At 40.4% G+C, this 124215-nt stretch overlaps 1 protein-coding gene across 1 annotated transcript; it reads left to right on the forward strand.

Moving 5' to 3' along the window:
* Positions 1 to 7501: 7501 nt before the first annotated feature.
* Positions 7502 to 104877, forward strand: znf385d (zinc finger protein 385D). The gene is made up of 8 exons (XM_026186023.1): positions 7502 to 7775; positions 22441 to 22583; positions 55199 to 55306; positions 70185 to 70353; positions 90734 to 91081; positions 92582 to 92763; positions 95927 to 96028; positions 103953 to 104877. Exons 1-8 carry the CDS (start codon positions 7754 to 7756, stop codon positions 104202 to 104204), a joined length of 1326 nt encoding a protein of 441 aa, XP_026041808.1. The 5' UTR covers positions 7502 to 7753; the 3' UTR covers positions 104205 to 104877.
* Positions 104878 to 124215: the final 19338 nt, after the last annotated feature.

The raw sequence follows: 124215 nt of genomic DNA on the forward strand, positions 1-124215 counted from the left end.
AGGACCCGAGCTTGAAGGATAAACCGCCCGCAGGAGCGTGCTGGGTGGTTTTTTTTTTATATATATATATCTCATCTGGCCTTGGAAGGACCCCTCAGGACCAACTGTAGATTTTTGGTTCCCTGCAACTACAGCCATTTCTCTAAAATGAATTTCAGTTCTAAGGTGCTCTGCAGAGGTACCGCTGCAATGCAAAGTCCGGTGAGAGATCTAAAAATACCAGCAGTGCTGGAAGTGGTCCAACAATACACAAGGAGACGACCTTGAAGGGAACAAACTTAAATCCGGCAGGTTTTCTATTGTATAGGTGGAGACCTGGAACTTTCTGATTGCACCTTCTATATGTCACAGTGAGTCTTTTTTTATATTTGACTGTGGGTAGAGTAATCTATAGATTTTTTTGTTCCTGTGTTTCATTTCTAGAGACCCTGTGTGGGGGTTTTTTTTTTGTGTGTGGAGAGTAAAGAGGAAAGCAGCAGAGCAGCAGCCTCATATTATCTCCTGTTGAGTCTGATTACAACCAGCCAGAGAGAGAGAGAGAAGGGGAGAAGAAGAAGAAGACAAATCATGAAAAAAGTAATCGAGAGAGTGACTAAGTGAAAGGAAAACAAGAGAGAAGTGAGAGAAATGCAACAGAATGACTTTCTAGGAATGAGTGTGTAGGTATTTGAGAGAAAACAAAAGAGGAAAAAGAGGAGAGCGAGAAAGACAAACAATAATCAGTCTGGCTACTCAATGCACATAAGTAACTGTGATACTGTTGCCTCACGGCAGTGATTTCTTTAACATAACAAAAATAAACAGCCTGCAATTAAAGCAGGTGATTAGAGAAACCTGAATAACAGGAAATACAGTGGTGGGAAAAAGTCTTTGTCTCTTCCTGCTTTCCTGTGTTCTTATATGTTTGAGGAGCAGCACAGTGGTTATCACTGTTGCCTTACAGCAACATTGTCCTGAGTTCAATCCCACCATCAGGCTAGGGTCTTTCTGTGTGAGTTTGCATGTTCCCCCAGTGTTTATGTGGGTTCTCTCTGGGTACTTTGGCTTTCTCCCACTTGGAAATTAAATATCTGTGAATGAGAATGAGAATGGTCTACGACAGCTGGGATGGGCTCCAGTGCCTCCTCACAACCCTGAAAAGAATACATGGAACAGAATGGATGGATAGATTCATATGTTTGGCACGCTTAAATGTTTCAAATCATCAAACAAATTTAAACATTAAACAAAGATAACACAAGTAAACACCAAATGCAGTTTCTAAATGATTAGGAAAATCCAAACCTTCATGTCTCTGTTTGAAAAAGTGATTGTCTCCTAAACCCACGTTTGGTTGGGTAACCCTTGATTGCAGCAATGACTGCAATCAAGCATTTGCGATAACTGGCAATGCGTCTTTAACACCACTGTGGAGGAATTCTGGCCCTCATTATCTTGGCAGAATAGTTGTAATTTAGGGTTTTTGAGTGTGATCCACCTGTTTAAGGTCATGCCACAGCATCTCAATTGGATTCTGGTTAGGACTTTGACTAGGTCACTCCAAAGTCTTCATTTTGTTTTTCCTAAGTCATTCAAAGGTGGACTTGCTGGTGTGTTTTGGATCATTGTCCTGCTGCAGAACCCAAGTGTGCTTCAGCTTGAGGTCACAAATGGATGGCCAGACAATCTCTTTCAAGATGTTTTGGTAGACAGCAGAATTTGTGGTTCCATTGACCACGGCAAGTCTTTCAAGTGATGAGGCAGCAAAACAGCCCCAGACCATCACACCATCATATTATACTGGTAGTATGATGTTCCAAAATGTTGTGTTACTTTTACGCCAGATATAACAGTTATCAAACCTTCTGGAAAGTTAAACTTTTGTCTTGTCAACAGGATATTTTCCACATGTTTTTTTGGCAAATGTGAGACGACCCTTTAGGTTGCTTTTGGTCAGTAGTGGTTTTCTCCTTAAACTCTCCCATTGATGTCATTTTGATGCAATTTTGGCCCAGTCTCTTTCTTTTTGTTGAATCATGAACTCTGACCTTACGTGAACCATGTGAAGTCTGCGGTTCTTTAATGTTGCTCTAGGTTCTTTTGTGACCTCCTGGTAAGCCACTGATGTGCTCTTTGGGTACTTTTGGTAGGTCGGTCACTCCTGGGAAGCTTCAATACTGTTAGATGTTACAGGGAGTGGAGAATTATTAGGCAAGTTGTATTTTTGAGGAATAATTTTATTATTGAACAACAACCATGTTCTCAATGAACCCAAAAAACTCATTAATATCAAAGATGAATGTTTTTGGAAGTAGTTTTTAGTTTGTTTTTAGTTTTAGCTATTTTAGGGGGATATCTGTGTGTGCAGGTGACTATTACTGTGCATAATTATTAGGCAACTTAACAAAAAACAAATATATACCCATTTCAATTATTTATTTTTACCAGTGAAACCAATATAACATCTCCACATTCACAAATATACATTTCTGACATTCAAAAACAAAACAAAAACAAATCAGCGACCAATATAGCCACCTTTCTTTGCAAGGACACTCAAAAGCCTGCCATCCATGGATTCTGTCAGTGTTTTGATCTGTTCACCATCAACATTGCGTGCAGCAGCAACCACAGCCTCCCAGACACTGTTCAGAGAGGTGTACTGTTTTCCCTCCTTGTAAATCTCACATTTGATGATGGACCACAGGCTCTCAATGGGGTTCAGATCAGGTGAACAAGGTGGCCATGTCATTAGTTTTTCTTCTTTTATACCCTTTCTTGCCAGCCACGCTGTGGAGTACTTGGACGCGTGTGATGGAGCATTGTCCTGCATGAAAATCATGTTTTTCTTGAAGGATGCAGACTTCTTCCTGTACCACTGCTTGAAGAAGGTGTCTTCCAGAAACTGGCAGTAGGACTGGGAGTTGAGCTTGACTCCATCCTCAACCCGAAAAGGCCCCACAAGCTCATCTTTGATGATACCAGCCCAAACCAGTACTCCACCTCCACCTTGCTGGCGTCTGAGTCGGACTGGAGCTCTCTGCCCTTTACCAATCCAGCCACGAGCCCATCCATCTGGCCCATCAAGACTCACTCTCATTTCATCAGTCCATAAAACCTTAGAAAAACCAGTCTTGAGATATTTCTTGGCCCAGTCTTGACGTTTCAGCTTGTGTGTCTTGTTCAGTGGTGGTCGTCTTTCAGCCTTTCTTACCTTGGCCATGTCTCTGAGTATTGCACACCTTGTGCTTTTGGGCACTCCAGTGATGTTGCAGCTCTGAAATATGGCCAAACTGGTGGCAAGTGGCATCTTGGCAGCTGCACGCTTGACTTTTCTCAGTTCATGGGCAGTTATTTTGCGCCTTGGTTTTTCCACACGCTTCTTGCGACCCTGTTGACTATTTTGAATGAAACGCTTGATTGTTCGATGATCACGCTTCAGAAGCTTTGCAATTTTGCATTCCTGCAAGATATCTCACTATTTTAGACTTTTCTGAGCCTGTCAAGTCCTTCTTTTGACCCATTTTGCCAAAGGAAAGGAAGTTGCCTAATAATTATGCACACCTGATATAGGGTGTTGATGTCATTAGACCACACCCCTTCTCATTACAGAGATGCACATCACCTAATATGCTTAATTGGTAGTAGACTTTCGAGCCTATACAGCTTGGAGTAAGACAACATGCATGAAGAGGATGATGTGGACAAAATACTAATTTGCCTAATAATTCTGCACTCCCTGTAGTTAATGTCATAGATGTTTGTTTCTCCAGTGTTTCTTTGGCTCATGGCATGATGTTGGTTGTAGTTAAGTGATTTCTTGATTCAACAGGTCTGCCAGTAATCACAAAAAAATGTGGTAAATAACAGTTAATTCATGATTTAGCAAGAGGGGCGATTACCAGGTATGTTTGGATAACCTTTATCCCTTAAACACCGAAATCATCATTTAAAAATTCCATTGTACATTTACTCAGATTATCTTTGTCTAATATTTGTTTGACGATCATAAACACCTAAGTGTGACATATATGCAGAATACTAGGAAGTCAGGAAATCAGACTTTTGGGACTTCAGAGTGGAGACATCATTAGAAGCAAGGCAAAATGTTTCAAAATCATATATGCTCCATGTGAATAATAATGCTGAAATAGATACAAAGTGAAGTCTTTGAATCTTAGCTGTTTGTAAAATTGAAAACTGAAAGCACTACTTTTGAGCTTTCTGTACCATTAGTCCAAATCATCCAAAAAAAGAAAACAATAGATCTAAGGATATGGAAAAAATCTAATTACTGACCTGCTGCATGCATGTGTGTTTTTAACTAATGGCCTGTCTACCTACGTTACTGCAACGCCTCATATCCTTTTTAAATGAAAATTCAAACTTAAAATAAACACAGCACATGGGAGGTGCTGAGAATCCTAACAGTTACAAAAATACAAACTCTCCAGGTGGTAGCTAATCTTCCTTGGAACTTGGAGAGAAAAAACAAGAAGTGAAAAAAAGCGCAGTGCACTCAGCTTGTGATTAAAATAAATTAGCCACCCATGGCAGCAATGAGCACTGCTGAGCCAGTCAGTGTGAGAGAAAGAAATCCCTTCCCACTGTCTTTGATTTGATAAGGTCTGACGTTAATGGAAGTCAGAATAAATAATGTTTTTTGCTGCTTTACATCAGCCAAACATTTTTATCCTGGTAATCCTGCATTAATTCATTCTTTCACTCGCGGGTCAAAACAAACAAGCTGTAAACATAGCATCAACATGTTATCACCTCATTAAGTTGCCATGGTAAACATGTTAGCACACAATGGCCTATTTAACATTAGACAGATATGAAGCAACTAAAACCCAGAGAAAAATCTCTGGATATTTAAAATGGTAAATGGCCTGTATTTGTATAGTGCTTTTCTAGTCCCTAAGGACCCCAAAGCGCTTTACACAACCTGTCATCCACCCATTCACACACTGGTGATGGCAAGCTACATTGTAGCCACAGCCACCCTGGGGCGCACTGACAGAGGCGAGGCTGCCGGACACTGGCGCCACCGGGCCCTCTGACCACCACCAGTAGGCAACGGGTGAAGCGTCTTGCCCAAGGACACAACGACCGAGACCGTCCAAGCCGGGGCTCAAACCGGCAACCTTCCGATTACAAGGCGAACTCCCAACTCTTGAGCCACAATTGCCCCCACCAGCAAATTTTGTTGTTGTTGTTGTTATTTTACAAAATTTCCAAAAAGTCTGGTACATTTTAACTCTTGAGTGCTGATATGTGTGTGCTTTTAGATCATGTGTCAACCTCAATGACTGGGCAATAAAGTTTAAAACAACTCTTGCCATTGAGTTTGGCTCCAAAAATGAATCCTTCTTGATAGATGTCAATATTATAATTATCGACTTTACAGCAGAAAAACAAAATGTTGTTACTGGTACAAAAGCTGTTTTATTTCAATAGCAAGATTTTATCTTGCTATTGAACTGTTCTGGGTATGTTTATTTTATACCTCACCTCTTTAAACTGCATAAAGAATTAAAGTTTGCATTGTTAGGTGTTTGGCTGCTTTGAGTGGAAGCTAACCCTAATACTGGCTGTAGCAGTTAGCTGCCTGCTAAACTTAACCCTGGAGAACCCATGGGGTCAAATTTGACCCCATGGTTTCCCTAGAAAACCAATGGGGTCGGCTCTGACCCCATTGGTTCTCCGGGGTTAAGCACAGCTAACCTGGATCTGCGAACTGGACTCTCGATCCAGGAGTTTTTTTTGTTTGTTGTGTGTGTTGGTGCCTTTTGAAGCAATTTTAATAATTAATATTATGTCCTGCTGTGCTCTTAACAGCTTGCCCAAGATGGCTGTGCATCAGTCTTGGTGAGTCACATAAAAGCATTTCATTTGCATGTTGCTTATTACTAATTAGCAGATGTCTGTCTTTGTGGCATGCACCCACACAGTTTATGGATGCAGCTTGCTAATGAAGGCTATTAATGTTATCTGATAACTTAGCACTCCATCTTCCCATTAAATGTAATGACTTATGACTCCAAAAACAATGAAATAGTGTTAAAATCAAATCAGCACTTCAATAGGTCACCATGGTTTCATGATTAATAGATTAAAAAACAAAGTAGGAAACTACCACATCTTTATAGAGTTGCAGAAATGAGTCCTAAAACTTGGATATTAATTAGTATTTTTTTTCAGTTGTCTGATGAACAAAAGCTTTATATGTCTTCATGTTATGTTCGATATCATAATGCACAAGTAACTACTTCTTGCATCGCTCTATATAAAGTATTGACATTGTTGTAGTGACTGGTGTGAGTCCATGCACATGCCATCGTGCAGCAGGTGCAGTGTGTATGACGTTTCATGCACACCTGCACTCTCATTTAGAGAAAGTGTTTTTTTAACTTACATGATTGTACTTACACATCAAGAATTATAAAATTACTTTATCTTTATTCTAGAAAAAAAATGTAAGTGGGCGCTCCGTCCAGGACACTATGGAAAATCCCACTGGCTGTGATATTGGTATCTTAAAATGGTTTATATACTGAATGTTTTGTGGTTGTTTTTACACAATTTGTATTCATGTATATGTTGGTATCTTTCAAAATACAGAAAAGAGTTTGCACTTGGCTCGTCTTGCTCTGCTGTGGAGTTAATTTGTTCACCAGCAGGGCAAAGAAACCAAAGATAATAAGAAAAAGATGGGAAAAAAGCCAAAACATGAGCTAAACGATACTAAAATGTTCTGCAGAGCTTTAATTCTGCCTTGACTGAAATATTTCCCATGCATTTTACTGTTGTTTACATGACAAAAAAATACTGTTGGTCTAATGAAATTTGACTGCCACAATTTAGTTCATATTGCAAAGTTTGTTCTTAATGCTTGAGTGCCTGAAACGCTTCCATGAAATGCTTATCGAGAAGTTTGATGCCTGACATTTTTGTCTGCTTCCGTGTTGCTAAATCTCCTTCATAACCTGATTTCTCCCAAGTTTTTCGTATGCATGCAAATGTGCGGTGTAAGAAAAAGATGTTGATAAAAGACAAAATGTGAAGAAAAGCAACAAGAAAGGGAAAGAAAACAAAAAACAAGGGGCAAAGACATTAAAAGAGGTGGAAACACTGAGAGAGATATGAAGAGAAAGACAAAAGAGAAAGATGGGAAAAGTCAGAGTAAAGTAAAAGTAAATGGAGCGAGCTGGAGATGGAAGCATGGAAAGGAGAATACGATCAAATAAAGCAGTGACAGCGGGGGAAACCAGAAGTGAGAAAGCGCAGGAGAGGGAGAGGCTTGGTTGACACATAAGACAAAGATGAGACAACTACAGAGAGCGAAAGAGGCATTTGTGGAGAAGAAGCTGTTGCTGGAAAATGCAGATACACACCTCGGAGAGAGAAAAGAAAGAAGAGCAGGGATTTAGCTCGTGGAGGGGCCAGAGAGGAGAAGGAGGAGGAAGATAAGAGGAGGCGGAGGAGGGAAGGGAAGCGCTAAAGAGGAGGGGAGGGGACGAAAGAGGCAAGGGAGGACCAGTACGAGGAGAGAGGGAGAGAGAGGCAGATACGGAGGTCCACAGACAGCAGCGGCGTGCAGAGTGCAGCATGCAGACTGGCCACTGACGCTGCTGTTGGATTGAACACACATGCGGACACACACACACCCCTGAGGAGTGTATGAGACATGCCCAGGCTGCTGTCCATGGACACACACACACTGGCAGGGCACCAGAGAGGAAATACAGCAAACCCCCGAGCCTGAGGAGCTATGGAGAGCAGCATGTTCTTTGGTGAGTGTCTATATTTATGTGTGGTTGTGGAGTGTTTACACAGAGCACCTCCTCATCGTGTGTGAGAATCAGTGCAAAGTCCTTCCTTTAAAAGCATGGGAGTAAAAGCACAGGTTTCCTTTGCAGGAAAAGAGCGTGAAGTTACAAACCTAAGAGACCTCTTTTTGTCTGCGTGTGTGTTTTCGCTGCTTTATCACAGTCAAATGCAGAGTGAAAGTGCACATTTTCTCCTCTCCAAAATGTAAATATGTTACAACCTGCCTGTTACTTGTTCTGGAAACTAAAAAAAGGCGGCTAGGGGAGCTGCTCGCTGGAAGCGTGAAGTTGCTCACGGAGAGCTCCTAAAAATGTTGAATGAACCTGCTCATCAGGTAAACGCCTTCCTAAAGCTCATGTATGAGTTTATTGGACTCAATCCTGGGTGGCTGAGAATCCAAGCTTTGGATTTCATTGTGGATGTTTAACCAGCTGACACTCTGGAGGAATCTAAATAAGACTGGAGTCTCCTGGCTTGGGCGCAACTTGATATTCAGTGTAGGTTAGTTAAAGAAATTGACGAAAGGCCCCTTCCATTAGTTTTTATGGAGAAGACTGAAGGAGGCTTCAGAAGACTTAATGCGCGAGCGACTTCAAGTCAAGTGCTCTTCTCACGGCTGGCTTACAGTCACATCGGAGGAATAATTACACAGGGATCCGGAGTTCTAAGGGGGCGATTTGTTAAATGAAATACTTTTCTCTATTCAAGGGATTAAAGCGATCTGAAGTTACAGACTGTGGCTTGTAAGCATCAGAAGGATTTTCTCTTGTTATGCCATACACAGAGGAGGAGGAGGAGGGAGGGAGGGAGGAAAGGAGAGCTGGAAGCTTATAAATGAATAAGCTGTCAGGTGTAGAGACAGCTTGAGCTCTTTGAGATCCACAGTCGATGTCGGTCAGGTGTGAAACTGCTGGATAGCGAAGAAAAAATAAAGGTAGTGCTGGTCGGGCTGGATGAGTGGGTTTCAAGTTTGGGCCCGTTTAACCCAAAATCATAAGAAGTGAAAGTGAAAACACCAAGAAGAACTCAGAGGTTTCGTCAGAAGGTCACGCTTGTTTTCTTTTCATTCTCATCAGGTGGAATACTAAGAGGCACCTCATCGCCACTGCTCAGTGTAAAACAAATGAAAGGGTAAAGGTCACTGCATACTGGGTGATGGTATCTCTTAAAAGATTAATAATGCTGTTTGTACTCTCGCTCTGCATTGCTGCAGTTTTAACTGGAGCTTGTTTTCCATTGAGGTGATTAATATCAAGTGACTTATGCTGACCTCTTCGAAACAAGATTCCAGTAGTGTAGGAATAAAAATAAACAGAGCAGAAACAAATGCTAATCTCTCATACATCACAATCAGTAAATGAACTCTGAGTGGGGTAATAGGTGCTGAGTGTGGGCTGCAATCATACAAGCTATTAGCGCTGTTGAGTCAGAGGCCCAGAAGATATCTAGCCGGTGTGTTTGCCACTGTGGTCGGCGTTTAGCCTCACATAAACATCTTTTTGGTTAACCTCAGATTACAGAGTGCATGGGAAGTGATTGTTGGAGCCAATTCATAGACAGCTGTGTTTATCAGTGGGCTAAACTCATGACAACTACAGTATGCTAATCTGAAGGGACTAGAGGTAGCATGTGTTATGTAGCTGGAAGCCAGATTTATGCCACACGCCGCTGAGATTTATGAAATTTCAAGAGTAGAGAGTTTATCCTGTAAAGGTTAATTGGAAAATGGGTGAATGTGTAGCTTTCAAAAAGTAAGAATGTTCTAAATCTACCCTTTGTACTCACTTTGTTCATTTTAATGGGGGTGAAATGAGTTTATGCTGCGTGCTTGAAGGGTATTGCTGATCTCACAGCATGTTAAGGGTCGCAGAATACAATCAGGAAACTCCGCAAAAACACAAAAGTGTTAATCACATCTGGAACGTCATCAGCATATGAATGAGTTTTTAGGGGAATTCAGATTTATCTAATAATTGGATTTATATTTGCTGAGAGAACTAGATGGCCGCGCGAGAGCAAGCTTGTTATTTTGAGACTCTCTGGCAGCGCTGGCTCTTGGTCTCTCTGGGCAGATCTTATCGGAGGAACTGCCAGGTTCAGGACAGTAAGAGGAGGCAGAAGGTGGAGGAGAGCGAGCACGAGATGATTCATTATTAATGCCAGTCGGCGTCCTCCAGACATCATTTTTACTCTCTCCCTCTCTCGACATAGTGCCGCAGGAGTAAAAAAAGCTTGAGCCCCAGATACGCAAATCCTTCAGGAAGGGCAATGCAGAGGACAGTCAGAGTCTGAAGCACAGTACGATACAGTAACCACACAAACACACACATCTCGTTCAATGAGCTGCTCTTAACATCTCATACTGTGTGTGCAGCAACACGGTCTCAAAAGGAATGGATAAGCAAAGGCCGGTGGGTGAAAACTTGAATCTATTCCGATCTTGTTTCCAGAAGTCAGATCTCATCTCAGCTCTACATCCTTACGCTTGTGGGCCAAGCGGGCAAAAAAGCTTCTTCAAAAGCCCGAGGTTGAATGCGTATCAGCTCGATTGTGCCTAATTTGATTCATTGGAATTATGTTTTAATAAAATAAGCCCTAAAGCATGCCTTCAGCTGACATTAAAATGTTATCAAGTTGCATTATGCTGATGTGTTTGCATGTCCTGCAGACACAGAGCATCATTAGCATTGGATTGCTCTCATGATGTGGGGAAAAAATGACAGCTGTGCTAATATTTTTCTTTTAGCTCAGCTTTGGGCACCGCCTACTCTTCAGCGAAATCTTTGGGTTTTTTAATTGTTATGTTCCCGTACAAATTGCTGACTTTGTCTGCTTGGATTTTGGCACTGGGCAGCATCGAGTGTGTTTATCACGGCCTTCTGTGGTGAACAGAACTGTCTGTTGTGGCTGGAAATGATTTGATGAGACCCAGTGAATCCAAACAGTAAAGCATTGGGCAAAAACAATGAACACTTTGTTGAGCTCGAGGAAGCAGGGTCAAGTGCCAAATCTCTATGAGATTATCACTCTACAGTAAGTGATACTTATCCATTTACATACAGTTAATTTAAAATACAAATTAGAAAAGAGCGTAGTTCTTGGATTCAGTTTTTCTGGAAAAAAATCCAAGTCCAATGGCTGTACTGTGATTTCAGCTGCATTCACATGTAAAATGATCTCTCATGCATAAGATAAGATAGCCGTTATTTGTCCCATAGACCAGAATAAATAAATAATAAAGCATAGGAATAAAAAAAATCTCAGTAATAAGCAGGAGCTGCTGTAACAGGCTGCCACTCCCCCGGCGCCAGATGTTGAAGCAACACTGAGAGAGCAAGAAGTGGCAAAGGATGAACAGCGGCTAAATCTAGTGATAGGGATACTAAATTAACAACAATCAAGTGAACTGAAGCGTGACGGTCACTGCTGAGAGCGAGAGCGATGTCAGGTGGACAAGCTGAGAAAGCTAAACGTTTCCATTTTAATATCGCAAAATCAAAAATCCAGCGCACCAATAGTTGGGTACAAATAAAGAAAGTAGTATTGGTCTAATTAAAGCAAAATTGCACAGAAACACTGTAAATGAAGCCTATTATCAGATCTTTGCTGAGACTTCATTTAAGCAACGATTGCATCTTATTTCATATTTTATTTGATTGATTTCATTGGTTTCACATTTTGCAGAGGGAGACAGTAAGCTCTCTTTGCAGTTTTCTGTGTGGCATCAAGTACAAATTTGCGGTTACATTTCATAAACAAACATTTTGCAACCTCAACAACTCATAAATCTTACATTTAGCTCTCGCATACTTGGTGCCATTGCCTGCACGAGAAGCTCACAGAGAGGTCTTCATTCAGCTCCAGCACTTTCCGCACTATGTAAACAGATCAGTACCAGAGAGATTGTTTGGAGGCCACTGTCCTGACACATAACCAGGCTTCTTGTTCCAGTGATCTTTACTGTTCTATTTGTTTGGCTTTTGCTTGTTTACTTTAGTTGTGATGATTTCAGCAGATACTCCTGAAAGGAAAATAGACGACTAGGCCCGGCAAAGTTCGTCATTTCTGACTTGCAGGTTTTTCAGTATTCAATATAATGTGACCCGATGACCTTTCAGAGTGGCTCCGGAGAGAGACTTGATGCAAAGTAGATGACACCGTCACCTGGATTTACTCAGTCACTAAGTCAGGCACACAGAAGTTCTCTGACATGTATGAAACATGTATCCCATTTGTGCTTTTACAGCCTCCTGTACCTGACCTTTTCTGTCACTGTGTTAAAGTATCATGAAAGGAGTATGGTGCTCAGTAGCTGGGGTCAAAGTTTACTTTCCTTGTTGCCTTTTATGGTGACCTTTTGCTGGTGGTTGTTGCATTACCTTTTACCTTTTTACACCTCAGGCTTAGGAAATTATGGAAGACCTTAATTCTTTACTCTCAGAGCTCTTTAGATTATTAGCCATACAATATGTGTGGAATTAAGGCTGGAAACCAATCCAATGCTGTGGACCAGATAAAAAGTTTATTTAATTTATTGGCATGAATTTTTGCACAAAAAAACCCAGGGAATTTGTCCAGTGACCTTGGTGATCCTGTTACTGTTCATATTGCACCAGAGTGAGAAATATCTCAGAATAATTGCATCAGTTCCTGTAAAATTGACAGATATTCGACAGCGGGACAAGTACTCATGTCTGATTCTCTAAAATCACCATACACACACGCTAAAGACGTTTTACATTTACATGTAAAGTGAGCTCTCTGAGAGCAGCAGGAGGTCTCTACTTTTTATGTCTCCCTCTGTGCACCGCTGCTCTCTGTCACTCGCTCCACCCCATGAGCACATCAGACGGGGAGAGAGCGAGAGCGCATCGTTACTGTGCCCGTAGAGCATGATGATGTGCAGCTTTAAAGCTGTTGCTAGGCCTTGTTTGAAAAGACGTGATCTGCCAAAGGTGTATGAAAAAGTGACGAAATCTTGTGACAAAGTTGCTAAAACAACAACAAACAGGTGAAGTGAAGTGTGATTATTACTGATGTGAACCAGATGGATGTCAGGTGAAGAAGCTGAGAGAGTTTATATTTCCAAAATATCTGAATCCCAGATTTGGAAACGGAATCCTACACAATAAGTGAAAGTCCAGAAAAATGAATACTTGCCTATATGTTAGCATGCTAAAGGGAAATTGTGAATCTTACACAAATTAAATTAAATGGTTTGGACCCTGATGTCAGTATTTAGCTGAAAGCACTGCAATGTTAAGTTATAGACTAGCCATGGATGGACCCGTATTGTTCCTCATTTCCAGCAGGCAGTGACCCCAGCAGTTATGAAGAGGGTCTATGATGTAAGAATCAGTATATTCTTTTAGGTGACTGAATATCAAATGCCCTTGATTTTATAGTCAAACCCCTCACTCGTGTTTTCAAATAACAACAAGCTGACACCCAAAAAGTGCCTTTAAATGCCTTTAGATGTCTTTACTACTTCTACTAACAATAATAATTCAGTTTTATTAATATAGTTCCAAAACTAGTGCTGTCAGCGTTAACCTCGTTAAAATGACATTAACGCCATAACTGCATTAACGCGGCAAATCTCAGTTAGCGAGTTACCGCGGCTCGCTCCGTGCGTGAGGCTGCACAGCGTCAACATGTTAGCGCGGTTAGCTTGGCCCAGAATACCCATTACCTCAAGACTTTTTATCTGTAAGGTAAACACCCCACAGTAATACAGAGAAAATTCCAGCTACCCCCTATATCCGAGCACTTGGCGACAGTGGGAAGGAAAAACTCCCTTTTAACAGGAAGAAAAGGGGCAGCCATTTGTCACGACCCATTGGGGATGATGAGATGGCCGCCCCTCCGTGAGCCTGGTTCTACTGGAGGTTTCTTCCTGTTAAAAGGGAGTTTTTCCTTCCCATTGTCGCCAAGTGCTTGTCAGAGGTGGGACCAAGTCATTGTTTTGCAAGTCTCAAGTAAGTCTCAAGTCTTTATCTTCAAGTCTCAAGTCAAGTCTCAAGTAATGTCAGGCAAGTCAGAGTCGAGTCTCAAGTCACTGGTGTAAAAGTCCAAGTAAAGTCACAAGTCTGAAATTTTGAATTTCAAGTCCTTTCGAGTCTTTAAAAAAAAAACGAAAAAAAGCATGTTGCAGTTATATGCTAAATGTAAATATTAGACCATGTAATTTTAAATCTGTGTTTTTCTCAACACATGACAAAATAGTGAACTTAGAAAATATACACAAATTGTGAAATTGCACCTCTTTAAAATGCAGCTCAATTAAACCTAGCTCCAAGAATAATTTTCACCGACAGTTCTGAGATAAGCTGCATGTTATTCTTGGATGCGGTTGTAGGACCGGCTTTAAAATCGCATGACAAAAATATCATACATAAATAAATGATATTTTTTTAAAAATATCATTTAAAAAAAAAAACTGCATCACCAACGTAGCCTGGAAAACATTTGCTAGTTAGATGAAGTCAGCTATCTCATCGTAGCATATTTATATGCATATTTATAATTATACGCTTCTTGGAGTGAGTGCATACACTCATGAAGTTTAGTAACTTCCGGTCACTGCAACAAGCCCAGGTACAGTTTACCGACGGATGGGTGCAGGACCTTGAAATGCACCGTGTAGAAAGTAAAGACCATCGTACGTATCATAAGTTTACCAGTCTCACAAATCGTCTTCATAAATACACATTCCTTAACCGTTTATTAATAGGACCTTTGAGCTCAATGGTAATTAATTAGCAGTGGAAATAATTTCTGGTAGCATCACAGAAATGTAGCAGTGACAATAATACTGTATGCTGTAATCGCACTGGGCAATTAGTGATACAAAACAACTGTTTTATCCTGTGAATAAAAGTATATGTTTTTGTCAATGTACCATAATAACAGAAGCGAAACGCAATATTGTGTCAGGACAATTCACTATTTATGCACAATAAACAAAGGAGCATAGCGCGACCATTTCTGTTCAGCGCCAGACTTGCTTGTAACCTATATCACTAATTATGTTGTGAAAATGACGTATTAACTACTACAAAACACTGACCTTTGTGTAAATGCTTGGAGCAGACTAACCTGTGAGCTGGAGGGTTCTGGGACGTTATCCGGTTGTTCAGTCTGACGTCACTAGCCGTGTCTGGGTCTAAACTCCGCTGCAGGTCCATATATCAAACGATCACTATGGCATTACTGAGAGTTGAAAAACTGTCTAAAGTCTTTCATCTTTAATAAAATGATCAGCGTTCTGCTCTACCAGGTGTAACAATTGAGTTTAACATCCAGGCATCCATGAAAACGGAATTTATGACATTTAACGGAGTTAGAAGTTAGCAGGGAGTTAGCTCGCTAGCTTCTATCTAAATACAATATAGCATGTCCTGACTGCGGGGTTTTGGAAACAAATTAAAACGTACAGCTCTGCTATCACTTCCAGCATAAATGAAGACAGAAAACTAAACAGCAGCGACGTTTGTAGGGTTACTGAAGTTGGGCTAGCTGGTATATGATGATGTGCTACGTGACCGCTAGCGACACAGCTATGTTAGCATAATATAAACAAGCTAACTTTTTTCCCACTCGATAAAAGTTAACGTGAGTGTTCTCAGTGGTCAGAAACAAATGTAATCGCATGGCAGGATGCTGTAAAAGGACCAAACTTCAGCCAGGAGAACAACTGAGATAATCCATCCACAATACGAGATTAGTCATTCATATACTGCTGCATGGGCTGGGCTGTAGTTACATCCTAAGGTTTTAAAAACTGAGCTTAAATAAATGATTAGCGGTAATAAAAGCCGAGGGAGGTCAACAGGGATCACTGACTGTTTTAGGAGCTTTTTGAGATCAAATAGAAGAAAATACATAAAATTAAACATGTTAACAACACAAAAGCCATATTAAACGCAGACTACTTTAGACCCGGAAGTAGGATTCGTCGCGTCATCACTGAACAACCGGATATTTGGTCTTTGAATGACTGCAATCCAGGCCATCCGTTGCCTCTTTGTTACTTCGGAAACATGGCTTGAACAATTTCTCTTCAACGACGTAATCCGATAACAACCGATCTCTTTACCCGTCGGCTTCCCGTGGCTGTCATGCGACCGGCTATTGCAGTTAATAATACAACAGCTTCTTGACATTTTTGTGTTTCTTTTTATCGCTGTGTAACTGATTTTAATTGAAAGCCTGCATGCGCTAGTACCGCTTGCCACGAGTTCCCAGAATCCTTTGCGGTTCTACCCGTGAATGACGTCACATTTTCAATCTCTATATAATATGCATGTTAAATTTTATATTTGGGGTAAAATATCAAGTCTTTTCAAGTAAACCGGTTCAAGTCCAATTCAAGTCCCAAGTCATTGGTGTAAAAGTCCAAGTCAAGTCACAAGTCTTACAACATTTTTTCAAGTCAAGTCTAAAGTCATAAAATTAATGACTCGAGTCTGACTCGAGTCCAAGTCATGTGACTCGAGTCCACACCTCTGGTGCTTGTTCACAGAGAGTTGTTTAATTGTCGGGGTTTCTCTCTTTTACTTTTTTTTTTACTCTTTACAATTTAAAAAGTATTGAGGAGACTGTTGTGATTTATAAAAATAAAACTGAATTGAATTGAACTGAATCTGGTCAACCAGTTGAGGCTGAGGAGAGGGGTAATAATGATAATAAAAACCAGTAGAATACTAGAGGTTGTTGGCAAAAAATAAAACAGAATTTAAGAAAACTAAAGAGACTGAAAAATACTGCATGAAAAATAAATATTGTTTTTATTGTGAGGCATGTGAATAGTGTGGATTAAAGATGCTTTATTTATAAGCAACAGATTCTATCTCGAATGGTGGAAAGAAAGCTAAGTACAGTTACTCACCTTTGAAAGTATTTCGCTTTTATCCATTTCAGTCATTTTTTTCCCCTTCAACATTTAAGGTCGAGTAATAGAAGGCAGTGCCACTGATTTAATTTCACAATAGTGCATAAAGCTACAGTTCAAAATATTAAAGCTGTTACTCTTAATTAAGTACTAATAATTCAAAAATCTTGAGCTATAAAACACTCTAAAAGTGACCACTTACGAAAGGCTTGTAATGGAGATGTTTTATGTGTCTCGAAATAAAATTGCTATTTTTTTCCCACTAGTAACTGTGTCAATAAAATAACACAACTTTATTGCGATTTCCTGTTCAGTGATGGAACAAATCAGTTACTTGTATATAAAAAATCTCAGACTTCAACAATGGTGGGAAGTCAGATTTCATATCCTATCACTCAGCAAACCAAATGTGACCCTATCAAAAAAATGCAGTTTGTCACTCCTCATCTCACTGCAGACTAATCTGACACATCATTCCCGGTGTCTTTGAGCGGGCTGTTTTGACTGTGCGCGTCGAGCTGATGAATGGCGGATTTTGGCTGAGAGAGAGGTGAAGCGAGCCTGCAGGCTAACGTCAGGCCGGCATGTTGAGAGATGGCACGGTTGAATGATCCCTACAGAAGGACATGCTTTGTTAAAGTTGGGACTAGGACGTGCCTCCACATGAGAGACAGCATGTGCTCTTTTTTCCAACAGATGGCAGCGCTCCGGCAACTGGAGGGAAAAGACAGAAGACAGAATGGGAGAAGGGGGGACAAATTGTGGGTTTTTTTCCCCCTCTTCTCCTCTCATCTTTATGACTTTTGCTTTTTATTTACCCCTAACCACTGCCTGGGGACTGAAACGTGGCAAAACTTGTTTTTATTTGTCTCAAGACAGTGGTTTGATATCGTATCTGCCAGCGCTTTAGAGCCACGCTGGCCCGGAGTTCCACTGTTGTTAAATGTGCAGTGATTTAAAAAAAATCATCCCTCTGGTTTTCATTATAGCTTTACGGAATAGCTTCTTTAATTCCTAATGTTTTGGAAGCTTGTGACCGTTTTTTCTGCTCTTTTTCGTTCGGTCCTGGCTGTACTGAAATCAGTCCTGTGCTGTTTCTAATTGGTGGTTTTAAAAGCACTCTGCTGGCGTGGCGCGCTCACATGACAATAAAAATGAAATATTTACTTTTGTTTTTCCTAGAGATGTGTGGGCCAGACCTCACTTGCCATTGACTGATTGAAACATTGCGCTCGCTGCAGTCATTCCACGTCAGCTATTTGTGGTGACGATTTCAGAACGAGAACATCTGTTTTGAAGAGATAAACATCATTGCAGAATCACACGGCGGTTATCTGCATATAAAGCTTGCTCTCGGTAGACAGTTTTGGTCTTATTGTGATTACAAGAAGGAAATGAATTCAGGGAATTCACAAGACTGCAACCTGAATGAGTAAAGTGAAACACTGAAACAACTCACAGAGTGTTCTCTTAACCGTGTAGTAACGCACATTAATGACTGCACTTGCAAGATTAGAGTAAGTAAAACAGTTAGAATGAACCCTTCCATAATGATATAACTTGTAATGGTTATTGGCGAATTGTCGATATGATATTGATCATGGAGGTGAGTTCTTGACTCTGAAATCAACAGCCATATACCTAATGGTGAGTTTCCACAGGATCCATCATTTCCACGTTGAGTTTATTATCTGTGCAACTAGCTGAGCAATTGTGGTGCAGCTGCATTTTATTTCTGAACAATAGAGCAACGAGTTGCATAATGTTGAGGTTTAAACTTCTTGACTTGCCTCTGAGAACTACATAACTTCATGATCAGCATGGATTATTTCTCATGTTGAAGGTTTTCAAGAACACTTTCTTTGCAGTGACAAAGAAAATCTGTGAAACAGCCATGGTGTTTGTTTAAGTTTGAATTTCAGGAGCAGAAAGTCTATCAGATGTATTCATCCAGTCAGGTGCAATTGTAGAAGAGGCTGTAGGGCATGGCGAGTACTTGTCAGTTATATGACGTTAAACTATTTAGTGGCTCATTGAGCAAGCATCCAGGGAGCATGACCCCTCTTGTGCAAAAACGGCTGGGACATGTAGTAACAGTTTCATTAGCTTTGGCTGAAGAAAAAGAAAAATGCTGACTTAAGATTTAAAACAAAGTGATACAGAGAAGGATGATGTATATATTTAAAACTGAATGTGTGGCAAGAATGACAGACCTCACATAGTTCGTTCTTTTTTTATTCTGGTTGCTGTTCCTCTAACACATGGCCACAGCTTTTCAGCTGCGTCCACACACAACAACAACAACAACAACCCCAACCTCAGGTCCCTGCACGTTTTATACAAGGGAGGCGTGGTGAGCTGATGGAGCTCCGGTGTGTCAGCCTCCCCGGCAGCCGTGCAACAAACCACGCCCTGCCAAAGAATGAAATTGTAAATCTTATTCGTTTGTTTTTCTTTAAAAAATTGTTCAGTCTTCACTATTGACAATATATGAAATCCAACAGCGATGTTGGATTTCTTTACCTAGACGATACCATATTTAGATGAGAAGGTGGAGTTCTACTGTAAGTCATCATCATTCCCAGGCGTTGGTTACAGATCTCTGTGTTGAGCAACCAACCAACAGGAACAGCCACAGCCCTAACTTTAAAGTTTATCAGCATTTAGATGGATAAGTTCTAAAAACAAACTTTCCTACGAACTCCTGGTACACTTTCTCGTTTCGGTCGTTCTGTCTAGCTCTCTCTGGATTCTGTCGTTAGCCACCAAACACAAAAGTTTCTACACCTCATCGCTGGACCACAGTTTTTATTTGTGTGTAGCCTTTTCAGTTAGTGACAGTTTTCAAAAATGATTCTTGTGAAGGAGTTCCTCTCATGACCCCATCCAGTGTTGTCACTCCCTGGAGAATTAGTGGCAGTCTGTTGATTTTTGGCTCAAATCAGCTCACTTGGAAACGCTGCCAAAAGGGTACTAAAAAGTACCTGGTACCAGGTAGTACAACCTAATGGAAAACCCTATAAACCAAGGGTAAGTTGAGTCAAGTCGAGTCCATTACATGCTAGTGGAAAATAGGCTATAGAGTATCAGGCTCAAAACATCTTTTGCCTCAATAGCCATCAGAAGAACCGCACTGTTTAGAACTTTTGGACTGTCTTCATTTTTCCCCCGGAGGTTAAAGCCCAGAACAGCAGCACAGAACAGCAGAAGACTTTCATAGTCTTCTTCAGTTGAGATGTGATTAAAAGTTCCAAAAGAAGGTTGCAATTGGACCTGAAGTTGAAACAATGTAATCACAGTTCAGTGTTAAAATGTAAAAATCCTCAAAACTGGAGAGAGGAAATTAGATTACGATGAGTTTGCACTAAAATAATAAAACCATTGCTAGATAATGATGAAAAAAATTACTTTGAAATAATGGAAATCCCCCAAAGGGCATCAAGGTTTTTCCAGCTTTAAAATATTAAAACCAACCCAAGTGGAGATTTGGGGGGATTTCCATGCCATCAGATGAATTACCTGCCCCTCCCTTCCTTCCCTCCCCATCTCCAGCTGCCTCTCTCTTCCCGCTCCACCACAACCACCCACACATGCAGGGCCTTGGAGTAGGGGTATGTCACCAGGGTGCAGAGGAGGCTCCCCCCCCCCCCCCCTCTGTCCCCTTCTGGCTGCCTCTGCCTCAATTTTATCCCACAACTTAGACATTCACATTATTCACACTCTCATTACACATACATATAGGATCTTGGGGGTGGGCACAATCACGGAGTCCAAATTACCATCAGGGTGTACACCTCACCCCTGGCGTCGTTGCCCACCTCTCAATTTTAAATGCACTTAGACATTGAGGGCTATCAGGAGGGACCATGCGCTTACCTGCTGCTCCTTGGCAGGTAGCTCCATGCCCTCCTGGGTTTTAATTGCACCTTAGAACACACATGCATCAACACTACAATGAGCGGGTGGAGGGAGGTTTGGAGTCTTCTCCCACCCCCATTCTCTGCGGCCTGCTGGAGCGGGAGGGCTAGGTGGAGTTGGCCGTCCGACTGCGGTCTGGAGTGTGGGGCCTCCCTGCTGCTACGGAGTCGGGGTGGTCTGCCTCTCCCCACCGCAGGGAAAAGGGTAACACCACCTGGGTCTGGGTGCAGTTCCCCCCTCCAGGAGCAAGGGTACCTAGACCCGGTTTGTAGAGTACGCTTGGGGAGTGTGATCGTGTGTACAGCGTCTCTTTATGTCTGTCTCCACGTTGGTTGAGTGTGGAGTAAGTGCATATGAGAGCATGGGGGGGGGAATGGATGTTTGTGTCTGTGTGTGCCTGTATGTCTGTGTCTATATGTCAGGTTGGGTATCAGACGCCACCTCTCTGGGGACACCTCAGGCCCTCCAAGGTTTGGAGGCCTATCTCCACCTACCACCACTTCCCCTGCCGGTGGCGGACTCCCTCAGGTGTCGGTGCGTTGGTGGTTCTTTGTGTCTGGGGGTGGGCGTCCAGGTACACACCGGCTCACTCCTTGGCGGCCGCTTATCGGAGCCTGGAGCCTGGGGCTCGCTCGGGCCCCTTCGGGGGGTGGGGTCACTCAGGCACAGCTGGCGGCCGGCGGAGCTCACGGGCGCGTCACTGCAACTCCCCCTGGCTTCTGCTCCGCGGCTGCTGAGTGAACCCTCATCTGGGACTCTCCTCAGCTCTTACTGGAACAGTGGCGCGACTGCCCCTCTGTTGGTCTTCCATGGTTTCTTGTGTTCTGGGGGCCTCTGGATGTCTGGAGTTTTGATCTCCTCCATACCCGCTTCACACCCTGGAGGACGGGGCTGTGGCCCCCCCACACTCCCTAGCAGATCGTTACATGGAGAAACCTTTGGAATACAAGCATGCTGATCCACACAGGTATGCACACGGGTGTTCACTGCTCGTAGACCCAAATTACACCTTTCTTGGCTGCTACTTCGAAGCACATCTGTCCTGCGTGCTGCACAACAACATTGAATATTTAGTATTTACTGCTGTTTACACTTAGCTAGATTAATGCGATGGTGTTGTGTTTAGTATGTTGCTTTGTTTTTTGTTTTTTTTGTCTTTTTTTGCTTGTTTTCTATTCTTCTCTCAACAGGTGATCCAGGAGATTTTTATTTTTTTTCTCCCCCCCTTTCTCACTGTCCCTCTCCCCTTCTGTTTTTCCTTTCCTTCCTCTTTCTTTCTCCCTTTCCTATCTCTCACTCATGTCTGTCCCGTCTGTAACATCTGAAAATAAAATATAATAAATAATAAAAACAAAGATCGACCAAATGGACCAATACGGCAATGCCACGATGATCCATTTGGCAAAGTAAATCCATTGGGTATCCTTGTTGGTCTTCAGACAACAATTCTGATGGCTAAAGAACCAAATGGGACAGGCGGAAAAAAAAAAAAAAAAAAGATGAATTACAATGTATTTCACAAGCTGCCAAAAATACTTTTTTACTTCTGGCATTAATTTAAGTTCAATCAATTTTCACTGTACGCTCTGGAGCCAATGTCAGGAATGTCTTGCCTTGGCAGTTGTGGTGGCTGAGGTGCTTAAGTGGTAGATTAAATGATTTGTACAAACCGAAAGCAGGGGCATCATGATGTCGTAGACCTGAATAAAACAAGCACTGAAGATTAATTTAAATGTACGCTTCCAGATTTCGGCTTGTGCATCTTGCCCTGTTGCTGTCTGTAGTTCATCATGTTGCCTTTGCTCTCCCTCCTGCAGGTAACACATGTCAAAATGGCCTCATGCCTGCATTGGTGCGTCCCACCCTGCCTGCTGTCCAGACCTCGCTGGCCATGAAGCAGTTTCTACCTATTCCTTTGGATACAGCCTCAGCGGTCAGCCTCTTTCCAGGATTCAACACAGTGAGTGTCATCCTTATCTCCTTGTGTCATGTGATCGGCTTGCTGGTTTTCAGATTCTCTTTGACTCCTGCTAAGGTCACAGTGAAGGACACCCTCTGTGATCTCAGCAGCAGAGACAGATTTTGTATTTCAGTTGTGTTTTTGCCATATTTGTCAGCATGTTTGTTTAAGCTGTTATTACTGCTTCAAAAAGATACAATGAGGAGCTTTTAGCTTTGAGGCAATAAGCTTCAACCTTTTTTTCCACGTCTTTTTATCAAACACTCTTTCACACAGTTGCACATAAACCATTTAATTAGGATGATTCTTTCAAAGCTTAAATGTGAGTTTGAAAGGGAAGGAGTATGTATAATGTGGCTGACACTTCTCTGAAAAGGCCTATGTCTGTCTATGGATTAATAAATGCTTTATTATGCAAACATTTAGATAGAAGCCATTTACGTTGATCTCCAACCATTTCGTTGTATATCTATTATAGAACCACACATTTTGTCTTTTCTCAGTGCTCCACTAATGTGTTTCTGCATTTCTGTATGTGTGATTATTGTGATTATTGTGCACTTACTCTGCTAAGAGTTAACCTAATCTGTTTTATCTTTATGTGATTTATAGACAGCTCTGCCTTTAAGCTCCAAGTTCAAAACTCATAAAAACAGAGGAGGTTACTTCTCTTGGAAGAATTTGTCTGCAGAGGACAGCTCATCTCCTTGTTAACATTCACATCTGTTTTTATTTTTAATCCAGACGCAGACGACGATGTAGCTTACTGTAGAAAATGCTGAAAACTAGTGTGCATCCAAGCAGTGTAAAATGGCACAATCCAAAATGTGTCTTCAAAACCAGCCATTGTTTCTTTTAAAAATATGGCTTCTTAAGTATTTCTTAGAGCACAGTGAGCCTGCACAAGCATGCTTCAAGATGCACTCATAATGGTAGCAAAGGTCCGGCTGCAGAAATGTTGCAAATAATTTGGCTTCATTTTATGTGTCTTTGTCCAAATAGTTTGCTGATAATCACCAAGATGTTTCCTGGAAAGAACTGTGTAGTTCGCTATTAATTATAGGAAAACAGACGCAGTGTTGAGAGGTTACTTTTTCAGACTTGTATTTGTGAGTAATTGCTGTCAGATCGAGAGTCAATGCGCAGCTGGTCAGCTGAACATCAAAAACTGTTAAATTTGTTTAGAAGCAGACAAACATGAAATTTCTCTCTAATTAGTAACTTCTTACAGAATCACTCGCAGAAAACTTCAGAGAAAATATTAAGACTTTACACTCAAAGTGTTTCCAATTGTTTTTCACATTGTCCATTTTTCACTGTGTTTGGCTCACATTCTTTCTTTGTTGTTCTTAATCAGTGCTGGCTACATCCATAACACCCCTTTGAAAGCTTCTAAAACTTCAAAGCATCTAACATTTTTGACCAATGTTATATACTTGTAGACTTGTATACTGTACCTCTTTTCCAAGAAATGCTTTCAACAGTGATGAAAACAAGATAAATCTGTACTTTTATTCACTGTATAGTTTGCAGCATTATTTCGAAGCCAGATAACAGTGGTGGGTTGCAACACAACTGAAATACCACAAATTGTTACGTAGATATGTATGCATGTAGTGGACTTAATGCATAAGTTAATAGGAACGATATAACCTGAGTTTATGACAAAATCACAAATAATTAAAATTTAAATCGAGCACCTCTTCTGTGAACATGATTTCTACTTGAGTCAAATACGGTTTTTATTGCATAAGTGGTAAAAAAACAAAAACAAAAAAACAGTTCAGATCCCACAATGCAGCCTCATGGCAGTTTGTCAAACACTCACAACCAGGGTTTTAATAGTTTTGCAATTTTCATTAGTTTTTATTTTTATTTAGTTTTGACTTCAGATTTTCAATTTTATATCAGTTTTAATTAGTTTTTACCAATTGTTTGCTAGTTTAGTTTAGTTTTTATTTTTTTGAAAATCCTTAGTTTCAGTTTAGTTTTGATTAGTTTCAGTTATAGTTTTAGTTTTGTTTGCAATAATTAAGTGTAACAAAATCCCAGTTTCATCATATCAGTCATGCTCTTCTGCTTATCCTTGGGTATGTTGCTATTCCAGCTACCATACCCTGCACCCTGGACAGGTCGCCTGTCTGTCGCAGGGCTAACACGCAGAGACAGACAACTCACATTCCCACCTATGGGTTCTTTAAATAAATAAATAAATAAAGGCAGATGAACAACCAATGATACCAGGCAACTATAAAATGTATATCTTGGCCCCAATAAGACTATTAACTCTTACAGCACCGGGTGTTCGTAATTTTGGTTCAAGTGAATTGATAAACTTTTTGAAGGCAATTGACTCACACAGTTATGTAGATGTCCCCGTCCTGTTGTCTTGGGATGCATCACGCTGCCTTGCCTGGGGTTAGCTTCTGTTTTCTGGGGATGAGGGTTGAGTGTGCTCCCTTACCTTCTCAAGGTAAGCTAGGTTAGCCTTCTTGTGTGAGCTTTTCAAGTGCACTTTAAGGTTTGTGGGATTTTTTTCCCTTTAGAAATGTCCCTCATAATTTGTCTCTTTCCACTACAAGACACTTGCTTTATCCAAAACACAATCATATTCAAAGTAATCCCAAATTGGACTCTGGCGCTTTCTCCCGACTTTTCCTGACACGATTCTGCGCGTGGACGGAGCAGCAACACAGACGACTCGACTAACGCACTTGCCACCTGCTGGCATAATGAGACATCAAGAAAAAAATCTGGAAACTAAACTTCATTTTCACCCTTGACTATTGTATGACACGCACACATCAACGAAAACTAAACACATTTTTGCTATAAATTCAGTTAATTTTAGTTAGTTTTGTGAACACTCATTACAGTTTTAGTTAGTTTTCCTTTTTTTGTTTTTATTTTTATTTCCATTACCGAAAATGTTTTTTCACTTCTAGTTTTCATTATTTCGTTAGTTTTCGTTAACGATAATAACCTTGCTCACAACCTATAATCTATTTTCCATCCTTATTTTCATGTAGCCGAATGTGATTTTTCATCTGTCCAGTCTCACGTGTACTATTTTGAGTCCATGAACAGCACTATGAATAAATCAAAAACAGAGTTTGTAGAATTTTAACGAGTCAATATTTGGTATAACATCCTTTACTCTTCAACAAAGCCTGAACTCTGTGGCTATGTTGTAATTTCTTTAAGACGTCTTCAAAAATAGTTCTCCAGGCTTCTTGAAGATCATTCCAAAACCCTTCTTTAGCATTAGCTGCCTTTTGTTCTTTTATTTTGGCAAGATGATCCCACGCTTCTTCAATAATATTGATGTCCGGGCTCTGGGGAGGCCAGTCCATGACTGATAGTCTTCCATTGTGTGCTTTTCTGTCTAGGTATGCTTTTACTTCACTGACAGTGTGTTTGGGATCATTGTCATGCTGAAAAATGAAGCTATTGCCAAATACTTTCCAGATGGTATTGCATTGTTGATACTTTTTTAATGTTCATAATTCAGTCAGTTTTGGCAAGATTTCCAAACCATGACAGGCCCTTCACCATGTTTTACAGATGCTATAGACACTTGCTGTTGATGACTTGAATGAAAAATTTGATTCATCATTCTATAAGATCTGTTGCCACAGATTTTTGGCCCAGTTCTTGTGTAACTTAGCATACCTCAACCTTTTCTCCCCATTTCTTTTCTTAAAAAACAGCTTCTTGACAGCCATCCTTCTTCTGAAACACTTTCTGATGATGCTTTGGTGAGCAGCAGATGGATCAGCTGCAGGGCCAGAAGCACCTCCCGGGTCCTTGTCGGGTCTTTGCTGGATTCTTTACGATTTCTTAAAGATGTGACTTTCACATACAGTTCATCTGCTGTAGATGTGTTTTTAGTCCTGCCACGTCGTTTGTCCTGTACCTGTTCCACAAATTTTATTAAGGACAGATACGAAGAGATGTTAAAATAAAGAATGAAGCCACTAATGTCCAAAGATAAACTTTGAAAGACCTTCAGAGAGCCTGGAGAACTATTGCAAGCTGCTTGGAGGCAAAATATAAAGACATGACAGCACAGTACTGTACATGACATTAATGTTTTCTAAAAAGTAGGAAAGAAAATCTAGATTTGGAAGCTGGAGGGTTGCTGGTGGGGTGAACCAATGTACTTTTAACACCAGATAACAAAGTTAAAACACAGTAGTTTCCACTTCCTTGTAAAGCTGTGGTTTCCCAGTTGCCAGGGTGACACATCCCTACAAACTATATACTGCAGACACAAAATGTACCTCATGACTCTAAATTGAAAAAAGTGGAGGAAAATGGATGAATGGATGGCAAAGCAATGCCGACTGTTACAAAAACATGTTATTTTGTCTCAGTAGCTCCATGGAGTTGTGGCGCAAACTAGCTGATACAACAGCGAACTCTGGCAAGAGCAATGGAAGGGGGCTCTACGTTTATTTAAATACTGAGTACTACACAAACCAAGTCACTATAGGAACTTACTGCTCCCCAGATTTGGTATACGTAATTCCCAGATACAGGCGATTTTACTTCCTGAGGGAGTTTTCTGTTCTTATCTACATTCTCACTCAAGCTAATGCTAAGCTAGCACAGACTTACATGGACTTCCACTATATCAGTTGTTGAGCCTTGGTCGTACGTTTTTTCCCACCAGTTGCAAAACCTCACCAGGGGATCAAACACGCTTAGCAAATACAAAAATATTACAGATTCCTACAAAGCACTGCCTACCTCAACCACAGATAGTGACAGGTGGTCACTATTTCTGCTGCCTGCATGTACACCTCAGAAACAAATCTGTCCCAGACCTGGAGTAAGGGTCTGTATCCACACGTGGCTCTTTGGAGAAGTTGCACATTGAATCTCATTGTACTGTGTACAGTGAAAATGAATCAGAATCAGAAGACTTAATTTATCCCCAAGGGGCAATTAACAAACAACAGAGCAGCATAACATTGAAGATAAGGACAATAAGAACAGGCAATAAGAGTGAAATAATAAATACACAGAATATACAGTATATACATTTTTTAAATTACACAGTGAATACATTCATTTCAGTTAAATTCAAAAAGGAATATAATCCTTTGGTAATGTCTCTCCTTTGTCACAAAAATAGCTTATGTTGTCGCCCATACTTCTGATTGAAAGAGCCCCAGAGGCAGAAATTACGTACTGTGCCTTTAAACCAGCCTGTCTTTCACTTAGTTTGAAAGTAAAACACAGGCTCCTGATGTGAAAGGAATTATGTAGCCTCTTGTTTTATGACAATGAATCTAGAAGCTTGTGTACAGACTTCCTACTATCTGCTAGGAATAATTCTTATCTGAATTATTATTACATCAACATAAGAAAATGCAAGAACAACCATTTCAACAATATATTGGTTCTGAAGTCAATTTTCAAGCAGAAATCCTGAAAACAAGTCATAATTTGAAATTCTATTATGATGTTAAACTGATTATCTCTGGGTTTAGGATCGTTATTCATCAGTAATGTTTTTTGTTGCGATTGTAGGTTTAGTTTTGACAAACTGAAGCACATCAAAACCTAAACACAATATATAATTTATGCCCAGGTACTCAAAGCACTTTCTAATTTCTTCAGTGATTGTTTTGCTGTATACCTATTCTCTATATTTATCTGTTAATACTTTTCCTTTACAGCTCATCCTTTTAAACAGTAACAGTAGTAAACAGCTTTCTGGAATGCAGTGATAGCATGTGGCTGCACAGACCTTATTAGATTTGTGACCTGTGAGGAGCCACCTTCTAAATGGAGCACTCACCCGATGTGCACTTACTGTAGCAGGATGTGTACACCCGTATGGATCTATTGATTTTTCTTTTTGAAAGTAGAAAGTAATTATGAGAAAAAAAATGTGGCCTCACCAGCTCAAATCAACAAGGTCATCACAAAAATACATTGACTTCTGGAAGAAAAAAAAAACTCAAATAGATAACCTATCCTAATTTCTTTCTTTTCTTTTTTCTCCTTGCTGCCCTTTTGAAACACCGGGATAGCTCAATTCAAAATGTGCTCAAACGAAAAGGGCTGAAATATGGAGCACAGCTGGATAAGAGTGAGGAAAAAAAACATGAAGGGTGAAAAAAGTGGGACATTACAGAGAAAAGCCCAGATAACCCATGGGAAGACAGATTGTTTCTGCAAGGAGAGTTTCATGAGAAAGTTCAGGAATACTGTGTCCCTTTACTCGCGCTGTCTAATCTGTATTTAACAGACTTGTCTGCAGATAATGAGTAATACACTGGGAAGCCTCCAAATGGTGGAAAGCTGATACTAGATTAACACAAAGTAATCACCTCTTGCACTCTGTCGCACAGACACACTAACACACACCATCTCAGTCTTTCAACCTTCTTCTTTTCTTTTGCGAGCTTTTGTTTCCCTCCATGTCTCATGTTCTTTCAGACTTTGCTCTGAGCTCCTGATTTCTTAATCACCAGAAGAATGTGGTGCGCTTTTAAAAGTTCGAGAACAAGTAGAAAGTTCATGCATATACTGTTCTGCATGCTGTTGTTCTGCCTATACAATCCCTTTGTAGCGCTTTCAGCACCGGTGTAAGTTTGGATTCAAAGGTGCAACAAAGGAGCCTGTTTGCCAGCTCACAGGTCTGATCAGATTTCTTTATGTGTCACACAGCAGGTGGTGTGCTGAGTGGGAAGAGATATTTTTCAACTTATACAAACAGTGCTGAAAATATCGAAGAAGAAGAAGAAGAAGGAAAATTCTGAATTCAAGTAGTTTCTAAAAGCACAAACACTTTTGTATGATGCTTGCCTTTAATTTTCTTGTGTTTACTGTGAAATTAGGAGTACAAATACAACATTTCCGCCTAAAGTTGTAGACTTTAAGTACTAAGCTGCACAAGTGGAAATTTAAAAAGAAGTAAATTACATAAGCAACTTTGTTAGGATTAACTAAGAAGTTGCTTTCCCCCTTCTGCACATGTACGATATGTCTTCACTCAAGCAGATTATTAGAGGAGCTCTGATTTTAATTGTGCACAGAAACCAAACAGCTGTTTGATTCGGTGGAGCAGATTTAGTGAGTTACGGATCAAGCTGAAGCTAGTTTCCATCTGTACTCCTACTGAAAGCAGACGCTTTATATCTGCCCAGATGAGGTCAGATCTTCTTATGTGCCACCGGGGCTCAATAAACATTTAAGCTCCCCTTTTCAAAAAAAAAAAAAAAAAAAAAGCGACATGATCCTATAGGTGATGATGACAGTTCTTCCATTAACGCACTGCAGCAGTAGGAGCACACTCATTCTTGGTAGGATTTGTATTATTGGATGGATTGTGATAGAGTAAAAAAAAGAAATTGTGTAAGTGTTTGCATGTCCACACCTGCATGCAGAGGGAATAATACCAAAGTCTCTAGTTGGGGCTTTGTATATTCTTGTTCTGGGATGAGTGACACATTCAGGAAGTCCTTAGCCAGAGGGGAAGAAACAGCGTTTGTTTTCTCTCTCTCGTCTACTTTCTTTTCCCCCAGTGGGGCGCCTTGATACAATAAAATGTAACAGGAAATATGTGGCTTCAAGCCATAGAAGAAGACTTCATGCATGCAACTACATGTGCTCAGAAACGCACGGGGGAGAAATTCTATTAGGGCAAGTTTTCCGGTTCATAAGGAGCTTTAAGACACACACAGTGATGTTAGTAGTTCAGAAAAGGGTGAAAATGAGAATGTTGTTATGGTGTAATATACGGCACCTTACATAATATTTTACTATACTATTCCCACTTGGGTAAAGCTGCTATTTTTTTGAATATTTGTACCATTGTGAGCAAAGTTGCAACAACAATTAATACATATTACTGATTTTGCATATGGATTTTTTCATTTATTCTATACAGATGTGATTTACTTGATTATCCAAAAACTGCAAAAAATGCGCACAAGTAGTAGAGTTCTTTATTGATTTTGCTCTTGAAATATACAAGTTTTGCTGCAATTATTAATACAGCATGATAATTCAAATATATCCAAGATTATTCTGAATACAATCGCATGTGAGATTATTTAATTGTTCAGTATATTGATGCATTTCACAGTGAAGATTCGCTTTTCTTTCTATCATGAGAGTTTTCTTGCTATATAACAAAATTGTTTTACCTTCATGGGGCTGTCGATGTCTGTGCCTGTATGTACATGTGTGTGTTTTAAAAAATGTGGTTCTGCAGACCCCCTACTATACCGTACCTAACAAAGAGATGGTTTTGAATAGTCTGAGAGGTGTTTCTGTCTGCCTGTCTGCAGACAAAATTGTGAAAGATGCAGTCACTCTTTGAGGTTTTAGCTGGTGCATTGTCATTACACGCTCCAAAAAAATAAAGGAACACTTTGAAAACATCAGATATTAATGGGGAACATATCATGCTTGATATCTATACTGATATGGTTTGGATAATGTGTAAGGAATGAAAGGATGCCACACTGGTTGATGGAAATGAAAATTATTAACAATCAGAGGGCTGAATTTAAAAGAAAGTGAAAAGAATATGCAGCAGACTAGTCCATCCTACTCAAAATGGTATTCAGCAGTTCATATGGTCCCTACATACTTGTGTGTGTCTGATATTCTCATAATGAGATGACAGATGGTGTCCTGGGGAATTTCCTCCCAGATCGGGACCAGAGCATCCTTGAGCTCCTGGACACTCTGAGGTGCAACCTGGCGGCGTCAGATGGACTGAAACACAACGTCCCAGAGGTGTTCTATCGGATTTAGGTCAGGGAAGACGTGGGCGACAGTCAGTGATATCAATTCTTTCATCCTCCAGGAACTGCCTGCATACTCTCGCCACATGAGGCCACACATTGTCATGCATTAGGAGGATCCTAGGATCCACTGCACCAGTGTAGGCTCCAAGGATTTCATCCCATTGTCTTTTTTGAGCAGTGTAGTTTGTACACTCAACAAAAATATAAACGCAACACCTTTGTTACTGCTCCCATTCCCCATGGGATGGACGTAGAGACCTAAAATTCATTCCAGATACACAATATAACCATCCCTCCCAAACAGTGGTCACAAATCAGTCCAAATGTGTGGTAGTGGGCACATCTGCTATATTGAGATAATCCGTCCCACCTCACAGGTGTGCCACATCAGGATGCTGATCTGACATCATGAGTAGTGCACAGGTGTACCTCAGACTGCCCACAACAAAAGGCCACCCTGGAATGTGCAGTTTTGTCTAACAGCAAAATGCCACAGATGCCACAAGCAATGAGGGAGCGTGCAATTGGCATGCTGACAGCAGGAATGTCAACCAGATCTGTCGCCCGTGCATTGAATGTTCATTTCTCAACCATAAGCCGTCTCCACAGGCGTTTCAGAGAATATGGCAGCACATCCAACCGGCCTCACAACCGCAGACCTCGTGTAACCACACCAGCCCAGGACCTCCACATCCAGCAGGTTCATGTCCAAGATCGTCTGAGACCAGCCACCCAGACAGCTGCTGGAACAATTGGTTTGCACAACCAAACAATTTCTGCACAAACTGTCAGAAACCGTCTCAGGGACGCTCAACTGCATGCCCGTCGTCCTCATCGGGGTCTTGACCTGACTCCAGCTCGTCGCCGTAACAGACTTGTGTGGGCAAATGCTCACATTCGATGGCGTCTGGCACGTTGGAGAGGTGTGCGCTTCACGGATGAATCATGGTTCACATTGTTCAGGGCAGATGGCAGCTGAGAATGTCCCAGTTCTTGCATGGCCAGCATACTCACCGGACATGTCACCCATTGAGCATGTTCGGGATGTGCTTGACCGGCGTATACGACAGCGTGTACCAGTTCCCACGAATATCCAACAACCTCGCACAGCCATTGAAGTGGAGTGGACCAACATTCCACAGGCCACAATTGACAATCTGATAGACTCCATGCGACGATGTGTTGCACTGCATGAGGCAAATGGTGGTCACACCAGATACTGACCGGTTCTGGGTCCCCAGACCCCCAATAGCGCAAAAAACTGCACATTCCAGGGTGGCCTTTTGTTGTGGGCAGTCTGAGGTACACCTGTGCACTACTCATGATGTCAGATCAGCATCCTGATGTGGCACACCTGTGAGGTGGGATGGATTATCTCAATATAGCAGATGTGCCCACTACCACACATTTGGACTGATTTGTGACCACTGTTTGGGAGGGATGGTTATATTGTGTATCTGGAATGAATTTTAGGTCTCTACGTCCATCCCATGGGGAATGGGAGCAAAAACAAAGGTGTTGCGTTTATATTTTTGTTGAGTGTAGTTACTACTCAGGATGTTATGTGAATGATCCAGTTTGTCTTTTGTCTGATCCTTACCAGTGGTAAGACTTGGTCCAAAATCCATCAGTCCATCCATGCTTGGGAACCCAGAGTCATTGGTGCATGTCTGTGCACAGTAGGAGGAAATAACAGAACATGCAAACTCCACACAGAAAGACCCTAACCCGCCAGAAGCACTGAAGTCAGAATCATCTCGCTGTGAGGCCACAGTCCTAAGTACTCTACCACCATGCTCACCGTGGCCCAGATTAAAAGGAGGAAAACGACTTTGGGAGGATTCTTGGCACCTCTGTGTTTTTTTAATAGAATAAAGCTACACTTTAGAATTTCATTGCATCCAATTGTCACTGAAATATATCAACCATTCTTACTGATATGAAACTTTAGAAATGTCACCCAAATTGAAAAAACAAACACATTTTTTTGCTCCACAAATGTACACTTGTTATGTTTGTTTGTTACAGCTGACACCTCACAAAACTTGACACACACACACACACAGAAATGTGTTGAAGATAACACACAGTTCCTTTTCAGCAAAAAGGCCAGTTTGCAAACAGCTTTGAAGAAGTTTTTGGAATTGCTCTGCAACTTTCAATTGATTCAATCACGGAGAAGTTATTGAAATTGCTACCTTGAAAGAAATGGAGCAAACCAGAGAAGAAAAGGGGGGAAAAGGAGGGAGCGCGTGACAGAAACGGGAGAGTTTTGGAGCGTAATGAAAGAGAAAAGTGAAAGGGGGAGAAGCAGTTTTCGGTTTAACAGAGTGGAAGGCCCTGCCGAAGAGGTGGTGTGTGTGTGCCAGTGTGTGTGCATTTAGGTTGTCTTTCTTTGGCTCTGGAAATAAGATCTATCTTGCCTGGAGCGTACATTTGTCTTGGAGAAACAATACAAACTCTATTTCCCCCTGCAGAGTAATCAGGAATGTGATTTATCGATTCTGGGCACAGATCTGCACGCTGGGAAATTGCTTTGTAGTCCTGCAGCTGCAGTGACACACCGGCCTCCGTCTGCATTCAAGACAACATCACAGTCCATTTCAATGTGTACCTACCCTCGCTAAGTCAATGTTAGCATCAGTGACTGTAATGGAAATGTGCTCTTTGACAAAGCACATAACACAGTAGCAGTAAAGCTGGAGGAGTTCTTTTGTTTATTTGGGCAAAAGTCCTCTTTATTTTCTGTATAGTTTTTTGGTGACTGACAAGTGGAAGACTTCCAAACCGGCCCGAGCTCCAAATCTCTGCACATATTTTAGATTTCCAAATTGCATTTTATCAGCTTATTCATAATCTCCATCTTTGCTGACCTTTTCACCTTGCTGCAGTGTTGTACAGGTGCACTCCAGAAACCTTTGACATCACTGCTGGGTGCATCTGTAGACTGTAAAAAACTTCTGAACACATGTAATGACAACCAGCAGCAAAACTGTATTTCAGCCTGGTGTTAATTTACTCTTTTTAACTGATGATTGTGGAGCAGCTGCACAGACAATGTCATTAAAAAACAATCCTGTGCAGATATACATATTAGGGAAGAATGTTTAAGACAGTTTAAAGCTTTCTCTCTACTAATACTGGCAAAAGAAACCTTGTGATGTGCACAAAGCATCTGACATTGAAAAAGCGTCTGCCTGCAATTTCACCAAGGACCCCGAACTTACACAGAATGAGAATTTTACTCCTGATTTGTTGGAACAGAAACTCCTTCAGTGGTATAAGAACAAGTACAGGTGATGTCCATGTGCACATCTGCAAAGAAGCCTTAGCTAGAACAACTTCAAAGGTCATAATATTGTGGTGTTTACAGCTACTTATGCTCTCCCTGAGCAATTTAACAACAATGTTCTGCTTTGAGATACAAATAATTTAAAAAATAACAACTATGTTATTTCTTAGGTTAGATTATAAGGGTTAGGTTATAATCTACCCTAATCTAAATGTGGTATTGTTCTATACAGGACTCTAAAACAAAAAAAAAAAAGGAATTGTAGGGATAAAACGCACTTAAAGATCCAGCATCCACTCCAACTCTGCAACTTTCATTAAAATTGTTGCCTCATAAATGACAAACGATTGTTCAAAGCAGGCTTTGTATGGTGATAAAAAATAAAAAGAACAAAGGGTGAGTTAAGCCTGCTTTGCAGACTCTCATTTGATTTATACATGTCCTATAAACATCTAATGGACTCTATAAATTGTATTCCTGGGGGAAGCATGCAAGGCCGCAAAACAACAGCGAATGATCAAAGGTAGAAAGAGTGAGCGGACCACCACAGTGCCAGGCGCTGCCTTCCAGCCAGTCACACCTGGAGCAGAGTGGAGTGCATATCTGTTTAATGCGTGGCACAGCGGTCCTTATCATTTAGCTCGTGCTCTGGGGCTTTTTAACCCCCTGAACTGAGTGGAAGCTTTATGTTGGCAGAGCTTGTCTCGATGTGTTCTCCCACGATAATATTTCACTCTTTTTGGGTAGCTGCCAGCTCACAGCTCTCTCTGGTGGAATGCAAAGAGCTCAAGATGATTTTTTATGGAGGTGTTTAGTGCCAGCTTCCCAGGAGAGCTGATGCTATAGTGCAGCGTCTCCTCGTTGTCTGAGTGACCTGCTCATACTGTACACTACAGTCGGCCTAACAGCTCTCAACGCTCATCCGAGTGTTTAAATTCCGAGTGTTTAAATTCTGGGAAGTATCAACTGTTTAACAACTGAATGCCAGGGTTTGAGAAGAAGGACAGTTTCTCCTCCTGTGTTTTAGAGTTCAGGATATAAATGGAAATGGAAGACGGGTACAATCTGTTTCTGATTTGATGGTGGTGCCATGTGCCTGGGCTCTTTGAGGTGATAACAAAAATATGTCAACTTTAACTGCCCATCTGGTCATCTTAAAAAGCAGGAATACTACTCAATTTGAGAATTCAAGACCGTATGTAACAGTTAAGAAAGGCAGAATGTGTTTCTGATTTGGATTTTAGAGGAAGTTAGTCACAGAGAGTATCTGGCTTTCCGTAAACAACAGTAAAAGCAATAGACATGTAAGGATTTGAGGTTCATTGAAACTGCCTGACTAGTTTTAAAAGAACTCATGTTTGTGCAACAAAAGCACCTGAAAATGCCGCAGTCCTTTCCAAAGTCTGTATTTCTAGTTATTGCACGCATGACCACAAATCTAGACCAGATTATCACGATGCTGACACAGCTGTTTTGGGAGGCGGGAATGCTTACAGTTTTGGATCATTATTGCAGCAATGTGTTACACAACCCTCTTCTTGACTCGGGGGGATGTAGTTAAAATTTAATCATGATTAGCTTCAACTAACTAAGCTGCATTAAAATTTACTGTCTTAACTATGTGACCATGCTATGGTTCAGTTAATGGCTAAACTATAGGCACACAACCACCCAACTACACCAAAGACAAAAAGCAGCTGAAGTCAAAGAATTTCATTTTACAGAATTAGACTGTTATAATCAGCAGAAAGAATGTTTACCCAGTGCTTAACTGATTCATATATAAAATAAATGATCATATAAGCAATCTGACATCCACTGACAATTTAAAACCACCGATTAACCTAACATTATGATTGTGGGAGGAAGCTGGAGCACCCAGAGGGGCTACAGGGATAATATGCAGGCCCCACTAAGGGCTCAATCCCAGACCCTCTTGCTATAAGGCAGCAATCCTAACCACTACACCACCACTTTGAGTTTTGTGTCACTGATTGGTGAAAGTCCTGATACTTTTCACCAGGTTTCATGCACTTCACTGTATGAGTGGCTTGGTGAAACTGGTGGGGAATTCAGGTGGTACTGAATGAAGTCTATAACTGACATTTTTGATCTTCCCCCAAAATAAAAAGACTCTTTGGCTCCCTTTCTCTGTCACTTTATGGACTCTTGTCTTACTCACTGCAAGATAAATTTCATTTTTTAAAATTATTTTGGTCCTTTTTTGATCCTGATTAGAGTCAAAAAGAATAATGAAGATTTAAGGCATTCCTTTGTTATGATTATAAAGTCACCGCTGTATGAGCATGCAGTGTCAGATTTACCCCTTATGTCAAGAAAGCCAAAACACGCAGTTTAAGTCTTTACAGTTAACTAACCAGTGGGGGATGTCATAATGTCTACATCTATCTAGTTCAGTCTAGATCTAGAACAGTTGTCCACTGGGAGGCACTACAGAACCCCCCCCCCCCCCCCCCCCTTTTTTTTTTAAATTTGTATTTTTTGTCTACTGTTATCTTAGGAAATCCAGATTGGGCCTGACAGCCTCTCATATGGACAAGATTTATATGGCCACTCTGTTGCACTTAGTCTGAAACCATAAATACTTTAAACACAGCCAGAGCTTCGTCAAATTTGGCACTGATCATCTTTTTTTCCTCCTTTAAAGTTTTCAGAATAATTTGGCAGTAACAGCAACTGAAATCTGTGGCAAAGTGAAAAAAAAGTACATGAACTTTATGAATCGACTGCCGATGTCTTACTATCGATACCTGCAGCCACGTTTTTCACATTATCAGATCAAGTTGCCATAGTGACTATGGCCCACTCATCTGCTGGGGTTCCTCTTCACAGCGTGAGCTATTTTTAGCGGTGACATTATAAAATGAAAACTGACAGGAACTAATGGTGTCACTGGGGAAAATACTACTGAGGAACAACAACTGGATTTTTGTAGATAACAAAAAGTAAAACTTTTTTTTTCATCACAGTAAGCTGGCTAAATAATTTATATCAATAACTTATTTGATTTGAAGACTTTTTTAAAATATTTCAACTCTTTATGTAGGTAGTTCTGTGTTTTATCGTTTGCTTATCGAATATGATATTTTTAAATTTACTCTTATTCAAAATATTCAAATAGATACATAATTGGTTTAACTTCTCACAGCTCTCAGTGCAACCTGCTCCTTTCGATCTAAAAAGATTTGACACCACTGACCTGCAGTGGATGACTGATTCAGCACAGCTGTATTAAATGTGGAAAATACCAAACGATTGAATTTTATCAGCTTATAAGGAAGAGCATTTGTGTCACAGTATTATTCTCTCTCACGTTAACAGTGATTCTCCCTGCAGACCTAAATCTGATGTTAATTAGCCAGAAAACTTGAGTTTTTTTCTTTGCTCTCTGAGCTCAAACTTAACCAGAGATTCTGCCTCACAGAAGTGTTTGCATCATTGAAACGTTATTAATTCAAACACTGCAAACACACCGTTGGTAAATCAAGTGCTGCTGCTCTTAAAGACAGCTGTTTTTCAGTTTCCAAGAACTGAACACCCTCTCAGATTCAGTCATTCAAACATCCGTCCCTTAGTAATCTCCTCCACAGTGTGTGTTAGCGTTAGCTTCGTGCTTTACCGTGTTTCATCGTCAAAGTAGAACCAGCTGGAGCGCTAGTGGGAACAGTTTGCACCTGCAACACCATCGTTCCTTTAATGAAAAGCACACGAGTTCCAGAGGGAGAGTTCAGCGGTGTCTTTTTTTGCACGCAGACAAGGTTGACTGGGGATTTACGAGTGTGACGGACTCCCAGGACTAAATCATAATTTTGATGAGGGAGCCTGCGGCTCGCACAGCCTCGTGCCAACAACACGAGGTCTTCGAACACACCCTGTTCGTATGTAGCGATAGTTCCCCTCCGTTCTCATACATAAATTTTGAGTACTGTTTTTCTCTCCGTGAGCTCACAAAAATGTGTCCCTTGCGGACCCAGAGAACTCAAACAAGGGCCAACAATAAATCATTCATACTGCAAAGCTCCTATCAGAGGGTGGCAGTCGCTGTGGAGTTAAAGAAACTGGGCTGAGACACTCAGTGGTTTAAATTCCTGCTTTGCCTGGGAAAATACAATACTCAGCTGACATTGTGTGCAGTTTGAGAAGAACACACAACCACAGGGGAGGCCCCCAAATTTCAACTTCTGAGCGAACACAGTTCATATTTAATAGCACCAGGCTTTAGTGTAACAGATAACATGTAGACCTGGATAAATGAGAAGCAGGGAGGCTTTGATAAAGAGCATGCTTGCTCAGCAAATGTTCCCAGCATTAAGCAACGCTAAAGAATACCAACATCGATGAGCGTAGGATTAGAAAGTTAAATCCCTACAGGCCCTTTGAGGAGTTACAGGGAATACGGCGCATTTGTTGCGTTGTTAAGATTCAGTGTCTGCAGGTGGCTCATGTATTTTTATATTGGAGGGCATCGATTTTGGAAATCCAATAGATGGCCACGCTCCTCGGGCTCCTCTCTCATTACCACAGAATCCGCCTTGTTTGATATTCATGGTGGAATATTATGAGAAGATAAATCGTTTAATCTTAGATTTTATTGAACGCTGTCGAGTGAGACACTCCCCTTCATTCTGTGGGAGTAGCTGAAGCAGTTTGACAGAATGACGGATTAGAAATTAGCCTGCGAGGGAATTTAGCAAAAACACAATCGAACAGCAGTTCCAGTTTGGTCATTTATATGCAAAAAAGACTTTCATTGTCCTGACGCTGCACTTTTCTTTAGCTTAATAAGATGCATATTACAAGGTAAATACATGCAGTTTTTGAGTACACACTTATTCTACTTCGTCTTCATACAGTTTTTTCAGTGACAGTCTTAATGCAACACTTTTTCAATAAAGCATATCTGGTATATCCATAGCTGATGATTCTGGACAATAATTTTCCATCGTTGGCTTTTCAGTATTAGCATATATGTTAGCTGATATGGAGCAATAAGGTTTTCATTTTTTTATTTAAAAATTGCATCTGGACTGAAATTGTATTCCCCTAAAATTTACAGCTTTACTCAAAAAAAAGACACATTTACATGTAGGGTTTATAAAACGACGTCGACAGAGAAAATGCGAAACTCAAGACTTTAAAATGTGCGTACATAAACCGAGAGTCATGTCACGCCGACTATAAAGTCTGTGCTTTTGCTTTTTTATTAGGGTCACTTAGTAGTAGTAGGAAGTGCTTTGAGGTGATCGTTGTTGTGAATCTGGTCTACATAAATAAAATTGACTTGAACTGAATAGTAACATAGTTTGTTGAAGGGTGTCTCTAACTGTTTATGATACTGTCAGCTCTGAAGCAAATGTGCTAAAGAAGCACCACAGCTGAGGACAGTGCAGAGTCAGTGGTATCTTCATGTAAGCTGCTTACTAGCTTGTAGACAGTTCACTGTTCTTTGAGAATGAAACCTTTCCTTATATACATATATGTGTCCGTTCAGTATTATATGTGATGAATGTGTATTTAAAGATTTTTGGTCTCGCTTTCAGCCCCAAAATACAGTGCAGTGTTAGTCAGGCTCCAAAACTGAAATGGCAGCTAGCCCTGCCCACATATTTTAACAGATGTTTCATATTTACATATCGGTACTGTGGTGGTACTGAATAAATATATCTCAGTGATAAATATTGAACATTATATGTTTGTAGTTTTCTTCACATTGGCTGTCTGAGATGCCATTGCTATTAAATCCAGAATTTTAATCATGATACAGGTGTGTTTGTGTCTAATGGTAAAAAAACAAAAACTGGTGAAAAAGATTTAAAAGAAGACAATTTTGGAATTTGTCTGGTCTTCTTAAAAAAAGGTCTGCAGTCAATCTAGTAGCCCTATATGACGTTTCAGTGATTTGAGCTAAAATCCATCAGCTGACAATCAATGATAAACACAATCACAATATATTTTTTGTAGTATACTAAACATGCAATTAAATTAAATCTGGCTACAGTGGAGGCTTCTGTGCAAAGAAATTATGATATTTGTAGACACGTAGTTAAAGGCAGTACAACAAAGCTTAAAGAAGAGGTGGAGCCATGCCATGAGTATTTCTTGAAAGTACGTTGGAGCATTTAATATTTTTCTACAAAAACTCAAACCTGTGAACAATCAAAATGCCAACATGTTAGCCCATCTAATTGTTTGACCCGTAAAGCTCAGTGCAGAAAGATTATAGGTTTAAAAAGTCATGTGCAGATGAAAGTAGGACCTGCATTGATTCAAGGACCAAGATTAAGTATTGATCCTGCAGAACCTGCACAGAAAATAAGGTTTTTGTTTTCTCATAATGTTGCCCAAAAATTAGAAAAAAAATAAATCGCACTTATATTGTTTACATGGAAATCGTTTTTAAAAGCTTTGATTTAAAAGACAGGGAAGCTCGTCGGCTTGTTGAGAAATACAAATAAAGCTCTAATAAAAACAAATTCAAACATAATTACTTTAAATAGCCACAAGAGACGAAATCTAGAACACTGTGATAATACTGAATGGGATGTAATGGCTAAAGGCTGTGGGAGGACTTGGCGCAGAAGTGGTTATGGTGTTACATTTTTATATTTCACCTCACCTGGACTCACGAGGGAGTGTGAGGCTGCCAAATGCCTGCTGAGAGCTTGCCCAGTTCAATATTTCATCCTGAAGGTGGCCAGTGGTTTGAGAGGGGTCAGTGGGGAAGAGCAATGGGAAAATGTGAAGGGAACATGCATACCTGCTGAATAACACCATGTCTGTCAGAGAGAACTGCAAAGAAAATGCAGGGAGGAAGAAAAAGAGTGCAGAAAAAAACGAGGTTCAGGGTTAGCGAAAAATGGAGAAAAAAGCTGAAGTAATGGAAGGTGGAGATATGTTCAAGCAAAAACAAAGAAAAAGCAACAATATGTCTTGGAGAGTGAAACCAAAGAGAGTGCAGTGCTCGGTCTTCAGTGTAAAACTCATCCACTCACAAAGAGCCTTTCTTTTCCATAATTGCACTGCTTAAATCCCATCAATAAGGAACTTTGCTTTAAAAACTGTGATGAGTTCATTGGAAGAAGTGAACTTTTAGTTACTTGTACTTCTGTTAATCCATTTTAATCAATTTGACTTGCAGAACAAATGTGGAAAATTAGATTTTAGTCACTTTGTTGAGATTTTACCGTCTGAAGAGCCTCCACTCAAATGAAAAGCAGGTAAACAAATATAATCATCAAGTGGAAACAGACTTTCCCCAAAGGCTTTAAAGGGGGAAGCTTAAAGTTTTAACAAGGTCAAATAGATTTTTAGTAACCCGTTTAATCCCATCAGAATATGTACAAAGAGTATCAAGGCAGAACGTGGCTTTTATGAATATTATTCAAAGTGTGAATTTTCCTGCTCAGTGAAGCCCTCAACAATGAAATTGTTCTCCCCCCCCTTTTATCTATCTACAGTTGGAGTCATTACATTCATTAGACTTCACATAAGTAAATGGAGCATGTGTACAGCAGAAACATGCGGGCAGAAACATTACAGCCACCCGGCCTTCCAGATAATTGGGAGGAACAAAGATAACTTTAATCTAAAGAATGAAAGCATGCAAAACTCTCTGCTTTTTTGTTATTAAATTATAAATAAGATCATTTTAATAGTGCTCTTTTTACTTCATTTAACAAGTCGGGGAAGTTAATGGAACATAGTGCAGTGGGCAAGTGACATCTTTAACAGAAACACTACGGTAACACTGGACAAAGTCAAACTGCCAAAGTCAGTCTCTGTAGGGAGCCATGTAAACTTATGCAAACAGTAGCTTATTAAACGAATGACCACCAGCCAGTAGGCACAGATCTATAGTAACACAGATGTTATTTGATGAAAGGCAAGTAAGGGATGACTTTAGTTTGGAATGGCTGATTATACTTAGACGCATGGAGGAGTTTGTGAATCAGGTGGGGTCAAATATCGTCCATTTTGTCCATGTGTCCATGTGTCCAAACCAAGTGTCTGTATTATTTGGGAGAAAACACAAGCCGGCTCTGGTCAGTACAAACAGTACTGCAGGTCTGCAGTGTGGCCTGGCTTGTGCGTACATTGGTGCAAAGTCCTTTACTTACCAGACACGTAAAATGCTGTGATTGCAGCCATTCCCCAACTCTGTGAATGGTACTCATGGCCATTGGTCAGTGGTTGTTGATCAATGGTCATGAGAATTTGCATATTAATGATGAAGGAACTGACCTGCCAGCCCATTGTTCCTTCAGTGGTGCTAATTTCGGTCATTATGCAAATGTACTGTTTATAAGATTGTGGACGAAGTTACTTGGATGAGTGACGAAACGTTTCTCCCACTGAAAACGTTACGTCCAGATGAACAGAATCAAACTTTGGGGATATACGTTTTTTTCCACCATGCTCAATTTTTCCGATGTATTGCACCTAAATAATGAGATCTGACCAATCAGATTACTGCATTTGGCAACAAGCCGGCCCATATCTCAAAACGCGCAATGGCACTAAACACGCATAGATGCTGCTCCGAGCAAATGATTTCTCTGCCTGGATTAAACCATGAAATTCTCCCTGCTGCTGTTTTCCTTTGAGAATAGGATGAACCCAGATTCTCAATTTCTTAAATTTTCTTGTTTAGAAACATGAGGAGCAGCTGATCATGGCTTAATCTTCAACTTTTTCAGTTTGTTTTTGAGGACAATTTTTTCCTCAAAAAAGAAACATGTTTGGTGTGTAATGGTCTAAAGTCTCATTGTCTATTGCTCTGTTTTGGAGTGAGAAGCTACTGGACTATTTTGTCAGTTAGCTTGCTTAGGTTGGTGGAGTTTCTTCTGCAGGTTTGGCCGTCTGTTACCCATTAGCTGTGTGAGCAACGTTTTCTGCTCCTTCTCAGCAATTGCTATATTTATACATTTTATGTTTTCAAAACATATAGTAAAAGGTTATCGTGTCTCTTTAGTGTTCCATTTTAATAATAAAAAATAATAAAATAAAAAAATATATATTTTTGTCTCCAGTCACTCACATTTAATTGCTTATTCATTTTCTGTGCAAAGCATGTCCTTTCTTCACCACATTTCTATTTACCATATGCATACCTAATGATAATGGGCATGCCCGTGCATGAGAAATGACTGGAAGATAAAGAAAAGTTATACCACTTAATTTGTCTATTTACACATTCTAATTAATTTACCAAACAAGATTATTTTTAGGTGCTTAACCTTTGTTTTGTTTTGTTTTGATTTTTTTTTTTTATGAGTGCCTGGAGTGGAGTCCTTTCTGTGTCGCAGTAACTTACAGTGTTGTCTGATGATGAAGTAACGGACTGGGTCAGGTGCTGGATGTAATTGGGAGACACATAGAGAAAAGAATTAGGTTTGACAGGTCATTCATTCCACTTTAGTGAATAGTAAGCAAGTTGAATGATGGTGAACAGAGCATTTAGACCTCATTAACCAGTCATTCTCTCTCCCTCTCTGTATCATGTTTAAACACCATGTTAAACATATAAACATATTTAAAATACAGCACACTGTGTGCATAGAGCTCCTGTCCTCTGTTATGTATGCACTGTGTATGTGGGATTGGGCAGTTATGTGCTATCTTGCTGCTTAAAGAATATGCATATAAATCACTTTAAAGAATCCACATCTACAACTGCTACAAATATAGTGAAAATAGCAATAACATCAAACTATAGCTATTAAGATTTAACAATCCTCATGTGTTAATACATGATGTGTGTTCTTTAAAAAAAAAAACAAATAAAGCATTAACCACAAAAACTTGGGACAGTGCAGATTCAGATCCAGTCCTGTCTGTTGAGCTCCAGTTTCTAGGACAGTGATGTTTTCCAAGCCATAATCAGGTATTTTAATATTACGCACTAAATCCAAAATCTTCACGTATGGAGTATTGAGCCTGTAATGTCAGAAGAGTCGATTCTTTTTCTGTCCAGAGTCGGTGGATTTGAAAACCAGGAATGCTGCTTCCAGTTCTGTGCACAGAGAGCAGATTTCCACCTATAAGAACCTCTAAGCCGCAATCTGTAATTTGTTTGCTCACATAAATTATGTATATACATCCACATGCATAATGAAAAGGTCTGAGTTATACTGCATAGTAAACCAGCATTTTGTTTTTTGCTTACAAGATGATAAAGCAAAATAGAGACGTGCTCTACTGGTGTAAATCAGCCAGAACTGCAACACATCTGAAATAAAGCTTACAAACATACGTTTGTGTTAACAAAGTATCAGTTTCACAGAAAAAATGTGGAAAGAAAAAAACTTTTTGTTTATATGTGCTCTGTGTGTGTTTGTTATTTGTAATGGGGTATTGTATTATACCCAAACTAATGATAATCATGCAAATTAAAATAAAAGAAATGATCACATTATGTTCACATAATGTTATGGTAAACAATCAGGTGCAGCTGGGAGCCGCGGTCCTGTTTATAACGGCTCTCTTCCCTTTCAGTAACTTCTTTACTGCAGCCTCAGCTTATCTGCACACTTTATGGCTGACTAAAGTAAAGTGACTACCACTCACAGCCTTCAGTTTTCTGTGGTTGTGAGTACTCCTCTCTCACACACACCCATGAATACAATTGTGCACACACACACACACACACACACACACACACACACACACACACACACACACACACACACACACACACACACACACACACACACAATGGGAAAGACTCACCTCCAGCAACAAATCTACTAAACTGAGTCACACAGGTGCAGTTAGGCTGTGAGGCACTGTGGACTTCTTAATGTAATTACCAGTTTGTTCTCTGCCCTTGCTGAGGCTTCTCATCATTGAGCTACAGCGAGCTGCTCTCTTAAAGAGCGCCTCTGTGCACTACACCTGGAGACACTGGCCTTATATTTTGGCTGTTCGATGTATTGATGCATGCTCAATCGTCCAGGTAAGAAAATCCCAAAAAGTTGATTCTGTTCATCTCGACGTAGCATTTTGAAAACCCTCAGTCCAGATGAACAAAATAAGCTTCTTGGAATTTAGCTGCGGTTTATGGAGTTAGAATACAGCTTTTAGCATTTTTGCTCATCTTTTTCCTTCATTTGTTTCATATGTTTCGATATACTTTTATTTTATTATTTCTATTGTTCATATGTGATTTCTTTAAGGTCATTATGTTTTGTATTTCTCTCATTCCTCTGCACTTCCTATTAGCAGTCTATCTATTCCACATATTTCTGTATTTTATACAGCTGGTACTTGTACTCCAGGTAATTTTTAGTTACTCTAACAGTGGAGATCAGGATTAGCGGTGACATAGAGTTAGTTATCCACTCACTAAGTTAAACCAGGGTTTCCCCTCTGCATTCACACTAATGCGATGTTGTTGGGAGCACCTGATCAGTCACAGTTATTGAGAAGTGTACTGGCAACAAAGTGGGTAATTGTGCAGAGGAAGATGAAACTATATTATGGAGAAAAATCAAGAGATTAAAAACAAAATTGGAACAGAGACTGAAGCAACACAGTCGCTGCAGACAAAGCAGAGGACAGTGAGCGCACGTGAGAGGAAAAGCACTGTAGAGTAATATAAAATTTAAAGTGTGCATTTTAAATGATTGGTCACTTCAGAGCTGTAATGTGCAGCAAAGACCTCAGAAACAAGTAGGAGCATTCAGAGCTAAAAAAAAAAAAAAAAAGAAAAGAAAAAAATAAACTAAAATCTTAATTTTATTGCTCTGTGCAGCTACTCACCAGATTAATGATTTTCTGCAGCATTAAACTTCTGTTTTATTTGCAACAGTGTTGCATTTTACTGTTAAATTTCTATGTTCTTTAAATATTTTTAATCATTTTATCAACATCATCAACATCTGAATCGGTGGCACTCATAGGGATCATTTTGTATGCAAGTCACATGACCTGCAAAACATCCCTTTTTATATAAGTGAACACAGGCAGACAGGGCTACATGCAAATGGAGGACTGACTGAATATCAAGACACAGGTGGGAGCAATGAACCACATGTAAAAACAATGCCAATTCTCAACTGTCTTGACATAATAAAGATGAAAACATACAAATGCAAAACACTCATTTATCTCAATTGTGAGGATTCTAATCCAACATAAAGGTACATATACAAATGCTGTTGCTCACAGAGAACAGTGACAAAAACATTACATTAAGTATAAGAATCTCCCTGCTGGGCCAGTAAGTTATTGGTATTGACTTACCAGCCTCCTGCAGTTACATTGCAGCCATTTTATGGTGTAGATCAGTAAAAATGTGACATACTGCTGCTTCAAAGTGATTATAATCTCCCTGAAAACAACTCAGAGGGACAAATTAATCCGAAATGTCAAATAATTGATTATGTGATGCTCTGTGTGTGTATTTCAAATCCAGCCTATTTGACTGGCACTAACTGCTGTCACACACAAACCCATATCGGCGAGTAATGGGATTTGAATCCTTGCAAAGCCAGAAAAGACAGCACTCAGTGTGTGTTTCTGACCCTTTTACCAGCCGTCCGCTGTAAACGTCAGCTAGTGTCGACCGCCATCTCAGCTCATCACTGTCATGTCCTGTCACATTATCCGGCAGCGCTGAGTGGGGTAGCGTCAGCGTCGGATGCTGTGCTGAACTTTGAGATGGACAGGCCTTCTGTGGGCTGTCAGATAGCATCCAGCAAATGACCTGCTTATTCTCCCTCGCTGTCGACACTCTGCCGACGTCTCCCCTGACACAAAGACATCAGTAGAAATCAAACACAGTCCGAGGAATGAAAGGAGACACCAACAGACAGAACGCCGGGGGGAAGAAAAATACATTTACTTTTTTTTGTAAACAGGAGAAAGAAACAGAAAAGGCTTTTCTTAAACTTAAATATAGACGTGTTTAATCTCACATTAGGCTTGCAATCTTAAACCTGCAACATTCACCTAAATTTGCGTTATCAACCCTGTTAGGGATGTTTACGTGACTGCAAGACCTATTCAAAAAGCACCGCAAACATTTCTTTTTCTCTAATTGCAGATTGGTTGTGCTCGCCATCTGCTCACTGATCGGCTGTGGTGGCTTTACGGTTACCTCAGCCCGGGGCGAGAGGCTGTTTCGAGGCAGACAGCTCATCAGGATGATTGACAGGTTTTGGTGCTGGAACTCGACCAGCTGAGGAAAAACTGCATATTAGAGCTTTAGGAAGTGATTTGAAAGATGACACTGAATTTGCTGCAGCTGGAGATGGTGCACTGCACACTGCTGCAGGCTTCAGAATGGGAGTCTGCCTGTGATATGCCTTTGGTGTGTGGGTGTTTGTGCTTTGCAAGTGGATTATATGTGGGTCGTGGTACATTTGCTCTGGCAACATTTCAGTCTCTGGCAGGCGTGGTCCATGTGGAGTGTGAGGGTGGCTCCGTGGGTGGTTGAAGGGAGCAAAGGAATAACATAGCTCTGGCATTGCAGCTGCTCTCTGCAGACGAGCCCCGTACACATCGGCGTGGGGAGGAATTAAATGATACATGACAGGGGGATTTCTTAAAAAGATACGTGCGCAGTGGCGGGGGGGTTTTCGATGGAGAATTGTTGATAAATTAACAGCCCAGCCAAGAACAGCACAGAAGAATAAATTCAGATAGAGAGTCCTGAGTCTCCTTTTCACCACGTTATGCCCGATGATTAATGATATTTCCACGAATAGCTACAAAAATCTTCACTGATTATGCTACTTTTTGTGGCCTCGTCACTGCGGATTCATTTCACAGCATCTGCGCCAGAATGAAAGAGGAATAACATGTTTCTCGCCCAGTGCGTGTTTCTAGTAAGAGGTCACCCATTCTCTTATGGCCCAGATGTTTTTAACTGGCGTTAGCTTTCCACAGCACAGGCTCCACTTTCCCAGCAGGCTGCAGCGAGTGTGGTTCTCTGCTGTAGAGTTTCCTGAGCCAGAGAGCCTCGCCAGATCCGTGTGTCATCCTCTTCTCTCTTTCCAAATAACTTGGGCAAGATTTACAGTACAAAGGTAGACAGTTGCATAACTCTGTCTTTCTGTCCAATTCAGCAACAAAGTGTGTCAGGGCAAAGGCTGAGGAGAGTCCCTTCTCTGTTAATGCAGTGCAGAGACAGTGTTTTAATGTTTCCAGGCTGATCTTCGCCAGGCTTCACATTTCACTGCGTAATACCGAGTGCATTTCGGTTAAAAAAGCGGCCATTATTTTCTTTTACCTGCTTGACATTGCCTACACGACTAATGCACTTCAGCAAACATGCTTGAAACGTTGACATTTTCTTCCCAGTCAAGACTGTTTGCAAACACTGCACTGTAGATGTTAATGTTAATTCTACTTACAACAGTAGTTGAGTCAGACCCTCTCTTATAAATCAATAAATATTGATATTATTGCAATAATGGAAGCAAATTCATTAAAATTTGGTTTTTAATACGATGTTCACTTGTGACCATTTGCACCTGTGTTTTTGAATGTTTCCTTTATTAGTCTATGACAGCGTTCGTCTGTCTGTCCCATGTTAACAATATACTTGTTATATGCTGATATATTGATCCCCATACTGGTTTGCAGAATCACAGGTTCAAGGATGCCTCATGATGGAATACCTTTTTATAGAAAAATATAAGTTACACAGACTTGTCCTAGCTACAAACTCCGTTGTGGACGTCAGACAGACATTATGTAAATGATCCCATTTTCATTTAGGAACTAGTTTTAGACTCGACGTCTAGAAAAAATGCTCAGAAATCCTTACAAAACTGTTGTAATAACATCATGGCAACTATCCATCCATCCATCCATCCATCCATCCATCTTCCTCCGCTTATCTGGGGTCAGGTCACGGGGGCAGCAGCCTAAGCATAAAAGCCCAGACCTCCCTCTAACCGGCCACCTGCTGCTGTAGCTCATCTGTTTCGAGGTTCAAGTTGTTTGGATTTCATACCTTGGTTGTAATGAGTCATTATGTGAGTTACTGTTAGCTTCCAGTCAGCTTGAAGCTGTCAGGCTATTCTCTGACCTCTGACATCAACAAGGCATTTTCACCAAGAGACCTGACATAGGATATTTTCTCTTTTTCAGTTTTTCTACAGATTGTTGCGCAGGAAAATCCCAGTAGATCTGCTTTTTTGGAAATAGTTAGGCCAGCCAGTCTGGCGTCGGCAACCATTCCATCCATCCATGTTCAAGTTACTTGACTCCCCTTTCTTCCAGTTCAAACCATGTGGCTGATCAGCCACACTGTGCTTCATTGTGCTTCAATACATACAGCTGAATAGATGTATGTATGGAAGTGGCCAGTGTAGACTGGGCTGTGTAGCTGCAGGATGTTAAAGAGTTTCTTTATTGATATCAGAAATGTTAGAACTGCCTTTGTGTTTCTAACATTTAATTTTCTTTTTATTTTCTGTCAGTACACTCTTCATTAAAGCTGATAACATATTCCAGTTTCCCATCTGTTGAGTAGGCGTGTTAGGTCGTTCTACCTGCTGAGAATACTGGTGGAGATGGAAAAGCTTTTATTAGTCTGCCCTCTTCTCTGCTTCTGTCACGGAATAATCAGAAGTCGTGAAACTCAGAATAGCTGCACACTTCAATGTAAATGTAAGTATTTTTCCACACAAGAAAAGCAACTTTGCCTAGGTATCTCGCACCTTAGACTGTTTGCATTTTGTTTTCCAGCCAGTCTGGAAGCACTTTTAAACAACCAAACACACTAAAAGTGTCACATTCATCTTTAGGCAACAGTAAATGTTTCAAACCCTTTAGGGACGCTCTGTAAATACACACAAGCCTGAAACAGGGAAAGTGTGGGAACTTTTAAAGTCCATTATTCACTTTCCTTTTGGCTCTATCCTAACTGTTCCCCTGTGTTTACCACCTTGTCCCTAATTTTGATTCCCTGATATTTAATAGTGTACAGTTAGAGTGCCCCTGGTTTGAAATTAAGTAAATAAGGGCAGTGTAAGTTAATCAAAAAATCACATTAACCCAAAACAGGATGTTCAAAGACAATAACGGTAAACTGCAGAGTCTGATCATGGTAATAATGAAACACAGTTGCACCCCTCACTGATGATTGCTACAGTGGATTGAGGATTATTTTGTGATACTGCTGATTGTCTGTGAACAATAGTGAGTAATTTGTCAGAGACACCCTCATTTCTGTGACAGCTCAACTGGTACAATTCTTCTTGTATTATTATTGCAGGACTTTGATTGCCAAAGCGACAATAATAAGCGATTTCAACTCTATTTGAGACAAACATTTCATGAAAATACAAACAACACAAACTATATTTACAAAGGCAGGGCTGACCAAGTAAAAGCAAGCATGTGTTATTACACGTACTCTGCAATCAAAATGGATTTTGATGTAAGACCTGGGTCTGCAGTTTTCTTTTAATTTACTACCTAAACTTTAGATGGTTGTGTTTAAACCTTTCTTTTATCTTGCGGTCATCTGGTCATCTGTGCTTTATACTACTAAGTTAAAAACCCTGCTGTAATACAGAGAAACCTCCAATGAGCACATGACCCGCACATGATTCCCTATGAGCAAGCACTTGGCAACAGTGGCAAAGAAAAACTCCCTGTTAACAGGAAGAACCGTCTGGGAGAACCAGGCTGAGCGGTTGGGGGTAAGGGGGAGGGAGACGCAGCAAAAGACACACTGAACAAGAGAACCAGTAATTACCCCATCTAATACTGATGTTCTCTAGAATACACGCTCGTTACAGTGTAACACGTCATCAGGGCATTTGAGTCAAACATATTATTAACTTCATAATAGAATTAAAATCTAGTCATGACTAGAATAGTTGTCAAATCTTATGGAAAAATAGAGATTTTTGTCTTGAATGCTCAGCCTGCTCAGCATCTTTGGCTACGTTCACACTGCAGGCGAAAGCACATCAAATCCGATTTTTTTGACCCTATGCGACCCATATCCGATCATGGTCTGACAGTGTGAACGGCGCAAATCCGATATTTTCAAATCCGATCTGGGTCACTTTCGTATGTGGTACTGAATCCGATACATATCCGATGTTTTAGAAAGCGACTGCTGTTTGAACGGTCAAGTCGCATTAAATCCGCCTTTTACGTCACCGACACAAGACTGAAGCCAATTATCAGCGCCAGAGAAGCGCCCGAGAAGACATCGCAAACGCTTCCTGGCCATCCAGTGTGGATGTCAGTGAAACTGTTGGGAAGACAACGTAAACATTTTATTTGTACTGTATAATCTGCAGATTCTGACAGAAATCTACAGCTATCCTTTGAAGCACCGCTCCTCTCTTAAACGGCAATAAGGATCATTATTAGGTTATTTACATTATTATGTAAATAACAAAATAACTTAAAGCAAAAATTAGGAAACGTAAAGTCCGAAGTCTTTATATTAAGGGCCATCAGTCAAACAATACTGTTGCTCTGGGTCTAAACAGAGCGCGTTGTGTGTGACATCTTCTTTTGCGCATGCGGGCCGCTTTGAGCGTTCACACTAGAGCGCGTTTGCTGTCGCATTTTATTTGTAGTGTGAACGAGCAGACAAAAAAATCGGATTTGATCAAAAAATCGGAATTGAGCATTAAGACCTGCAGTGTGAACGTAGCCTAAACAAATTTGACAGTCTGTAGGCTAAATATTTTAAAGCTATGCAAGTAGATACAGTTACAGTAATGTGACTGCTTTGAATATTGCTTCTGTTTGCCATACAGTGGGTAATAAGCGGTACTTTTCAGTATTACAATGATCTCCACCAAGATGGCAATTGTGAAGCACTTCTTGCATTAGGCTTCATGATAGTCCTGACATTTCTATGTCCGTAGTCTTGGTCTCCCCAATACTTACAGATTTGTCCTGCATACAGACAGGACAAATCTGTAAGACGTGTAAGTTAGAGCCAAAGGAAAATCCACTGCAGTTTTCATATTCTTATTCTTAACTTTTGGTGACTGAGTTTGCTTTTCCTCTAGGATAATGCAAATATTTGCATTTCAAATGAACAAAAACAGCATTTCTGATAAGATTTCTGTCAAATAAGGAAACACAGATTCATTCTCTTCGCTGTTGACAGCCCAGTCGTGCTTGCTGTTGTGCATTTGCAGTCACTCACTGCAGTTCTTTTCTCTTCCAGGAAAAACTTTAGATCATGACCTCACAGTTTACTTAAAGGGCATATCTTTTAACACACAATTCTAGGGTATAAACTTGTTTTTTCATTTCTCTGTTGTGGTTTTGGTGACTTTATAAAACTATACTAAAAGCACCAAACTCCCATTACAATAGTCTTTCATTAAAGCAGCACATCTGATTCTGCTCTGAGCCTGTTGCCTCTGGCTAAGCTTCAACAAATCGTGCTTCCCAGACATTGTCTTGGGTTTTAATCAATAGGAAATAATTCAAGTGAACTACGTTAGAAATCAGAAGTGTAATTCACTGCTCCAAAGTGCTTTACTCTGCTCCAGAATATTTGCTTCACCATTAGGTCAGTGTGAACCTGCTCATCATGTGTCTAGGTTCCTGGAGGGATCTCTATCATCAGAGCAGGATTTCTGTCAGGATGATGTCTGAACTCCTCCTCCGCTCTTTTGTTCAGCAGTTTTCTTCTCCCACTTTTCCTGTGTCTTCCCTGGAATTTTCCATTGCCTGTCTTACGTCAGCTATACTCAAGTTGCCCTCAGAGAGTTTACCTCCTCTTGAGAACAGCTGACCTTGCGGCTACTCTGCCCACCCACTAGGCATTCGTTGAGTCCCAGCAGAGACACAGTTTTTAGCCGGTCTTTTCCAGATTGTTGCTGCCAAGCTGCTGTAACGTTCCAGTCATTGCTGTCACCTGCACACAATTACTGCCCTTCCTGTTTTAGTCCTTTTCAAGTTGTTTGTCTGACTCCTGCTGCCTGCCCATGGCTGACGTGGGTGAAGATCAAAATGTCAGTAATCATTGTCAGTATAGACCAATAAGAGGTAAAACGTTTTAAAGATGACCAAAGATTTGAATTTTTTAAAAAAGACAACTGCCTGGTTCCACTTTGTGGCACCGCTGTTCGTCTTTTTCTTTTTTTTCTAATCACAATAAAAAATGCATCAAGCTTCTTTTTCTACCTCTGCACACAAATACTTTTAAAGTAATGCTTCAGTTCAGCTGAACAGTTTCCACAGAAAGCGACAGTAAAACATCACTGTGCCCACCTTCTGCAGCACAATTGTCGAGGTGTGTTAGTTAATCCTCCCACGCGGAGCCGGCACCTTTCCACTTTCCCCAGCCAAGTGGTGCCTATTCAGACTTTTTCATGAGAGAGGCAGATGTGTTTGTTCATTCCCCAAAGCTCTGTCAGCACACAGAGGGAGGCACACACACACCAAACAGACAAGCAACACGAAGCTGTGCAAGTTCTAAAGTGCAGTCGGTGTGCAGCTGAAGGGCATTTGCTCATATTTGTGGGGTTTGGGCACTGGTATTCTGTCTTCTGTCAAATGAACAAAGAATTGATCGTGCTAACAGTTATTATCTGTGCACAGCTTGATATCACTTATGCCTACACACTAAAGAATTGCAGTTCACAATAAAGCAGCTGCATTTCCAATATCCAGAGAGTAACACACACTGCTTTGTTTTTACAGTGCTTTTGGGGTTTAATGAGTTGAGCTGAAAGTGAAAGAGCAATTTGCTTTTTTCTGGTCTCTTTCACATGTGTATGGTACATGGAAAGTAGAGAAAGCAGCAGCAATGTTGGAAGCTGGAGCCTATCCCAGCTGTTGTAGGGCACGAGGCAGGATATACCCTGGACAGGTCGCAAATCTACTGTGAACATGTTTATTTCTGGTGTTAGCTCCTTTATTCTCAAGCGATCACCTCAGCAGGTAGTTCCACATTTGATTTGGCAGATTTTTTTTAACAGATGTTCTTCCTGAGGCAGCACTAAAGGTATTTGTGTCTCTTCCCAGAATCAAACCTGGGACCCTTTGATTGTTAGGCAAATGTGTTAACCACTACACAGCCACTGTGTTTATTTTTGCTGTTAAGTTCTGCATGTTATGGTCGTCTACAGAGATTGGCTTGAATTTGGAGCCAAGCTCAAGTGGCCATTCAACAACAGTATATTATCTGAGATTTGGTAGGCATAGGAAAGATCTCGCTCACCTTCTAGCAAGTTAAATTTAATGTGCTTTCAGGTGAGAACATGCTGTTAAAAATAGTATAAAAAAAGCCACAGGTGTCCTGTAACTGTTCCCTTGAGGGAGTTTGCCAAAAGCCATTACTGTAAGATTAGTAAAGAGTGGTGGCGTATGCCTAAAGTAAGCAAATAGACCATTAATTCAGTTTTAATGTTTGAGCCAGAAATCACCTGTTGAAGGGAAAGATGGATGTCTGGCTTTCTAGAAAGCCCCAGGCAGCCTGTTTTCTTTTCACAGTCAAGCGAGCGAGCGGAATGAAGCTGATTTACAGGTCGGCTTTAGCACCGTTTTAATTATCTTCTCTCTGTGTGTCTTTCTCCATCCTCCAGATGGACCCGGTGCAGAAAGCCGTCCTCCATCACACCCTCGGACTCCCTCCCACCGCCAAGAGGAAGCACGTCTCCTGCAGCGTTTGCCAACTGAGGTTCAACTCACAGGTGAGGAAGTTTTCTTCTGAAGAGGAAAGAAAGTTCAAAAGTCACAAGTACTCCTGCAAGAGATGAACACTGAAAAGAAAAAGAAAGACATGAGAAAAATGGCATCACATCACAACCTGCACAGGAGAAAGTTTAAAACTCTTCCTGCCCTGCTGTCAGCCATACTGTCTTAATGCTCTGTTGAAGTTGAAGGTATTCTATTGCACACGGTAACACATACTGTCACTGTGGCTAAAGGGTAAGATTAAAGGGTAACATAGAAGTTTTAAAGAGAAAAGGTGGAATTTTCTTCATTCACTGCGTGGGGACAGTCAAAGAGCGATTTAGCAGTGCATTAAATGTGTGTGCATGTCGTGCTCTGTTAGGGTTTGGTTTTAGCTGTGAACAAGACAAAAGGATGATATAAAAAATATCTTTGTGATGTAAATGAATGAAACAGGACAGAATGACAGGAACTCTGCATTCTAATAACCTTACGAGCCACTGCGTACTTATTATTAAATCATTATAGACTGCATATAAAAAGATGGCCTTGATCTTAGGGTCTGAAAAGTGAAGTCAGTGTGGGTGGGTGGGCCTACAACCTGCTTTCTTTTAAATGCTCTTCAGTGGGGAACCGCTGGGTTAGCAAGCTGCATAAACTGCATGGGTCCAATGCAGTACAAGAGGTCATCTCACCAATCCGAATCAGAATAGTTTATCAATACCTGAGGAAATTATGTGGTCACAGTTGCTCCATGACAGTAAGAACAGAAACTAATGGAACTATAATAAATAATAAAATATATTATAAAGATACAAAATTTTATAAAACATGTCTAATAGATACAAATAGCTCTAATTATGATTATCCCAGTATATTGCTCAATGTAAATATATATGGCTGACACTGAGATGCACCTCATATCATACTCTACTTTCTCATTTTCTCTGTAGTAGAAAATACAAGCTTTTTGTATGGTGGGTACTGCACAGCAGCCAATATTAATTGCATCAATAGGACGAACATGGTGGAAAGGTCCATGTCAGTGAGTCCAGTTAGTGTAGATGAGACTTACCAGGTGGCGACAACTGCCCATCACTGCCCTAACCAGGCTGTAAATATTTCAGTTGCATTTTAACATACAGCTCTATGGTGTCTTCTGAAGTCATCCCCGAGTGGCACCAAGAGGAACTGCTTTTTTTTCTGCTTCCATGTTTCTTCATTTTTCAGCCCTGGAGGTTTCATCTTGGTTTGCAGATGGAGCCCAGATTGTCTATGATAAACTGACTCTTAATTAATGCCTACCAGGATGAGTTTAGAGTTGCAAGTATTATTTTTTTCTACAACATGGCATTTATTTTGTAAATCATAGTCCAGTGTTACCAGATGGGTGCCTTTGATTTTTCTGAGCCGGGCTTTAATTCTGCAAAAAAACCCAGAAAAAAGCTCCATCTACACCACGTCGTTGCTTTACAAACAGCCTGCATCAGTGCATCATCTTTGGCTCTATGGAGAGCATGAATTTAAAGGGTTTATGGAATATTTCTAAATCTCATAGAATAGTGTGTGATTTTTGCCCTATATCAGCTGAAATAGGATGTACCGCCCACAACAACAGTTAGATAAGAAAAAGAAAATGTAACCTATAATTTTTTATAAAGTATATTCATATTCAAAATCGACACTCGAGTCAGAGCCACCTGACACTCTTCTGGATCATGTTTGACCTACAGTTCAGCAGCTAAAACTGCAGCTGACTTCCTGTGATTAAATCCTGATAATAATTCCTGTCAGGCTTGTCTCCTGTGTGGGGAAAACTTGCTGGAATCCACGGCACACCTGGTGGAGGAAATGTCCTCTTCACACCCCAGGAGAGTCTCCATTTATCCACTGAAAAACACAATTAAAAGCCTCACTACCTTGTTGTGAGAGAGGTGAGAAATAGTGAGGAAGAGAAGGAGAGAAAACAATTTGTGTACCAAACAAAAAAGAAAAAAGCATAGAGCTCACCTATGAAACAGAACATGTACAGATAAAACTGTCATGGATATTCGCAGTAGACATGCCTTAAATATCAGTGCTCTCATCAATAAAATGGGTGCAAACATCAGTCTCAACGCTTGATTTAAATATTCTCCTCCCTACATTTTCCACAAGATCATTGCAAAAATGATCTCTCACCTCAGACACACAACCTTGTCACTGTGGGTTTTTTGTAAATACCGACCATTTCTTTTTTACACCAAAACCCAGTTTGTACTGGGGTAACATGTTTGTAAGTCTGGCCCATAGACTGCACATAGATCTAAAAAGTGAATGCAACATTAAAGGGCAACACTTGATTATTGCCTCAAGAACATTTCCTAATGAGTTCATGATCGCTATCATAAGTTGAAACCTTATTTAACAGAGAATTGTGTTCATTTTATGGACAGATTTTGGTTATGAGACCAGGCTGGCGTTTCTTCATGCATTTCTCTTCCCATCATTCTCGCACGAGTCAATCTTGGTTTGAGAAGCGTGCCGCTCTTTTTAGCGTTTTCTGACAGTTTAATCTCCTTGCTCTTGAGTGCAACCACTGGCTTTCACCTTGTTGTAAACTCTCTGTGATTACACTGATGAAGACATCTTTTAATTGTAGACATCGACAATGATAACTCGACCTGCTTGAAAGTGTTCTAGAAAGGATTTTGTGATTATTCAGAGTTGTTGTTTTCTGCAGGCTTCTGATGTTGCTGAACTGGATTGTTGTGGCCGGGTTGCTGAGCAGGACGGTGCATTCCTTCTTTTTACAATGTACCAGATTGTTGATTTGGTTATTTTGAAAGTTTTTGCTGACTCTCTGATAGTTTATTTTGGTTTTTCAGCACAGTTATGGCGTCCTTCACTCACATCAACATATCTTTAGAACTCATAGAAATAAGCTTTTTACTTTTGAGCCTATGAAACAGTTAATTCAATACTTTTGATAAAACTCTTGTATTAAAGTTTAAAATCGGCACTTTAATCATATCTTGAGTATTTTGTGTGGTGGTGTACAGAGGGAAAATTACAAAAATTGCATTAATATCTAATTATGGATCTAACTATATACGGCTACAGTGGTGGTAATGGTTTCTAACTGTTTTCTGTTTTTGGATCTTAATAACATCTTTATTATGGCCAGTCACAGTAAAGTTGTTTTAAAGTGAAATAAAAGAGCTTTAATGGACAGAGGATGAAGTAACGTACATGATTTAAAGTGATTCATGCAAAGTTTTTGTGGTCCAAAAAATATCAACACAAAATTAGAAACATGGATAGGAACAACCCTTTTTAAAATGGGTAATCATTAAATTTGTGTTTCCACATCATCTGGAGAGATTGGATACAAAACGTAAGTGTCTCGACACGTTGAGGAGTTTCAGAATGCCGTGTAGCTCTCTTTCGCTCTGCAAAGCTCATAACAGCTTCAGTATGATAGGATTTCTTGTCCTTATATTTGTCATCATCACACTGAGTTTCAGTAATATATATCATATGTTCCAAACCGAATGTATTTTTGCCTTCATTAGATTATATGTGCTCGCTCTAATATGCTGTAATGAAATGCATGGCAATGCTATTAGCTCGCTAAATTTAAATGACGGACAGGCAGATGGGTTTCATTTCTTCCTGCACCTGATTTCCATACCATTTTCAAAGTAATCAAAAAATTTAAAAGGAAAATCACGGCTCCTGCTGCACGCCGTTAAATCAGCTGTATCCCCAAATAGCAGTGTGGTGGCTCCATGATTAAATGAGTAATCAATTCTTTTCAAACACTGAATGGGTAGGTGATTACTCAGAATGAGATTATTATGTTTTACATGGGGAAATCTGCCTTAGTATATATTTACTATCCATCAGCTGCTAATTTAAAGCTTCATTAGAGAAATAGAGCCTGTGTTCAGCTGTCAGTGGACAGGTAGCACTGTGAGAGAGAGGGGGTTGAAAATGAACTCAGGAGCTGTTTTCTTCTATTTTATTCAAGGATACAACAGGGAATTGTTTTAATTTGCTCCAGTGATCGTTTATCATAAATGTGAGATGATGCAGGGAGAGAAGCTCGACCTGTCCTTCATACTCAATACTGAAACATTCTGAGGACGGAAGACAGTCGAGTTAAAAACCAGTTAATGGCCTGAGATCTTAAAAAGAAAAAACCTTCTCAGCTTTAATGGATTTTAAGATCTTTCTGCTTTACTTTGCAGTCATGTTTATGAGTTAGGGTCATAAACATGCCTCAAGTCTGCAATTTGTTAAGTGCGAGTGATTCACCAGATAGTCTCATCTGCTCCATCACAAGAAGCACTTTATTTCCAGTTTACATCGACTGCATTTCAAATAAGTCCTTCATTTATTTACCTTGACTTTTGTTTTTGTGGATTTTATCCAGTTAACGTTTTAGCCCTTTTACAAGCTAATAGGTTTTCTTTCTCAATATTCTTTCTTGAAACACAAAGGAACAAATGTACACGTCACAGTAAGCATGTCAGGAGAGGCTGAGACCAAAATGATCATGAGTGACATTAGTTAGTGTTTTGTGTGTGTGATACAGAGAGAGCAAGCAAGAAAGAATGTGAGCCAAACACACACAGAGAAGCTGCTGATTATTAATTCACATGATGATGGTGTTTACATAAGCAGAAAAAAATTCCACTGAAAATTGCTTTGCCAACCTGTGCAGGATTTTAGTGCCAAGTGCAAAGGGAGGGAACAAAGGGGTGGGAGGTTTAATCAAATAAGGTAATGAAGAGAGAATCGCTGGTATTTTAGTATTTGTTGTCCACTGCTGCTTAATGAAAACCGCTCTCCTTTACTTCATTAAATTCCTGCAGCCATCTGAAGAACACATGTTGATAAGTCTGCAGCCTCTGGCCTGAGAAGTGTCATGCCAAAGTGCAGTAACATTACACATGATGATCTTCCACGTTGTTTACCTTTTTCAGTGATGTGCAAATGATGATGTGCAGGCTGTTACAGAACAGCTACACGCACACGCACACCCCTGTTCTCACATCTATAAATCCTGCTATTTGCACTAAGGAGAAATAAACACTTTATGTATGTCACGACCTTGTTTTACTACACAGTGCACGAATGCTGTTGTGTGCACAGTACAATTTACTTTCTTGTTTTGATTAATTTGTTCCATTTAGGTTACCCAAATCTGTCTGACCACACGACAAATGTTATTTGTCAAGCTCTGAGGATGGCCTGTTTTAATAATTATTAGGTTCTTGTCTCGCTCATTGCCTGCCTGCCTTGCAACCAGGGCTGACTTTTTTGTGTTTGGGAGCTCAGATAAAAGCAGGAGTCACTGAGGAACAGACCTACATAGAAACCAGAGTGAATTCACTTATTGGGCCCCAACATCATATGAATTGATGATCTGAGAACTTTTATGTCTCAACGGTCAAATAAAAACATTGAGCAACATTTGAATAAGGGTGGGTGTTTTTTTTAAATGAGAGCTTCACGTATGTAATACGAAAGATACATCAAGCTTGCCTCCTTGAAGCCTTAAAAAAATGAGAGACAAGGAAATCAAGCAGTCCACCTGCTTGTAGCCAATTTTAAATCACCAGTTAACCACATGCATGTCTTTGGACTGTGGGAGGAAGCCAGAGTACCCACAGAGACACAGGGAGAACATGCAAACTCCACACAGACAGGCCCCAGGCAGGATTCAAACCCCGAACCCTGTTGCTGTGAACCGTGACTTTGTCAGTACTCTGCTGTGTTCTGTGCTGCTGTCCTCACCTCCAGCTTTCCACATGATGGAAACCACAATCTTCTTAAAGTGGTCCTGACTGAAGTAAAGGTTGTGAATGATTTATTTGACTGGACAAGGAATCCTTTCTTTAACCTGGTGAAGGCCTTGGTGAGGGGAAAAAACATTTTTGGACATTCATTCACGCATCCACTGATTTATTTTCTTAACAGTGTATCTATCTCAGGGTTCTGGGGGGTTGTTGTCTGGACAGGTTGCCAATATATAACCTAGGAAACAAGCACAAAGACATAACCTGCAAGAAAGGTGTGTGCTGATGTGTGTTCATGTATATCCATATTCCATAAAATCAGTACATGGAAAAAAAAAGGCTAGGAAATGCTGATGAGCCCATTGTTTCCTAGTGTTTATGTCCTAAAGCATAATTAAATAGTCACGCTGTGGAGGTCACTCTTATTTTCCACTTCTGGAGCTATTTTCTCTCCGTTTTTCACAGACAACACAGTGATTCTGTGTTGCCTACTTTTAAGTAAACAGAAGATTGTTTTTCGACCCTGATCTCGTATACAGAATACAGCTTTCACAATTCTAAAGAACAAACCTGATGTTTTATCGTGTTATTACTTCACTACTTTTCCCAGGTTTATGAGGCATACTGAAAATGATTTTTAACTGATAATGTGTCAGTTGGATGCAGAAAATTAAGCATCACCACTGGACTCTATCCAAAAATATGCTGTTCCCAAATCAAGTGCATTTTCATTCTTTAAATCTGTGAGTGGCACTGATTGGGATTTTTTACTCAGCACTGGCTGTTCCAATAAGTCTATTTGGGTTTGTGCTTTTGGTATTTTATAACAGAGGGTTAAGAAGGATGCTCTCTCTGTTGTTCAGTCTGCACTGCGTGTTGTATGGTCAGCCTGTGTCGCCCATCATCTGTCACTTTCAGAAAACAACACTCCAACATTCACACCCACTCCATGCCATGAATGTCCAGCTGTGATGATGAGTCAGGCTTTGTATTTGTGTTTTGATCTTAGCGTTTTTCTTTGTAACCCGAAGCAACACTATAAATGCATTCATTAAGAGGCTGTCTGAAAATGTGTGATATCCCAGGGTTTAAAAAATTATGGCATCTTCTTTTTCTTTCTGAGTATGAAGGACAAGGCTTTTCAGTCCACCCTGTGTAGCTACTGTTTTCTTCAAAATTCATACTGACAAACCCTGGCGTTGATGTTATTATTATGACAAGTTAACATGTCGGTCTCATGTTGGAATAAACACTGTGGTCTCTTTAGGTGCAACACAACAGTAATAATATTTCCATAAGCAGTTCGGCAGGAGATGAGATTGAATTGCCCTCTCTCAGATTGATGTAAAGCTGCAGCTGTGCTAGCTCTAATAAATGCAGACAAAGACAACTCTACAGTTTGGACTGTTTTTTATTTGACATTGTATCATGCACGTGCACAACAAAAATAATATTGGTGAAAAGATGTGAGTGAACTGGTAGATTTGTTTTTTTTTTTAAATATCACGTCAGTGAATAAAAATAATATTCCCATCATAGCAGAAGAAGACAAAAACAGGAAATCTGGAACACCTACTTTTTGCTTTTACTTTTTTTTTTTTTTTGCAAGTTATTGCAAATCCACCAAAACCCTTTGCACAGCGTATGAATTAAAACTCAGCTTAATGTTCCTTGTGCTCATGATGACAATTAATTAAGGCTTTAATGGCAAAACAAGTTTTAAAAAACTATCAGTAACGCAGCCTCTGAGCTATCAGTGACATTTTAATTCACTGCTCTGGCAACATGAATTGTCACCACTTTAATAGTGTTTTCATCATTATTGTGTTATTAGTTGTATCGGCATTATTTTGTGGAAAAGAGAAATAATTTCCTCTCCGGAGACCTTGCTTAATAATCTCAAGCCTGTTCTTTTTTCCCCCTTCCATATTTTTCTGTAATTTGAATAACAAGCAGCGATAATGCCTGAAAAAATACTATTACGTGGCTTCAGGAAAAAGGAAAGCAATTATAATTTACCAAAATGAAGACCCAAATGCAGACTACTTAACAAAAAGTGAGCTTTAATACAAAGCCTACTGAACTTATAGAAAGTCAGAGAGAACAAACTCCAGAAGGCTGATAAAAAAAACAAATGAAATATAATTGGAAATAGTGAGGTGGAAAACAGAATGGCGACTAAAAGCGGAGCACAGAATCTTGAATTCTTTTAGCTAATTATATACACTTAATATTTGTCATTTAAACCCAGATTAGTTTGCTTTATCATATTTATTTTGGTTTCTGACTAGTTGTTACCTGACTCAGATATTTTTGCAACATTGTATTATTTACTGACATACATCATTCTACTTCTTAAAGCTACGTGTTATATTTTTGTTGTGTTTATTTTTTTAAATGCTGTAACAAAAGAATTTCCCAAGTCAGTGATAAGTAAAGTATATCTTACTTTATTTGAAGACTTTCAGTCTAGATTTAAAGCTCATCATAGAACAAAAACAGCACTAATAATGAAATAATGATCTTCTTGTGGTCACTGACAGTGGGCTCATCTCTCTGCTTTTCCTCATAGACCTTAATGCAGCATTCGATAGTGCTATTCACAACATTTTCCTACAGAGACTAAATGACGCAGTATTAAAGGAAACACGTTGCACTATTTTGAGTCATATCCATCTGACTAGTTCAAGGGACTCCCCCTTGAATACAGATGTTATTCTTGGAGTTCCACACGGTTCCGTGTTGGGACCAATATTTTTTTTTCCTTCTCTTAGGGATGCATGAAAAAAGACAGTTTTTACATTTCCATTGCTTTGCACATGATACCCAGTTCTATTTATCAGTGACGCCAGATGACAGAGATCAGTTAGTTAAACTACTATCAGGCATGTATTAAAGAGAGAAGGATAAGCAGTACTTCAGTGCTTATACTATTTTGTCCTAAAACCCTCAGAAAGGTGTCCAACCACATGCTTACTCCGGATGGCATTACTTTGGCATTGCACAGCAACACTATGAGGAATCTTAAAGTTATTTTTGACCAGCATATTCTTTTCGGTGGTTACATTAAACAAATAAAGATGCATTCTTTCATCTGTAAAACATTCCTAAATTTAGAAACATTCTTCTTCAGAATGATGTTGAAAAACAATTTCATGTATTTGTTACTTCTTTGGTAGATTATTATAATTCCTTCTTATCTGGCTGTTTTAAACAATCTCTGAAAACACTGCAGCAAAAGTACTAGAACTAGGGGGGCTTAGTTAGTACCAGAGGTCTTTAATATTGAAACCAGAATTTAATTTAAAATCCTTCTTCTCACATACAAAATCCTGACTCATCAGACCCATCATATCTGCAAGAACTGAGAGAGTATGATATTATCCCAATAGAGCATTTTATTCTTATCCCATCTGGCCTAAGGTAAAAATTAATTTCATGATAATTCTAAAGGCCAGTAATACAACAGCAGACAGAGAAGGCAATGAAGAAACCGCCTTGATAAGAAGGAGATTTTGTTACAGCAGCATAATGTTCACAGTTCAGCTGCTGATTTAACAGTCTGCCAGTGAAAATTTAAAACCTGTCAACAAGTTATGGCATTAAATAGAAAGCGCACCTTTAATTAATATTTAAGGATTAGATTTGTGCCACTCATCAGTTATGCTGATTGTTTTTGTAAGCAAAGTGCTAAAGGAGGTAAGAAAGAAACCATTAAAGCACCTTTTCCTAGTACTTAGCTCATTTAAGCAGTTCTTTTTAAGACTGTCATTCAGTTTAGGTCACATCACTCAGTTAAAAACCTTCCACAACAAATTCGACTTGACTGCACCCACTGACAGAAACAGGCAGAGAAAAAGGACATCAGAAACACAAAGCAAGACCCACCTGTGTAACAGGTGAACACCTGTTTTCATCAAACAATAGCTGACTTACTTTGGCTTCAAGTGGTTTTATACAATGCGTCATAAAATACTTCAACTTTACGTTTCAGTACTTTATCAATACTTTCAGTCGATTCCTTATTCACAAAGTTCGCCACAGCGAACCCATTTGAGATTTTTCCCCCAAAGTCCTTTCTGACACAACACGAAAGGGATGTGTGTCTCCTCCCTGGGGTTGTGTTAATCCCTATCAGGAGTAAAGAATCTCTCAAACCAAAAAAAGCAAAACAAAAAAACAAAAAAACAACCCCAGAACCCCCACCATAAACCTTGAGTTATTTATTGGTGCCGTGACTCTGATTTTTGGCTCCTGGGCTGGTGTGGAGTGATTCAAGAGAATCATTGCCTGCTGGCTCTGTTCTTCCTGGACCTGCTCTTAGTGTTCTTCATGGTGTTGGCTGCAGCACCATTGGGAGTGAAATCAAGAACTGCAGCTGCCCAGGATTTGGTGAGGAAACACATGAAGCAGCTTCTTCCGCTTAGCAAACAAATGAAGAAGCTTCAGGAGTTGTTCTAAGAGTTGGGAAGAAAAAAGGGATTTGTTTTGGATTGCTTGTTGGACATCTTGATTGGGACAACTCAACTCTTTATTAAGGCACGCTCAGCATCCGCACAGTTTTGGACAGTTTCTTCACGTATGTCATATATAATGACTGGAAAGAGACTCCCTCATATATATATTAATAATCCTGGGTGTCATTGTTTTTCATTGATCTTGCTTTGCCTGATTAAGACCAGTAATAACAGCCACATTTTGTTCATCATGAGGGCCGAGGTTGACATGAGTTGGTGTCTAAGGAAAAAGTCATTATTTTAGTCTTAAAAAACGGCTTCATAGTTACAAGCTACAATAGTGAAACACAATTTACTGATGTATTAGAATAATTTATTAACATAAACCTATTTTTTATTACAAAAATAAAAGTTTAACTTCAGTAGTTAAAGTTACTGATGACCTGTACATGTAGTACAGTAAATAATACATAAGAATGTCATACAGATATTTTACTTTGGATTAAACATTTATTCACAAATCAGTTTAATCTTTAAAAATTTATGACCCTACCCTACAGCAACAGGAACCATCGAGTTGGATTTAACTTTATTGAGGGAAATCTAATAATAACTCAACAGCAACCAGGTGTTGGCTGCAGGCTGGTACCAGATGAAAATGTGTTTTAAGAATGTGTTTATTTTCATTTGGTTTTGACGTAAGTCGCAACACATTTGAGTCACACTATGAATCAGACTTGGGAGCGGCTTCTTGCTGTGAGACATGCCCTTGCTCCCCATCAGACTGAGGCCCGCACACTGGCTGTTATGGGTTAAAACAACGACTGGTGCTTCTTTGTTGTGACTTGGAGTCATTTACTGGGGTCTTAACTCATCCACAGGAATGTGAATGGGTGGGTTTCTGGTTGCATGCACTGTGTAAGAGACTCAGCTCTTTTCAAAATAAGAACTTAAAATCCCCTAAAACAACATCACTACAAACTTTCTGAGTTCCATAGCGTGCACCGTCATGATACTACTGGCTAGAAAGGTTCGTATACACACTGTGCAAATCATAAAGATTTATGGCAGGCTAAAAATGGTGTATAAACTTAATACTACACATAAAAGTGGTAGATGGTTCCATCTCCATTAAAAAAGAAATCTACATATGAAAAAAATACAATGAATAGATTTACTCTCCATTGCATCAGTTTTGGGCTTTGGAGATAATTTTATTTGAATATTACATTAATCATTAATGTTGGATTGTGAACTTTCCCCTGAATTTAAAGTTTCATCTGCTCTGAATAACCAAAAACAGCTTTTCTGTTTATGGAAGAAATGGGTCAGTCTTATTTAAATGATATTAAATTAATTGAATTGTGAAGTCAAAACCAACTAATCTTCTTCAGCGAGACAGTGGCCAGTATAAGGATTCTGGTTATTTTCCTTTGAATTTCCCAACTTCTGTACAAATGTTTAATTGAATCAGCTAAACTTTTTAAATGTCCCATACATGACTGAAAAACTGCAGTAGCTGAAATAACAGTTACTTCACAAGATTTATTTAAAATTGCTTTAAATGCATAGACATACAGATAATCAAAGTAGAATTAATATAACACAAAAAGGGAATGAAAAGAACATTTATAGTATCTTTGAGATGTAGGTTATGTTTTTGTCTGTTTTCCTCACAAAGGGGAATTTTAAAACTGTTCTAAAGTTTCTAAAATATTATCAACTGGTTTCTTATTTAGGCTACAAATCTAGTAGCCGCAGAGAGCATTAACATTTATCTTAAATCACATTTCTGGTCACCTGGACCGACATTTTAGACTGCACTAACAAATAAAGGAGATAATTGGGCCTTTAGAGTTTAGACGCACCATTTAAAGTTAAATGGGAATTTTACAGTGGAGTAAAAATGAAACTGGAAATGAAACTAATTTGAGGTCTGAGAATAAACCAAAACTAAATAAAATTAAGATCTTTTATACAAATACAATGCGATGGCTTTTCAGTTAGCTATTGAATTAGCTATTCAAGCTGCCCTTAATAGGGTCAACAAGGGATTTAATAAGAAGAGTACTTTCTAAATATACATATTTAGAAAAGAAAAACGTGTGTAATGTGTAAACACTGGTTAAAGTAGTTGTACTGTGATGTGTCTTTGTGTTTTGACCCTTTACTGCTGTGGTTTTTCCATGAATATGGTTGCACACCTTTCACAGAAAAGTTCTCGTCATAACTTTTCCCATCGTGACTCTGAACCTTATTCAGGCTCTATGTAGACAAAACAATCAGGCAACATGCCAGCCTAATGTCACGGCAAAACAAAGCTTAGAGTTTCCATTTTATTTTGCCAGCACTTTTATTGAGGTTTACTTATGATGCACAAGGGGGCTGAATTGTTCACGGCTGTTGATGGATACACTGGAATTTAAACTGTGACCTTTCGGTTTCCGGCAGCCTCTCTAAATCCTAAAGAAACCCTGCAACGCTGGTTTGTTTGATGTGTTTTCACCCCTCGCAGAGCACCTGAAAGGGAAACAAATGATTTCCATTCTAGTTTTAATCATGCATGCGCCAGGCTCGGAGTTCAGGCAATTCTTCCACTTCATTGCTTTAATGAAAGATGAATTATTTCTGTGGTTGCATTAAACACCCATCCATATCAGCTGTGTCTCATGACAAACGGTAACTTATGTCTTTGATACCTGGAGGGTGATGAATGCGGGCTAAAATGAATGGTTTCTTGCCAGAACAAGATGCACACGCTCTTTGAAAAAGTGAGGCTTCATCCAAAAGTGGTTCCTAGGATGAAGGGGGAATGTTCGAAGCACTCCAGCAATTTCCTTTGCCAACAAAATTACTGAACTATGAGTTCTTGGCAACTTTATGCACCTAGTGTAATGACACCTCTTTACTTGTCTCATCCTATTAACTTGTCACATACTCTAGTGCACTTTCTCATGTTATTCGCCAAAGTTCACAGTCTGCACACTATATTGCGGACCATTTTAGGTAATATACTGAATGCCCAAAAGGCATGTTACAAGAACTTTGTTATGTGATCCCGAGTTCTTGTTTTCCTTTCATTTAAAAATAATCCAAACCGCTGCACACTAATTACTGAAAAGGACAGAAAGAAACAATATGCTAATCCAGAGATACTACCTGGAAAGGGCTTTCTATCCCAGCAGTCTTTGGTAAATATCCCCACCGCGGTGCATAAATAAAACTGCTTACCGGTGTCTTCTGGGGATGCATGCTTGGCGTATTTATTTATTCCAATTGGATCCGTCCTAAAACCTTCATTCCTGCCACAGGCAAAGTGCGCAGAGGTAAACAAGGGCAGCTCAAAGTCTTTGCATATGTCCCCCTTCTGTGCGACTTGATGAATCTGTTGTGAAGGTGAATCTTGGTGGCGTTACGTGCTCAGACTTTAAAACAAATGGCCACTGCATAAATTAAACTTCATGGGTCACAAAAATTTCTTAATCACTAACATCAAGTTATTATTGTTGTAAAATATATAGTGTAGATATGTAGATGCATGGATTTAGATATAAATAGCTGATCTAAACGCCCAGGTTTCCTCCCCATTGTGACTCTAGTGAAAATGGATGTCCTGAGGACGATCATATCAGGCACACAGGTGTGGGTGAGCACAGAAGCCCCACCCACCTGCTGTTCAAACCTTCTGTTTGTAAGTCCAGCAAATCAAATGAAAGATGGCTCCAAGGGAGAGAAGAGGAACTAAAACATCTTGTTTCAGTCCTGTCTTCCTCCCCTCACCCCCAGCCGCTCATGGCAGATGGCTGCCCTTCCCTGAGCTTGTTTCTTCCTGCTAATCTGACGTTTTTCTTTCCCCCTGTCACCAAGTGTTTGCTCACAGGGGCTTGTTTGATTGGTGGGGATTTCTCTGTATTGTTGTAAGGTCTTTACATTGCTATATAAAGCACTTTGAGGTGACCACTGTTGGGATTTAGTGCTTTATAAACAAATTGAACTGAAATGAAATTGAATTCAGAGAGAGGGTGAATTAAAGGGCTGCAGCAAGGCTCCGTTTAGGATAAATAAAAACATTTTGATCTGTGACTCATGCAAAGTTGTTCTAGTAGATTCCACAAATACAAATCTGGAGCTGGAAATAATCATAACAGGTCCCATTTGGAGAAAGTAGCCTCATATTTAGACTTAATGATCATTTCATGCAAACTTTTATGGCTATAGCTGAAGTAGCCAGAAAAATTCAACTTTAGCAGCTATCCAGGAGGTGCAACAGCAACTATATTGTTGATATAATGAGCTGATTTAGCAAAATTCCTCTTATAGGTAAAATATTTGACATCCAGGCCTTATAAACTAGTCATTGGCTGTGGAACAACAAATTAATATTTGATCCAAAAATGCTCCCTTTACTAGTACATGTGGAGGAAAGGTAGTAGCTATTCAGTCAGTCATAAACCACATAAATAACTTTGAACGCCAGTGGTACCTCGGTGTATTAAACATTTAGCTTTAATACTTATTTTCTAAAATTGGCTGCAAGGGATATTGAGCCTGCTAATTATGTTTAGTCTGTGTTCTTTTAGTTTTCATATTTTAATAATTCATCCAGACTTTGTAGCCACTTTCCCACAGCCTGTTATTTGTTCTTCTCACAGAGCCAGGCCCTGGCCCACTACAAGGGCACCAAACATGCCAAGAAGCTAAAAGCCCTGGACGCCCCGAAGAGTAAGCTCAAAGGCTCAGTGGTCACCAAGGAAACCGCCAACCAGGAGATGGCCAAGGGCATCAACACCTCACAGGTCCCCAACAACACTGAGAGGAAAGGTTTGTATTTTCCTGCCTATTCCTAACGCAAGACCTTTGTTGCTGTTCTTTATGTAGATGGAGCCCTTCTGTTGGGAATCATCATTAAACCTCCAAGCCTTCCTATTTGGCATTTTTGATTTGCTGCACTCAACTTGTAATCACTTTAGGACCTGGATAGACTCACTGTTGATTATATCAGCCCTGTGTTGCCTGGGTTGGCAATGGGAGGGATGAGGTAGGGCCTAAGTGTGCTTTTTTGTGTTATCTAGTGCTGACAGGCAACAACACTTTGTGACAAAACATGTAATGCCCGCTCATTTGCATGAGATGATTCCATTGGTGCAACGTGCTGGGCAACTGGAAATCATTACATGGTAATCTGGCAAAAAAAAAGAAAACATCAAGCTCAGGCACATTGTTACGTGCACACCAGTATTCCTGCTGTTTACCTTGCAATATATTAACCAAAGCTGAAATGACTTGCACCATAACTTTCCACTGCTGTAATATCCTCTCTGATACATTACAAACAGATGTGAGATGTTTGGGCACTTCTAATGGATGAATCTAGACTGTAATTTCTGGATTACACCTCACTTCCTGGTACAAAGCACCCTGTTGCTTTTTTTGCATCTTCTTCTTCTGGCTTTCTACTTTGCATCTGCCCTTATTCCATTTTTAATTTAAATTTTCTGGTTCACATTATTGTGTGCTGACTCTGTGTATCTTAATATTCATCATGTTGCAGCCAGGTGGCTTTCTAAATCCAGTCATCTTGGCCAGGTGTTTAGAGTCTGGGTCTCTGTGGTATTCGTCTGCTTAAAACATGTTTAAAGGTAAACACAAACTAACTGCAACTTTCAGCGCCTGACAGGAACCAGATGTACAATATATTAAATGGTTTTATCTTCTGTGTCCCATATTGGCCCTGTGGAGGATAACGTATTTGGCACCTGAAAGCACTGCCGAGGAGCCCTGCCCTCTCTGTCTTCTGAAGCGTAATATTCCTTAAGCTGCCTATTATTATGTCATAAAATTGGCCCAATGAAAGTCTTCCCCTTCAACTGTAACAATAGAAGTTTTTTAGAGTAATTAGAAACACATTGAGCTATTCTGCTCTGGGATTAATTTCAACCTTAAACCATGTCTTCTTCCAACGTTCCAAAGTATTTAAATTAGGAGCACATTTCTGGAGTGCATTTTGCATTGTGACCTATACATATGTAGAACCTTATACAGCCCTGACGCCTGAAGTTTAAAGCACCCATGTGACATGTTTTGTGGTTTTCCCAAACAGAGTTAGCCTCATCACTGCCTCACACATCTGCATTCTAACTTGCAGTTACTTTGAGATACCCTCAAAAAAGAAGCTTCCTCACTACCCATCATTTTTAGTTACTTGACAGAGTCTGTGGGTTCTCATGGTATTCTAAGGAGCTTGGAGGGACAGTGACTGAACTTCTATTTATACCAGGTTTTTATGCCTGGGATTCTCCACCATTTGGTTGTAGAACTGAAGCTTCTCAGATGAGAGATGAAGAGTCCAGTTCAGCTTTTTTCCAAGAGCCTTAGATGATTTGACAGAGCGATTTCCTCAACTTTACGTCTCAGCCACAACCCAACACTAATTTGAATCCCTTTCCCACACGTCAGAGGTGAGTTAAAGTTGTAATTTTTAGGGCCAACCACAAATTGTGGAACCTTTTAGCTTTTTTGTTATTATTCATTGATGTTACATGTTAAAAACAAGAAGAAGAACATTTGATTTAAATTTTGCTTCTCAACCAGGTCACATGAAATTTAAGTTGATACTTTTTTAAACAACATAAACACAAAGAAATACAGATTTGAAGGCCACAATAAGTAATTTCAGAAATAGTATTGAATGAAATCTCTGTAAAATCTATAATGTAAGGATGAATGCAGGATTCTCTTCTTTATCTGGGTCTGATTTGAGTTCAAACTGGAATAAACTCAAGGATTTTGTCAGCCACGTGCTCTACAACCACATTTGTAGACCTTGTAGAAGCTAACTAACACCTAATTTTGTTGGTGCACTCATGGAGAGCAGAGGGAGATCAAAAGGGCACAACAGCTAAAACTGAGCATTTCAGGAAAAGATTACAAATTTAAAAAAAAAAAAAAAAAAAAAAGAGATGCAGCAATGTTTTTCCTCACATTGAAACATGCACATATTATAGTAGACTCACAAAAAATGAACCTGTTATTAAGCCACATACGGGCATTTTAAAGAATACTTGAGGTGAAACGTTATATAGCAATGTTTGAAAACTGTGTCAATTCTCAGGAGGAATATCCTGCGAATCTGTTTAGGGTTTGGCCCCATGATAGTCTGCGTAAGCTCCAACCCCCTCGTGGCTTTTGAATTGGATAGGTGGTTAAGAAAATGGATGAGTGGAATATCCAGGGTCCTCAAATAAGCCGGATAACAATTTTCTTCTGTATCCCCTAAAACAGTATCATAAAAGAGCATTAACAAACAGGCAGTTTAATCTTATATATTTCACATGGTGCACATCATGTGTTAGTCTTTAAGTTATATTAAGAGCTTCACACCTGGCTGCAGTCTGTCTCGTACCCCGCAGAGTTACTTAGCTACTATACAAATGTCAAACCATTAACAGAAGCAATTTGCACTCGAGCTTCCCTGAAGCCAACCCACACTGCAGTCTATCGACATTTACCGTAAGAGAGGGGATGTGATGTGATGTAATGCTAAGTCAAGCTATGACTTTGGAGGTCACACATCTGAAGGGACAGTAGTTATTAAATCTTAAATGCATTTCAGAAATTATGGCTAAATTTATAATACTTATATTATGCGCTAAGTAACTTTACTTTGAGCTAAAAATCTAAGTTTCTCGTGTATTTATGTCACAAAAGAGTCGACACACTCTGACCAACATAGGAAACATGTTATATCTAATATTCCTAAATATTTAATGCACTGAATGTGTTTTTCCCCCCGGCTGCTGCTGAGAATTACATTTTAATTAAATAGTTATTCACTGTTTACTCTTTTCATGTGAACTGTGGGAAGTTCATATTTAGTGGGAGCTTTGAGCATTCAGGACTCAGCAATTAAGCAACTGGATTTGTAAGAAATCAGGTTTTACAGAAGAGTTTTTGTGATTAATAATAATAATGGATTGGAAGTGCTTTACAATACCACTATTCATTCGCTCTCATATTCACACACTGGTGGAGGCAGCTACAGTTGTAGCCACAGCTGCCCTGGGGCAGATTGACAGATGCGAGGCTGCCATATCGCGCCATCGGCGCCTCTGGCCAACACCAGTAGGCGGTAGGTGAAGTGTCTTGCCCAAGGACACAACGACCAGGACAGAGAGCCCGGGGATCGATCCAGTTACTGATGCGCTTCCCAACCCCCTGAGCCACGGTCAGGGGGTTACCCTGAAGTTACTTAAGAATACACAATAGCAGATATATATGTTTGAAAATAACGTTTACAAAGTTAAGTTGTGAAGCATCTCCCGTCATCTTTTGCTTCCATCGAATTTTTAAATGTCATCTTGAACGAATCCCACATTAGATAATGAATTCGTCAACATGTAATTTTGACAAACATTTCGACTTAATTGCTTGTCATTTTTGTCTCCACTTTTATTTCATAACACAATTTTTCCTCTTGAGCATTTCTGTCAGTCATTCAGGACAAACATGGCAGCGGCGGTTATGCGAGTTATCTGAGTAAAGCAGCAGACAGAAGCACTAAAGCCCCGTTGATGAAATGTCACAATGAAACGTGTCTTCTGAAATGTAATGGTCACTGAGGAAGAATTAAACTGTAAAATAAACAATCTGGAATTTTAAAATAGACACAGCTGGAATCAACATGAAACAATGGACTGAAATAAAACGAGGTTGTCTTTAAACACTGATTAGTTATGTTGTTCTTTTAATTCGACAATAAGATTTAATAGACTGTATCAGTAGACAACTTGTGATTATGGAGCCGTCTTCGGCTCGTGTGATTGTGGAAAAGTTATTATTTATTTATTTTTTGTATTATACACTAGCATCCAAAAGTTTAGACATGCTAGACTGCTGTGCAGTGAGTCCAATCTCTTGACTTTATTTATCATCTCTGTACATGACGCCTCATGTTTATCCAGCTGTAAAAACGTGTAACCTAAATTTTACCAATTGTTTTCATATTTTGTCAATTAAAATGTCCATAGCTACCCACGTTCTATTAGTTTTGATATACCTCAACACTGGTGGATCACATGGATGTATACAAATAAATGGCTGGTCCTGAGTCCCTCTAGCTGTGGATTCCTAATCCACAAAAAGAAAATCCAGGGAGGAAAAACAGAGACTTTAACAGTGTGTTTGGACAGAGTTGTGTGCTAATGCTGCTGACTTACTCTCACGCTTGAACCACAATGAGAAATTAGCAAACAACAGAAAAAAGTAATGTGGTGAGATGTTTCCAGAACAAGCAGAATATTGTTTTTACAGACCTAAAGGTCGATTGCGATGTGCAGCTGAGGAAAACAGAAGAGCTTTACCTTCAACATTAGTAGTTCAGTAGTAAATATCGCATTGCAGAGTAGTCTCATGTGGTTAATGATCTTAATTATTTACACCTATTAGTGATGTTGATAGGCTAATTCATACTTAATAGGCTGTATCACCTTCATTATAAGGCCCAAATAAATTTTGTGGCTCCGACATTTTTTTGGTCAAATTGGCTCCAAAAAACAAACAAAAAAGACTTTTTTTTATTGTAAAGTTGCTTTTTGAAGTAAGAGCAGTTTGATCATTTGTAATATTTATCACGTATGCTTGTTGAAGACCACCTTAGCCACAATAGCCTGTTTCCTTGCTGTGCGTTTGTGTCCATCATTGTCTAACATCATCAAAGTCAGTGTGTTTTTTTTCTGTGAAGTAGAAAATGACCCTGTAGAAAGTCATTTAGAAGTGGCACATCTGTGATTCATTCTTTCTTGAAAATGAAAAGATGACTTCTAATTTACCTCCTCAATCCCAGTGCAGAGCCCTGCTACACAGCATATCAAACCAATATAACTCAATCTGACTGAAATATTTCCAAAGCTACAGTAACTATGAAAGTTAGCTATGCAGTGACGGTGATTGAATATTTTTCTATAAAATCATACAGCCTTTAGTGGAAAAAGCTGATAGATGTGAAGACATTCAGACCTTAAAGGAATACTTCCTCCTGAAAAGCCATCTGGATTGCTTTGATGTCAGTTTTGCAGATATCTCTGTAATGGTCGCCTTCTCTTGAATAAGATTAAACTAAATATCATTTATGTTGCTGTGCTAAAAGTTGCAACAGTAATAAAACCAAACAAAAAGAAAAAAAATAATTTGAAAAGCTGATACAGTTAAGCCACAAAGTTTGCAGATTTCTGAGGTCTTAATCTCTGCAATGAGCCGTTTTCCCCCACCGACCCCAGAGTGAGAACTGCAGTACTATGCAAAAGAAAGTGTGCATGAACAGTCTCATGTTCCCGACACTGAGACACGATGAAAGCATCGATGATGGCTCGCTGACGTGAGTTGTCCTACTAATGTTCGCCAGCTGTACACTTTTTTTGCGCTAGCTGAAAAGAAGTGTGCAGCTGGTAGTCATCAGAAAGTTCTTCAAACTTATATATGTTGTGCTTTGAACATCACAAGGCAAACATCCTTCAGTTGCATTATATTTAAGGGAAGAAAGGGATCTCTAAAAACTGGCCAACCGACACTGAAACAATTTAAAGCGCGAAATAGCGCTGCACGCCAGAGGGAAAAGCACGTTTTCTTGAGATAAAAAAAATAAAAAATAAAAAGGCCAAACAACAAAGGTAGGGCTCAGACATTGACCTCCTCCCACTGCACCTGAACTGAGATACTCATCTGTAATGGATTCTACACAGCTCTGACATTAAACTTACACTCAAGCCTGGGGAAAATTGTAAACACATTATACACAGACAGAGACCTCTGGGACCTTAAACAACAAGCTGTCATAACCACACAGACAAATGGCTATTAATCATTTCAATGCCCTTAAAAAAAGAGAGGGGAGAAAAAAAACAACAACTATATTTCTATACAGCATCTCACGATCATATCTACAGCTTGTGGGGGTGGTGGTTTGTCACAAGTGGCATGGGGTAATGAATATTAATGTACTCAGATGTCAAAAGAATTAATTGTCGAGGCGGGTAAATGCTGCATTATCTGTAAGGCTGAAATATTTGATGGTATATCAGGGTCACAAAGCTGGCGCTAATGAAATGCCGAGATCGCAGAAGAGTAATGGCCGTGGTGAGAGTCGGTGGAAAAAGGGAGGCAGAGCTCGGTGCACGTTTGCAGAGTGGGCTTTCAATTAGATTGTTTTGCTCTGTTAACTACAAGTGGAAAAATATATGATTTCCATTATAATTTCAGTACAACAGATCCATGGTGGAAACAATGTAATCTGATTGCTCATTTGTGTTTGGTAGAAATACATCTGATTGCAAGTGTTCTGTAATGAGAGCTCTGCAGTTGGGTGAATATTTGATTAATGCCGAGAGTTTTTTACTGTTTTGTTTTGTTTGCGAATACAATATGAAACTTTTGAAGCTGGTTAAACTTGTCGACTTATACACCGGGTTATTTTTTACAGCACCTGTTCTTCATGTTCCTGCCTGTCGACCACAAACTTTAAATAGCAGGAAAATGAGGAGTCAGAGCTGAAAATCTTCACCCTGCAAGAATTTTCCAAAAAAGGTCCATTTTCAGTTTTCTCCCTCCTTGATATTTCTCTCCTCTGCCCCTATTTCTCGGGATTCCTCTGACCCAGAAATTGATCTCACTGCTCATCTCAAAGGATATCTCAAATCCAAAAATGCATCTCAAGGAGAGAGGAGGCGTGCTGAAGGAGCTATGAGCGTGGATGCATAAAAGACATCACGCACAGCTGGAATATACAAATAATAGTGGGAGGAGGACTCCACGAACAACCTCTGCATTTGTATTCATAAGCTGTTTTTGCCATTAACATCATTTACTGCAAAAATCACACTTTCCTCCTTTCACCTTTGGTGCGCGTGTGGGTGGGTGTTAAAACAAAAATCTGTGATATCCGTCACATTCTGCCATGTTGTGGATTTAATTAAAAATAAGCTGCAGTAGGCTTAACAATACAACAGGTAATGCAGCTGTGGTCCACATCACATTTAATTGACACTGATTTAAACTGACGACACTGCAATAAACTCCTCTGCTTCTCAGGTGGGCGGGACCAAAAGTGTCAGTGTTTCTGATTGGCCAACATGGTAAGGGACTTCATCCCTGCCTGCTGGTTTTGCGTGAAGTTCAGTTGTGTCATGTGAATTAAGATTTTAGCAGTAAGTAAAAGTAACTAACCCCTTCTACATACAGATGAGGACAAAATAATTAGCCTCCCTATGAAATTTAAATATTTTTTTTTGTTGTTTTTTTACAGAGCAAGTGATTTTTAACACAACATTTCTAAAAACACTAGTCTTCTTTAAAAACATAAATTATATCTGTGTGCACACAATGACAGAATTAGAAAAGAAAAACAAAACGCAACATAATCAGTATTATTAACTTTTTTTTTACTGATCGACACAGCAAACCACAGCTGTGATTTAATTGTATATAAACTTCAGGAAGGGTTTGAGCTGTCACTTGAAATAAATCAGTTTAAAAATAGGAAAAAAATGTTAATGCTTACAAAGCAGGAGACAAAGTTATCACAGCGTTTCCAGTTGTTAAGAAGTAAGAAGTATCGTCAATAAATTCAAAGAGAGCCACGCTGTACAGAACAAACCTGGCAGAGGAAGGATGTGAAAAATTTCAAAGATTCTGGAAAGAAAACTAGTGAGAGATGTGTCTAAAGACCCCAGAACAACTGCCAAGACACTAGTGAATGACACAGCCAAGGCAGGGATTGTCATCTTAAAAAAGGAGAATAAGTAGAACCCTGGACCAAGGAAAACTGCACATTTGCAGAAGAGACACCTTCAAGCTATACTAAAGTTTGCTAAGAACAACCTGGAGAAAGGTTATGCAAAATGCATAATGATTATGCATAATGTAAGCCGGTCTTTGGGTGGACAAAACAAGAGCTCTTTGGCCACAGAGACACTGCCAATGTTTGGAGAAAGAAGGGAGAGAAATACAACCCAGAGAACACTTTCGCCTCAGGGAAGCACGGTGGGGGGAATATTACCCTGCAGGGAGGCTTCAGTGCCTCTGTAACACGGTAATCTCATGACGGTGGACAAAATCCTAAAGAAAGACGGAAGTAAATATTCTGAAAGAAAACCTCAAGCAGTCAGTGACCCAAACTGGCTTTGGGTTGTTGTTCTGGTGTCCAACACAACAGCGACCCAAAACATTGTTGACTGACCTGCACAAAGTCCTGACTTTAATCCTTATGAAAGTCTTTGAGTTGAACCGAGGACAAAGAACCATGATATGAAACCATCCGATGTGGAGGAGCTCAGAGATTTGCCAAAGAAGAATGGGCCAGGATTGTTCCGGAGACGTGTGTGAGACGACTGCAGGCTGTTATCCAGCAAAGAAAATAATTCTGTCATCAATCTGTGCGCACTAAACCCTGAGAGCATCGGGTTCCTTCATCCTTCAGCATGTAAGAAAATATTCTTTTTAAACACAGTGCAATAATTCAACTGCTAATTTCAAATTAGGTCAGGTTAACCAATGTTTAGATCTTTCTAAAAACTCTAAATATTACACTGAATTACTGTGAAATTGCAAAAGCATGTTTGTATATTTAGTGATTATAATTCATTGGTTTAGCTAAATGTATTTGGAGTTTAGGGATAACATTTTCCAGGCTTTTTGAAAGCCTCTCTAATAACCAGAGCAAGCAAACACCACTTAAAAAAATACATTTCAAAGAACATCAGCCTATCGTTTACGGGTCTGCTTCAAAGTGTGTACTTACATTTATAGCATCTAAATTCTTTACATCATAATGTTACTGTACCTGCGTGCTCTATGAGAAGAATGTGCAACTGGACACTGTAAGATAGCAGATTAGCCAGATGACTCAGCTGCTGCCTGTCAAGTGTGTTTGTGCGCGTCTTTACACCAGCACCAGAGAGAGCAGTGGTAAAGCGAGAAAGGCAACGTGGGAGAGAGAGAGAGAGAGAAATGCCCATAGCACAGCCCGCCATCTCTCAGTTCCAGTCCAGTGCCTGAGGAAATGTACCCTGATATTAGCTATTAAAGAGCAGATTGTCAGGGGAGCCATGCCAGCACTGACAGCAGCTGTACAATGGGGCAGGCTGCAGGGAGGCAGGAGGCTAGCTCCACCGCCCTTCCACCCCACCCTGCTCTAGCCTTTGTGTATCCATGTACACGCGCAAGCTCGAAAAAAGCCTCTAACAGACGTCAGAGGCAGCAGCATACCTGATGAGCGTGTGACCAGATTGGCTCCATACCTGCGCAGCGCTGCAAACGTTCTCATTTGTGAGGTTTCTGCACGCCAACGTGTAACCACAGGAACATTCCAATAGAAATTAGATACGGATCATTTGCTTTAGAATGAAACTGGAAAGAGATGAATTCAAATCAATAACGCCTGCTGTGTTTAAGTGTCTGAGATAATCCAGCTTTTTTCCCCTTCGACAAAAACAACAACAAAAAAAGATGACTGCAAGCACTGACGCACACTTATTTGTAAATGCAAATTTGTCATCTTATCAGTCTTCTGTGCTGGAAATATTCAGCCTTGCTCACTTACTCACTTTGAATACTGACAAGAGGGGAGGAAAAAAATCATGGATGTCAAATGAAATTTGACAGAACTCAAGGGCCATGAGGGATTTATGTCCTTTAAATTGTGACAGCATATAATAAGGCCCAATCATTTTAATTAAAGAGCTTAATCCAGCTTCATTGAGGAAGGTAATCAGATCTCTGGGGAGTCTTGTGACTGCCCGAAAGCTTAAACAGGGCGGAAAGTTTTCCGAGCCACGTTTCTCCTCTATCGCCACAGGAAATGTCAGGGGAGTCGGGAGAGGTTGGGGTACAAACAGAGGAAAGAAAAGAGGCTGTGTCCTGTCTCGAAGGGTCACGGCTTCTTTCCCCATCTGCCTTTCGCTCAATTCTCTTTATCATTGTTGCCTTCACCACTCTCAGCCTCTCAGATTCTCCCTCTTTAATTGTGTCCTTTACTCGATTGCTCCCTTTTAATGTTATCTCTTTCCTCTCACCTTCACACGCCCCTCTATCTACCCCCGTCTGTCATTCGTCCTCCTTCTTTCATACACTTTGTCTCCCATTGTTTTGGTCTCACAGGTTGCTTACTTTTCTCATTTCACTTTTTATTTCACTTATTTTTCTCTCGCTCCAACTCAATCTTTCTGTGTCTTCAGCCCTTTTGTTTCTTCTCCCCTTCTTTTACCTGGCCCTCAATATTTATCTCTCTCTTTCTCTCCCACATACCCTGCCCGGCTCGCCCTTACCAACTTTAGATTGATCACAGTCATTACCTCCATTAATGAGATGGGATTGAGTTCTTAACTGGGCCTTGCACAGCCAGTTAGGTCACACTGACTGGGGATATGGATTACAAGAGGCTTCCCGGAGAGCAGGGCGTCCTAGGCCAGCCAAAGTACACTTTAATCACCTGGTCCTCGAACAGCAAATGGCTCTTTAATGACACCGTGGTAGATGAGTTCACCCCAACACAAGGGCAAATACATGCATGACTTAACATGGGATGGGCTCACCAACCAGCTTCTATAGGAAGCAGATGAAGAAGAACCTCACAGATTTCCTTTGCATTTTTATCAAACGTTAATGGTTAAATATATCCACGAGCTATAATTCACACAGCTAAGTAAAATTTAATGTATCGATGGATTTGATTAAGTAGGCTTAGCATAAAGACTGGAAGCAGGTGGAAACTTCTATCATCTGTGCAAATTAAAAAATATGCCAACAACATCTTTGAAGCTCACTAGAAATGAGCCAACCCAAAGCTTTCAATCCTAAATGAGATATTATGTTTCCCCAGGTATGGCCACTCGAGTATATTGCTGTATGTTTTAGCAGTGTTTTCATTTTCTATGGAGAAAATAACATTGTATGTGATTTATGTACTTGAAAACACATCGCTCTTATTTTGAAAGCTCAGTTGCTGCTAAGTAGATAGCGCTGGCCAATAATATCTTGTGTTACTCTACCAATTGTTGTGGTAGCATTAACCTGGGGCTGCACTCCAGAGCCGCTGTTCCTAAATGAAGCTTGCATGTAGTAAAGTGTAGTCTCTCTAAGTGGAGGTCCATACCAGCCAGAACCTGCACCAGGTGGAAAACCACTGACTGAGCTACACATTGCTGCAGAGCAGAACCAGGACTATAACAATTCACAATGCTGGAATTGAAGTTCATCTGCAGGATTAAACACTCACTTGAGAAGCAAGCAATACTGACCTTTCACACAAAGCACTTGGCAAGTAAAATATTTGCTGAGGAGAAGCTTGTGAAGAGAAACACAAACAAAATACATCTGTGGAAATCGCTGAACATCAGCATCCTCACCTCATGAGGAAGTTTTGGCTTTACTTTTTCTCCTACATCTGAACAACACCCTAGTGGTTCTTTAATGTGGTCTTTACTGATGTTAGCAAGCTGACACTCACCATTCACTACCTCATAATACTGGAACTCTATAAAGGAGCGCTTTATCTCGTGGAAGCTAATTATTTCCCTCTGCTTGAAGCCGCTGTTTTAAACTATACCAAACAGATCTGTCTCTTTGCCAACTTCACAAAGAGAACTGGTTGATGTCTCTCTGAGGTATCAAAACACAAGGATGTTGCCAAAATGTTGAAGTTTTGTTCAACAAAAGCACCCTGCAAAGCTGTTCATTAGCCTGTCAGTTTTCTGACTGATACAGACATTTATTCTCCTACGATGATGTTACTTCTGATACACGAAGGACAGAAAATCCCCAGTATAGACCCGAGTATCTCAGATTCTGGTGGTGCATCTAGTTCAGCTCTCTAATTGTGAGAACCCCTGCCAAAATCAGTTAAATGATAACTCACAGGCATAGAATTGCTGGCTCGCAAGAATACTAAAACCTTTACGTGAACTTGTTTTGAAACTGCACTCAGACTGCTCACCACGCCACTGAAAATCTGCCCAGAGAAGCAGGTGTGATGGCAGACTTTTGGTAGCTGGTGAACGCAGCGAGGCTGCCCGAGTTAATCGCTGTGATTTCAGGTTGTTTTGACGCTTGGCATACCCAAGCGGACTGGGAGAAAGTGGTGGGTAATTGCAGGGGGCAAAGAGGTCGCTTTTCTGCTCTGCTTGTGGCATAAACATTACTTATCTGGACTGGGAGGGTCAGCCATATCATAAATAGTTAACTAATTAATTATTGTTCTTGTAGTAATGGCTTGATGGGATGCGATGTAAAGCCACATTCATGCTGAAAATTGCTGTTAAACCAGTTGAAGTTCCTCGTGTTTAATTTAGCAGCAGATGCCCTTACTCACACTACTCCAAAGGGATTGTTTTGTCTCCTCCCAAGATCGACTTTTTCTTCTTTGACAAATTAATTACTTCTTTGGGTATGGTGGTGTTTTGACTGTGCTGTGATTGACAGGACTGGGTAGATTTTCTCGCCCTTGTATAAAGTCTGCTTCACTGAAAATAGGATATACACACAGCTAATTGGTGAAGTTATTTCCCCCTATCAAGTTGAGTTTAAATTTTTAAGTAAATGTTTAAGTCATGTTTATAACTGCAGAACCTGGAAATTATAGTCTTTTAATACCAGATGTTCTTCCTTAAATCACTCTGCAGGCATCCAAAGCATCTACTGACATAACAGAAGAGTTTAGATATCCTCACGTGCACACTGTGCCATGCTCAAAAATGTGAAGTTAGTATAGTCGGCAAGCAATAGACTCTAACCAGGGTATCTATTGAGATCTGAGAGGACAGATCAGATAAAAGAACTGCAGCAACACAAAAGTGATTAAACTGCTGAAAATCAGCAGCTTAAGTCAGTATCACTTTATAATAGCTATAATTAATCAATGGCACTTTTATCATTTAAACTTTATTCATGAAAAAATTGTATATTAATTTATAAGTATTGGTTGTATAAGACTCTTATCTGATGTCTAAAGATCTTAAATATGTTTAAAATACGATGTACACATGTTTAACAAACATGTGGGGACAGCACGGTGGTTAGCATTGCTGCTAACGATGAAAGAAGGTTGTGGGTTTGAATCCACCTTTTGGCTGTGGCCTCTCGTTGTGAAGTTTGCATATTCTTCCCATGCATGTGTGGGTTCTCTCTGGGCTTCCTCCAACAGTTAGTGGGGTCGGATTATAAATTACCTGTAGGTGTGAATGGTTGTCTGTCTCCATGTGCTGGCCCTACGATAGTCTGGTAACCTATCCTGAGTGTGCCCCATGGTAACTAGGATAGGCTCCACTGGAACTGGATAAATGGAGGAGAATGGATAGATGGATAACTGTTCAACAAATATTTGAAGGGTAATAACAAAGTTGGAACAGGACGATCTTCATGTGTTTTAATGTTTTGTTATTTTGATACAAAGGCATCTGCTGTGATGCTAACATCTCTGATGAAGTCTGACCAGTGTCAGCTTTCTTTTTGTAGATATAGAAAATCGATATGTAATCATAAATGATCAGAATTATAATATTTCTGGCTGTCTGAGGCTAAATTTCTCCAATTCAAATCGAATCGTGGATTATATCGAATCGGGACCTTGTGAATCGGAATCAAATCGATTCTAGAAATCAGTGACGACACCCAGCCCTATGTGCCAGTGATACAAACCACATGATTGTGCACCTGGAAACTGATTCATGTTGAGTTTAACTTTCACTCGTTGCTTTCTTTCCGTTTACTAACTGGTTGGCTGGTTTTTAACTACTCATATGATGTCGTGATAATGGTCTCAGAATTCCGTGACACAGAACTTTGACTAAACACTCGACTAACAGTATTATTTGATGCCCATGCAGTGAGAACAGGCTCAAATGTAATTCTTATTCTTTCTTAACAGCTCTGATCAAAGACATACTACAAAATGAAATTCATAAAATAATTAGATTATACAAAATTAAATAGAAATAAAAAAAGTAAAATTCTTATAATTTAATTGTTAATGCTGTGATGGATTGGGTGTACCAATGATAGCAGCTCAACCCGTCACCCATCCTCCTGCAACCCTGAATTGGATTAGAGGTTCACAGAAATTAATGGATAGATATTTGTTAACAGCAAAAGCTGCTAGCGATGCGCATCTAAATGATGTTCTGCGTGGCTTTTTGGAAAACACTGTTTTAAAAATGAGTGACTGCTTTGAATTTTGCGGTGTGTTATTTATACGCGAAGGAGTCTGAAGAGTGTGAGATTGATAAGCAGATTGGTTCTGAGTTGTCAGCGGCTCGGTTAGACTGCCGGGGTAAAGAATAAATCCAGTCTCAGGCAAAGCTTTTAGTTTCAGTGTCAATCTGTCAGTCACGAGCTGATCAAAACCAAAGAATGAGATCAAAGGTCTGAGCAGCTGTAATGAGTTTCAAACAGTGTACAGCTTCAGAGCAGACGCCCGAGAAAAAATAGCTTCAATGTGTTCTCATCTCACGGCGTCAAATACCGCCCCGGCATGTGACTGAAGATTGCCCTGTCATTTGTTGGTTCTCTTTAGGCGCTGAAAGCTGCTTGGCTGTGTGTGGTTCAGGTTGAAATGTGATCTTTTATGACATTAAATCTGCTCAGTGGAAAAATAACATGTTTACCCACGGTGCACTGTTGTGCAGGAACAATGCTAAGAAGACGCAAGCAGCTTTTACAGAATGGCAGGATTTGGCACCATGGAAACAAGAACGCGCCAATAGTTTTCGTAGGATACTGAAATGGCGTGGAAGTTGAACACCAGCAGAAAATGGCTGACTGGGATGCTACACTAAGCATTTTTCCTTGTAAAATAGGAAAGATGATTTCTAAAGCTCTGAATCCAGAAGTATAAAATTAACTTTCCTACTTTTTTTTTTCCTTTCTTCAGCAAGATCAACAACAATCATATAAATTCTAAAATCCCCTATTTTGCTCTAAATCCCCTCATTTTGTTCATTTTTCTGTAAAATTAGGAGGAAATGCAACACAGCATTGTAAAATTAGAGGCTTTTCTCTGCACAGTGTTCAGTTGGTGTGCAAAAACCCTGTTAGTAAGGTAATGCTGTCAGGTGCTTCAGGATTGAGCAGATTCTCAGATGCTTTCCTGCAAAAGTGTTCCAGGCATGTTCAAGGAGAAGAAGAAAAGCCTTCAGGCAGCAAACACCCCAAGGACTACACATCCCAGCAAGAGCTGAGAGATGTGGCTCAGGGGAAGGAAATATTGGCCACTTTGCTTTGCTGGCTGCCACTTTGGACAACTGTGAAAATGTGGAGAAAAGTGGTTGGATGAAGTATTTATTTAAAAAAAAAAAAAATCACAATTTTAAAAATAGATGTTCCTTGTGGCTGTGGAGAAGTAGATTCATGGAGTGGTCTGTGGTTTTGTTGGTGGTTCAGAGAAGACAGACATGCTGCATGAATACAGTCAATGCCAGGAAAATTAGTGCGGTTTCCAATCAATACTTTAATGGACAAAAGTGTACTGTCTAAAATTTACAGTTAGAAACCATTCAGCACTCACTAATTATACGCAGTATTCACCTGATGCAATCATTTTAGATGTAAAGCATATAAAGCTCTGTTGCTGGAGGTCTGCTGCTTTCAACTCTGATATATTTTGTAACCTTTGGCTTGAGCGATCTCAGTCACAATGTACGTTCGGAGAGTTTTGTGGCGCCAACTGGCGACATCTCCACTGGGATAAATAAGAACCATATATAATGGCCCACAAAAATAGCATGACATAATTCACTATTGATTTGCTCTCCTGGCTGGCTGATCTTCATTTTGTGACACTGGAGTGCGGGGAACTGTGAGGCATTGGCATCGATCAGACGGAGCCGCCAAGGCAAAATTTCATTTTCGCAGATGTGGCAGCAGTCTTCTGTATTCCATACTGTGACACGTGATGTTGTTTTAGGAGTCAAATATATTGATCTGCTGCTGTGTTTGTTCCTAAAAATATCAGACATGTCTTTCAGCAGCCTCTTTGTACACGTTAATGTGATCTCTCATACAAATAGCAGATTAGAGGTGCGACTGCTTGCATAGTTTGTTTCATATTTATGTGCCTGATCTGGCATGTAATCAGTAATCGCCTGAACAACTCATCTTGGAGCAATTTTAACACCTTAGATAGAAATCAGATCTTCTTGCCTTTGGTCTAGAAAGTCATGTGTGTTCTTTTGAGTCTGATTGTACGGCTTGAATCAGTTTTTGTGCCGATGAAGTAAACATTTTATTTTAAACTTTAATACTTTCTTTCTTTTGCTTTAGTCTTCATTTTATACTTAAGTTTTTCCATGTTCAGAAGAATGTGGTATATTTACAGTGTTGGGCTGTACTAATATATAGCAATAAAATTTATATTCCTGGTTACTGAGCTTAGAGACTGTGGTGGAGGTGTAGTCCCTGGCTCAGCTGCAGGGGAGGGGTGGTACAGAGACCTTAAGCGGGCGGTGCCGGGAAGGCAGGTGAGGCCACAGGTGGTGACGATCTGCTTAATAAGACGTCTCTTTTCTTATAGTGAAGCCGGAGACTGGAGCAGGAGATGTGTGTGCCGAGACAAGCTGCGAACAGAGAGGCTCAACCTGTGAAAGTGCTATTAAAAACCCATAATCGTAACAGTGTGTTGGGTCCGTCTTTACAGAGACTAAGCTAAAAACAACCAGAAGAGCTGACTGTGTAAATCAGAGACATCAAACTTAGTCCTTCAGAGCTCAATTCACTCCTTTGAAAATTTTTAATCTAGTCTGTATATAACTTTTAATGTTTTGGTCCCCCTAATTGTAAGCACACCCTGTATATGAAAAATGGATATCAGTTCCACATGTAAAGAGTGAAATCATTTGGCAGCAGTGGATAACTACTGTGTTTGCAAAAAGAATGATCATAAAGAAGTCTACGGCTCCTTTGATCTGTAACCTCAGTAAACACTTGATCGTCTTTTGTTCTCGTTGATTCTTCATCATGTAAACATGATAATGACGTTGCTCATCGACAGGCAAATCTTCTGATTAGCAAAGCAGCACCTCTCCTCAGTCGGATCCTCTCCGTACTCCTGATGCCTTGTTTTAACAAGCTAAGATAGCAATAGCAAAAAAACATCAGCTCAAAGTTTCAAAAATGTAACAGAGCAAAACAGTGTGCGACAGCATGGTTGCCAAATCCATCTTTTATATGCAGTCTGTTGTTGTAGACATCAGTAATATTTACCACAAAAGGCAGGAAAAAGGGAAAGGTGATTTCAAGAGGTTCCTAGACGCTTGTCCAAAAATTCGGGTTATTACCTCAAAATAGTGTTAGGGTTGGTCTGAAAGTTTCTCACTCCAAATGCTAAGAAAGTAACACAAAATCCACAAAAAAATAAATAAAATTTGCAATAATCCCACATTTTGACCAAAAAAAAGAAAAGAGAGAAACAAGAACAAATGTTTAGTGTTGGAAATAAGCTTCGATTGAGAAACAATATTCAGTCCTGAAAGAGTGATGTATTTGCTATGACACATCTCTGTTTTGCAGGAACACAATCTGAGCCATCATATTGATGTTCGAGGTTTTGAAAAAACTGACTACAGCACAATATGAGATTCAGCTCAGATAAAGCGATGGAGCAAAAGGCAGTTTAAATTTTATGAGCAGTCTGTTTTAGTGGCAGAAGGCTGCATGGTACATATAATCTATGTAATCAAAGGTCTTTTTTTTTTTAATAAAATGTACCACACAGAGTTGTCATGTTCAGGCCTGTGAAACAAACTGTGTAAAACTTTCAGACACACATGCAAGAACAAAATGAAAAGATTCTCTGGTTTGCTTTACACCTGGATGGATGGATGCATTTGGTTTAATAAATGACCCAGGAGTCATATCCAGGCTGGTGTGTTGTGAGTTGGCTGTATGGTAGCCAACTTGTATAATTGTAATGAGAACGCATTATCATTATTTTGCTTGACTGAATGATATAATGGCTAAACAACTTTAGGACTTCAATTGCGTTTACTCTTTCGATAAAGTTAAAGCAAGTCAACAAATGTCTGTGCCTTCATGTGATTCTTATTTCCCACTGTGGCCTTTAGTGAAACTGAGGTTGACACCCTTGTAAACTGTTACACATTCCCTCAGCTATGAAGTTCACATCTTGTCACTTTCATTCATCAGTTAAAATCTCTTTTTGTTTTATCCTTCAGGGCACTATTTGTGTTATCATGTCAGAGTCTCCAGTGAGTGTGATGGTGTTTTTCTGAGAGAAACACTAGAACAAGTGACAAGAGCAAGTCTGATGGCTGCCATTTGAAACTCTTGCACTTGCGTTCTGTGTGTTACTGGATGGTGATGCACATGCATCAGCTTGCACAAGTGTTTGGAAGTGCACGTTTCCATTCTGTTTCATGACAGATGTCTCGAAACCGAGCAGGGTTTATGTTGCCAAAGTCATGTTGCCACGTTTATCTGCAGTATATGTTTAAGGCTGTTGTGACTGTGGAGCTGTTGCTTTCGGTGCAGTTTGTTTCTCCAAGTTTTAGCAACAAAACATGTTGTATTTGTAGCTTCTCAACCGCTCCGTATGTGCTGATTTTGCAAAATGACGTCTGTCTGCTCCCAAACAACGAACATGTCTGGATGGAAAAGCTTTTGGATGTTTGTTTTTCAAGGATCCGCTTGTATATAGTTTGTACCGTTCAGCTTTGTTTATATAATTAATAGAAAAAATAACTTGATCTGAATCCAGCCATCATAAGCCATCATTTCCAAATCTCGGCTTTCATGAATTGAATATACTTTGAGGTTTTAGAACTAAAAGCTGGCATGCCCCAAAAACAGACCATGTTGGAGTCTTGAGCTGGCAAAGCAGGAGCAAGTAGGGGGAAGAAGCTGGAGTAACTGGTGGAGAGTGGACGGGCACATGAACGGTGTTGTTTTGGTGTGAGACTGGAGCGGGCAGTGAGCTGTGAAGAAGGACGGAGCCAAGTTACAACTAAGAAAATCTTTATAAAAGGGCCAGGAGTTGCTACCACACCGGTGATGCAAACAGTTTGGCAGGAAGTGAGTGAAAGGAATATAAACACTGCAGCTTGATGAGTACTTGATTGAAGCCATGTGCGGCAGTCCTGGTGCCGGTGGAAGAAAGCCACACCCAGGGCTGCACACAAACACTGACCTACCTTCTCAGATTGTGCATCCTTGATTCCTTTCCTCACCTCATCTCCATGTGTGTTAGTCCCTCTCATCAAAGACTCAGTAGTGGAAGAGATGCAAGGAGAGAGGAGTCGAGCTTTAGCACGTTTAACAAAACGAACTGTGCTAGCTTCAGAGACATCATTTTAAAGTGATTCAGGTGAATCTATTAAATATGACGTGCGGCTCATCTACACCGTCTACCACTGCGAGTAGCACTGTTCATGTCTGAATATAATTAGGCCTGCCATGAATGAAATTCACAGCGTGGCTAATTGTGACAAGAAGATTGAGCTGTGATAAATTCATGTTCTTAATTTATAAAACACACATATGGCCTCGACACACAAACAGTGAAGGGCAGACAGTTTGATTACACAGCTGATCATCTTAAATACCTGAAACAGCTCATGAATACATATCTGCAGAGTCCCCCTCTCACCGTGGTTTTTAGATGCAGCTTTTTCCATTTGCAATATGATACAGATGCCTTGCCTTCAAGTATCAGTCAATACTAGTGCTGAACTAGTTCCAGTTTAATGAGTTATGAAATATTGTTAGGAGTTAGGAGATACTCTAACAATGTATCCCTAGTTTGTGTATATTGTGCAAAGGGTGTTATCCTTAAGGATGGCACACTGAGACTGATTTCTGGCTGGACACGGCACGCAATAGGATAGAGAAAAGAAACAAAGCTCATGAACATAGAAAAGGAGAAGAGAGAGAGACAGAGGCAAAAAAAGTAGGGCAGCACTGCAGGCATGGGCTGCATAGCAGTGTACAGCAGTACCTCTTTTACTTTAGATCAATATTTCATGTTATGTTCTTTAATAAAGCAAACAAATAAAAATAGAAATGATCCTGTGAAGTCTCAATAAAAACACATTAAGCCACCTGTTGGGTGAACACCACATGAATAAAACATTTCTGTCCGTGAATGATGGATGGAGCAATATGATTCAAACCAAAGACATTTCTTTGTGTGATTTATTTCTCCCTACAGATGGCCTCCCTGGAACAGCGCCCCTAGCGCTTTCCCCCGTGCTCAGAACAGCACAACCCCTGGCATCCTTGGCGACCCCTACCACGCCATCGCCAGCACCTGTGGCCTCGCTGACAGTGCCGAGCAGCACGGCGGCCGCAGCCCCAGAGACTACCTCAGCTGCTGGGGGAGACGAGGGGCACTCGAAGCTAGATTCCCCGTCAGAACCCGACCTCCCGGAGCCCGATGCCGAACCCGAAGCGGAGACAGACGCAGAAACGGAGGAGGAGAAAGCTCGCCGTCTTCTCTACTGCTCCCTCTGCAAAGTGGCAGTCAACTCCGCGTCACAGCTGGAGGCTCACAATAGCGGTGAGAGACGTGTGCCAAGATTTGCCGCAAACGTGGAGAGTTTGAGTGGATGACAGACCTTTTTTTTCTCCCCCAAACTTGAAACAAAACAACAAAAGTAAGGTTGGCTCTGCTGTACGAATGAGGTGTTTACCTGCTGGTTGTGTTTTTCTCAGTGAACACGGACTCTGCATGATTGTTTCATTCCATGTTGTGAAATTTCCATGACAGCATCTGTGTTGAAATAATTTTTTCAGTGAGTCAGTGCTTTTTGTGGGGAAGGTTGTTATCTGCTGGGTTCCTTCAGTGTTCAAGCGTTTGTTTGTGGTTATTGTAGAGTTATCTCCGCTGTCTTCAGCAATCATTCCGGGGCTTGAAAAAACACAATTCTTCAATTATCCTTCTGTAGTTTCCATAGGAACCTTTTATCAAACTTTAATCAGGTATTGTGAGACATCCTTGCTTTTGAAAACAAAGCAGTCATTGTTTCAAACAAATTTCTCATACTGCATTCACACACAAACACACAGACACAACACAGGGAAATGACAGTACACTGAGTCATCTTTGCTTTCAGTCTGAGGTTGTTCCTCTGCTTCTGCCTGCGATATCTTTGTTTTAAACATTGACTTTTTCATTAAAGTTTCAACAACATAAAACAGTCAAATAAAGATTTCTAAACAGTTTCTCCACCATGAAAACACCGAACACTTACTGAAATACTCATCGGGCAGCTGGATTTCACAAGTGACCACAAAGCTCTACACGAATTCACACAAATCAAGCTTCTTCATTACAGAGTATTTGGTCATCTCATAAACATTCGACCAGCTTTGCAGCCCATTGTTGTCAACAGTATTTTTAAGCAGTTGTAAAAGCTAAAATATTCCGTTTGCTTTTGATTAAGGAAAAGTCCGTCTTTGGGTTCAGTGCTTGAGTTCAATTGGCAGTGACAGTTTTGCATAAACTTGGATCTCCTTCTTTTAGCTCTTCAACCTGTTGGATTACACCACGGAGCTACAAGAGCTGGACCTAAATATATCTGGATTAAACGAATGGCTTTCAAATAGCGGTTGCATCGTTTGCCAGAAGTTTGCCCAAAAATCATTTCAATTTGAAATGTAGTGATTTCCTGCTGAATAATGAACAGCTTAACATGCTAATTTACTGCATAAGTGCCCCATATTAGTGACATCTGTGTTGATGACTTGAGCTTCTGTTTGAGTGAAACTGAAACAAGTCCAGAAGAGTTTTTGGTTGAACCAGTGAACCAGTCTTGGCCCTTGTAGCTAAGTGCTCGGGGAGGTATCGTTCCAGGGAGTGACATACAACCGGGCCCTTACTCTCTAGCCCTGAGGAGTATTTGGTCAAAAGGTCAACTTTCAGTGCGTTTAATAGGACTGTTCACTTACTTTGATCTGTGACATAAGGATAATATAAAAGTTGACCCCTTTTCCTCAGGTGGCCTCTGTTGAGTCAGATTCATGTACTGACCAAACTGCTTCCTGTTTGAACCTGCAGGTACGAAGCACAAGACGATGCTCGAGGCCAGGAGCGGTGTGGGTTCCATCAAGTCTTTTCCTCGAGCAGGAGTCAAAAGCAAACTGGCTACATCCTCCAAATCATCCACAGGCCTGCAGAACAAAACGTTTTACTGTGAGACATGTGACGTGCACGTCAACTCAGAGACTCAGCTAAAACAGGTGAGAGATATAAACGGAGCCCGAGACACTCGCTCAGTAGTAAACTGGAAAATGGATTTCTGTGTAAAATTGATCACAAGATCTTATTAAACAAGCAAAGCCGGATACGGATTAGACTGACATTAAATCAAAATTTTTATAATAATATGGCATTTTACTCATCATGTTCATCGTGCATTATAAATATCAAAGAAAATTAAAAGTCATCAACGTCTTTTTTTTATTATTCAGTGAATCATTTGGCTTTTGAGGGAGCAGTCTCGAAATATTCTAATTTGTGAAAGGATTGATTTTATTTCCATATCTGTCAAACACATTCCCTGCATTTGGAAATGGAAATAAAACCCAGTGCATGACATACAATAGCTAAATGAAACTTAGCTTCATATTTTCATTGCTATTATTAAAAAAAGGTCTGTTTGGAGGTTTACCACTTTCTTTAATGCCATTGTGACTTTATTAGATCAGACTGGGGGAGGATATATAATAAGTTAAAGTAAAAACAATATGTTTGATTGAATAAATGTGTATCCAAATGAGTCATTTCACAGTTTAGGGGAAAGGAGGATGGCTAGACTGGAAAACTGACACAAACATTAGAACTTGTAAGTGCAATTTTTCTATGACTGCCTTTCACTAAGGGTACCACAGTGGTATTGTGGTTAGTGTCAGTGGTTTGACTCTCCTCGTCAGTTTGTTGTGCGTAGCTTCCATTTTCTCCTTGTGCCTACAGTGTCATATGGACTGTTGAAGATCTGAAACACAGAATGCAGATAACGCAAACAAAAACCAAACTACTTTCAGCTGAAAAAAGGTCAAAGACACAACAGAAGAGCAGAAAATCCTGGAAGATAAACACAAGAACTCAGATTATAAATAGTAAGCAAGGTAACATGGAGAAGCATTCGCAGACAGCTCGACAAGGACAAAAGGAAACAAGGCTTTACATACAGTACACAGCAGACTGATTACTCATGAGAAACAGGAGGGAGAGGAAAACAGGTGATCACAATTAACAACAGGATAAAACAGTCAGGGAATCAGGGGAAGACAGAAAGGAAGCAAAAGTGACACAGGACATGAAGGAAAACAGGAACCAACCAAAGCAGACATGAATACCAACTCTAAACAAAGATATACGAGGACGGGAAACAAACACAGTACAAACACATCTCATAAACACAGTATGAGAGGGAGAAACTCTGGGAAAACTGCGACTATAAAATAATTACCATTGGCATCTCAGACTTAAGAAACCGAGATGGTCATTGGGCCTTGACACCATCTGCTACTGCACTGCAGGCTGACGCATGAAGTCTGTGTTACAGTTGGTGCAAATCAATTGGGAGGTCCTGGTTTAGGTGGTTGCCACAGGGCGCATCCTCTCTGCAGTGACCTGACCTCTCCAAAGATCACCAGGCAGCGGAAGAGCTTTTCCTTTGTCCTTCTTAAAACATAGCTTGGGATGACTGACTTTTTATGGTGCTCTGAGCTAGCTGTCCACAGCTAGCTTCTTATCCTCCATGTGACAAACATACCCCAACCAACACAGGCAGCGTTGGTTCAACAAGCAGAATGTGCTTGGCTGTTTCAGGGTGTCTTGGTGTGAAATGCAGTCCTGTCATCTACCAATCTTAAACCTGAATATATTAAATAACAAGTCCTTGTTTGGTTAATTGGTGATCTTTAACTTGGCCGCAGGTGTGAGTGTCTGTTTTTCAGTGCCATCTGAGACTGCAGATGAAGGCAGGAAAGCACAGTACACTACATTATTATTTTAAACATATTACTATAAAACTTGCAGTTACCTGCAGCTGCTGGGAGAGCAAATTCATCCTCGCCTCGAGATATGAACCTGCCGCTTATGGATGTTTCTTTCAGTTGAGGATTATTTTATTATTATTCTGTGATGTTTGAATGTCTGAATCTGAAAAATGGTATTTTGTTCCTCTTTGAAAACGAACTTATATAAGGTCACGTACGAGTCAGACTGGATTTTAAGAGCAACTAGTAATGAGTTTTGCCTTTATTCCTGTTGGATATCTGTCTGAGGTCTTTATGAATGCGGAAATCCTTAAAAAATTTTATAAAAAAAGCTGGTTAAAGTGTGCGGTCAAGGAGTTGCCTGTTTTAATTTTAGATTAAGTGAGGTACGATAAGAGGTGACAAAGATGCAACTGTGACTGAAATAGCTTCGTGTGTATCTTTATAGCTCCTGTGCAAATCTTCTTTTCTTGTAGTGCTGATCATTCTGTCATGTGGGGAACGTCTTCTACAGTAGCTGAAGACCACTCTGTTTAGTCTGAGCTAACCTCGAGTTCTCTCCCTGAAGACAGACGGGATTTGTATGAATTTTTCATGCGAGGACTTTTGCTGAGTACTTCTGAACAGCAGCAATTCTCTGTGAAAAGAATCCAGCATGAAACATTTTAGTTAGAGCTGAAAGCAGAAGAAAAGTATGATTGTTAAGCCCACTGCAAGGACTTGTGAAATTTAGACACAGCCAGAAATTTTCCTTTTGTTGTCAGCATGTACCCACTCTGAATTTGCTGGCTTTAGGTCAGACTGTAATTCTCTGTCTTCTGTTTTATTGGTTTATTCAGATCTGGCCCGAATCTCCAAGGGTTTCAAAATGAATTGTATTTAACAATGGGATATACTGTGGCATTTAGTAAAAAGCTCTGCAGTGTAACTTGCAGCGATAGAAGTGCAGACATTTTCACCACAGGTGTGAAAACCATAAAGCTGTAAGATCTTTTGCCATGAGTCAAGAGGTATGTTTTTGGTTATTGTACCTCCTTTTCTGTTCCCCGAGTGATGCCTCCCAATCTATTTTCATTTGACTGTTTCTGTACAAGTACAAACCATGTTCACATTAACAGATTGGTGCACACATTCAAAACACTTTACCACATTTGCACATTTTATTGCTGCGGTACTGCAGTTTTAGGGTAAGAGGCTGTCTCAGACAGATTGTTATGAAACTGAATGTGGATATTTTTCAGTAGAGCATGAAGAGGACTCCGTGCTCTGTGTGTTGGAGGTGGTTTAATGATTAAGTCAGAAAAACAAATGACTTAATAGTCATTTTAATATTGGAATAACCGCAGTAAAAGGACAACATTAAAGTGTGACTCGTTTTGAATCTGTCTCTCATTTCCAGCACATCAGCAGCCGGCGTCATAAAGACCGAGCAGCAGGTAAACCAGCCAAACCGAAATATAGCCCCTACAGCAAACCACAGAAAGGCCAGACCAAGCAGCCGGTGAGTCACTGCACACCTCTGTTATCTTATCAGCAACACGGGTCCAGACTGCTGCGTTACAAAGCAGGATTTAGCCAGATTTAGCCCTGGGTTTTTTAGCAGAGATACACCAACTTCAATTTTCTGGGCCGATCCTAATTTTAGGAAATATAACTTACAGCGTACACCTTTCTTTTCTTTGTGGGAATTTCTAATTTATATTCACAGTAAAACACTAATCATGTGATAACATATCAGTTTTTCTCCATTTGTGCTCCAGGTTAGAGGAACTTTTATCATTTTTACTCAAACAAATCTCGGTATAAACTGATTCTGGTTAATAGTCAGAGCAGAAAAGAAGTAACTGCAACTACCTGATCTAACATGCTTTACATGTTTGTCTCATAATGCTACTCTGTGGTGGTGTTATTGACTGATAAGAGTTACAGCTGATAAATGGTGAATAACACTTACTGTACCTGAAATTACTGGAATACAAATAAAGGAAGTCTTCTACAAGCAGACGCAGGTCGAGCTGTAGAAACTGAATGTTTCTGCCTTGACGTTAACAGACTATTATGTATTACATGTGTTTTATGGAATATCTGTGTGCCATTCATTTTTTTTGTATCGATTTAGGTGTTTACACAGCACATTACTACCAAGCGTAACAATGGCAGGTTGCAGCAATCAAAGCTCAGCTTATAGACCGATACATGTGACCCTGACCAACCGAGCTTTGTGTTAACAACCCAGTTTGAGATTGTGGTTACCACAACGGCGGTTATCAGCTTGCTTTGTTAATCCACCTTAAAAAAAGTTGTGCTTGTCGTGTCATTTCAGTCTCTGTAAAAATGGACTGAAGTGTTGCTTGCTTTGGACATAGAGGAAAAAGTGATGCAGATCTTTAAATATATATATATATATATATATATATATATATATATACATACATACATACATACATACATACATACATACATACATACATACATACATACATACATACATACATACATACATACATACATACATACATACATACATACATACATATATATATATATATCCATCCATCCATCCATCCATCCATCTTCATCCGCTTTGTCCGGGGCCGGGTCGCGGGGGCAGCAGCCTAAGCAAAGAGGCCCAGACCTCCCTCTCCCCAGCCACCTCCTCCAGCTTATCCGGGGGAATACCAAGGCGTTCCCAGGCCAGCCGAGAGATATAATCTCTCCAGCGTGTCCTGGGTCTGCCCCGGGGCCTCCTCCCGGTGGGACATGCCTGGAACACCTCACCCAGGAGGCGCCCAGGGGGCATCCTTGTCAGATGCCCGAACCACCTCAGCTGGCTCCTTTCGATGTGGAGCAGCAGCTGCTCTACTCTGAGCCCCTCCCGGATGGCCGAACTTCTCACCCTATCTCTAAGGGAGAGGCCAGCCATCCTTCGGAGGAAGCTCATTTCCGCCGCTTGTATCCGCGATCTCGTTCTTTCGGTCACTACCCACAGCTCGTGGCCATAGGTGAGGGTAGGGACGTAGATCGACCGGTAAATTGAGAGCTTCGCTTTTACACTCAGCTCCCTCTTCACCACGACGGACCGGTGCAGCGTCCGCATTACTGCAGCTCCAATCCGTCTGTCGATCTCCGGCTCCCTATATATATATATATATATATATATATATATATATATATATATATATATATATATATATATTAGGGGTGCAACGATACACAAAATTCACGGTTCGGTTCGATACTTTGGTGTCACGGTTCAATATCTTTTTGATACAAAAAAAATGTTCATGCCTTTTTAATTTGTCATTTATTCTACATATATTATTATAAATATATATTTTAACTCAAAAGTACAGTTTTTAAATTTAATGTTGCTGAAACAACAAAGTAATAAAAAAATAAATCTAGCTGATCGAGGAATCACTCATCTTTGGAAAAGAGAGTTTATTACAGAGAAATGGCTCTTTCCAAAATAAAAGCTATACTATACGCTTCTTCTGGGCTATATTCTCAGCAGCATATTAAACATATCAGGTCCCCATAAGGAGAATCATGTGCTAACGGCTGTCTAAATGACTCGGGTAAAGTTAGTAGCATGCGTGCTTGTTGTTTTTGTCTGCTTCCACTTGTCTTTGCACTAGGATGATGTCAGCTTAAATGTGCAGTCATATTCGTTGTGTTCCCACTAGTGCTGTCAGCGTTAATCTCGTTGAAATGACCTCAACGCCACAACACGGCAAATCTCCGTTAACGCCCTGTGTGGGGCTGGACGGCCAACACCTTAACGAGCTAACTGCGCTAACACACTAGTTCCCACCCATGTAATTGAGCATTAACTTAACTTCTGTCTCGCTAGCTTGCCCTGCGCTCAGTGAATCTGCGTTCGACTACTCCGCCTAGGCTGCACTGTCGAGCGCAGATCCACTGAGCGCTTAACACAGACAGCATCGTCAGAAGGAAGAGCGCAGGGCAAGCCAGCGAGACAGAAGTTAAGCTCTCCTTGCAAAATGACAAATTGAACCTCCCCCACCCTCATTCAGATCTGGCGTTTGGAATTATTTTGGTTTTCATGTGACGTATGACCCTGAAGGTAAGCGCATCATGGACTAAAGTAAAACAGTATGTTGGATGTGCCACGCAATGCTCAATTACATGGGTGGGAACTAGTGTGTTAGCGCAGTTAGCTCGTTAACGTGTTGGCCGTCTAGCCCCACGATCAGGGGTAGCTCGTTAAAGGAGATTGCCGTGTTGTGGCGTTAACGTCATTTCAACGAGATTAACGCTGACAGCACTAGTGGGAACACAACGAATATGACTGCACATTTACGCAGACATCATCCTAGTGCAAAGACAAGTGGAAGCAGACAAAAACAACAAGCATGCATGCTACAAACTTTACCCGAGTCATTTAGACAGCCGTTAGCACATGATTCTCCTTATGGGGACCTGATATGTTTAATATTGTGGCGAGCTCAGACAAGGAGGAGACGGAGGTGTTGTTTCGTCTTGCTTCCCGTGAGCTAGCCAGGGAGCACAGCCGTTTATCAACATCTGCAGAAGAACACTGCCGCTAGCTAACTGCTCAGCGCGGCAACCGCACAGCAACAACAACAACACACAGAGCGCCCTCTGACCCCGGAAGGACACACCGTCGCAGCGAGAGGGCGTCACCCGTCACTATGGCAACATAAACAAAACATAACTGTACAAACAGAACCCCGAACAGCCCTGACCCGCTACATAGCCCCACCTAAGGGGTCAGTCGTCCCCGACGACCCCATTACCCCACACAAAGTCCTCCAAATGTCCAGGTGCCTTCTTTTGGCGCACCGACCGGTCACGACCGGCGGGGGAAAAGTCACTCGGGTCAGAACATGGGGTGCCACCATCATCCCACTTCTGACACCAATGTGGCGAGCTCAGACAACGAGGAGACGGAGGTGTCGTTTGGTCTTGCTTCCCGTGAGCTAGCCAGGGAGCACAGCCGTTTATTGACATCTGCAGAAGAACACTGCCGCTAGCTAACTGCTCAGCGCGGCAACCGCACAGCAACAACAACACACAAGGCGCCCTCTGACCCCGGAAGGACACACCGTCGCAGCGAGAGGGCGTCACCCGTCACTATGGCAACATAAACAAAGCATAACTGTACAAACAGAACTCCGAACAGCCCTGACCCGCTACAATATGCTGCTGAGAATATAGCCCAGAAGAAGCATATAGTATAGCTTTTATTTTGGAAAGAGACATTTCTCTGTAATAAACTCTCTTTTCCAAAGATGAGTGATTCCTCAATCAGATACAGGGCTTGCAAAATCGCTAGCCCTTCCTTCTTTTTTTTCATTCATATATATATATATATATATGAATGAAAAAAAAGAAGGAAATCGAGTCGTGCTGGCAGAAAATGGTTAATCCTGTGAATTCACAAGTTAATATATGGATTTTGCCACTGTCAGTGCTGCTGTTTATTTCTGATACATGATAGCTGCATATTAAAGGTGTGAAAGCTACAAAGTGCGTTCAGGTCTGACGCACTCCTTTAGCCCAATGACAAAGGTGTCAAAACACTTCATCTAGTTTTTCACAAGATTAAAGTGAAATAAATGTTATTGACTGAATGTTCTCTGCAACAAATAATAGACTAATTGATTTTTCTAATCTGTGCTCTTGTGGCTGCGACTTCAGCAGCATAGAACAGACGTGGCAGCAGATTGGGAATTTTCTGCATCACCAACCGAATGCATGCAAATTCCGGACAGTTTGTGCTGCTCAGATTTTACTGCATGGCTTTATTTAGCAGTGTTACTAACGGCAGCCCATCAAGCTCCCTGTAAAATAAAATAAAAACATATTGCACAAAACTATGAGCAGAACCCGCTCTTGACCATGTCACATGCTTAACATAGGTCACCATGGCGACCTAGCCAGGCAAATAAATAAAGCTGTTATCGTGAAATCTCTGGCTTTGGGCTCAGCACACCTTACTACCCCATTAATCTCCAACTAACCCCTCGGGGTATGTTGATCCTGCTTTGTTAGAAAGGCCATCGGTATCAACACAACAGGCAAAGTGACTCCCAGCTAATGGGCTCCTGGAAGACCGACTCATCAACCCACGAGCAGCACTTTGTAGATCCTTTGTCTTTCTCTCCTTTTCTAACCTCTTCCAGGTGCTGCAGCTTCTTGTTGTCGTACTTTGTTTTTGTGGGAAAGAACAGAAAACAAACCAACACTCAGAATTTCTTTGTTTGTCAGCACAAAATCCTGCGCATCTCTACTAAAGTGTTTTTTGATTAAGCATGCTCAGTCCACTCGACGGTTCCTGTTTCAGTAAAATGTCAGCTCTCATAACAGGATCACCCCTTATCCAGCTTTTATTAAAAACCTGTGACAGTGTGCGATGCCATTTAATTTGAAAACTTGATATTTTATTGACAAAAATGGCACGGCTGAAGGCTTTTCTGAGCCAGCGTGCTGGAGGTGGAAGGCAGGCTCGCGTTGAACGCTGTTTAGACTTGATTGTAAATGTCAGTTTTAACTTATTTGGAGTGCCCCAGACTGTGGTCTTCAGCATCACAGCAGTTCATATTAGAGGCAGGCAAGCTGACAAACCGCAGAGTAAGAGAAATGCACTGAAAAGAAAACTTTCAAGTACTTTCTTGAGGTCATTGTTTAACTTTCTGGCATTTTGTAGAAAACTCGATCTCTCTCGCACTCCCAGCGAGTTGAGACAACTGCTAAAGGATTTTTGAGTGTCATATGACACATGATTAGCAGCATGCAATAATGAGCCCTATGGAATCAAAGTGGGGAAGATAAAGGACAGCCGAACTTTTCATCTTACAAAAGAGGCACCAGAAAAGCGCATTCATCACACCCACTGTTTGCTGAGACGAAGCATGGGGGTTACCAGTGTGGGGGAAATGACTTTTTCTGAAACCCATCATTGACTGAGTTAACGGAGAGGAGCTTCTCTGATGAGCACAGGGTAAAGAATGCATCCCACAGGGCTTCGGTGCCTGAATCAGTGATTGATAATCCATGACAAGTGCTGCCATACTGGTGCCATGAGAATACTGATACAGAAGATTAAGCCAGATAACTTTGGTGACCTTTAAACCCTTTTTTTAGGCTTTTCTTGGAGGTCAGACACTGTTTGTGTCCCTGTCACATCATGAGTTTTATATTCTGTCTTTAATTCCATTTTTTAGTCATTTTCCTTCTCTGTTAAAACTGTGAGAGTATATTATTAAAGCAGTTATCTCATTTTTGGACATAATCTCGATTATACGAAACACTGCCACTGAATTATTCTCATTATTAGGTCTGCAGAACTGGTTAGTAAGTTGAATAGGTTGAGTTGATGATAACACGGCTCAACAATATTGGACACACTCTCATCTCAGCTGTGGCAAATGCCAAAACTGTTTCAATTAGCAGCTGATTTCTGACACCTGTTTGATGCCCCATTGAAGTCTCTTGCCTCATCTCACAGCCTGTCAGTTTTCTGCTTATATGCATTTTATTTACTACAGTTAAGTTTATCCCAGTTTAGAGTTTGAGTATGTTGCAGACACCACAGCACATCATCTGCCTCTGTCTCACCCACTCTGCTTGTTCTCCATCGCTGTAGCTCCATGACCCTTCCTTGCTCCATAATTAATGTCCTTTGCCCAACATACTTGCTCTCCCTGCTCAGTATCTGCTCAGACCATCTCAGCTTTGCCTCTCTAACTTTAAATCCAAACCGCTCGACCTGAGCTGCCCCTCTGATACTCTCATTTCTGAAAATCCTGTCTCTCCTTGTCGTTCAAACTAGAATCTTAGCATCTTCAACTCCAGCTACTTCAGCTCTGCCTCCTGGCAGCAGAGCAGCGGATTTTACAAAGGAAGATAAAACTGGAATATTAGAAAAATATAAGGAGCTTAAACACAGGATACAGACTGGAAGTAGCACAGCGGCTGTAGAGAGAACAGCGGTGTGAGCGTGTGAGAGGAAAAGCACTGCACATTTAGTTTATTTAGCCTATTGCTGTATGAATGTGTGAGACCTTTAAACAGTTTGGTCAGTGATACTGGAAGAGCTCTATTAGCTTAATAACGTTTACCCCATTCTAAGCCACAAAAGAAATCCAGCATAAATGCAGAATGTGGAAGTTATCAATATCACAACTCTATCATTAAACTTTGGGAGAATCTGATGAATTAATATTGAATATTTCATTATATAGGGGGCGATCGTGGCTCAAGAGTTGGGAGTTTGCCTTGTAATCGGAAGGTTGCCGGTTCGAGCCCCGGCTCGGACAGTCTCAGTCGTTGTGTCCTTGGGCAAGACACTTCACCCGTTGCCTACTGGTGGTGGTCAGAGGGCCCGGTGGCGCCAGTGTCCGGCAGCCTTGCCTCTGTCAGTGCGCCCCAGGGTGGCTGTGGCTACAATGTAGCTTGCCATCACCAGTGTGTGAATGGGTGGATGACTGGATATGTAAAGCGCTTTGGGGTCCTTAGGGACTAGTAAAGCGCTATATAAATACAGGCCATTTACCATTTACCATATAATTAGACTTTAGTCAATGTGCAAATTCAGGAGGTGCAAATAGATGTCCAGCTTTAGGATCACGTTCATGCTTATCCAACAAAAAATAGTTCCCAGCCAACAGAGGAAAAAATATCAAGGAATAAATTTTTACTTTTTTTCATCTGGGAAAAAAAACGTCCACTATCCATGCAGAGCTCTGAGAATTGATGCTATTTTCTGGAGAACTGATAGTCAATAGGTCATGATTTCATATCTATTGATCACTAATCTGGAATGTGACTTGGGGCTGGAACCCCCTTCTATTACAGGAAATCTCACGTTAACCCTGAAGTTACCTGGAGAAGATAAAATCCTGTTTCATAATAAAGGCCTCTGGTCTCACAACCAACCTGTAAACAAAAACAGAAACTTAAGCAGGAAAAAGTAAATTTAATATGTTCAGTGAGCAAATACAAAGAGTTTCTGATGTGGTATGCAGGACCTATTTTAATTATCCAGCAGTTGAATAAAATGTTTGAACGTTGTAAAATGTGGGTCCAAGCAGACCGAGCAGGATTGGTAGTTTGTCTAATTTACAAACAGCAAAACTTGTCTTGATTTTAGCAGTTTAATTTAGATTTATGCTCCTGTCCTGGAAACTATTTGCTCTAACTTTAGATCACATTCAATAACCAAAAGCCATCTTGTTTTTTTAAAATGAAAGAATATTACATTCTTGTATCGCTGTGAAAACGTAACATACTAGGAATTGTATCCTGCCTGGTTTAGAGTATACGTTTACTTTGTGTGACAGCTTTGCAGAGATGTCTTGATTGTACCGTTCCCTTGCTCTCTCTATCCTGTGCACATATAAGGCTGTATTAACTGTTTTTTCCCCTGTCTCCACCAGATAAAATTGATTTTGGGGAAGGAGCGCCAGTGTCACCCTCTGACCACACAGATCATACCCGCTCACCTGGCGGCAGTGGCAGCAGCTGCCGCAGCCATCGGCAACTCTTTCACGCACCGCACGAACAGCGCCACTAATCACACCCCGACCCCTGCGCTCTTTCAGACACAAACCCTGCCTGCTGCACTGCTCCGCCCAGCCCCCGGGCCTGTCAGGACCTCCCATCCGCAAGTCCTATTTGCCCCTTATTGACCCGTTCGACCCAGCTGGAGCTACTCTGCCTCTGCTCAAGGAACTGACCATACGGGTCACCCAGACCAGACCAGGAGTGCTTTCGGCAAACGTACTCCTTCTATGCATCCAGAATACTGAACATCATCGTGTCATTATCGGACCTGTACTGTTTCTCACCTCTCCTCATGTGGATTAACCTCCATTCAGAGCATCGGGTGCTTTCTCATGCTGGATTTATTTCTCTAATCTCACTGGACTTTACATGCTTTCTGTGCCATCCTGCTGCCCATGGCTCATGCCTAGACCCCGGACTTGAACCTACATTGTACCGCAATAATATATAAGACTAACCCCGTGAACTATGCAGTGTCATTATTTCATGAAGCGAGGCGCCTTTTGAGCTAAAATATGGTGGGGATATGCTTTCTGTAAAGATGCAGCGTGGCACTTAGATCACTGCTTTGGTGGATGATTACTGTCACTCATAATTTAAAAGGTTGTTACAAATTGTAGGAGTGAGCAAAGCCCTCCTCTGTTCCTGTATGCACTTTAAGCCCCTCCTCCGTTGATGTCTACATTAGATGGTTAGACTATGTTAGATGGTTAGTATATGTTGTACTGTGTTTTTTGTATCCGTTCTTGCATAAGTGTGTGTGTGTGTGTGTGTGTGTGTGTGTGTGTGTGTGTGTGTGTGTGTGTGTGTGCGCGCGCGCGCACGCACGCACGTGTGTGTGTGTGTGTGAGAGAGAGAGAGAGAGAGAGAGAGAGAAAGCTTTCCATCCACCATAAGCCATCCCAGTCGATATCCAGCACACATTGTCACTGACCATGTCTCGGGCCAGAGGGACCACAAAGGCTTGTCTGTGTTAACTGTCAATGTGTAAAAGGTGAACAGTTTAAAATAAAAGAGCCCTAATTTGTTAATGCTGGTGGCCATGACCAATTCATTGGATAAAATCACAGTTACTATTCATATGAGTATTCATATGAGCTTACAACATTGAGTTACATCAGCAAGTTCTGAATAATTCTTAACAATATTTGATCAACCAGTGTACAGCTGTGTAATTTCAATAATATTCATCCAGTTTTCAAACATTTCTAAAGAACACCACTAAAGTGAAAAGAAGATTATTTCCATGTGCAATAATTTATATGTGCTGCTATGGCTCTGTTCTGAGACCTTCCAGGCCTTCCACACGCATACGAGCATAATGGGATTCTCACATGGAAAGTGTCACGAGCATTTAATTCATTTTTAATAAAAAGCAGGCGGGTGAGATGGGTGGTGCTAGAGCCAGCGGGCGTGGTCCTGAAAGAGACTTGCTGTGTCGAGAACACGCCCACCCACGTTGAAGATCAAGAATATTGGATATTTGAGTTGGAGATCATGCTAAACTTCAAGGTGACAAAATGGGGAAAATGTAATTCTGGCTCTGGCAGAACAGCCACTGCCGTATAGTGCACATATTAAAATTTACAGGGACATAAAGAGGTTATTTATGATGGTGTTGGAGAAACCTGAAAAACAGCGAACAGTTTTCAAGGAACAAAGTAGGAAATGCAACTATTTCATGTTGTCAAACTCAACAGCGATGCTAAGTTGGTTCCATCTTGCAGCTGACTGATGCTTGCGAGATAAATGGTGTCAAGCAGTCTGGCTGCAGTGGAATTCTATGTGAAAAGTGTGCGAGGCTTGGAGAGCATAGAAGATCCAAACACATCATGAAGAAGATGAGCAGGATTGCAAAGTGACTTTCAGATGCCGCAGCAACTGTAGGCCTGGTAAAACAGCTTAAATAGTATGCTTTGAATTAAATTTACCAACAAAAAATATTCTACCTGAGCCTTGAGCTGATGTGGGTTGGAAATAAATGTCATCACCTATCTGTTGGGATTTTGGGCTAAGCTTCACTTTGTGGCTTTTTTAAACTAATTCTACGCTTTATTTTAATCTATTCTGAGCAAAAGTCAAGTTCAGAACACACGATCTAGAGACAGCAAAAATGAGTAAATGGAAATCCCAAATCACTGTACCTAAAAAACAAACACCACATATATACTCTGGTGCAATGAAGGATATTCACTCTATTATTGTTTAGTTTTTGCAAGGTTTGGATACACAGAGCGACAGTAGTGCACATGCATACACAGTCAGAATACAAAAATCAAACTGAAAACATAGAATTGAAATTCATCGCAGAGCACCATCCCCACAAAAAACAAATATGTTTCTGAAGAATGTTTGCTCAACTTATTTGTAGCATAGAGTGTTACTGCAGACACATATCTATAATCCTGAGGGTAAATATGCTACCGGCACATTTGCATTCTGCTGAAATATCAGAAATATAATGTTGCTTTTTTCCAGGGTTAGCGAGCACAGTTGATTTATTTTTAAGTGACATGAAACTTATTAATTCAGTGCAAAAATTTGCCCAAACAGGCTGCTATGGTGTGACTGACAGATGATTAATTGGACTAGTAATACAGCAAAGCTCATGATCTTGATAATTAGCTGAATGTAGTTATGTAAAGTCCAGCCAGTCAGGCACAGAGTCATTTCTTGTCATTTAAAATGGAAAACTTTAAAACTTTGAAACTGTAGTCCAGATAAAATGCTAATGAAACATTGGTGAGTTTAGGACGTGTTAAGCAAAGTATCCACAATGCAATTTCTTGGTTAGTCCAGAGGTGCCCAAGGATCTTGGTGATGCTGTTGGCTGCGATCATACTGTGAATGAGGGTAAAAATGATCACTGTCTGGAGTTAAAGGGAGCAATTAATGAAGTAATAACAAATAAATCAAATCAGGCAGTTTAATACATAACGATACAAACTGAGTTCCTTTTGTATGTGCTTCTACCCACACGTCCTTCTAAGTGATCTCATAGAGCTCAGAAAGTAAATTCATCTCATGGTCCCACCTGCAAGCTATACACACATCTGGTTTTTTCCTCTCATGCCTGATCTGTGTCCATTCAGTTGTCAATAAAGTTGTGCTCACTTCAGCATCTAGGTAGAGCACAGGAGCAAAAGCACAAAGTAATTTAACACGCAACGTTTCTCTCCGTAAGTATCGCCAAGCATATATTGCACAGCTCTGCATATGTTTTGCTAAAATGATCTGGTTATTTCACACATACACAGCAAACTGAATGATAATAATTTCATGCTATGTGAGAATAAGCCGTGTTCAGACACATATGTATGTGTTCTATGCACTGTGAAAAATCACACTCAGGGATCAAACCACAAACCGTCCAATTAGCACACAACCTGCTCGACCGTCAGAGCCATCACAGCCTGGTGTCGCTCATACCGGGTTAGTTCAAGGGCGGCAGACGTCAGTTTGAATTTAAACTGATGATGCTCACAAGAAGTACTTGCCAATCGGAAAGTAGCCACGATAGCTCATGCAACATCTGCTTATATATCGTGAAATGTATTTGGCTAAATCCACAAAGAGAACTAAACCTCAGAGCCAGCAGCCAATCTATGGGATCAGCACAGGTCAGCTGACTACAGCCTGTTCAGAGTCTGGGTGAATTGGAGCTCACAAGTTTGGTAGTTTTGAGATGACTCATTTTTTTCCTCACTGAAAACTGAACCGCTACCAGGATCTTATGGTTCCTCCACCTGCCAGAGCCCATTTTGAGCCCATGTCATTTGTAATGGTCTTGAGAACAAACAGCCCAAAACAACACCAAACAGACTGGATGTTTAAAAAAAAAAAAAAAAAAAAAAGTTGAGTTGTAGCAGCAGGAGCTATGTTCGTATGATGTCATCGTAGTCTAGCATTCAGTAGAAATGATCATTGTACAGCCTACATGTACAAGTTTATTAGACCTATGCCACACAGAGCTCACAGTAAACTAAACAAAATTCTGAAGTCTTACTGTGTGTAGACACCTTAAGGGACTATTGTCAGCCATGAATAATTAGACATTTGGTACTCTCTAACCATTAGTGGCAGCAGGGCAGCAAATGTGGGAATGAGTCAAAATAAACTCGAGTGTGCGTGCTTATGGTAATGAAGGAATATGTCAGCCAGTGCAATGCTGTGGCTTACTGAGCTAAATCTCTCCGTTTGGACAAGACTTTTCCATCTTTATTCTCTAAGACGTTCTTAAAAGCCACAGTAACTGGCCATTAACATTTTTCTGCCAACATTAATCCGGTTCTGTCAAAATAAACAAGACAAATACATTTTACAGCGTGATAAAAACGAATGCATCCTTTAATAAAAACTCATATACGTGGCAGACAAGCATTAACAAGTGAGCGTGCAGAATTCACAGACAGCGTGGCATGCATGCACACACACCATAAATACACCAATGAGGTCTGACATCTCAAAGCCCCAATGGCTTTCTTCCATCCAAGAAACAAAATCACTGGCCAAAGCAGGGCTGAGAGCTTTAACATTTTGGAGAGACTGCAACTCACAACAACACCATAACTCTTGCACTAGGTATTAAAGTCAGTTGTTCAGTGTGTGAACTTTTCCATAGAACCATAAGCTCATTCGTTCACCCCTCGTTTGTAGCACATCTAGCCCCAAACTCCCTGACGCATGAAAACTGGCTCTCTACCCAGACGAGGGAGCTTCTTTTCACCAAAGCTCTGCTCGCCCTCCAAAACCAATACAGCAGGCCGCCCGAGGACCAGGCCGCTGCTCTGTGAGTTGAATCTCTGGCCACCGTCTCGCTTGCATTTAATCTCACTGGAGCGATGATCACAAACATCTGTAAGTGGGATGCTCAGCTTTTCTATCTGCTGTTCAAGAGAGCTATCAGCAGAAAACAGCGCCTGGCTCCTTCTCTGTCAGCAGGGAAAATGCTGCGAACAGCTGGACGTCCAACCAAGCGAGCACTGGAATGTAGATTAGGTCTGAGTGCGACTCAGAAAAGAGAAAATCTGCTCTAGCTGATGACCAGATTGAAACCAAGTGAACCTTATCTAAGGCTTGTTTCAAGACAATGAATTCAATAATGAGCAACAAACAGTGACATGAAATGAATTTTTAATAATTCACTGCACACTCTATAATTAGCATGAAAATGGTAAAACAACATCCTCGGTATTTGTTTTTATCTAAGCTCTCGGCATCTATTTATTTTCATTTCTCATCAGGCTGAGGAAGTGAACCCAGCAACGGGATTGTTTTTATTTGTTGTTCAATGTCAGAAAAGAAAATGAGGACTAAGTAATCAACCAGTTTCTCCAGTTTTCTTACCTTTAAACTTTCTATAAAATATTATCTTTAATAAAACAATACATTACCAATAATTCCATTTTTACCAAACATTACATTTAATGTATCCCAAATGATCTTTTCTACACTAATTATTGCAGGAGACGTGTTTTATTTACTTTTGCACTTAATTTATAGTCGGCAAATTTAAACAGACCAAATTATTGAAAATAAAAGAAGCCACAAGATCAATAACCACTTTGTTGGGTACACCTTAGGTACATGCCTTCAGAACTGCCTCAATTCTTCATGGTGTTTTTCAGCAACGAGGTGCTGGAGACATTCCTCAGAGATTTAAATCCATGTTCAAGAAACCCGTTTGATCTGAGCTCTGTGACATGGTGCATTATCCTGCTGAAAGCAACCATCAGAAGATGGGTGCACTGTGGTCATAAAGGGATCTGCATGGTTACCAAGCCATCATGGCATTAAACAACGCTCAGCTAGAAATAAGGAGCCCAAAGTGTGCCATTCTTGGGATGGGTCCATACTTTAATGGTATTTGTCCAAACTCTGAATGTTTCAGTGGAAAAGGTCAAAGTCTTACATTGTCCAACTTTGATGAATCTGTGTGAACTGTAGCATCAGTTTGCTGTTCTTAGCTGACAGGAGCAGCACCTGGTGTGGTCTTTTGTAGCTCATCTGCCTCAAGATTCACCGTGTTGTGCATTCAGAGATGCTGTTCTGCATACCTTGACTATAAAAAGTGGTTCCTTGAGTTTCTATTGCCTTCCTATCAGCTCGACACAGTCTGGCCATTCTCCTCTGACCTCTGGCATCAATAAGGCATTTTTACCCAGAGAACTGCTGCTCACTGGATATTTTCTCCATTTCGGACCTTTCTCTGCAAACCCCAGTAATGGCTGTGTGGGAAAATCCCAGCAGTTCAGCACTTTCTGAAATGCTCAGACCAGCCCATCTGGCACCATCAGTCATGCCACGTTCTAAGTCACTTAAATCACTTTTCTTCCCCATTCTGATTCTCAGTTTGAATTTCATCCTGCATGTTTACATGCACTGCGTTACTAGATTAACAGATATTTAAGTAAATAAGCAGATGAACAAATGTACCTAATAAAGTGGCAGGTGACCCAACTTGTATTTTGAGCCTAAAGCCAGTTTTGAATGTCACAAAGTCTCTCTATTAACCTAGTCTAATCATCAGTGTAACCCATGCTGAACACCTAACCTGCTGTTTGAGTTTAAAATCAGCACCAGCGTTTCATTAATACTCGTCCTGTTAATATGCTTTAAGAGTGGCCCCTATATAGAGTGGGATAGATTGTTAGCAGCTGCACTAACTTATGAGAAAACCAGCTGAGCCACAGATAACACACTGGTTCTAGTCCTGGCCAACATTCAGGAGAACACCTGACTTTAAGGGGAAACAGTTGCCTTGATACTGGAAAGCAGAACAGTTCACGTCACTGTCCCACTTCCAAAAAGAACAAAACGCACAGTCCAAGGCAAGGATCAGCTATGTTCTATAACACACTGACACCTGCAACAGGGAACAGCAGTTGTTTTCCCAGACCCCATTCGGAGTAGGCCGCCAATCCCACCTTTAGGCGGCAGCATGGGCCCTGGCCTGTGCAGAAAGACAGGGAAATGTAGCAGCAGTGTTTGAAGTGTGAAATATAAGTAGAGTAAAGTATAAGTACAATTAAATGCACGTGCCTTCAATTAATTGCCCCTTTGGGATAAATAAAGTCTTTCTGATTCTGATTCAACCCAACCAATCACAGCCATATTAGTGCCAATGTCCCACAGCAAACACATGGGAGTCAACTGCAGGTGATACCAGTCTGCCATATTACACACAGATTGGTGACTTCAGCACAACAGCACAAACGGTTGCTGCAGGAATTCACATGTGTTGAGTAACTATGCAGAAAATGCATGTATTGTTTAGATTTCTATGCTTCATCCTGATAACAATACAACGCTTTTACTGCAGCAAACAGAACAGGGGGCAGAAAATTGATTTCACTTTAATTTTACTTTATTTTCTGGGTGCTCTTCACTTTGGGACAATGCCAGACTTAAATGAGCTTCTGGAGTAACATATTCAAATGTATCAAGTTTAAAGTCACAGAGCTTTTAACGTGGCAGCTTTAGAACAGCAGCACTGAGCATGCACTCAGGGGGGAAGTATGAATAAATATTGCTTTCTTGCCTTATTTGTGACATGTTATTATTGTTTTGGATTTTTCATAGTGTGACGTGTTCCTCTCAGCTGAAGCACAGGGCGCACTGTGCGTCGCTATGTGTGACCGCAAACAGAGCCTGGAACAGACAGCCTGGGTTAGCAACGACCACAAACTATGATATCCATTACTTCTGATTTTAGGTTGTATTAAGCCAGCTAACACAAGGAAACCCTGCCTGTGAACTTGCCCCTCAGGGCTTGTGCTGCACAGTCTGAGCTTTGTTTGGAGCATTAACAATGAGGACATCTTTTTTCTCTTCTACACACAAAAATGTCAAGAAACAAAAAATGCTACAAAAACAGCAAAGTGAATGGGATTAAATTTAAGCAACACTGCAATAAGTCACCAAATAGAAAGAAACACAAACTGTTATATTCCTCTGAGCTGCTGCTGCTGATTTTTGTGTGTCAGTTCACTACTGGGGAGAAATAAAATGGCAATTTGCTCTGATTATCTGACTGTAATAATATCCATCCATCCATCCATCCATCCATCCATCCATCTTCATCCGCTTTATCCGGGGCCGGGTCGCGGGGGCAGCAGCCTAAGCAGAGAGCCCCAGACCTCCCTCTCCCCTGCCACCTCCTCCAGCTTATCCAGGGGAACACCAAGGCGTTCCCAGACCAGCCGAGAGATATAATCTCTCCAGCGTGTCCTGGGTCTGCCCCGGGGCCTCCTCCCGGTGGGACATGCCAGGAACACCAACCCCAGGAGGCACCCAGGAGGCATCCTTGTCAGATGCCCGAACCACCTCAGCTGTAATAATAGTTTTTAAAAATATGACTGGTATTTAGTTGAGGTAAGTATACTTTTCACTTTTTGTTGATGCAGAAATTAACAGCCATAAGGTGCTGGTAACAGAAACAAGAATGGTTAGAACATTTATAGCTTAAAAACCTGGAAAAACTGAACTGGCACAGAAAAATCTGCTTTGTTTCATTAGTTTTTAATGGGCAAAACCTGTATGTCATTATCATCAGGCCTGATGAAGCTGTAGGCAAAACACACAGCTCATTATGATCCAACAATATAAAAAGGATTCTTTTCCAGCAAGGTTGTCATGGCTCTTGAGTCATAATGATGTGACATTTTCAGCTCCTGTGATTAAAAAAAGAGTGCTATCCTTGATAGATTTGACATTTCCTTATTCACAGTGTCATACAAAGAGAACAATGGAGTTAAAGAATCAGCTCATCGACTTGGTTATCTGCTTATGACTGAATTACAGCAAGTACTGACTGCTCAGCCTATAAAAAATAATAACCACACAGTTATTTATGGCTGTTGCCAAATTTACAAGCCTGCAGTAACTTTTAGAAGTTTGTAGACATCTGGTTTTTAAATACTGGGCAACAGATAACTTGTCCAGTTATCTGTTGCCCAGTATTTTTACACACAAATCTTAGCAGAAAGAGATGTTTTAAAGACAACCTAAATGCGGCACACAAGGAGACAGATAAGCCAGCAGCAGGCACTGAAGTTGATCTCACTACTGTGTTTGTCCCTTTTGGAGAATTTTAATGCAAATATCTGATGAATAACATTTTTACAGTAACTTTGATGTTAATTGTACCAACAGCCAATCATCGTCCAAACTGGTGATGGTCATAGCAACAAAGCTGAGGCTTTAAATCAGGGGTGGGGAACTTCAGGCCTCAAGCCCCGGTGTCCTGCAGGTTTTAGATCTCACTCTGGGTCAACACACCTGAATCAAATGATTAGTTCATTACCAGGCCTCTGGAGAACTACAAGACATGTTGAGGAGGTAATTTAGCCATTTTCATCAGCTGTGTTGGATCAAGGCCACCTCTAAAACCTGCTGGACACCGTCCCTCAAGGCCTGGAGTTTCCCCACCCCTGCTTTAAATGGTCTTTTCACAAACCAGTGGCTGTTGTCATGTTAGCTATGTCCATCCTGTATATACAGAATAGGTTCATATAGCTGGCAAACAAAAATCAAGGACTATTTATACACGAGGAAACGATTAGGGTGGAGCAGAAAACAAAGGAAAGAAAACAACCAAAGACGTGCACATAAAGGGATTCACAAAATAAAATGGAAAATGTCATGGCACAAAAACAGCAGGAATACAGAAGGGGCAAGAAATGCAATAAAACACAAAGTTAATAATAAATATAAGTTAATAATGAGAAAGGAAAGTGTTAAACTGAATCGCATCAGTGGTACTAATCACAGTGAAATTTCAAACTAAACATTCAGTGTTTTTGGAATTGTTAAACTGATGATTTCATCTTCAGCTGCATGTGGTCTTCAGCTCTTATTTCAATTCTCTCTACAGGGAAGTGATTTATAGCCAGGCTACCTGCTTGGCACAGTTGGAGTGCGCTCGCTGGCCAGGTTACGCTGTCAGATTCATCACTTTGTGTTTTCCTGTCACTCCGACACGAAAGAAGTTCATTACTTTTCATTAGTTGTATCGAATTGTTTTTCATTTTTCATTTGCAGCCGGTCGAGAGGAGAACCCCTAAAGGCCACAGCACTCAGGATGTTGTAACACATACTCAACATGAGCTGCACTGACAATCCCTCGAGGACTCCAGGCAGGGCCAGGGAGGTCCGGGCAGCCCATTTCCATGTCCTTGTAAGAGCTTTGATTCAACATTGTGATAAATGCCTCAATTAACATTCAAGTCCATTAAGGCTTTGACATTTTTACTTCATCTGGACATTCACGGTTTACAAAGACACTCGCTCCCGGCCAGCGATCCTCTTGAAACACAGTCCTGCTTGTGAATCTGAAATAACACCTGCATTAAAAGCGCCCTGGTTTTAGTGTCCTGTGTGTTTTTGATGAGTGCTTTTAGGCTCCAGTAACAAAAGATAAAGATTTAACAAGAGGGGAAGTGTGCAGAGGAGTCGCTGAAAGGTTTGCTCTCAGAGCACCTTTGCAGTTTTTTCAAGAGACTCACTAAAGCTCAAAATAGGCTCAGTGCAAACGGTAGGTGACTTAATATACGCACACTCAAACTGTACAAACACAGAAATGCACAACACATGCACATACACACACACACACTAACCATGTACCCATCCATATCCACCCACACACAGTCACACTGGAATGATTTTTAATAGCAGCACCTGCAGTATTCAATGGTAGATTTGCAATAAGAACATCCTATATACATTCATTTTGAGTTGGGTTCACCAACCTTCCATGAAAACAAATTCCCATGGTACCAAGAAGCTAATTTAGGCCACTGCTGTCAAAGTTTTTTTGGCGTAGAACTTGTAAAATGGAGCAGTGTCATGTACAGATCACCACGCCTATAGGATAAGAAAAGTTTATTACACTCGTACATATTTAATCAAATCAGGCACAACCTTTGGTGATATTGGGTTAATACTATCCCAATAGCCTTTCTGGTGTTTGCCATTTACTGCAAAAGGACAATAAACCTGTGATATGCACAAATTCTGCAGTGCAAACACAGCTACAAACTGACTTTATAATATCAATATAAAATGACTCACTGTACTATAGAGCAGCATTAGCTGTTAACTTCCGTTTATGTCTTTGTCGCACAATAATAACATGAGTGGTTAGCCTGAACATAATGACAGAGTTTGTTGCTTCTTTATGTTTACGGTTTTAGGTAATTTTGGAATATTTCGAACTGTTTTCATCCCTGCATTTGAAATGGTGTACATTTAAGTATATGTCTGTGCCAAAGCCTGTGTGCTGTTATGAGTAAAGGGCCTGCATACACTGTACTTGCTGCACCACTTTGCCAATATATTCAATACAAAACATTTTTCATGCCATTAAAAAAAAAGTCCTGGAAATGTCCTTGGAGAGGAGAGCCTCCAAGCTGTCAATGAGCAGCGTAGTTGCTGTTTTTGTGTGGTCAGGGGCTTTCCAACCTCTCCATCACTGACAAAGCCTCAGTTTTACTCTATAAACAGAGAAGTGTTTACATTTGTTTCTAGGGCTGGAAGTTGTATCACTGATTGCTTTAAATAGGCTGCGTTAATGATGCTTGAGTTCATTTGAATGACCCACTGACAGGGTTTGCTCAACTTTGTAAAAGGAAAACGTAATAATTCATGACCAGAAGCAATCAGCTTAAAAACTAATGAGATATTTACGATTTTTTGGCTTCTCGTGACTTCGACCGCTCAAACACAAAGCACAACATAAATGTTTATGTGAAAAATATAAATTTAGAAAGAAGCAGAAGTCAGCTGTGCACAATTGTATTTTTCATCAGTCACAATCAGTCAGATTACAAATGTTTATGATCACAGATTACACATTTTGACCCAAAATTATTTTTTTTTTAACCCTATCAACACCATTGTAAAACTATTGTATCAATTTGCTCTCAGGAATGTGTAAATGTTTTGTTTTTGTTTTGTTTAGTATAAATTAAAATGAACTTAAATGTGTTTTGGTCTAAGTAACCAAACTGAAAAACAGACCCGACTTGCAGATTAAATTTAATAACATAAAGGTACTGAAGTGTCTCCCTGTTGGATATTACCTTCCATCTGGCTCTTGAAAAATCTCTGCTGACAACGCAGCTACATGAACACTACGAGTGCAATCAAAAAAGTTTCAAGGCCTAGTCTGACAGCTATGTTATCACAGTGCTCATGAATATAGACAGCATTGCCTGCTCTCGTAACTGTGACTGACACGTGTAACCACGTTCCTCCCTTTGACTCTGGTGGTGTTTGCAGCCCACGAACTGTACATTCATAATAGCACAGAATCAACCAATGATGGCCGCATAGCACATATGAGACCTTTTTCACACGGCAGTGTAAAGAAAGCTTTGTGCTCTTCTGTGAATCAATGTTGAAGGTGCCTAAAAGAGCTGCATAGACCCTGCTGAGGGCAGTGAATGAGAAGTCCTCTAACAGCTCCAAATGCTGCTGTTGAATTCTTCCTGACTTTGAATGGAAGTTCTTAGTGATGACTTTACAATGGCATCCAGCTGGAAAAGGAACGAAATAAAACTGAGAAGCATATGATCTTTACAAAATGGAAAATGAATGAGCCAGCTCCCCCAGAGCTAATGCATCCGTGTGAGGAAAAACATAAGATTTTATTTCTAAGCTGCTCTGGTTACTGAGAAAAATCTAAAGACAGGGCACCGATTCCCCCAATCGAACGTTATGACAGGGAAATGTTTTACCCGTTGATGCCTAACTTGAATGACTCCGCTGAGAAATCTCAACTTGGACTCATCGAATTTTAACAGAAAGAACAGGATATAATGTGGAGCTGAAAAATAGTGACCAGGAAAGAGGCTTTAACAAAACTCGAACCTGGGCTGAAATTGAGGGAATTGTAGGATCCAGAGGTTGTTGATCAATTCAGACCCTCAGAATTTATCATTACTGAGGGTGAACCAAAGGCATACAGAAACCCAGTGCAAGAACTTAAAACTGATGGTTGTTTGATTTTTTTTGTGACTATTAAAAAAACATGACTGGATCATCTAAAGAAACTTTATTTATTCATGAAATGTTACCTTGGATTTCATTTCACATGTATGTCAGGTATGGTAACTTTGTAGCTAATGAGAGTAATAATAATAATAATGGATTGGATTTATATAGCGCTTTTCAAGGCACCCAAAGCGCTTTACAATGCCACTATTCATTCACTCTCACATTCACACACTGGTGGAGGCAAGCTACGATTGTAGCCACAGCTGCCCTGGGGCAGGCTGACAGAAGCGAGGCTGCCATATCGCGCCATCGGCCCCTCTGGCCAACACCAGTAGGCGATAGGGTAAAGTGTCTTGCCCAAGGACACAACGACCAGGACAGAGAGCCCGGGGATCGAACCGGCGACCTTCCAGTTACAGATACGCTTCCCAACCCCCTGAGCCACGGTCACCCCGAAAAGTGGACCTAAGTAAATGGTAATGGTAAATGGCCTGTATTTATATAGCGCCTTACTAGTCCCTAAGGACCCCAAAGCGCTTTACATATCCAGTCATCCACCCATTCACACACACATTCACACACTGGTGATGGCAAGCTACATTGTAGCCACAGCCACCCTGGGGCGCACTGACAGAGGCGAGGCTGCCGGACACTGGCGCCACCGGGCCCTCTGACCACCATCAGTAGGCAACGGGTGAAGTGTCTTGCCCAAGGACACAACGACCGAGACTATCCAAGCCGGGGCTCGAACCGGCAACCTTCCGATTACAAGGCGAACTCCCAACTCTTGAGCCACGATCGCCCCAGATGAGGTCCCTCAGTAGGGAGTGCCACACAATGCAATGTAACAAAGCTGGTGATTGGAACACCCTTACTGATTGGGCTTTGCGATTGGCTTCAATCAGGACAATTATGAAGCTGTGGTGGAGAGGAGGTCATTAAACAAACTGTTACCCCCTGACTGGACAAGCAGATGATCATCTTCTCTAACAGGCAACTTCAGCTCCACTGCTACAACACAGTAATGTAACCCATTATTGTGCTAAAATCAGTAATCACATCACAGTTACAAGGCTAGATTATTACCTGTGTTGCAAAGTTGACTTAATTATCTGCAGGATGGGTGGATAGAAACAAAAATCCGTGCACATACAATCAGCTCACTGGGAGGAGGAGCAATCTACAACTTTCGAAGACTTGAGGCATTAGTTTTGTTTTTACTGGACGTCACCACATTAAAGTAACTACATACAGTATATATATATATATATATATATATATACACAGTGGAACCCCGACTTACAAAATTAATTCGTTCGTAAGTCAAATTTTTCATAAGTCGAAGCACCTTTTTCCATCGCCTTTTGAGTGAGGCGATGCTGGCTGAAGACGAAGTTCTTGGTGGAGGAGGAGGTGGCAGAGGTGGTGGAGGCTGAAGAAAGCATACGTATGCATACATACATACGCGTACATGTACATAACATTATGGAATTTAATTCTAAACATTAAAACTAAAATTGACATTTACGTTAATGCACGATAGGCTAATTGCTAACTGCAACAACAATACGTCTTTCACGTGGAACAGTGAAACGCAAGTACGAAAGCCAAGGGGTTATCACATGATTCAGAAGGCATTCTGGGCATTCTGGGCTCAGCCAATCAGAGCCAGCGGATTTCATTACACAGGCATATTGCCGTTAAGTGCCTTTGTAACTTGAATTTTTCGTTAAATGGGGTCTTCATAAGCCGGTGTTCCACTGTACAAAGTTAGCAAAGAACCCAGAGTGATGTTAAAGCTCACTGTATGTTGAACCCTGCTAAACAGCCAGAACCTGATCTTCAGCAGGAAACAGTGATCTGGAGTCAGTGTTGTTATCATGGATTGGACACAGGTAGGACTCACACACAGCGCTCTGAATCATAGTGTAGTGTGTTTATTTACAGCGAATAACAAAAGTTTCCAAATGATCAGAGCAGCTGTGACACTCCCAGACTCGCCTGTGGCTCTCCACAGTTTTCAAAAGCTCAAGTAACAGGTACGGATCTCTCTCACAGGGAAGCGGAAACATAAACTCAAGCCAGGTTGCACTAACTGTTGCGAGACAAGGATCCAGTGAGGACTGAAGATCTGCCATTCCCACATTTAGAAGAGGGGTTTATATTGCTAACTAAAAATTAACAATATATTTTAGGCTGTGTAACACTCTAATGCTAAAGTCATGTCACATGTAGTGAATTGATGTCTCCAGGGATTATTTAATGAATGCAATGCATAAATTTTCTAAAAAGTAAGAATATGTAATATTTTGGAGTAACAACACCAGACCAATCCCCAGCTTCATTCGTTAAACGCACAGGTTCACAATTTTACTCTCTATAGGTAAATACACAAGCACTTCTAAAGCACTTTTCTACCCAAGCATATTCTACCTTAATTATCCACACACACACTCTAATGGATGCAGCTTGGATATTTCAGTATCATGCCAGAGGACACATGTGGACTGGAGGAGAAAGTGCTCAAAATTCGGTTATTTTATTAGACTTAGCACCAGCAGTAGGACGCAGTAAGATGGTGTATGTGCACCGTCAGTTTAAAAAAACACTTTGCTCACTAAGCTTGTTAGCGGCAGCTTCGCATCCCAACCTTTCATCTAAATATGGATATTCTGGATCACGGACACAATCACAAGCAGTAGGAAAAATATCAAATGAAACTGTTTTAAAACGAAGGAATTTAGTAAATGAAGTGTTTATAGTTGGAGTTATCTGTGGTACACTGCATTTATGGCGTGAGTACTCAAAGTAAATGATCACAAATGAGTGAAAGTCAAGCCTATCACTTTTAGTCCTTCATGGCTTTCAGTGTTGAACATAAAGAGTTATTATTCGACATGATTCAATGATTTATTGAATCCACAATTCCATTGCACATGTACAATGACAATAAAATGCTATTTTATTCCATTCAACATGAAGCAGTCATCATTTCTGGGATGCCTGAGCATTCAGTATCAAGTACTGCAGAGGTTATTTGGTAACCATTAACGTGCATTACTGAGTGACCTAAGCCCCTCAGTAATATCCCTGCCTATATGATGTGCACATCAATTATCAAGCAATTAATATTTGGCTCAAACAGATGTCAGTCAAGCGAGACGAATACTTTGACCCTGATGAATAACACAGAGCTATAAACACACGGCGAGTGTGTCTGACCGTCCGACCATGAGCAGTCGTGTATGAACACATTTGCGAGGTGCTATAAATTTCAAGGACAGGGAACTAGTAAAAGGAGAGCTTTCATGACAATGACTGACTCATACATCAGCCTGTAGGATGGGTATAGATACTTACACTGCTCCATTTCACCTCAAGGAACCAAATAAGTACCCAGGTAGAAGACATTAGCAGATTTAATTTGGCCCATATGGAGGGAAAGTATCTGTTAAGGAGCTGGGAATACTTGATGAAAGATCTACTGGTACTATGCAAGGTGGCAGTGGTGGGAGGTGGCGGGGAGATCACAATCTCTTAATACAACCTTCCTGCAGAGTGAAAACAGCTCAGCTTAGAGAGTGATTTTATCTTCTGGTAAGGCTTATGGAGCTTATTTCAGTCAGGTCGGTTGGTGGAGAGATGGACTAAAGCTCTCAGAGTTCAGGCTTTTATTCCTCCTGGACCAACTAGTACTACAGTGAGTGCTCATCTTTCAAATTTGTGGAGTTTTGGATGAAAGTGGACATTAACTTGTAACAGTTATACAGTTTTACAGAGATGCTAGCACCTACTTTACACTAAAACTTTCAGTGTCTCTTAACTTAAAAATTCTGATGAACGAACAAACAAACAGTGCTTTGTTATAATACATCTGTATTAATGATAACTGTGATAATTAAAGAATTTTAATAAACACATGTCAACAATTCTCATCTTCCTAGTTTGTCTGTTTCTCTTTCAGTGGAGACTTTAGTGCACCCTCAGCTTCTCTGCACACTTTCTGGTTGACTAAAGTAAAGCGATTACCACTTTTCTGTTGCTGCAGCAACTTTTCTCACACAGCAGGAGAGACTCATTTCCCACAGCAAACTCACTAAACCTGACTGAGTGACAGAGCTGCAGTTAAGCTTGTTGAAAGAAGCACTGAAGTTGAGTGAACTGTTGAGAACTTAATTGCTAATTTAATAACCCATTTGTGGTCAGCTTGCTGCCTCTACTCTTCGAGCTAAGGTTAGCTGCTCTGTTAAAGAGAGCAACTGTGAGTTGTGTCTGTAATCTAAGGCTTCTGCAGGTTGTAGCTGGTCTGGTTGAATAACCACAGCTCTCCTTAGCTCCAAGGTATGTTGATTTTTTTTTTATAAGAAAAGTATGTTTTATGTTTTAAAGTATTTAATATGGTTAGCTTTGGTTAGCTAGCCATTTGTTTTTCCTAAGTCCTGTAGATATGTCCTGTATCACTGTAAAAATGGTTGACACCAATAATTACTAAGTTAAAATCTGATATCTTTGGCAGCTTGACTCCATTAAATTTCAAAATAATAGCAGACTGAGTCAGTGTTATTATCATTATTGTGGTGCTGATGTGATCTCCGTCTTGACCAAATCACAGGTTATTGTGCATGGGTGCAATAAGTCATGCCATGTCCATAAAGCGACATAACCTTTGTAACCATATTCCTGCTTCTGTTATGAAGTGATGTGAAGAAGACTCTAGTACATGTTTGTTTAGTTTGAAACATAAAGTTCCTAAAAACACAATAACCATGAGAAACAGAACCACGATCAGAAACACGATGATAGGTCTGACAAAGACAAAAGGGGAGGGCAGGGCTAGTTATACACCAAGGACTAACTGGTGATTGGAAACAGGAGAAGTGACGAGCAGAAATTAGAGGAAAAAACCAAACTTAAGCTTAACTTAAGTTGAAGAGTAATAGAATGATAAGGCATCAAAACAGGAACCCATAACTCAGCTTACCAAAACAGGAAAATCTAAACTTCAACAGCATCTAAAATCCCAGGATCATGACAGTTTCTCTCTCAGTTGCCAACTTTTAAATTAAAGCAGAAACCAAAAAACGTATCTCTCAAAAGTACTTTATAATATATACATTTTCTCCATCTCTCAAACCCTTAACTCTGTCCAAACCCATCTCAGCTTATGACAGCACACATTTTGCAAACTCTATCTCAGGTAGAACAAATCAGTCTCATTATGAAACACTTTTTTTTTTTTTTTGGCATGGAAATATGTCACCATGTGGCCCGTGTGTAACCAAGGTGGGAGACACTGGAGAGCTGGGTGGGTTAGATAAGCACTATCCACATAGTGATAAACCACAGGCGCTTATGAGCCGGGGCTGCTGTGGTTTGTCGCTGTGGTAACAGTTTCCTCTGCACCCTCTTTAGCCTGCAGGTTGTACGTGGATGAAATATCTCACAGCCTGTAGCCGAGGTTAAAAGTTTGCAGAAGTGCCCCTCCCGGGCCATCACTGGAACACTGCACATCACAACATCACCAGGAACATAACGGAAATATTTTCAGTCAGCACAGTTATCACTGTAATGAGGCTGTCACCGTGGCGACATCCCGGGGTTACCGGTGACAGCCAGGACAGGTGACGCATGCCGTCGGCTATGGAGATCACAGCAGGCAACAGCCGTGACTTTCAGGAGGTCTCACCTTGTGCTCTGCCTCAGCATATGAAATGCGGGCAAGAAAACAACACTTTGATGTTTCCTGTCTGATGACATTTCTGTTAATTGGCAGGAAAAGGTGGAAAAGGTTGCTATTATATTTCATAACATTTTCATATTTCTCTTTTGCTGTTCACTGCAGTGACCGGTTTAATGAAAACATTTTTGCCATCAGAGCATGAAGCTTTTGCATTTCTAAACATTTTCCCTGGGAAAACTAATATTTCTGGCAACACCAATAGCACCAAAGTGATATTTGATACATAGTTAATAATCAAAGTCAATCAAAGTTGCTGCTAAACCGGTTTCATGTTATGGCTTATATAAACAAACTCACTGACTAATTTAATGGCTGATTTCTCTTGGGCTCAGCACCAAATAGACTTCATATCGTTTTTTGTTCTTTACCTACACATAGTAGACAAAACCGTCCTGCTCCATGAGTGCAGCCAGGACATGCAGTGACTTGTGTTCCTGTGGACTTATGTGCAATTTCCCAATATGAACATACTGTCTTTTCACTTATTGATAAATTCAGAGGTCTTGTGAATAATGAACGTTTCTCTCGTTGCAGGTACTTGCTGACTTTCTAACGCGATTGCTCCGGTAAATTACTCTACTTAAAAACTGCAGACGTAATGTATCCTAAAACAGATTGCCTCTGAAGTGAATATCAATGCAGTAAATGTATTTATTGTCAAACATTCCTTTTGGATGTGTGGACTGAGGATAATGGCAGATAAATACAGTGCATTGCTGCCCCCACATGGTCACCAGCATGAAAGACAGTACTGGATGAAAGTGGTAAAGGATGAATTGCGTGTGTCTAACTGAATGAGAACAAAACGAGTTGATGTATTAATACTGTGTGCTAAATACATTTTGCAGACCTATATAATTCCCCATTGGCCCTGAAGGGAATCTTTGACCTTGAAGCCTTTCACCTAGTTTGGGGGTCCGCCCCGAGTGCTCCGATTACCATGGGGACCACTGTTGCTCACACTCCACATCTTCTCTAGCTCCTCTCTCAGCCCTTGGTACTTCTTGAGCTTCTCATGTTTCTTCTTCCTGATATTTTGTTGTTCTTGGTATCTGTCAGAATAATAAACATGGTTTAAAATAATAAGATATGCATATGCATAGAGATGATTGCAAGTCAACTATACCTAAATATAATCATCTCTGGCAGGGAAGTTAAAAGGGAGCTAAAATTTACTTTTTTTTCAGTATGGTTAAAGAAGAATCATCCAAAGCTACTCTATTAGAGAGGAAAAATAAAAATAGATGGAGCTGAAAATGACCATAACAGGTTCAATCATTTACAGGATCCTTTGTGTGGGATGGACATACCTATGAGAGCTGTGGAGTTTTCTGTTTCCTGGATCTTTGCGGTGATTACCAGATATGGTCCTGAAATTGGCCTCTCTGAAGTGTTTTTTT

Source organism: Astatotilapia calliptera, chromosome 11 (genome assembly GCF_900246225.1).
Source record: "Astatotilapia calliptera chromosome 11, fAstCal1.2, whole genome shotgun sequence".
NCBI lineage: Eukaryota > Metazoa > Chordata > Actinopteri > Cichliformes > Cichlidae > Astatotilapia > Astatotilapia calliptera.

Coding starts and splice junctions, on each gene's coding strand:
- znf385d (XM_026186023.1), top strand. CDS start 7,754: ATGGAGAGCAGCATGTTCTTTG. Junction 7,776..22,440: donor GGAGAGCAGCATGTTCTTTG/GTGAGTGTCTAT, acceptor TCCCTCCTGCAG/GTAACACATGTCAAAATGGC. Junction 91,082..92,581: donor GCTGGAGGCTCACAATAGCG/GTGAGAGACGTG, acceptor TTGAACCTGCAG/GTACGAAGCACAAGACGATG.